This window comes from Erythrolamprus reginae, chromosome 8 (assembly GCF_031021105.1).
Source record: "Erythrolamprus reginae isolate rEryReg1 chromosome 8, rEryReg1.hap1, whole genome shotgun sequence".
NCBI classification, from domain to species: Eukaryota; Metazoa; Chordata; class Lepidosauria; order Squamata; family Dipsadidae; genus Erythrolamprus; species Erythrolamprus reginae.
In genome coordinates this window covers 5,637,867-5,780,916 of record NC_091957.1, presented here as the reverse complement: position 1 = coordinate 5,780,916, position 143,050 = coordinate 5,637,867, and the positions used below count along the sequence as shown (strand labels likewise).

Below are 143,050 nucleotides of genomic sequence, written 5' to 3'. Positions count from 1 at the left end.
TTTAATCCCACCCTTTAAAGGTTTTGAATGGTTCCCTCCCCTCCTTTAAAAAAAAAAAGGCATTCATCTCAGTTGTCCCACAATTCCGCCTCCTCAAAGAACAACTCTCTCTCTCTTTTTTTTGTCTAGATACAGGTACTTTATTTACAAATATTTAGATAATAGCATTGTTACATTAAATGAGTATACAGCAGCCCAAATAAGTCCTGTCACAGAAAATGAAGACCTACTGTAACTTAAGAAAAGGGGGGGTGGGGTGTTAAGAAAAGGATATTGCACCGCTAACAAGCTGCAGGAAGCAAAATTGCCTTTGCCCAAAACTTTTTTTTTTTTTTAAAGTTGTGTCAACAGGTCATGGTCCCTGGGCAACCCTCGCACCCCCCCACCCCTACCCCCACGGTGCAATTCAAAGAGCGAAAATTCTGTAATTCCCATCTACTTTTAAAGAATCTTGAGATTTCAGGGAGGGGGGGGGAAACTAGAGCGAACGAAAAGGGCACGTAAGCGAGGGAGAGCACGCAAGCTACCGAAATGCGAATCGTTTGCACATCCCAGTTTTGGCGTTTTTTGTATTTTTTTTTAAAGGTTCACACACGTCGACTGTACATTATAATGCTGGTTATTCCCCTGTCACTTTTGCACACTGGCCTGGTTTTAGTGTCATCGAGGGCGGGGCGGGGTGTTCTAGGCACGCATTGCGGGCAACAGAATAATCTAAAGGTGCTCAGCCAGGCTTAGCCATGTCTTAAACCAGATGTGCCATCAAGAGAACAATTAAGGGTGGGAGAGAGGTTTGGGGGGGAACGACTCCGTCCTATGGGCCCCGCCCTTCTCAGTAAACCCTCTTTCAGGGATCATGGCAGAAAGGAGGTTGGAAAGAGTTATCGGCAGGCAAGTGGGTGGAATTGTAGTGTCCGATGCCACACAGCAAACTCCCTCAAGAGTAACGCTTGCGACCGCCCAGTTTAGAACAGACCCTTCCCAGAAGCATACAGATGTGCAACACATCCTCCCCATTCCTTCTAAAAGGTGGGCAATGCAGCTGGAATAAATGCAGGGCTATTTGGGGAAGGGAGAGGGGGAATTAGCACATCCTCAAGTACACGAGACCCCGGAGTAACAACAAAAGAGTAGCAGGTTGCTCGTAAGGCAGAGGGGCCTTACGCAATACTCTTGGGCACTGCATTAGCGCCAAACATCATAAAGTTAAACCGGGGTGGACAAATGACCTGCACTCACTACTAACCTGGCCATCTTTAGTGGAGCTGTACAGATATTTCACTTTTAGATATCTAATGCCAGTCATCCCCTTCTTCATTAAAATCATACACACAGGATGTATCCGAATGTCCAGCTTGGTTTGGTCAAATTTTATATATATTTACGCTCGGTTAATAATCAGGGCCCTGGTAGGTAAAAATAAGAGTGTGGCAGCAACGGCAGCCTCAAAATGGGGTACAAGATAAAGGCCTGCACCAGGTCCTAGGCCGAGAAGGAGGGGGCCCAGCAATAAGTGTCTTCCCCCCCCCCCCACCCGAAAAAGATCCCCAGCCACCACCACCAGCTTCCCAACGAAAGCAATCTACGCAAGATCCTGTTCTACCCTTGGAAACAGTTTCATAGCAAATCTTTTTTTTTCCCCCTTTCTTTTTTTTGATACTAAAAAAGGACAGACCAGTTACAGATTGGGAGAAAAAAGCTGAAGCTAACAAAGTTAAACTTTACGAGAGACAAAGCTCTGCGGAGAAAGAGTGAGAGATAAGAGAGAAAGGGAGAAGAGAGAGAAAGTCATGAGGTCCAGCATCAGAGCTCTGTTTTTGTAAATCATGAATCGGTGACATCTATTCACAAGGACAAATAGATTATGGGGAGGGGAAGGGGGGGAAAGACGTTTAGATTTACCATGCAGGGAGGGGGGTATGACTCTACTTGCCTTTGATAACCTGATTACATCTAAAGTTTTTTCTCTTTTTATTTTATTCTTTAGCAGTTTAGTACTGTGTTAAACTCTTGCCTCGGGAGTTTTTAATTAAACCTGGTAAGATGTGCAGAGGAAAACGGAAGCAGCCCCCCCCCAAAAAAAACCCCTGCTCTCGGCAGAGGTGAAGGGTCACAAACAGAGCCAAGGAACCGAGGTCACTAGCAGCCGCAGCCTTCTCTTTGGGGCTGGGGTTCGCTGGTTAGCCGTCCGCCCTGTGGAGCTGAAGGCTTGTGCTGTACCCCTGACTCCGCCGCGTTCAGATCCAGGCTCCCGTCTTGGATATTCTGATAGATTTTCTTGGCGGCTTCTAGGAACGCGTCTTCCACGTTCTCGCCCCTGGGGGGGGGAAGGACAAGCCGAAAAACCGGTGTTAATTTAATAATAATAATAATAATTTATTGGATTTGTATGCCGCCCCTCTCCGTAGACTCGGGGCGGCTAACAACAATAATAAAACAGCATGTAACAATCCAATAATAAAACAACTAAAAACCCTTATTATAAAACCAAACATACACGCAAACATACCATGCATAACTTGTAATGGCCTAGGGGGGAGGAATATCTCAATTGCCCCATGCCTGGTGGTATAAGTGAGTCTTGAGTAGTTTACGAAAGACAGGGAGGGTGGGAGCAATTCTAATCTCCGGGGGGAGTTGGTTCCAGAGGGCCGGGGCCGCCACAGAGAAGGCTCTTCCCCTGGGGCCCGCCAAACGACATTGTTTAGTCGATGGGACCCGGAGAAGGCCAACTCTGTGGGACATTATCGGTCGCTGGGATTCGTGCGGTAGCAGGCGGGTCCGGAGGTAATCTGGTCCACTGCCATGTAGGGCTTTAAAGGTCATGACCAACACTTTGAATTGTGACCGGAAACTGATCGGCAGCTAATGGAAGCCACGGAGTGTTGAAGAAACGTGGGCGAATCTTGGAAGTCCCATGATGGCTCTCGCGGCTGCGTTCTGCACGATCTGAAGTTTCCGAACACTTTTTAAAGGTAGCCCCATGTAGAGAGCGTTGCAGTAATCGAACCTCAAGGTGATGAGGGCATGAGTGACTGTGAGCAAGGACTCCCTGTCCAAAGAGGGCCGCAACTGGTGCACCAGGCGAACCTGGGCAAACGCCCTCCTCGCCACAGATTTATGACCGATGCCATCTGTATTTATAGCTTGGTGTCAAACTGAGGGGTGCTTGGATGTTTCTCCGAGCTTGCTTCCTTGCAGATGTTTCGTTACCTTACTAGGACACATCGGCCATGCTGATGTGCACGATCAATGACGATGTTCCCTAGTTGGGTCATAAAACATCTGCAAGAAAACCACCATGCTCAGAGAGCATCAAGGACCCCCACCAAATACATCCCTCCTGTTTGCACATTACATGTTTTCAAGCAGAAGGTTTTTTTATTACAGTTAATAGATCAGAGACCAGGACAAATAAAAACACTCAATAAATACACAATTAAAAATTCTAGAATAAAATAATAAATAGCAGATAAAATCTGTGATAAAACCCAGCCTGTCAATTATACATGGTCAAACTATACTTAAAATCACACTCCACAAACACTGTGACCCGCAAGTCAGTTGCTTAGGTTTTGAAGCCATAACTTGTGTTGTACAAGTGCATTTCCATCATTTTTCTTTTTTGTTTTGGCAGAGAAAAAAAAAATCATGAGCAAAGAATCTCAGTTCATAAAACTCATGTTTCTTTCGGGTTAAGGAAACCCCTGGGTTTTCCCTTTTCCTGCTACAATTAAGAAATTACAGCGAAACAGCTGGCTTTGCCAGGGAAATGATTTCATCCATCCCTGAAACAAAAGTTTTAACAGACAGTATAGCCTACTTACGTTTTTGCACTCGCTTCAAGAAACAGCAAGCCTGTTGGAAGAACAAAGTACAAGTTTAACTTAGGTTGGGAATCAAAACACTCCTCTTTTGGATCTTACCAACCAGCAAGTTGGTGTCTCCAAAGTTGCCATTTGAATTGCCGGGTCCACGCTTACCACATTACCATCCAGAGGGCCTAAACTGGCATTGCTCTAAAGGCTTTCTGTGCCATCTTTCTGCCAAGCGCTACCCATTCTCCGTCCTGCTTAGGCTGAGCAGCACTTAGGATGCAGGATTGCAGGCTAATTCTGCCTGCTGCCAGGAGTTCGATCCTAACCACCTCAAGGTCAATTTATAGAAACATAGAAGACTGACGGCAGAAAAAGACCTCATGGTCCATCTAGTCTGCCCTTATACTATTTCCTGTATTTTATCTTACAATGGATATATGTTTATCCCAGGCATGTTTCAATTCAGTTACTGTGGATTTACCAACCACGTCTGCTGGAAGTTTGTTCCAAGGATCTACTACTCTTTCAGTAAAATAATATTTTCTCACGTTGCTTTTGATCTTTCCCCCAACTAACCTCAGATTGTGTCCCCTTGTTCTGGTGTTCACTTTCCTATTAAAAACACTTCCCTCCTGAACCTTATTTAACCCTTTAACATATTTAAACGTTTCGATCATGTCCCCCCTTTTCCTTCTGTCCTCCAGACTATACAGATTGAGTTCATGAAGTCTTTCCTGATGCATTTTATGCTTAATTTATTTATTAATTGGATTTGTATGCCACCCCCTCTCTGAGGACTTCAGCCTTCCATCCTTCCCAAGTTGGTAAAACGAGGACCCAGATTGTTGGGGAGAGGGGGAGCAAGAGGCTGACTCCGTAAACTGCTCAGAGGGTTTATTTATTTGTTTATTCATTCATTCATTCATTCATTCATTTATTAGATTTGTATGCCGCCCCGCTCTGTAGACTCGGGTTCCATAAAGCACCGTGGAGCGGTATATACGTCTAAGCGCTACTGCTATTGCTTTGGAGCAGCCGTACATACCGTTCTCTTCAGCAAATTGTTTGGCTTCCTCATATGTCACGTCTCTCTGGGCTTCCAGATCTGCTTTGTTTCCTATAAGGATGATCACCTGCATCAGAGCAAGAGACCAAATCGGACATTTAACAGAAATCTTAGCAGTGGACGAACAGCTGGTCACGGGTAACATCTCTCCTCCTCCTCCCCCCCCTCGCAAAGGATCCTGTTGGATCCTTTTACAGAGCATGTTGCCTCATCACAGCTGAGACTAAACATTAAATGGGGGAGGGAAACTGCAATTGGGCAATGCCAGAAATGTAAATGCTTTTAATTAACGGACAATTCAGTTTCTCATTAGGCTAAGGAAGCAGTTTTAAGGAACTGCTCATTATGAAATTAACACAAGACCTGCTCAAAGAGGAAGTAAGAAACCCAGCCTGCTGTAGTTTAACCACATCGTCAGGAAGAGAAGCTTTCTAACCAAATTCATACAAAAGGGAAAGAATCCCCATCTCTTGGAATACGGAGATGAGGGGAGAAAAACCCTCATTTTCAAAACTGTCTCCCTTAAGCAAATTGTCATGGACTCTCTACAGCTGTTCCACCACAAGAGGTCTAGAGACAGAGGGGAAGAGGCAAAGGACAAATAGAAGATACATTCCATTCTAGGGGTTTGGGGGGTACAATATGAACGGTTGCAGGAACTGGGCATGTCTAGTTTAATGAAAAGAAGGATCAGGGGAGACATGACAGCAGTCTTCCAATATCTCAGGGAGTCAAACTATTCTCCAAAGCATCTGAAGCTAGAAGAAGCAGCAATGGGTGGAAACTAAAGGAGAGAAGCAACTTAGAACTAAGGAGAAATTTCCTGGAATCTCAACCTAGAGACAAGCAAGCCCTGCCTTGAACAACAAAAGTTTCTAAATTGTGACACTCACAGTATTTGGGTTAGTTAGATTCCTTGCGTCCGTCAGCCAGCTGCTTAAATGGTTATACGTACTTCTTCTGCAAGACAAAAAGGGAGCAAAAATGTTTGAGTATATCACGTTTATAAAACGCCCCTTTGGGTTTTTTCTGTCTCTCAAGTCGATCGCAGCAAGAGAAAGTCCAACTTCATACCATTTGGTCTGAGAAAAATTCAGTACTTGCATCCTTCCCTCCGACCCACGACTTTTTCTACCCTATCAAAATGAGGTACCTGTATGAAGGAGCTTTTTAAACATCGATTTGAGAATGTTGGAAAATTATCATCTGGGCTAAAAGGAGAGGTTTGGTACAATAGGTCTGACTCCTGCTTTGTTTTACCCTAGTGGGTCTCAATCTGGGGGTGGGGACCCCTTTGAGGGTCGAACGACCGTTTCACAGGCGTCGCCTAAGACCACTTGAGAAAAGACAAATTTCCCCTGGTGTTGGGAACTAAAGCTTCTATTCTGGCGCCTTGAAACATATTTTTAAAATCCGACCAATCAGGCGTTGACAGTGGGGATGTCCCTCTGACCTGACAATCAGCCTAACGTACTTTTGGGAGAATTGGCGCTAGACTTATGGTTGGGGGTCACCGCAACTCGAGGAACTGTATTAAGGAGTCGCAGCATTTAGAAAGGTTGAGAACCACTGTTCCAGAGGGAAGTGTCAACTAAAAGAGCATTGAGCTAAACCACGATGGGTTATGACAGGCGGCCGTGGGTTCAAACCACAGCAAAAGGGCATCTCTACCACCTTACCTAGTGATATCATAAACCATAAGGGCTCCTGCAGCTCCTCTGTAGTAGCTCCGCGTGACAGCTCTGAATCTCTCTTGCCCCGCCGTGTCCCAGATCTGCAACTTAATTTTCTGGCCGCTAACTTCAATTATCCTGGTTCCAAACTCGACTCCGATTGTATGGGGACAATCTGCCATAACTGCGAGGCGAAACAAAATGAACAATGAGAAAGCACTTACTACCTAACGCAAGGCTCCCGTTCACAGGGATTCCCGTGAACGAGGAGCAGGTCCGTCGTTCCCAAAGACTTGCTTAACCCGTCTTCTCTGCTAAAAGGCTGCCCCAAAACCAAGAGTTATGTTTTTCCCCCCATTACAGTGAACAATTAATTTCCAACTTGTCCTAGGAATGAGAAACAGGCATGATTGCTGGCAAGACCTCCCCAGCTCTACTCGTTAGCAAATGTATAAATATTTGGTTGTTAAGCCTATCTCTGAACAAAAATTAATGACATTAAACCAATAATCATTTTTGCTTGGATGAAATCCAGAACCATTCCCATTCTGTAAGGCAGCTTTAATAACGTAACAAAACCCTAAAATTAACATGTTGGGAGAAGGAAAAGACATGCTGTAGTTTACTACATAGTAAATTATTTATTTATTTTTATTTATTTATTAGATTTGTATGCCGCCCCTTTCCGTGGACTCGGGGCGGCTCACAACACAATAAAACAATTCATAACAAATCTAATAATATACAATTTAAAATTTAAAATAGTTAAAAAAACCCATTTTTAAGCAAACACACCTACAAACATACCACACATAAATTATATAGGCCCGGGGGAGACATCTCAATTCCCCCATGCCTGACGACAAAGGTGGGTCTTGAGGAGTTTACGAAAGGCCAGGAGGGTAGGGGCAGTTCTAATCTCTGGGGGGAGCTGGTTCCAGAGAGTCGGGGCCGCCACAGAGAAGGCTCTTCCCCTGGGGCCCGCCAACCGACATTGTTTAGTTGACGGGACCCGGAGAAAGCCGACTCTGTGGGACCTAATCAGTCGCTGGGATTCGTGCAGCAGAAGGCGGTCTCGGAGATATTCGATTAAAAAAAGATTTGCACACTTACACTTCTTTTCTGTAAACTGATGGAGCAAGCACGACTTTCCTACACCCATATCACCTTAAAATGGGGAGAGAAAAGGAGAGAAACACTTAGAAATGAATTGTTACTACTGCCACCCCAACTTAATATCTACTGCAGAAGTTAATCTGGAAACATTTTTCGCCCACACAGACAGTGTAATAATCTACAATCAGCATTACTCCTTAAAAGTGCCAAGCAAGCTTTTTTTTTTAAAAAAAAAAAGTGGGGTGGAGGGAGGGAATGAAAAGATGCTACTGAGAATTGCTCTGGAAAATTGTTTCCTGGTATTGCTATTACAGAATTTTTCACTGGAAGGAGACAGAAGTTCCTACTTCTTAAATTTCTTTGAAAGAGCATGAATGAGCATGAATGAGTAACATGAATACTAAGTATTTCCCACTTAGGAACGTAACTTACTATATTTTTCGGAGTATAAGGTGCATCTCCTCTACTCTAAAAGAGGCTGAAAATTTGGGTGTGTCCTGTATTCTGAATGTAGCTTTTGGGGAGCTTTTCCCCCCAGACCTAACGATCTTGCAGGCTTTTTTCATTGCTACTCTCCAAAGAAGACTTTTTCCAGCCCTTAGTCTTTGCAGGCTTTTTTTCATTGCTACTCACTCTGAATAAGGTTTTTTTAATGCCTAACCAGGGGATACCATAATGTGCTGAAGCTGACCAGATTAAGGATGCTAGCCAGATGAATAGCTGGTAGGCAGATTTTCTCCTATTTTCCTCTCCGAAAACTAAGGTGGCGCCTTATACTCTTATACTCTGAAAAATACAGTATGTTTTATGCAACTTGCACATGGTTTATAAACACACTAAAACCAAACAAGCCCCTTTGATCCTATTGTGTGGGCACACATGCCATGTTTAGGCTAGGAAAGATCTCAAATCACTATAAATCACTTGGAGTCTTAGTGGACAGTCATTTAAATAGGAGCCAGCCGTGTGCAGCAGCTGCCAAAAAAGCCAACACAGTTCTAGTCTGCGTTAACAGAGGGATAGAATCAAGATCATGTGAAGTGTTAATACCACGTTATAAGGCCTTGGTAAGGCCACACTTGGAATCCTGCATTCGGTTTTTGTCGCCACGATGCAAAAAAGGATGTTGAGACTCTAGAAAGAGTGCAGAGAAGAGCAACAAAGAGGATTGGGGGACTGGAGGCTAAAACATATGAAGAACGGTTGCAGGAACTGGGCATGGCTAGTTTAATGAAAAGAAGGACCAGGGGAGACATGATAGCAGCGTTCCAATATCTCAGGGGTTGCCACAAAGAAGAGGGAGTCAAGCTATTCTCCAAAGCACCTGAGGGTAGAACAAGAAGCAATGGGTGGAAACTAAACAAGGAGAGAAGTCACTTAGAACTAAGGAGAAATTTCCTGACAGAACGGTTGATCAGTGGAACAGCTTGCCTCCAGAAGTTGTGAACACTGGAAGTTTTTAAGCAGATATTGGATAACCATCTGCTTAAAGTAGTGTAGAGTTTCCTGCCTAAGCAGGGCGTTGGACTAGAAGACCTCCAAAGTCCCTTACAACTGTTATTATTATTATAAAAGTAATCCTGGACTTGTTAACTGGTATTTGGAGCCTGAATTTCTGCTTGCTTGTTAGAAGCAGGCTGGGAAGATCACAAGTGGCAATCCAGCACCCCACAACCACTGTAAATCCATGCCAGTTGTCAAGCTCATGGGACCACAGGGATCCTGAGACGGGCGTTATATCCCTTTTAACCCCCAGCGCTGTTGTAGCTTCAAGCAGACGATAAATGAATGTTTGTGAGTTGAGGACTATTTCAAACCTGGATAGCAACAGAATCTAAGATCACATATCAGGAATGAATGAATATTTACCCCCAGAAGACTAATTCTACCAGTTCTCCTATGTATTTTGTTACTCTCTAGCGTACTAGCCTTCGCCCACTACCAGAAACAAAACAAGGATCAAATAAAGTGCCTAAAGGGTAAAACATTCTATCTCACTTCCTGGCTTTGAAATCCAAAACTTGGCCAGACTAAAAACACTTTTGCTCATGAAATAATGCAGCAGTCTTAGCATTAAAAATTAAACCAAGTCTTGCTTCGGGATGAATGGGGCCAAACCCTCAAGGCCGTTGAGTTAAAAAACACCACAATCAATGTGTGGGTTTGTATGCGACCTTTTCACCGAGCCTTGCACACCAGGGAGGATTCGACGGATCCCGAAAATAGATCCCTTTTTTTTTCATTTCACTCGGCGTTGGTGGGTTGGGCCCTTCCAGCTTAATCTTCTTCCCACAACTTCTATTAAACCAAAGCAGCTGCAGTGAAAAAGCATTTGGAAGTGTGCTGCAGCAGAAATAATGAGGCGTTTCCAAAGGAGGTTCAGACTTACCGATAATGATGTATTTAAAGATGTAGGAATAGTTGTAAGGTGCAGTTGCCATTGTGGCACTAGGAAAGGGAAAAAAAAGAGAAACAGCTTTACGTGGTTATACTTGGGTCACAAATTTCCTGTTTTGTTCGCAACTCATAGTTGGTCCTTAAAAGAAAAAGATCACAAAACAAACTCCAGAGTCAACAGACTCCATGTACACTGCTCAAAAAAATAAAGGGAACACTTAAACAATACAATATAACTCTAAGTAAATCAAACTTCTGTGAAATCCAACGGTCTACTTAGGAAGCAACACTGATTGACAATCCATTTCACATGCTGTTGTGCATATTCAACTTTGCACAGAACAAAGTATTGAATGAGAATATTTCATTCCTTCAGATCTAGGATGTGGTTCAGGGTGGTTTGAGTGGTTCAGGGTGGGGAATTTGTAGTGGGTGGGACACTTTATTCTATTTTTATTCTATTTTTAAATTTACCTATTCTGATTTTATGTATGGTGGGACTGGTCCCTGGGTGTCACACGACTTTCATTGCCAATGACAATTCGTTGTTTTGACAATGACAATAAATTTTTATTATTATTATTATTATTATTATTATTATTATTATTATTATTATTATTATTATGTGTTATTTGAGTGTTCCATTTATTTTTTTGAGCAGTATATATTTACTGAGAGAGCAGTAGCACTTAGGCTTATATACCGCTTCATGGTACTTGACAGCCCTCTCTAAGCAGTTTACAGAGTCAGCCTATCGACCCCAACAATCTGGGTCCTCATTTTACTAACCTTGGAAGGATGGAAGCCTGAGAGAGGGAAGGAGGGAGGCAGGAAAGAAGCGAGAGAGGAAGGAAAGAAGGAATGGAGAGAGGAAGGAAGAGCAATAGCACTTAGACTTATATACCACTTTACAGTGCTTTACAATGCTCTCTAAGCGGTTTACAGAGTCGGCTTCTTGCCCCCCCCGGCCCCCAACAATCTGGGTCCTCGTTTTCACCATCTTGGAAGAATGGAAGGCCGGTGAAGTCTGAACTGCCACATTGAAGGCAGTTGGCAGGCAGCAGAAGTGGCTTGCAGTACTGCACACTAACCACTGTACCACCATAGTTCATAGATATAGAGCAGTGTTTCCCAACCTTGGCAACTTGAAGGTATCTGGGCTTCAACTCCCAGAATTCCAAGTATCTTCAAGTTGCCAAGGTTGGGAAACACTGATATAGAGACCTCGACTTACAACAGTCCATTTAGTGACTGTACAAAGTTATGACAACACTGGAAAAAGCAGCTTATCGCCGTTTTTCACTTACGACCATCGCAGACTCATATTTATGATGGTTGCAGTACCCCGCGGTCATGTGATCTCCTTTTGAGACCTTCTGACAAGCAAAGTCAATGGTGAAGCCAGATTCAATTCACAACCGTATTGCTCATGTAAGGACGGCAGTGATTCACTTAACGGGTTTGGCAAGAAAGGCAGGTAAAGTGGAGCAAAACTCACTTAATTGATGTTTTGCTTAACCACATAAATTCAATTCAATTCAATTCAATTTATTAGATTTGTATGCCGCCCCTCTCCGAAGACTCGGGGCGGCTCACAACAACGATATAAACAATATTATAATGGCACAAATCTAATATTAAAAATAACTAAAAACCCTATCATAATTAAAAACCAAACAGCAGATACATACCAAACATAAATTATAAGGAGCCTGGGGGAAAGATGTCTTAAATCCCACATGCCTGGCGGTATAGGTGGGTCTTAAGTAGTTTACGGAAGACAAGGAGGGTGGGAGCAGTTCTAATGTCCGGGGGGAGTTGATTCCAGAGGGCCGGGGCTGCCACAAAGAAGGCTCTTCCCCTGGGGCCCGCCAGACGACATTGTTTAGTCGACGGGATCCGGAGAAGGCCAACTCTGTGGGACCTTATCGGCTGCTGGGATTCGTGCGGTAGCAGGCAGTTCCGGAGGTACTCTGGTCCAATGCCATGTAGGGCTTTAAAGGTCATAACCAACACTTTGAATTGTGACCGGAAATTGATCGGCAGTTGGGCTCAGTTGTAGTCCTAACTCGAGGACTACCCGTATTTCAAAGAAGGGACATATGGCGAACCTATGGCACGCAGACCCTATCTAGTGGCATGCGAGCCGTTGCCCCAGCTCAGCTCCAATGTGCATGTGTGTTTATTATTTATTTATTTATTAATCAGATTTGTATGCCGCCCCTCTCCACAGACTCGGGGCGGCTCACAGCAATAACAATACAATGTAAAACAAATCTAATATTTAAGTTAATTTAAAAACCCCCAATTTAAAACCAATCATACATACTAGCGTACCATGCATAAATTTTATAAGCCTAGGGGAAGGGAAAATGTCAATTCCTCCATGCCTGACAACAGAGGTGGGTTTTAAGGAGCTTACGAAAGGCTAGGAGGGTGGGGGCAACTCTGAAATCTGGGGGGGGAGTTGGTTCCAAAGGGTCGGGGTCGCCACAGAGAAGGCTCTTCCCCTGGGTCCCGCCAAACAACATTGTTTAGTTGACGGGACCCGGAGAAGGCCAACTCTATGGGACCTAACTGGTCGCTGTGTGCCGGCCAGATGACTTTTAGCTTGCACAGAGGCTCTGAGTGGGCACTTTTGGCATCCAGAGAGCCTTCGGGGGGATGGGGGAGAGCATTTTGCCCTCCCTCAGCTCCAGGGAAGCCATTGGCGCCTGGGGAGGGCGAAACACGAGCCTACTGGGCCCACCAGAAGTTGGGAAACAGGCCGTTTCTGGCCTCCAGAGGGCGGGGGAAGCTGTTTTCGCCCTCCCCAGGCATTGATTTATGGGTGTGAGCACTCCGGCATGTGCAATAACGCGTACGCATGCTCTTTCGGCACCCAAGGGGAAAAAAAGGTTTGCCATCACTGTTTTAAACTATGCTGCAACAGTTGTGAAAAAAACCGGTCACTTTTTTCCATTGCCAACAGTCCCTAAACAAACTATGAATGGCCACCTGTGCTGAAGTTCACCTACTTTTCACAATTTGCCCTCTAATCACAAAGATCAATAGCGTGTGTGTTCATTCCTTTTAAGAAACCTACTTTAGCATCAGATCCTTCAAAAAAAAAATATGGGGCTTTTTCCCCCCACAGTTGGACACACCTAGATTATATCAGAGATTCTGTGGGCCTTTCTCAATTTCCTGGCAGGATAGCAAAGAATTTATAGAGCAATTAACCCAACTCCGTGCAATGCTAACATTGCCTTCTCCCCATTATTTTAAGCCTCTTATCTTTTTTTTCCCCTGCAAGAAATGATCTAACTGCACCTTTCATAAAAGAACATAAGCAAAAAGGATTCTGAAGCATTCCACCAGGCTAGTTACCTAGTTGTAAGCCTTAAATAAAGTTTGTGCTTTCGTTTCAGGGATGAAGGGACAAGCCTCATATTTAAGCTAGGTTAGCCAGTCTGGGTTTTTTTTTAGTGGAGCAAGTTTAAAATAATGAAGCAGAACTGCATTACACAGATATCAAAGAAAAGGTTAACATATTAACTAAATTCACTGAAAACAAGGAAGAGGAGTCCGCAGTGAATGGGAAAAAAATATTTATTTGATTTCTACAGCTAACTCAAGCAGACAGATGAAATGTTGCTTTGGGACAGGACAGACAGCCAAAAAAAAAAGATAGTAAAACCAGTGGCAAATTGATTAATTTTAAAGAATGCAAGGCTATCTTTATTTATTGTGAAACCTATACTCCTTTAGGTTTCAGACATACACCGCTCAAAAAAATAAAGGGAACACTCAAAGAACACATCCTAGATCTGAATGAATGAAATATTCTCATTGAATACTTTGTTCTGTACAAAGTTGAATGTGCACAACAGCAGGTAAAATTGATTGTCAATTCAGTGTGGCTTCCCAAGTGGACAGTTTGATTTCACAGAAGTTTGATTGACTTGGAGTTATATTCTGTTGTTTAAGTGTTCCCTTTACTTATTTATTTTTGAGCAGTGTATCTATAAAGCTGGTATCAAGAAGGGCAATTGGGAGAGAATCTGTCTTGTAGGAGAAGCTGGGTTCTTTCCCCAGGAGAATAAAATAAAATGAAATAAAATCTGAGCTTGGTCTGATGGTTTGGGTCATTTCCCCTCAGAAGATTTCGTAAGCATCTTCTGGTAAGCACGTGATCATCGTCTGATTGGAATTCCTCCGTTCTATATAGAAGAGCACCCGTTGTATGAATGAAAGACACTATTTTGGGCCCTAGCCATGCTGGGCAATATCTTAAGGCGCCACTTTGATAATTTGATAATTCTTGGTGACAGTGGTTTAACAATGCAAAGGCAAAGAACCCACCCACCTCGTCTTCTAGATTGAACCGATATTTCAAAAAGCGCTGGAAACCTTCCTCCAAATGTGTGTGTGTGTGTGTTTTCTTCTTGCACACACCTTGGTGCAGAGCCACAATGTACGCCTGTTTTACAACAGCAGGTTTAAGAAATCAAGAGTGCCCCAGGAAGGGGGGGGGGATCTCAAAACCAGTAAATGATGTCCTCATATACAGACAGTCCTCGACTTATCACAATTGAGCCCAACATTTCCGCTGGTGAGTGAAACGCTGGTTCAGTGAGTGTTCCGTCCCGTCCCACTCCACTCTGTCTATTGTCTACTCCTACTTTACTCTAGTCCACTCCCTACTGCACTGTCTACTTCTACTTCACTCCACACTCCACTGTCTACTTCTACTTTACTCCACTCCGCTGCCTACTCCAGTCTACTGTCTACTTCACTCTACTTTATTAATATTGCTTCTTCATTGCTTATTTGCCCCCTATGACAATCATTAAGTGTTGTACCACATGATTCTTGACAAATGTATATTTTATTTTATGTACGCTGAGAGCATATGCACCAAGACAAATTCCTTGTGTGTCCAATCACACTTGGCCAATAAAATTCTATTCTATTCTATTTATTCCATTCCACTTCCTACTCCACTGTCTACTCTGTTTACTTCTACTTCACTCTATTCTATTCTGCCCCATTTTATGACCTTTCTTGCTATAGTTGTTAAGTAAATCTGGCTTCTCCGTTGGCTTTCCTTGCCCAGAAGGTCACAAAAAGGGAATCACGTGACCCCAGGACATTGTAACCATTATAAGCCGCCCTGAGTCTGCCACATGCCTAAATTTTGATCACATGACCACGGGGATGCTGCAATGGTCATAAGTGTGGAAAAAAATGGTCATAAGCCCCCTTTCCCTCACCAGTCCCGTTGTAACTTGGAACAGTCACTAAATGAATTATTGTTAAGTCGAGGACCAGCTGTGTCTGATACCCTTTCAACAGCATGCAGCTCAAATCCATGCATATTTACATAGAGGCCTTCCAACTCTGCAGCATAACCCAAAGTGAACTTTATGATTACGGTATTATTTATCATTATTTATTTGTCAAACATGTACAAGAGAACAAATATAGGTTCGAATGTAAACATAAGCAAAGCGAGCACAGATAAATGAGATGAGGTGGCGCAATGGGTAGAGTGCAGTACTGCAGGCCACTGAAGCTGACTTGTAGATCTGTAGGTCAGCGGTTCAAATCTCATCACCGGCTCAAGATTGACTCAGCCTTCCATCCTTCCGAGGTGGGTAAAATGAGGACCCGGATTGTGGGGGCAATAGGCTGGCTCTGTTAAAAACTGCTATTGCTAACGTGTTGTAAACCGCCCTGAGTCTAAGGAGAAGGGCGGCATTAAAAAAAAATCAAATAAACAAATAAATAAATGAGGACAATAGGACAGTAAGACGGACGGTAGGCACAACGGTGCGCTTATGCACGCTACTTACAGACCTCTTAGGAATCAGGAGTTTAACAGTGGACAGTCTAAGGTTAAAGGTTTGGGGGTTTGGGGAAGAAACCACAGAATCCACATTACCCTGGGGGGGGATCACTAACCCCCTCAGAGAGGATCCGCAACTTGGACGTCCTCCTTGACCCACAGCTCACATTAGAGAAACATCTTTCAGCTGTGGCGAGGGGGGCGTTTGCCCAGGTCCGCCTGGTGCACCAGTTGTGGCCCTATTTGGACCGGGAGTCACTGCTCACAGTCACTCATGCCCTCATCACCTCGAGGCTCGACTACTGTAACACTCTCTACATTTATTTATTATTATTTATTTATTACTTAGATTTGTATGCCGCCCCTCTCCGAAGACTCGGGGCGGCTCACAACATGTAAAAACAAATCATAAGCAATCAGACAAATTTAAAATATTTAAATATTTAAAAACCCCATGGGTCTACCTTTGAAAAGTGTTCGGAAACTTCAGATCGTGCAGAATGCAGCTGCAAGAGCTATCATGGGCTTTCCTAAATATGCCCATGTCACACCAACACTCCGCAGTCTGCATTGGTTGCCGATCAGTTTCCAGTCACAATTCAAAATGTTGGTTATGACCTATAAAGCCCTTCATGGCACCGGACCAGAATATCTCCGGGACCGCCTGCTGCCACACGAATCCCAGCGACCAGTTAGGTCTCACAGAGTTGGCCTTCTCCGGGTCCCATCAACTAAACAATGTCGTTTGGCGGGACCCAGGGAGAGAGCCTTCTCTGTGGCGGCCCTGACCCTTTGGAACCAACTCCCCCCAGATATCAGAGTTGCCCCCACCCTCCTTGCCTTTCGTAAGCTCCTTAAAACCCACCTCTGTTGTCGGGCATGGGGGAATTGAGACTTTCCCTTCTCCCTAGGCTTATAAAATTTATGCATGGTATGTCAGTATGTATGATTGGTTTCTTAAATTGGGTTTTTTTAAATTAACTTAAATATTAGATTTGTTTACATTGTATTATTATTGTTGTTAGCCGCCCCGAGTCTACGGAGAGGGGCGGCATACAAATCTGATTAATAAATAAATAAATAATCAGGCATTTTTCTCTTTTTTAATAAATCCCTTTTATTTTTCCTTGTAGCAATTGTGCCTTTGGGAAAGCCCGCCTGACAATACATAACCAGTATGTGTGCAGAGTTTAGAGATTGCCATGGGAAACTTCTAAAAGAACCTTCAATGTTCTTTCTTTACTAGAGGAAGAACTGTAAGCAAGCCACTCCCTTGTCTGACAGTTCACTGAAAAGAGAGCACACCTACCGGAAAAAATGGACAATGCTTCCTGGATGTGACAAAACCATGGCAAATCCCCAAAGTGAAATCACTGACAAGCGGAGGGAAATCCTCACGCGTTTACAACTTTGGAGGTTACTCTAGTAATTCCTTTTCTGTGTCCGGGGATTGCAAAAGCAACGCTTCAGAATACAGTGATACCTCGTCTTACAAACGCCTCGCCATACAAACTTTTCGAGATACAAACCCGGGGTTTAAGATTTTTTTGCCTCTTCTTACAAACTATTTTCACCTTACAAACCCACCGCCACCGCTGGGATGCCCCGCCTCCGGACTTCCGTTGCCAGCAAAGCACCCATTTAAACGGGCTCTTTGCTGGCAACGGAAGTTTGGAGGTGGGGTTTCCCTGCAAGGGGAGCCTCAGTGAAATCGCAGCATTGCAAAAACACAGAGGTCCAGGGATGGGGTTTCGAGGACTTCGGTGTTTTTGCGATGCTGCGATTTCACTGATGCTCCCTTCGCTGGGAAACCCCACCTCCGGACTTCCGTTGCCAGCGAAGCGCTCATTTTTGTGATGCTGGGATTCCCCTGCTGGCAATCCCCTACAGCCTCACAAAAACACAGAAGTCCGGAGGTGGGGTTTCCCATGGAGGGGAGCCTCAGGGAAAACCCAGCAGTGCAAAAACGGGTGCTTCAGCTGGCAAAAGGGGTGAATTTTGGGCTTTCACGCATTAATCGCTTTTCCATTGATTCCTATGGGAAACATTGTTTCGTCTTACAAACTTTTCACCTTAAGAACCTCGTCCTGGAACCAATTAAGTTTGTAAGATGAGGTATCACTGTACAAGACTTGATCTCGGGTCAATTTCTTCCCTTCTAGATGTTTGAGAACATTAACTGCCCCCCTCGGCCCCAGGTAAATATAGCCAAAATTGGGACGAGGTGTTTGCAGGTCTCAAGCTGGTGTTAAAGGAGGCATTGTCCATATTTCACTGCACAGTTCTTCCTTTGTGCAAAATCTGGATTTAACAAGCTTCACACCTTCACAGGTGTGAATCGCCCCAAGCAAACAAATGAGCCAAACAGACCCAGCAACCAAGAGCTGAAATTTTAGCAAAGGATACCACCCATACAGCCCTAAATATGAAATATATGCCCCATAATCCCCCTTAAGATATGATAGTAATTTGTCAGGAATCTCTGGTAAGGTATTCTTAGCCTGAGTAGAAAAATCTGCAAAACAAGTTTATCAGTATACAGGATTCTTAACTGGTTTTTCTTATCAGAAAGAGGCTTCGTTAATTTGAAAAACATGCACGCAGAGTTCAGATTGTTACATTCATACCACGCTGTTACAAGGGAGTGTAACTGAAGGGTAAGAAGTGTGCAACAGTTCACCCTACATATTCAGAGCCAAGTGCACAATATCTCTCGCTGAAGGTCTACTATGGGAAAAGCACTTAACTCCACAATTTTTTTAAAGAAAAAAAATCAGTGCAACAGATTAGAGCGGCAATCCTTACCACTTTCAGTTCAGATTCCAGGCAAAAAAATATTCAAATTTCAAGCATTCCTTAAGAAGGACTTATCCAAAAGTCCTCACTTTCTTTTAAAACGCTCAGTGGCGCCCCAATCTGATGTAATATGCACAAAACAAGTGGCATTCATTGCACATCGTTGTGTTATACACTAGCTTACAAATACAGGGAGCTTCACAGACATAGGTTTCTAACTTTCTCCACAGAAAGAAGACACTTTCAGGACTTGGGACGGAGGAATGAAGGAAGAAAGGAAGGAAGGATGGAAGGAAGGACAGGCAAGGTAAAGGACAGCCAAAAAACATTTCTTAAAACAAACTGTAAGCAAATAGGGACCACTTTCTCAAAGCAGCTATATGTCCTGCAGTCTTTAGAAAGCATCCACTCCAGGCATCCTAAGCATAAAATGTTGTTCGTTCATTTATTCATTAGATTTTGATCCTGCCTTTATCACTGTATAAGTGCTCAACATGACAAACACACCTAATTCCGCTTCCCTCTGCTATGCTTGTTGTTTATTAAATGTATATGCCACCCATCTCAATGACAACCACCCTATGAGGTGCGCTGAGCTATTATATGCCTCCCATGTCAACGACAACCCTGTGAAGTGGGTTGAGCTGAAAGAGAAGGACTGCCCCCAAGTCACCCAGCCATCGCTCAGGTGGCTTGAGTGCCATACAAATTTAATAAATAAAAACAAATTAGTTCTAAGGAATATGCCCTACTGCATTTCCTAAAGTTTTAACTAACTTTAACTATTTGTGGTATTTCAACTCCCAGAATTCCAAGCCAGCACGGGGAAGCGAACTTTGGGAGCAGAAGTCCACAGGTCTTAAAAGGTTGCCAGGGTTGGGCATTCCTGTTTTTTAACCCACTGAGGGAGGGAGGTTTCTGTTTCTCCATCTGCTTGGAGGGCGAACAGAAGAGAAAGAAAAGGGGGAAAAAGGGAGGGAGGGAGGAAGATATGGATATAGAAAGGAAGGAAGGAAAATTGGAAAGATATGGAAGGAGTGGAACAGAATATAATTCTTTATTGGCCAAGTGTGATTGGACACACAAAGAATTTGTCATTGGTGCATAGAGACAGATGGATGGATGGAGAAAAGAGTGAGGGAGGAAGAAAGGAAGGAAAGGAGGAGAGAGGGGGGGAAGGAGAAAGGAAGGAGGGGGGAGGGAAGGAAGTAAAGCAGGCGGAAAGTAAGGAAGGATGGAAGGAAAGAAGTAAAGCAGGAAGAAAGGAAGGAAACGTGGAAGGAGGGTGGGAGGGAAGGAAGGAAATAAAGCAGGAAGAAAGGCAGGAAAAATGTAAGAAGGAAGGAAAATTGTAAGAAGGAAGGAAGGAAAGATGGGAGGAGGAAGGAAAACAGGAAGAAAGGAAAGGCAGGAAAAATGAAAGAAGGAAGGAAGGGAAACAGGAAGAAAGGAAAGATGGAAGGAGGAAGGAAATAAAGCCAAAAATGCTCCTCCAACACTTCATCAATGCCCAAAGATCGCAGCTCCTCTAGGCCTGGCTACCCTCAGCCTCCTCCTCCTCCAACATCAGGTTCCCCCCTCCCCATCAGGCCCATGGGTCTGGGCCAGAAAGCAAGGGCTGGGGAATGATGGGCTTGGGGAGAGCAGGGAGCCACGAAAGCGTCTTCTTCCAGAGCCAGGGAGGAGGAGGAAGGAATGGGAAGAGTGTCTATGTGTGTGTGTTCCCTTTAAATGGCTGGGGATGATGGGAGGCGCGGGGCTGGGGACGATGGGCGCTATGGGGGGGGCGCCATCCAAGCCCCCCCTCCTGCTCCTCTTCCGCCAGGCGCATCTTCTCCCCCCCCCGTCGCCGAGAGGAGGGGGGAGGTGGTATCCTCTCTCCCGTTGCTAGGCAACCCCGGGAGGGAGGGGGGAGGCCCGGGGCCGGAAGGCCTGGGGTTTTTTTAGGCCGCCCGGGTTTACCTGGGCTCGAGGGGCTGGTGACTGGGCAGCTTGGCTGAGAAGGCCGCGTCGGCCACAGCAGCGGTCTCGTCCCGGGCGGGAGCCGCGGAAGGCGCAGAGGGGGCGACGGGCGGCGGCGGGCAGGGGGGCTCCTCCTCCTCCTTCGTCTTCTTCCCTCTTTGGTCGCCGCCGCCCCTCCTCTTCCCTCACAGGCACCCGCGGTCCAAGATGGCGGCGGGCCTTTCCGCTGGCTGTCCCCGCCCACTTCCCGAGAGGCGGGGCCCGGAGGCCGGCCGGCCCACCACAGTCTCTTTTTTTTTTCCGCTCTGCCCAATTCGCAAAAGAAATGAGGAGGGCGGGTGACGAGAAACAAAAGTTGGCGCGGGGAGGGCGGGGCGAGCCGACGGAACAGGCCAATAGCGAGGAACGAGGAGGCGGATCCGGGGAAATGGGTTTTGCGGTTTGGGGATATATTTTTTTTAATTTTTTTTAATCGGGGAAAAGCGCGGAGGCGGGGCGGAAAGGGTGGCCTTAGAGCGCCTGCGTTACAAAAAAGCCGGTTCTTATTTGGCCGGCTTAAAATAAGGAGTGTGCGCAGAGTGGAAAAGGAGGGGCGCATGCGCGGACCGGAGAAAGGGGAAAACGCATGCGCAAATTGGAAGGGACAAAGGGGAGGGGCCGGCGGGCATAATAACAACAGGATGGAGTTTGGCCAATGAACTGCGTCCGCAGTCGTCCTGGCTCCGCCTACTCTCTTAGGCCCTCCCCTTCGGCTTGTATCCAACAGGGATTACTTTTAAAAAGTTAGTTTATTATTCCTTTTTAATTTTTATTATTATTATTTTTCTCCAATAAACATCAAACATTTACATCCATATAAACCAAGCATAGTAATAGTAAAAATAAAATATTCCTAAGGTTAACACATAAAACATTTATAAATGACCTGATCCTGCTGCCATGAGCAAGATTCGAACTCGGGGCCCCGTCAAGCCTCCTTGGAGGGGGCGGCATACAAATCTAAAAAATAATAATAAAATAATAATAATAAAAAATGACAACTACTAATAAAAAGAATAGCAGTATTCATTGGCTAGAGCCTAGCCTTCTGCAATGGGTTAGTAGCCAGTTTAATGCACCGTCCAAATTCCCAAACACATGTGAATCACACCCTAGGTCAGTGGTTCTCAACCTGGGGGTCAGGACCCTGTTGGGGCTCGAACGACCATTTCACAGGGGTCACCTGAGACCCTGGGGGAAAAAGACAAATGTCCCCGGTGTTAGGAACAAAAGCTTCTATTCTGGCGCCTTGGAACCTATTTTTACAATCCGACCAATCAGGTGTTTACAGTGGGTGTGTCCCTCTGACCTTTCTGCCAATCAGCTTAAAGCTCTGTTGGGAGAACTGGCGCTAGGCTTATGGTTGGGGGTCACCACAACGTGAGGAACTGTATTAAGGGGTCGCGGCATTAGAAAGGTTGAGAACCACTGCTCTAGACAAGAAGGCTCGTGTGAATCCGACTTTAAAAAAAAATATTAATTGCATTGGCATCACCATTGTTTGTTCTCCAAAGACCGTGGTATCATGCTCTGCACTCTCCACAGCATGAAGCCTGGGTAGGTTAGTATGGAGGATAGACTGTTACCCAAGCAGCAGATCTCAGCTCTCCACATCTCTGAAATAGTCCAGTGGAATGACGAAGGTCAATACGATGGGTTCCAGCTGCGTCACAGGAGTTATCAGAACATGGCAGTACAGCAATGTTTCCCAACTTTGGCAACTTTTATTTATTTATTTATTTTGTCCAATACACAATGAGAGTTTTAGTGGGTATATATATATATATACACATAGTAAAATACACGATGAAGGTTTATTTATTTATTTATTTATTACTTAGATTTATATGCCGCCCCTCTCCGAAGACTCGGGGCGGCTCACAACACGTGGAAACAAATCATAAATAATCTAAACAGATTTAAAATATTTAACGATTTAAAAAAGACCCCATATACTAACAGACATACACTCAGGCATACCATATATAAATTAAACATGCCCAGGGGAAGATGTTTCCGTTCCCCCATGCCTGACGGCAAAGGTGGGTTTTAAGGAGTTTTCGGAAGGCAGGAAGAGTAGGGGCAGTCCTAATCTCCGGGGGGAGTTGGTTCCAGAGGACCGGTGCCGCCACAGAGAAGGCTCTTTCCCTGGGGCCCGCCAACCAACATTGTTTAGTTGACGGGACCCGGAGAAGGCCCACTCTGTGGGACCTAATCATTATAGAGGAGATACTCATAGTAAAATATATCTATGAAAGAATAGAAAAGAAGATATAGGAATAAAACATATCAATGAAAGAATAGAAGAAGAGATATAGGAATAGAAGAAAGGAATAGGAGATATAGGAGAGCAATAGGACAGGGGACGGAAGGCACTCTAGTGCACTTGTACTCTCCCCTTACTGACCTCTTAGGAATCTGGATAGGTCAACCGTAGATAATCTAAGGGTAAAGTGTTGGGGGTTTGGGGATGACACTATGGAGTCCGGTAATGAGTTCCACGCTTCGACAACTCGGTTACTGAAGTCGTATTTTTTACAGTCAAGTTTGGAGTGGTTAATATTAAGTTTAAATCTGTCGCGTGCTCTTGTGTTGTTGGGGTTGAAGCTGAAGTAGTCGCCGACAGGCAGGATGTTGCAGCATATGATCTTGTGGGCAATACTTAGATCATGTTTAAGGCGTCTTAGTTCTAGGCTTTCTAGGCCCAGGATTGAAAGTCTAGTCTCATAGGGTATTCTGTTTCGAGTGGAGGAGTGAAGGGCTCTTCTGGTGAAGTATCTTTGGACATTTTCAAGGGTGTTAATGTCTGAGATGCGATATGGGTTCCAAACAGATGAGCTGTATTCGAGGATGGGTCTGGCAAAAGTTTTGTAAGCTCTGGTAAGTAGTGTGAGATTGCCAGAGCAGAAGCTACGTAGGATTAGGTTTACAACTCTTGAAGCCTATCTTGCCAAAGGTCAATGACCCTTTGGCTACTCTCAACCTGCTTTGGCCAGCCTGTCGAAGCTGTTGCCCGTGGTGTGGCCGCTGCACATGCTACTAGGAGCCACAGGTGCGAGCTGAGTGACAGGTGGGGATCAAAGTTTAAAAACCCATCTCTGCTGCCAGGCCTGGGGTTCCTTCGACCTTCCCCGGACTGATGAATGCTTAGTTTGACTGCTCAATGAATGATATTGATAGTTTTTAATTAGAATTTTAAGATTGTTTTTTTAAGGTATAATTGGATTGTTATTATTGTTTCCTCTTTTTCTGTACATGCTGTGAGCCGCCCCGAGTCCTCGGAGAGGGGCGGCATATAAATCCAATTAAATAAAATAAAATAAATAAAGGTGTAGCCGCCCCGAGTCTACGGAGAGGGGCGGCATACAAATCTAATAAATAAGTATGAGCTGCCCTAAAACCTGCCCTAAAATGAGCTGCCATAAAAGGACAAGACATGTCCCTTACACCTGGGTTAATAGCCAGTTTAATGCACCGTCCAAATCTTAAACACAAGTGAATCGGGCTCGTGTGAATCCGACTTCGGGAGGCTTTCTTGTTTACAAGCCTCGATGGCACAGTGGTTAGAGTACAGTACTGGAAGCTACTTCTGCTGGTCACTGGCTGCCAGCAGTTTGGCAGATCGAATCTCAGTAGACTCAAAGTTGACTCAGCCTTCCATCCTTCCAAGGTCGGTAAAATGAGGACCCAGATTGTTGGGGGCAGTAAAGCATTGTGAAGTGGTATATAAGTCGAAGTATACTGCTCAAGGGAACACTCAAATAACACATCCTAGATCTGAATGAATGAAATATTCTCATTGAATACTGTATTTCATTTGCACAACTTCCATTTGCACAACAGCATGTGAAATTGCTTGTCAATCAGTGTTGCCTCCTAAGTGGACAGTTTGATTTCACAGAAGTTTGATTTACTTGGAGTTATATTCTGTTGTTTAAGTGCTCCCTTTATTTTATTTTTTAAGCAGTATACTATTGCTATTGCTATTATGAATAAACTTAAGAAAAATAAACAAAAAAAGAAGAAGCCCCCTGCACCAGTTCTCTTTCGCCACGAGATGGCAGCATTGATCCGCGGTTAGGATTAGGGAGGCGTTTAAAAAAACCTGCCTTCCCCTTTAAAAGAAAAAAAACACGTTTTAACTGATTAGAGCCTGGGAATTTAAAAGAGTATTACACAGCTGTGCAAAATCACCTGCTACTTGTTGCAACCTGCAAATGCCTTAGTGTGACTGAATTGAATTCAGGTGGGGAATGTACTCCCTGAGACTCAAGCCTGCAAAGATAGGAGAAGCCAAAAAGGAGGAGCTAGCTTCCCAAATGGGTGGGTATAATACACACGCACACAAAATAAAATACTTTTTTTTTAAAAAAAGTGGTGGAGCTCCATTTGCAGTTCTGGCTCCGCCCACTTGCTTCGCTCCTCCCCTTCAGCTTGCACTCAGCAGGGAATTCCTTTCCCTAGTTGAATTTCTGCCTGCAATTTTTCTAGACCAGTGTTTCCCAACCTTGGCAACTTGAACATATCTGGACTTCAACTCCCAGAATTCCCCAGCGCGGGCTGGGGAATTCTGGGGGTTGAAGTCCAAATATCTTCAAGTTGCCAAGGTTGGGAAACATTGTTCTAGACAGCTCAAAGAAAAACAAGAAATGCCAAGTTGCCTCTTGAATAAGCTCACTCCTTAGCCAAGGTTATTATTATTATTTTTTTGTGACGTGGTGGGGAGGATTCTCAGGAAGTACATGAAAATCTTTTTTTTATTATTGGTATATAAACTTTAAAAACAAAGTACAAAATAAGAAGGAAAAAACACCACGAAAAAGAGGGAGGAAAACACAAAAAAGAAATACAGAAAAAGAAAAAATGACATTATAAAAAAAACCATATCAAAACTGTCTACACAACAAACATACATATCTATTAATCCTAATAATTAATTAATTAACCGGTACACATATAGACTCCCATTTTATGCTTTAAGTAAAAATAATAGTAGTAGTAGTAATACACTGCTCAAAAAATAAAGGGAACACTTAAACAACACAATATAACTCCAAGCAAATCAAACTTCTGTGAAATCAAACTGTCCACTTAGGAAGCAACGCTGATTGACCATCCATTTCACCTGCTGTGGTGCACATTCAACTTTGTACAGAACAAAGTATTCAATGAGAATATTTCATTCACTCAGATCTAGGATGGGTTATTTGAGTGTTCCCTTTATTTTTTTTTTGAGCAGTGTATACTAAATAAAATAATAATAAAAGAAATAATAAAAATCTTTTTTATCATTATTCATAAGCTTAATACGTAAAGTGTTCATCGATGCGTTGATCCAACTGAGGATTCGAACTTGGAACCATGTAAAGCAGGCGTCCCTTGGGGGAAGAAATAATTTTAAAATGTCCATTAATAAAAGAAGAATACGATCCATTTGCTGGCGGTAAGCCTTCTGCCTGGAATGGTAGCCAGCTTCATGCCCCATGCAAAACCCAAACAAGTTTCCATTGCTTAGCTTCCATTGTTGAGCGACTTTGTCCCCTGTTTCATTACCTTTCTTGCCCCATTGTTAAGTGAGTCACCACTGCTCCAAAGGTGTTTTTTTCCCCTCGCATTCAACATACAACTTCCTATACCTTCAATACATCTTAATATCCTTATATCATTATTCAAATACAATAAACTGGTTCACATTCCAGGTTAGTTTTATATTATTTCATCTGTATCCAACTTTCTTCTCTCCACTTCCCTTCTCCTAACTCAGGCGGCTATTCTGCCTCTACTACGCACTTTCTCATTCCTTCTCCCTCCTTCTACTACCACCGTTCCCTTCTCCTTCCCTCTTCTTTCTAATCTTTCTCTCCTTCCTTCCTTCTTCCCATTCACCCTCTAAATCCTTCCCCAAGTAGATAGTGAATCACCTTTGCTGTTGAGTTACTAACACGCTTGTTAAGCAACTCTGATATCCCCCTTGACTTTTATTTATTTATTTATTTATTTATTTATTTATTTATTTATTTATTTATTCTTTGTCCAATATACAATACATATGGAAGAGAATAGACATTAAGTAATATATATATAACGATAGAAAGTAAAAAGAAGAGAAGTAGATGGGAGGGAGAGAATATATATGATATAAGAGATAAGGAAAGAATATATATGATATATATATTATATATATATATATATATATATATATATATATATATATGTTTTTCTTATGTCGGATCACCCTGGTATATTTTTAAGGAACGTCACAGCTCCTTTTTTTTTTGCCTCTAGGCCCAACCCAGGGCCACTGCAAGGCAGTAATATATTTATAGCCGACAAACTATATTTTGTATGTGTTAAATGTTTTTAGCTGGAATTTTAAAATTAAGGGAGACTAGTATAGATCCATTTCGGCCTTATTAGGCCTCATCAGCTAGCCACACCCTTTCTTTACTGGGATTCGATCTGGGAAGCTTCTGCATTGTAAAGCAGAGAGCTAGCAATTAGACCCATCAGATCTGAATCCTCCCAGCTCTGTACCAGGGAGGGGGTATATGTTTTTCTTATGTCGGATCACCCTGGTATATTTTTAAGGAACGTCACAGCTCCTTTTTTTTGCCTCTAGCCCAACCCAGGGCCACTGCAAGGCAGTAATATATTTATAGCCGACAAACTATATTTTGTATGTGTTAAATGTTTTTAGCTGGAATTTTAAAATTAAGGGAGACTAGTATAGATCCATTTCGGCCTTATTAGGCCTCATCAGCTAGCCACACCCTTTCTTTACTGGGATTCGATCTGGGAAGCTTCTGCATTGTAAAGCAGAGAGCTAGCAATTAGACCCATCAGATCTGAATCCTCCCAGCTCTATAAAAATATACCAGGGTGATCCGACATAAGAAAAACATATACCCCCTCCCTGGTACAGAGCTGGGAGGATTCAGATCTGATGGGTCTAATTGCTAGCTCTCTGCTTTACAATGCAGAAGCTTCCCAGATCGAATCCCAGTAAAGAAAGGGTGTGGCTAGCTGATGAGGCCTAATAAGGCCGAAATGGATCTATACTAGTCTCCCTTAATTTTAAAATTCCAGCTAAAAACATTTAACACATACAAAATATAGTTTGTCGGCTATAAATATATTACTGCCTTGCAGTGGCCCTGGGTTGGGCCTAGAGGCAAAAAAAAGGAGCTGTGACGTTCCTTAAAAATATACCAGGGTGATCCGACATAAGAAAAACATATACCCCCTCCCTGGTACAGAGCTGGGAGGATTCAGATCTGATGGGTCTAATTGCTAGCTCTCTGCTTTACAATGCAGAAGCTTCCCAGATCGAATCCCAGTAAAGAAAGGGTGTGGCTAGCTGATGAGGCCTAATAAGGCCGAAATGGATCTATACTAGTCTCCCTTAATTTTAAAATTCCAGCTAAAAACATTTAACATATATATATATATATATATATATATATATATATATATATATATATATATATACTGTATATATATATATACTGTATATATATATACTGTATATATATATGTATGTAGATTGTTCTGAGTTCGGGTTTTGCCCTGTGTAATATTTTGAGTGTCTATGCGACGTTTCGGTGAAATCACATTCACCATCAATGAAATCACATTCACCATATACAGTATATATGGAGAGAATATACAGTATATGATATATGAGATAAGGAAAGACAATTGGACAGGGGACGAAAGGCACATCAGTGCACTTATATTACGCCCCTTACTGGCCTCTTAGGAACCTGGAGAGGTCAATCATGGAGAGTCTAAGGGAGAAGTGTTGAGGGTTGGGAGTTGACACTATTGAGTCCGGTAATGAGTTCCACGCTTCGACAACTCGATTGTTAAAGTCATATTTTTTACAGTCAAGTTTGGAGCGGTTCTGACTTTGCTTGTCAGAAGTTCACAAAATGGAATCACATCACATCTCTCTCTTTCTCACACACACTCTGCAACTGTCTGCGGTCTCGTGATCTTGGGATGCTGTGTTAATCACATTAGAGAGTGAAAAATACTCCCGTCCCCCCCCAAAAAATCACTTCAAAATCACTTTTCAGTTGAGGGTTACCTAGAAGGACAAAGCCATTTTAAGTCGATCTGAAAACCTGACTTCTCAAACAATTCCAAAATGTGTGTTTTTCGAACCAATAGAACAGACCCAGGCAGTTTTCTATTGCTCTTTGGAGTCTGCAGCAGAGTCAAAAACTCATGCAATTTTCCATGAGCAGACAAAGACCAGTGTTGTCTCAGAAACCCTTCGACAAATAATAAAGCTATTTGTTGTTCCCCAAAGATTCTTCTTCTTCTTTTTGACTGAAAGAGTAGCGGATGCTTGGAACAAACTTAAATAAGGTTCAGGAGGGAAGTGTTTTTAATAGGAAAGTGAACCCAAGAACAAGGGGGCACAATCTGAAGTTAGTTGGGGGAAAGATCAGAAGCCACATGAGAAAATATTATTTTACTGAAAGAGTAGTAGATCCTTGGAACAAACTTCCAGCAGATGTGGTTGGTAAATCCACAGTAACTGAATTTAAACATGCCTGGGATAAACATATATCCATCCTAAGATAAAATATAGGAAATAGTCTAAGGGCAGACTAGATGGACCAGGAGGTCTTTTTCTGCCGTCAATCTTCTATGTTTCTTTGTGGAGCTTGGAGGCGCACAAAAGACTTTCAGAGAAGGGACAATGTTGCATTGTCATCTGCACATTTGCCTATGGCTGGTGTGCAAATCATCTGCACATTTGCCTATGGCTGGTGTGCAAATCAGATGGCTGTTGAAATGGGAGACATTATTTATATATATGAGGATATGCTGTACACCTCCCCCGGGCATATACAATTTATGCATGGTATGTTTGTGTGTGTGTTTGTTAGTAAATGGGGTTCTTTTTAAATCTTTTTAAATATTTTAAATTTATTTGGATTTGTCATGATTTGCTGTATCTTGCTGTGAGACGCCCCAAGTCTGCGGAGAGGAGTGGCATACAAATCTAAATAATAAATAATAAATAAATAAATAAATAAATATATAACATTTTAATCAAGTTCAATCTGTCTGTTTACATATTATAAAATAATTCCAATTTATTCTTTGTAGCAATCAATTTCACATGCTGTAGTAAATATTTGACAGTGTTGAGGGAATTATTTGTTTAGCAGAGTGATGGCGTTTGGGAAGAAACTGTTCTTGTGTCTAGTTGTCTTGGTGTGCAGTGCTCTGTAGCGACGTTTTGAGGGTAGGAGTTAAAACAGTTTATGTCCAGGATATGAGCGGCCTGTAGATATTTTCCCAGCCCTCTTTTTGACTGGTGCAGTATACAGGTTCTCACTGGAAGGTAGATTGACAGCAATTGCTTCTTTTGCAGTTCTAATTCTACTCGGAAGTCTGTGTCGGTCTTTTTGGGTTGCAGAACCAAACCAGACAGTTATAGAAGTGCAGATGACAGATAATCTTAGACTACAGTCGACATCATCCCATTCTTAAGAGGTCTGTAAGGGGAGTGCATAAATTAATTTCATTCTCTTTAAGAAACTTGAAGACACATGGACTTCAACTCCCAGAATTCTCAGCATGCCAGCTATGGAATCCTGGGAGTTGAAGTCCACATATCTTACTGTTCCCAAGGTTAAGAAAGACCAGTTTGATAGCTGTAGGCCCCTCACTAATTCCTCATAATTGTCTGTCATCATTCCTGGTCACTCCCTAGATCAGTGATTTTCAACCTTTTTTGATCCGTGGCACATTTTTTACATTTACAAAACAATGGGGCAGATTGAGGGGCGGGGCGGCTAAAAAAAGTTTGGACAAAAAAATTCTCTCTCTTCCCCCTTTTGCTCTATTTCTCTCTCCCTCTTTCTCTTCTCTCCATCCCTCTTTCTTTCTCTTCCTTCTTTCCTCTTTTTTGCTTTCGCTCTCCCTCCCTACTTCCCTCTATGTCTTTCTCTCTCCCACCTTCCCTCCCTCTCTTTCTCTCTTGCTTTCTTTCTCTCTTGTTCTCTTTCTCTCCCTCTTTCTTTCTCTTGCTTGCTTTCTCTCGTTTTCTTTCTCTCTCTCTTGCTTGCTTTCTCTCTCTCTCTCTCTCTCTTTCTCTCTTGTTTTCTCTCTGAGCTTCACGGCACACCTGACCATGTCTCATGGCACACTAGTGTGCCACGGCACACTGGTTGAAAAACACTGCCCTAGATAAAGGATGCATCCTTAAATGAATGATGGCCAATTTCCCAGCAACCGCAGCCAGAAATGGCTATATATCAAATATTGGGTGTGTAGTAGATCTCATGAAGAGCGTCATAAAGGGCGATCAACTTTGGAGAAGCCCTTTAGTCTGGCAGAAAATGTTCTTCTTTTTATACGGGAACATCTGTCTGCCTTTCACACCGTTCTTCGTGTTTGCAATGTGGTTCCTCCAGAAAAGTTCCTTTTGAAGTTGGATCCTCTTTTCTTTCTTTTTTCCTTCCTCCTTCAAGAAGTGACTCACTCTTTCCAAATCTCTCCGCTTCTTCCTCCGACATTTTGAAGTTAACCGTAAAAAGGGAAGCTTTTGAAAAATAAAATAAAATATACTGGTCAAGGAAAAATAAAGGGGACACTTAAAACAACACAATATACCTCCAAGCCGATCAAACGTCTGTGAAATCAAACTGTCCACTTTTTTTTCTTTTTGAGCAGTGTATAATAAGAATGAGACGTGACACAGTGTTCCATTTGCCACCAGTAAACGCTGGAAACACCATGGCAAAGGCCAAACAAAATCGATTGTCGATGAATACGACAATGAAGCGATCAAACCCAAGTTGAGAGTACAATTTTAATTTTCCAATATACAGTAGGGCAGTGATTTTCAACCTTTTTTGAGCCGCGGCACATTTTTTACATTTATGAAACCCTGGGGCACATTGAGCGGGGCGGGGGGCGGGGGGGCTAAAAAAAGTTTGGAGAAAAAATTCTCTCTCCCTCTTTCTTTTTCTCTCCATCCCTCTTTCGCTTCCTTCCTCTCTTTTTTGCTCTCTTTCTCTCCCTCCTTACCTCCCTCTATGTCTTTTTCTCTCTCTCTTGCTTTTTTTCTCTTGTTCTCTTTCTCTCTCTCTTGCTTTCTCTCTCTCTCTTGCTTTCTTTCTCTTTTTTTCTCTCTCTTGCTTTTTATCTCTCTGAGCTTCGCGGCACACCTGACCATGTCTCGCGGCACACTAGTGTGCCACGGCACACTGGTTGAAAAACACTGCAGTAGGGTATCTTCAGGTTATCAGTGATGTTCAAATCTAGCAGAAGATGGATAGACGGATGTTTCAGTTAGGATTCTTGCCCAGAATATGGTCTCTAGCCGCCTCTGCAAGGTGTGAATCGATCACTTGTCAAACCACGGTGACTGAGGATGATGGAGCCATGAAACTATCTGTGAACAAGTCGACTGCTTAAGGATGCTTCATTTCTTCTAGGGAAGACATGATAGTAGTCTTCCAATATCTCAGGGGTTGCCACAAAGAAGAGGGAGTCAAGCTATTCTCCAAAGCCCCTGAAGGCAGGACAAGAAGCAATGGGTGGAAACTAAACAAGGAGAGAAGCAACTTAGAACTAAGGAGAAATTTCCTGACAGTGAGATCAATTAATCCGTGGAGCAGCTGACTTTGTAAACTGCTTAGAGAGGGCTGCAAAAGCACTACGAAGCGGTATATAAGACTAAGGGCTATTGCTATTGCTTCTTTTCTTTTCTCTCTTCTTTCTCTCCCTCCCTTTTCTCCTTCCTCCCTCCCTCCCAGCCTTCCATCCTTCCGAGGTCGGTAAAACGAGAACCCAGATTGTTGAGGGCAATAGGCTGACTCTGTGTAAACCGCTTAGAGAGGGCTGCGAAAGCATTGTGAAGCGGTATATATGTTTAAGTGCTATTGTTATCTTCCTTCCTTCCTTCCTTCCTCCCTTCCTCCCTCGATTGTTGAGGGCAATATATGCTGACTTTGTAAACCGCTTAGAGAGGGCTGCAAAGCACCGCGAAGCGGCATATACGTCTACGGGCCATTGCTATTGCTGTCAGCAGCTTGTTTAACGCGCGAGCCTTTGCAAACGGAGCGGGCGGAGCAGAACCCATCGCCCGGATCCAGCCGGCCCTGCCCTGCCCAGCCTCTTCCCCGTAGCCGCTTCTGCTCGGCTTTGCAGCCTGGGCGGAGCGCAGGGCGGGGGAGGAGAAAAGGCTGCCGGGGGGGGGGGGGAGAGAGGCTGTGCCCGACCCCTCCCAGCCCAGCCCTGCCGGATCTTTTCTCCCTTCTCTCTACCGTCTCCGCCTGCCTGGGATTCTAACCGAGCCGCTCAGATTCATCCATTGACCAACTAGGTAGGATCCCAGGGGGAAAAAAAAAGAAGCAAAATTTTTAAATCCTGGGGGGGGGGGGAGAGCGGGAGCGGGGAGGCGCTGCTGCTGGGGAGCCGAGTGGGGAGCCCCCACCAAAGGGGAGAGGAAGCGGGCGGTGGGGGGGACGACGACGAGAGCGAGATGGAGAGATTGGGGGAGGGAGGGGTTGGGGGGGAGGAAGAAGAAGCGTGGCATGGCGGGGGGCGAGGGGGAGGAGATCGGAGGGGGGTAGTCTGGGAAAGAAAGAAAGAAGGAAAGAAAGAAAGATAAAAAGGGAAGGAGGCTGGGAGGAAGGAAGAAAAGAAAGAAAGAAAGAAAGAGAAAGAGAGAGAAAGGGAGGGATGGAGGGTGGGTGGGAGGAAGGAATGAAGAAAGGAAAGAAAGAAAGAAGAAAAAGGAAGGAGGCTGGGAGGAAGGAAGGAAAGAAAGAAAGAAAGAGAAAGAAAGAAAGAAAAAAGGGAAGGAGGTTGGGACGAAGGAAGGAAGGAAAGAGAGAGAAAGAAAAAAGGGAAGGAGGGTGGGAGGAAGGAGGGAAAGAAAGAGAGGAAGGGAGGAAAGAAAGAAAGAAAGAAAGAAAGAAAGAAAGAAAGAGCAGATGGGACCCTTTGCTAAGGGAGCGCTTCAGTGCCTGTCCAGTTTTGAGAGTCCGATCCAGTATTGGAGGCTGGAAAGTTGGGGGGTATGAGTGGAACACAGCGCTGCTTTGACTGAGGATGAGGGGAGTTCCGTCTTTCCCTCTTTACTTCCCTCCTTCTCCTTCCTTCTTTTCTCCTTCCTTCTTCCCTCTCTGTCTTTCTTTCCTTCTTTCCTTCCTTCCTTCTTCCCTCTCCCCTCCTCCTTGTCCTCCCTCCCTCTCTTTCCTTCCTTCTGTCCTTCCCTTCTTTCCTTCCTTCTTCCTTCCCATGACAGTCTCCATAAAGTTTGGGATTTTTAAAACAGGGGAAGGGGCAATTCCAGGCTCTGCCTTCAACCCAGCACCCACTCCCACTTTAGAGCCACCCAAGGCAGGGTCAAGAGGCCACAAATAAATCACCAGGGTTTTTTCCCCCTCTCTATTTATTTGTATTTATTTATTTAAATTTGTATGTTCCTCTAGGCAGAAAAGTGAGAAATGTTCGATATATATATATATATTTTTAAAAAAGATATATTCTTGCAAAAGGCCAGGGCTGAAAAATGTAGGTGACCACAAGAATTTTTACCTTCAAGAGAAAAAGAAAAGTTAAAAAAACAAAACAAGACTCATCCAACCTTAAATTTAAGGCAGGGGTCCCCAAACTTGGCAACTTTTAAGACTTGTGGACTTCAACTCCCAGAATTCTGAGGAGTGGAGGCCAAGTTTGAAGACCTCTGTTTTAAGGGAACATTTACCTGAATGTTTCAGAGAAGGATTTTTAAAAATAATAATAATAATAATAAATAGCAGTCAAAACCTGTTGTAAAATCTTTGTCGGAAAGGTAGCACCAGTTTTCCTTAAAGCACTGGAGTAAAACTTTGGCAATCAGGGGGGAAAAATATTTGACAAATACATCTGGATGCGACAAATACATCTGGATGCTGGATCAGGTTGCCACCTTTCCTGTTACCTCTTGCTCCTGTGCTTTCTGCACCAATGCTGTGCAAATTATAGGTTGCAAATATTCAGCCGAGGGGCTTGAGTAGAATTTAACAGGAGTTGGAGGATGCTTTAAGGTTATTGGGGACTTGCCATGACAGAGCCGAATTTAGTTACTCTATCTCTCTATCGCAGTGTATACAACACACAGTAGCTACTATGTTGCTTGCCAAAAAGAAAAGTAAATCTATGCACACTTTAAATGGGGGGGGGGGGAATCTTTGAAACGGAGTAACAAGTAGTTATTCTGCACAACTTTAGGTTCTCTGTCCACCCCGGTCTTTATTGTTTTTATAAATAACTCAGGGCTCCACGCATACTTATTATTTCAAGGAAGTGGACGTAGCTAATATTCCTTCCTCCTCCTATTTTCGCCCACAACAACATTGTGAGGAGTGTTGGACAGAGAGAAAGAGAGGGTGGGCTGGCCCAAAGCCATTAGCGGTCTTTCATACCTAAGAGAGAACTAGAATTCACAGTCTCCTGGTGATTTTCCTAAAGTCACCCAGTTGACTTTCGTGCCTAAGAGGGGACTAGAATTCACAGTCTCCTGATGAATGGCCCAAAGTCACCTAGATGACTTTTGTGCTCTATCTCTATCTATCTATCTATCTATCTATCTATCTATCTATCTATCTATCTACCTACCTACCTACCTACCTACCTATCACTTAAATTTACAGGCCACCCATCTCCTAATGGACTCGGGGCAGCGTACAAAATAAATCAAAATTTAAAACCCCAAATACTGTATTAAAAAAGCATTAAAAAGACATGCATCCATCACTCATCCATTGCAACTAGCATGGAGTAGTAGAGTGTATCACTCAATAGTCCCAGGCCTGCTGGCCAAAGCTGTATGTTTAAACACAGCTTTTTGAAAGGCCAGGCGGGGGGGGGGGAGCAGTGCGAGTTGGTTCCAGAGGACCGGAGCCACCACAGAGAAGGCCCTTCCCCATGTTCCTGCCAGCTGTCACTGCTTGGCTGACAGGACCTGGAGAAGGCCGATTTCATGGGATCTAATCGGTCTCTGGGACATGTAAAGCAGAAGACAGTCCAGTAGATAATCTGGTCCTAAGCCCTATGGCTAATGGGGAACTAAAACTCCCAGCTACCTAGTTTCTAGCTTAGTGTCTTCCTCTCTTTTCTCTTTTGAATTACTTTACAAAGATTCAGACGTGAGGATATTTTTAAGAAAACATTTCCTTTAAAAAAAAAGAACAAATATTTTTCTTCTGATCGTTCTGAATAAATGACTGCATTTTTTAGGGACACCATAATTGCACCAAGTCAGCCCGGTAGCTGATATAGTTCAGTGCTTTCTGTATAATAATCCATTGCGTTCCCCGGGCTTTAGTTGAGATTCTTTTTATAGCACGATTTGAAGATTGGGTTTCGGGCAAAGCAAATAGAGTTGTCGGAGCCCTGAGCCTCGTCCGGATTGGCTAAAAGGGGTGCAGTGTTAACCAGACGGCTGTCATCGCTCATCGCTTCAACTTTTTTACAATTGAGATTGGCTTTGCTGAATTAACCCTTGGAGGAGCACCTTAAAAAATAACTCAAACCAACCTTAGCATTTGACTGAAATCAAGGTTTTGTGAAAAGCCCTTTGGTGCTAGATTTAGGTCTAAAACATGCAAGCATCTTGTGGGAACATAACAGTTGTGTGGGGCAGTCATCTCCTGAGAGCTGGAATAGAATAGAATAGAATGGAATAGAATAGAATAGAATAATATTGGAATGAAGAAAAGAGTAGAGTGGAGAAGAAGAGAATAGAATACAGGAGTAAAGAATGGAATGGAATAGAATAGAATGGAATGGAATAATATTGGAATGAAGAAAAGAGTAGAGTGGAGAAGAATAGAATAGAATAAAATAAAATAGAACACAGGAGTAAAGAATAGAATATAATAGAATAGAAATAGAAATAGAATAGAAATAGAATAGAATTAGAATAGAATAGAATTCTTTATTGGCCAATTGTGATTGGACACACAAGGAATTTATCTTTGGTGGAGATGCTCTCAGTGTACATAAAAGAAAAGATACATTTGTCAAGAATCACGAGGAATCGAGAACCATGACAAACCAAAGAAAGAGAAAGAAAGAAAGAAAAAAGATATTGATCAAATTGAACGGCTACAAAAATGGTGGAAGGTCTTAAGCATAAAACTTATCAGGAAAGACTTCATGAACTCCATCTGTATAGTCCGGAGGACAGAAGGGAAAGGGGGGACATGATCGAAACATTGAAATATGTTAAAGGGTTAAATAAGGTTCTGGAAACAAGTGTTTTAATAGGAAAGTGAACACAAGAACAAGGGGGGCACAATCTGAGGTTAGTTGGGGGAAAGGTCAAAAGCAACGTGAGAAAATATTATTTGACGGAAAGAGTAGTAGATGCTTGGAACAAACTTCCAGCAGACGTGGTTGGTAAATCCACAGGAACTGAATTTAAACATGCCTGGGATCCATCCTGAGATAAATACAGGAAATAGTGTAAGGGCAGACTAGATGGGACATGAGGTCTTTTTCTGCCGTCAATCTTCTATGTTTCTATGTTTCGTTACCGAACTAGATAACATCATCAATGCCCATTTAGATTGTCGACCTGCAAGGAAGACACAAGCAAACAATTTAAAGAAAAAGGAACGAAGCTTTTCGAAAAGCAAAATAGAACGAGCATTCTCTTTACCCGCCACCCCCTCTGGTGGTTTTCCATCCGGAAAGGAAATGGAATTTAGAGAATCCTATTAGAACTCCAAATTTACCGAAGGCAAAAACCGGTTGGAAAACTGGAGCGGAGTCTAATCTGAGCTCTCCTTTCCTGCCCGCGGGCCCATACATTCCTGGCCACTGTCCAAAGGAGCAGCTGTGCAATTTTACTCGGTTTTAAATCCCAAGAGGAAGGAAAAAAGGCAGAGTGAATCATAGTTGCTGGCAACAGGCGTTCACGCCCATCGAATGGCTTGTGATTTTCAATATTGGCTTTTTATTAAGCGGAGAAAACTAGACCGGCACAAGCCCAAGAACCGAGTCCTCTCTGGAGTTGGTTAGGAAATTTGGACCTCTCCCCTTTCCCCAAATTGAGTTTTCCACTAGCATGCTTAAGCTTTTGAAACTTGGAAGTGTGGGAGGGGGGAAATGCCATTGGAATATATCAGAAGGAAAGGAAAGCAAGGGAAGGATCTAAGTATTGCCCACAAGATCATGTGCTGCAACGTCCTTCCTGTCGGCGACTACTTCAGCTTCAACCACAACAACACACGAGCACACAACAGATTTAAACTTAATATTAACCGCTCCAAACTTGACTGTAAAAAATATGACTTCAGTAACCGAGTTGTCGAAGCTTGGAACTCATTACCGGACTCCATAGTGTCATCCCCAAACCTCCAACACTTTACCCTTAGATTATCTATGGTTGACGTATCCAGATTCCTAAGAGGTCAGTAAGGGGCGAGTACAAGTGCACTAGAGTGCCTTCCGTCCCCTGTCCTATTGCTCTCCTATATCTCCTCTACCTTTCTTCTATTCCTATATCTCTTCTTCTATTCTTTCATTGATATATTCTATTTCTACATCTTCTTTTCTATTATTTCTTAGATATATTTTACTATGAGTATCTCTTCTATAACCTTCATCATGTATTTTACTATGTGTATATTGATATATACCCACTAAAACCCTCATTGTGTATTGGACAAAATAAATAAATAAATAAAATAAATAAAGGGAAAGGAAAGGAAAGGAGGAAAGGAAAGTTGGGAGGGAAAGGAAAGGAAAGGAAAAACAGAGTTGGAAGGGACCTTGGAGGTCTTCTAGTCCAACCCCCACTCAAACAGGAAATGCTACACCATTGCAGAGAAATAATTATCCAACATTTGTCTGAAATGTTGAACAACTTACCCCAGAGGTTGTGAATGCTCCAACACTGGAAGTTTTTAAGAAGATGTTGGATAACCATTTGTCTGAAGTGGTGTACAGTCTACACGCAGGGGGTTGGACTAGAAGACCTCCAAGGTCCCTTCCCACTCTGTTGTTATTATTATTAACATCTTCTTAAAAACCTCCAGGGTTGGAACACCCACAGCTTCTGGAGGCAGCATGTTCCACTGATTACTTTGCTCTTACTGTCAGGAAATGTTCTCCTTAGTTCGAGATTGGCTTTCTCTTTAATAATCTTTGCTTTGGATGGGTGCTTTGGAGCAGGGGACTCCAACCTCGGCAACTTTAAGCCTGGAGAACTCCAACTCTTCAACTTCAATGGGAACTGCAGTTTAATGTTTCCAAATGTAAAATAATGCACTTGGGGAAAAGGAATCCTCAATCTGAGTATTGCATTGGCAGTTCTGTGTTAGCAAATACTTCAGAAGAGAAGGATTTAGGGGTAGTGATTTCTGACAGTCTCAAAATGGGTGAACAGTGCAGTCAGGCGGTAGGGAAAGCAAGTAGGATGCTTGGCTGCATAGCTAGAGGTATAACAAGCAGGAAGAGGGAGATTATGATCCCGCTATATAGAATGCTGGTGAGACCACATTTGGAATACTGTGTTCAGTTTTGGAGACCTCACCTACAAAAAGATACTGACAAAATTGAACGGGTCCAAAGACGGGCTACAAGAATGGTGGAAGGTCTTAAGCATAAAATGTATCAGGAAAGACTTCATGCACTCAATCTGTATAGTCTGGAGGACAGAAGGAAAAGGGGGGACATGATCAAAACCTTTAAATATGTTAAAGGGTTAAATAAGGTTCAGGAGGGAAGTGTTTTTAATAGGAAAGTGAACACAAGAACAAGAGGACACAATCTGAAGTTAGTTGGGGGAAAGATCAAAAGCAACATCAGAAAATATTATTTTACTGAAAGAGTAGTAGATCCTTGGAACAAACTTCCAGCAGACGTGGTAGATAAATCCACAGTAACTGAATGTAAACATGCCTGGGATAAACATATATCCATCCTAAGATAAAATACAGAAAATAGTATAAGGGCAGACTAAATGGACCATGAGGTCTTTTTCTGCCGTCAGACTTCTATGTTTCTATCTAACTCCCAGAATGCTAGCTGGGGAATTTTGGGAGTTGAAGTCCACCAGGCTTAAAGCTTCAAAGATTGGAGGCCCTCTTCTTTGGAGAATAGGTGGACCCCTCTCTTCTTTGGGTAGGCCCTCAAATATTGGAAGATACTATCATGTCTCCTCCTAGCGTGGCCCTTCTCTTTGTTATGCCAGACATCATCATCATCATTATTATTATTATTTTATTTTTTATTAGATTTGTATGCTGCCCCTCTCCGAGTACTTGCAAATGTTCGTCTTTTGTTTTAGCGTCCAGTTCCTTAATCATTGTAAAAATGATTGTGTCAAGGTTCCAGGTAACATCCACATTTAAATCAGACTCCAAGTCAAAGTACTCCTCAAAGTTCCAATTTATTCCCGGAGCCATCCTGGCACCTACTCAGGTTGTGCCAGTCCTCCTTGTGCTTCCGCCCAGGTGGTGGACATAGGATGACCTTGAACTTCTGAAAAGAATGCTTGGTGGCTGCATCTGTACCTTCTTGAAAATCACCCCATCCCAAGTTCCCATAGACATTAGGCCTTCTACAGACAGTGTGACAAGCCGTTGATTTATCACTGACTGGCTTGACAGGTTGCAAAATGGGGTCAAATGCACAATCTCACTTAGCGGCGGAAACTTTGGGGCTCAGTTGGGGTCGTAATGTTGAGGACTTGCTTGTATGGAAAGATAACCCCTGGGCCAGGAATGGTGAATTGTTTCAGATGCATAGAAACATAGAAGATTGGCGGCAGGAAAAGACTTCATGGTCCATCTAGTCTGCCTTTATACTCTTTCCTGTATTTTATCTTAGGATGAATCTGTGTTTATCCCGGGAATGTTTAAATTCAGTTACTGTGGATTTACCTACCACGTCTGCTGGAACTTTATTCCGAGCATCTACTACTCTTTCAGTAAAATAATATTTCCTCACGTTGCTTCTAATCTTTCCCCCAACTAACCTCAGATTGTGCCCCCTTGTTCTTGTGTTCACTTTTCTATTAAAAACACTTCCCTCCTGAACCTTATTTAACTCTTTAATGTATTTAAATGTTTCCATCATGTCCCTTCTGTCCTCCAGACTATGCAGATGGAGTTCATGAAGTCTTTCCTGGTAAGTTTGATGCTTAAGATCTTCCACCATTTTTGTAGCCCGTCTTTGGACCCATTCGATTTTATCCATATCTTTTTGTAGGTGAGGTCTCCAGAACTGGACACAGTATTCCAAATGTGGTCTCTATACAGCGGGATCACAATCTCCCTCTTCAAGCTTGTTATACCTCTAGCTATACAGCCAAGAATTCTACTCCCTTTCCCTACCGCCTGACTACACTGCTCACCCATTTTGAGACTGTCAGAAATCACGACCCCTAAATCCTTCTCTTCTGAAGTTTTTGCTAACACAGAACTTCCAATACAATACTCAGATTGAGGATTCCTTTCCCCCTAGTGCATTGTTTTACATTTGGAAACATTAAACTGCAGTGTCCACGGCTTTGACCACTTATCTAGTAAAGGATGCACTTGTCATATCTGGTTTGTCTCAACGAGAGGTTTTTTTACATACAAACACAGAGACAAAGGATCAAGTCGATCTTTCTGGAATGTGGATTTTAGCTGAGAAGCAGCTTTCTCCGAGTCCGGGGCTTAGTTCCCGGCTACAGTTTGTTTAGGGAAAGGCCACTTAACGCTTGAACTTTCACAGCGACACTGTCTGCCCCACGTGGCAAGCTGTGGCTCGAACAGACAGCTGGCTTTGCTTCTCGGAAAAGCTGGAATTGGGAAGTGGGGAAGGACGAGGCTGGCTCCGTCTGTAAATTCCAGGGGAGGGAAAAGTAGGAGACACAGAGAGGGGAAGGAGGGGAGGGCCTCTGCAGCGGTGGGAGGAAGGAAGAGTTGTGAGCCCAAGGTTAACAGATAAAAGGAGAATATTTGTAGTTCATGGTTGACTCAAGTGTGGTGGTACTTGGTGCTCTCTCGGCTTGGTTGTTTTCTTGCAGACGTTTCGTGACCCAAACTAGGTAACATCATCAGTGTTTGAAGGGAGTGGGGTTTGTGGAGCGGAAGAGGAGGAGGAGGAGGAGGAGGAGAGGAAGCGGGAGGAGGAGGAAGATGACTTTTGGGTTTGAGCTTAGTTGGGGTACTTTTGCAAGTGTTTTATTACCCATACCCAAAAGAAAAAGAGAAAGATGGAAGAATGATTGGTTTTTAAATAGATAGGTAGATGATAAATAGATGGATGGATGGATGGATGGATGGATAGATAGATGAGAGAGAGAGATGATTGGATAGATTGATAGGTACTGTAAGATAGAAAATAGAATGATAGATAGAAAGAAAGAAAGAAAGAAAGATAGATAGATAGATAGATAGATAGAAAGATAGGTAGGTAGATAGATAGATAGATAGATAGATAGATAGATAGATAGATAGATAGATAGATAGATAGATAGATGTGTGTGTGAGAGAGCAAGAGATTGAGAGACCAGGGAGAAAAAGACAGAAAAAAGCATTTTTTGGAAAGAGAAAGCTGCAATAATCTCACAGAAAACGGGCAATATTTTTTTAAGCTTCTTTCTGGCCCCGCTAAAGCAGCTGACAGGATGAAATTGCTGATGGGGAGTTTGAGTGGCAAACTTTTTAAAAAAGAATTCCTTCTGCCAATGGGCGTTTTGCCCAAAGCTGGTAAAAATAGATTTCAGTCTTCATTAGGACCAGCAATGTGAATGGGCTTTTTGATTTAAGGCTGTGTTTACTGTCATTTTATTCCCTCCCCCTTCCAGATGTTATGGAAAGCAATTTCCCCCCCCTTTCTTTTACCGCCTCTTCTTTCCAGATCATGCGTTCCAAAGTGGGGGCTGGGAATTTGGTTTTTTAAATTAAAAGCCACTGCAAAGTTTTGTGTTGTTGTTGTTGTTGTTGCTCTGCCTTGAAATGCAGCCATCTAAACCCTATTTAAAATGTTTCCTAGGGAGAGTGTGTTAAAAAAAATAAACTTATGGGGATGACATGTGTGAAAGACGCCAAGGTAGGAAGCTAAAAGATCTGATTTTCAATAAATTGCTTGGAATGTTAACCCGCCTTTTCCTCTCTGGATGTCATGAACCGATCCAACTTTGCTAACCATGGTTATCTTCTACCCGCCTTCTCTACGTCCTTTGCCCCCTCTCCTCTCTTATATATTTCTTCTCCGGGGTTCCCATTTCTTTTTCCAAAACCTGCCTCCTTTTGCATGAATTGGGGGAACTTCCTTGGGAAGAGGGTGGGAAATTTTGCAGGGGGGAAAAATGACTACAAAAGAGGATGGATGTCCGAGAAATTATACCTGTTCTGTCTCAGCCTTGAGCCCCCCAAAATAAGAATAACTATTAAATAACTATTAAAGATTTTACTATTTACAAACGTAGACTCTCCCAAGATGAGGCTGGGTGGGAAAATCTGAAGGTAGGTATGGCCTTCTCTTTCCCCGTTCCTCAAAGTGGACAACCAAGAACGAAAAAATACCTAGGCGATGTTGTCTATGGAGATTCTCAATCATCCAGGTTGTGGCTGTCGCAAAGGTGTTTCTTCAAGAGGCAACTGGACTTTCTTTGGATTTCTTTGAAGACATTCCACTTCTCATCCCAGAAGCTTCTTCTGCGTGGAGATTCTCAGTCATCCAGATCGTAGTTGTCCCAAAGGTGCACCAGTTGTGGCCCTATTTGGATGGGGAGTCTCTACCCATAGTCACTCATGCCCCTATCACCTTGAGGTTCGACTACTGTAATGCTCTGTACATGGGGCTACCTTTGAAGAACGTTCGGAAACTATAGATGGTGCAAAATGCAGCCACGCGAGCAGTCATGGGCCTACCTAGGCATGCCCATGTTTCTCCAACACTCTGCAGACTGCATTGGCTGCCGATTGGTTTCCGGACGCAATTCAAAGTATTGGTTATGACCTATAAAGCCCTACATGGCATTGGACCAGATTACTTGCGGGACCGCCTTCTGCCGTATGAATCCCAGCGACCGGTTAGGTCCCACAGAGTCAGCCTTCTCCAGGTCCCATCAACTAGACAATGTCGCTTGGCGGGACCAAGAGGAGGAGCCTTCTCTGTGGGGGGCCCGGCCCTCTGGAATCAGCTCCCCCTGGAGATCTCCCTTCACCCACCCTCTTCGCCTTCCACAAGAGTCTGAAGACTCCTTTGTGCCTTCAGGCTTGGGGCTATTAATTATTTGCCCCCTGGCCAATGAATGAAATGGATGCTTGTAGTTCGAATGGGAGTGATTGATTTTTAATGTACTAGGGTTTTAGACTAGTTAGTTTTAAACTTAAATTGGATTTCACATGGTTTTTTTATTGTCTTCTATACTGCTCAAAAAAATAAATAAAGGGAACACTCAAAGAACACATCCTAGATCCGAACGAATGAAATATTCTCATTGAATACTTTGTTCTGTACAAAGTTGAATGTGCACAACAGCAAGTGAAATTGATTGTCAATCAGCGTTGCTTCCTAGGTGGACAATTTTATTTCATAGAAGTTTGATTGACTTGGAGTTATATCTTGTGTTCTCTTTATATATATTTTTTGAGCAGTGTACATGCTGTAAGCCGCCCTGAGTCCTCGGAGAAGGCTGGCATATTAACCCAATGAATAAATAAATAATAAAACTTCTGACAGAACTGAAGAAGTTTCAGGATATCTAGGCGATGGTCATCTCTGGTCACGGTGCCTGCTGTCCCCCAATATCCTGTCTCTTTCTGTGGAAGAGCAGATAGTTCAAACGAGGATATGTCGTTCCTGATCATTTCAAAACCAGCCTTGCGATCCTCACCACATCCTCTGGCAGATAACTCCAGCAGCATACGAGGCCGAAAATTCTACTGTCAACCCTTGTAGAACATCTACACACTTCCTGGTTTATTTTCTTTCTCTATTTTTTTTTTTAAAAAACCTCTTGCCCTTTTGTGCCATCCGGTCCTTCCACCAAGAGAACCAAAGGTGGGTTCCTATCGCTGTGGACCAGTACGTTCTTCTTTGAAAAAGCTACATTTGGAATATAAGACCACCCATATTTTCAGCATCTTTTAGAGGGGAAACTGATGCATCTTGTATTCCAAAAAATACAGTACATGATTAAATATATCCAAAGGTAATCAACTTAAATTTAATTGGTCTAGTAATTCATTTTGCAAATGCACCCACAGGTTTTGAGTCCACAGTGTTTCTTCTATCCTGCTTGGTCAAACACACATAATACCTTAACAATTTATGTCAATTTTTGAGCTGTAGCGTCCAAAATCGCTTTATTTGGCCTGACGGACCCTGCAAGTTTAGATTTCGCCATTTCTTGTCTGGAAAAGTCTTATTCAACCAAGTTCAGCGAGCATCAAAGATTCTTCAGGTCACGTCCACACAGACGCAAAAGTCGAGTTCAAGCAGGGTAGCAGAAAGCAGGAATCTATCCCACAAGCAGGATAGAATAAACACTGTGGACTAGTAAACTTGTGGGTGCGGTTGCAAAAACCGATCAGCTGGACGAAAGGTTACCTAGCAGATGCATTCACACGGCATGCTAGATTGAAGTTAGCATTGGCTCTGATGCAGGTGTGAAATCCAGCAGGTTCTTACAGGTTCTAGAGGACCTGTAGTGGAAATTTGAAGTGAATGGGGATTTTGCAGTATCCATCCCCTGCCACGCCCACCAAGCTACGCCCACAGAACCGGCATTCATTGGCCTAGCGAGGCCCCACAGAGGCGTCACGCCACCTTTTCTGGCCCTGTTTCCTCCCGGGAGATTGATTGATTGATTGATCGATCGATCGATCGATCGATCGATCTATTTATTTATTTATTAGATTTGTATGCTGCCCCTCTCCGAAGACTCGGGGCGACTAACAACAATATAAAAAGACAATGTAAACAAATCTAATATTAAAAATAATCTTAAAAACCCCAATTTAAAGAACCACTCATACATACAAGCATACCATGTATACATTCTATAAGCCTAGGGGAAAGGGAAATTTCAATTCCCCCATGCCTGACGACAGAGGTGGGTTTTAAGGAGCTTGCAAAAGGCAAGGAGGGTGGGGGCATCTCTGATATCTGAGGGGAGCTGGTTCCAGAGAGTTGGGGCCGCCACAGAGAAGGCTCTTCTCCTGGGTCCCGCCAAACGACATTGCTTAGTCGACAGGACCCGGAGAAGGCCAACTCTATGGGACTTAACCGTTCTCTGGGATTCGTCCTAGAGAGGCACCACAGAGGCTTCTCCGCACTTTTTCTGACCATGTTTCCTCCCAGGAGATTCCTAGAGAGGCCCCACGGAGGCTTCTCCCTGCCTTTACCAGCCCTGTTTCCTCCCAGGAGATTCCTAGAGAGGCCCCACGGAGGCTTCTCCCTGCCTTTACCAGCCCTGTTTCCTCCCAGGAGATTCCTAGAGAGGCCCCACGGAGGCTTCTCCCTGCCTTTACCAGCCCTGTTTCCTCCCAGGAGATTCTTAGAGAGGCCCCACGGAGGCTTCTCCCTGCCTTTACCGGCCCTGTTTCCTCCCAGGAGATTCCTAGAGAGGCCCCACTGAGGTTTCTCCCCACCTTTTCCGGTTACAGTTTCAGATGGTCGGCTTTGTAAGTGGAAAATGGTTCTTGAGAAGAGGCAAAAAAATCTCGAACACCTGGTTGTTGTCTAGAAAAGTTCATAAGTAGAAGCATTCTTAGGTAGAGGTACCACTGTATTTGTATTTTTATATTGTTGTAAGCCACCCTGAGTCCTTCAGGATTGGGTGGCATAGAAGTCAAATGAATGAATGAATGAATGAATGAATGAATGAATGAATGAATGAATGAATGAATGAATGAGTAAGTAAGTAAATAAGTAAGTAAACAAACAAACAAGCCGGTAGTAAAAAAAATTGCATTTCACCACTGTGAATTTAGACCTCAGGAGTATTTTATAATCTAAGGGCGTTGTGCAAATTCAGAAAAAAAAATCGACTGATTAATCCCATAATCTAGTTAAGGAAACCATCACCAAACAGGAAGAATTAGATAAAAAATGTGGTTCTTCCAGTTGTATTCTTCCAGCATTGCCCTCCCCCAGTGAAAACAGTCACTACAATGTGCAGCGAACTTTTGCCTTCATAAAATATTTACTCCTTTCCCGTTGTGCCAACTAAATCTTGAGGGCTGATAGTTTTCCCCTATGTTGGCCGGGTGCAGAGTTAAGAGTTGGTCTCCTAGCTTGCACCAAGGTCATCAGGAGTTGCAGACAAGCCAAAGTGATTGGGGAGGAACAGCCTGGCTCTTATGCCCACGAATGCACTGTGAGAAGGAAGGTAGGTTGGAGAAGGAGGCAGAGAGAAAGAAAGGGAAAATTATATATATAGAGAGAAAAATAGAAGAGACTTAGAAGAACAGAATGCTTTATTTTGACCAAGTATGTAGTTTCACACACAAGGAGTTTGTCTCTGGGACAGAAGCATTCTGTGAATTTGCAAAACAACCAAGACAATATAAACAGCTATTATGAACTAGGGGTATTGATGATTGTATACAGACAGCTGCACAAGGCTTGGTGCTCAGATTAGTCATTATATAGGGGAGTTTCTTGATAGCAAAAGCTAAGAGATGGGAGGAGGAGGAGGAGAAGAGGGGGGAGGAGGAGAAAGTGGGAGAAAGAAGAGGAGAAAAAGGAGAAGAATTAGAAGAGGGAAGGAGAAAAGGGGAGGAGGAGGAGAAAAAGAGGAAAAAAGAGGAAAAAGAAGAATTAGAAGAGGGAGGAAAAGGAGGAAAAGAAAGGAGAAAAAAGAGGAGGAAGCGGAAGAAGGAGGAAGAAGAGGAGGAAAAAGAGAAGGATTAGAAGAGGGAGAAAAAGGAGGAGAAGAAAGAAGAAGAAAAAGAAGAAAAGGAGGAAGAAGGAGGAAGAAGAGGAGGGAAAAGAAGAATTAGAAGAAGGAAGAGGGAGAAAGAGGAGGGGGAGAAGGAAGAAGAAGAAGAAGACGAAGAAGAAGAAGAAGAAGAAGAGAGGAGGAGGAGGAAAGAAGAAAGAAGCAGCTTCTTCTTCTTGATCTGGAAGTCAAGAAAAGACATCCATCTATCTACGTAGCTTTCTTCATTCATTGTTACCTAAACATAACCACAATGTCAGATGGTTAAGAAAAGGAAGAGGGCGAAGGGGAAGGTGATACAGGCTACAGACTATTTCCTCACAGCCCCATCCACAATTCATCCATTGTGGCAACGAAATAGAATAGAATAGAATAGAATAGAATAGAATATTTATTGGCGAAGCGTGATTGGATACACAAGGAATTTGTCTTGGTGCAAATGCTCTCAGTGTACATAAAAGAAAAGATACATTTGTCAAGAATAATGAGGTACAACACTTAATGATTGTCATAGGGGTGAAATAAGCAATGAAGAAACAATCAATATTAATAAAAATCTTAAGGATACAAGCAACAAGTTACAGAAAGGTCTCTCTCTTGCTCCCCATCCAACTGCCCAATTGGCCGAGAAGTCTCTTTCCCAAACGTCTTCACAAAAAAAACCAGGCACAATTCTTGGGCTCTAACCGCAAACAGCGTCAGCCTCTTCCACGAGATTTCTCCAGCCTTTCGGACCAGAGGAGCAGAAGGCCTTTGTGTCTTGCCCATATTAGGAAGTTTGTCAGCAAAGCCCGAGAGGCATCGTTTCAACAAACTACTTTTGTGGATTTTTTTTTTCCAAGAGAGGAAATATCTATTCCAGCTGTAATTCTAGCTCCAAAGTCTGCGGGGATGGAATGGAGAACAGGCCCTGATGTTCCCTGTTAAAAAGGTTGCCCTTCTCCTGTTTCAAAATACAGCAATTCTCAACTTAACGACCACGACTGAGCCCTGAATTTTTGTGGCTAAGTGAGATACTTGTTCGTTCCGCTCCCTTCTACGACCCTTTCTTGTTAAGCGATTCACTGCCCTTGTCAAATTGTAGTCACACGGTTCTTACGTGAATCTAGAATAACAGAATAGTAGCTTCGGAAGGGACCTTGGACTTCTGAAAAAGGGGAGCAATTAAGTAGGATTTAAGTTACGGGAGGGTAGATGTGCGTTGAATTTTAGAAGGTTCACCGTGGAAGCTTCTCATCCTCGATGGATCTTTCTGGAGAACTTCAAGAAGAATTCTGGAGGATCTTATGAGTACTAACTATGCTTCCTCCTTCAGACAGTTTTAGCTTAAATGGACTCTAATCTGAGAATCTTAATTCTACCCAGTCTGCCAAACGCAAGCTTTCCAAGGAGGAACTGAAAAAAGGATCTAATTCTGTGATGGTGAACCTATGGCATGGGTACCACAGGAAGCACATGGAGCCCTATCTGCTGGCATACGAGCCGTTACCCTAGCTCAGGTCCAATGTGCATGTGTGTGCTGGCTAGCTCATTTTTAGCTTGCACAAAGGCTCCGGGAGGGTGTTTTTGGAGGGTGTTTTTTGGCTCCAGGGGGAAAAGGGAGGGCGTTTTTACCCTCCCCTGGCTCCAGGGAAGCCTTTGGAGCCCGGGGAGGGCGAAACATGAGCCTACTGGGCCCACAAGAAGTTTATTTATTTATTTATTTTATTTATTCTTTGTCCAATATACAATACATATGGAAGAGAATAGACATCAAGTAATATATATAAAGATAGAGAGTAAAAAAAGAAGAGTAGATGGGAGGGAGAGAATATATATGATATAAGAGATAGGGAGAGAATATATATGATATATATATAATATATATATATGACGGTCTTGGTATATATATATTTGTTTTTGTAGACATTAAATATATATATTTTGTAGACATTAAATATATATATTTAATGTCGGATCACCCTGGTATATTGAAGGAACGTCACAGCTCCTTTTTGCCTCTAGGCCCAACCCAGGACCATTTCAAGGCACTTAATTTATTCATAGCCGACAACTTAGGAACCTGGAGAGGTCCATCGTGGAGAGTCTAAGGGAGAAGTGTTGGGGGTTGGGAGTTGACACTATTGAGTCCGGTAATGAGTTCCACGCTTCAACAACTCGATTGTTAAAGTCATATTTTTTACAGTCAAGTTTGGAGCGGTGAATATTAAGTTTGAATCTGTTGTGTGCTCTTGTGTTGTTGCGGTTGAAGCTGAAGAAAATTAAGAGGTACATTAGGTATGTATTAGTAATTGGTTAATTTTGGAAAAATAGAAACAAGTGAATTTGATTCAAGCTTTGCAAGTCAGATGGCAAAGCTTGAGCCGGGAGTTGGACTAGAAGACTTTTAAGGTCCTTTCCAACTCTCTTATTCTTGCCTCTCGGGTGTATTTATTTTTCCTCTGCTGCAGAGATGCTACTGAATTTGACCCCCAAACCTTGTTGGAATTTCCCCCAGATGGTTTTTGAAATCCTACGAAGGGGAAGAAATGCAATCCCTACCTCCCGCCGTCGGTTAGGCGCGTTGTGTTTCATTGAAGAGGGCGATGGTTTATTAAGAGGGTGGGCTCAGCTCCACGGCTGGCTGAGTCAGCAGACCCGGACTGGGAGTGGGTGTGCCCGGACAAATCACTCTTTTTGCGGTTGTGTAGAATATTTGTTTAGGCTGTGATCCGCATACAGATCACAAACCACATTGGGAGGCCCACAATTTTAGCTGATTTAATGACATTCCCTGGACCTTTCTAGTAGGGGAGGAACAGAAAGTTTGGTCTAGAATAGGGAGTCTCCAACCTTGGCAACTTTTTTTTGGACTTCAAATCCCAGAATTCCTCAGCCAGCTTCTGGAAGTTGGAAGTCCACACGTTGCCAAGGTTGGAGACCCCCTGATCTAGAACACATCAGGGAAGGTGCTGCATTGAACGTAGAACGCTTTGGAAATCAACAGGTCATCATCAAAGCATTTGTGCTTTATATATGTCAGTTGTACATCAGAACTAAGGAGAAATTTCCTGACAGTCAGAACAGTTAATCAGTGGAACAGCTTGCCTCCAGAAGTTGTGAAAGTTTTTAAGAAGATGTTGGATTTGTCATCTGTCTGAAGTAGTGTAAGGTTTCCTGCCTAAGCAGGGGGTTGGACTAGAAGACCTCCAAGGTCCCTTCCAACTCTGTTGTTGTTATATTATTATTATTATTATTATTATTATTATTATTATTATTATTATTATTATTATTATCCAGATATCAAGCAAAAGGGAGATTTACCCTTTCTCGGTGCCCCATATAATATATTCTAATATATTAGGTCAGTGTTTCCCAACCTTGGCAACTTGAAGATATTTGGACTTCAACTCCCAGAATTCCCCAGCCAGTTGAAGTTCAAATATCTTCAAGTTGCCAAGGTTGGGAAACACTATATTAGGTGACTGGAGGCTAAAACATAAAGAACGTTTGCAGGAACTAGGTATGTCCAGTTTAATAAAAAGAAGGACCAGGGGAGACATGACAGCAGTCTTCCAATATCTTAGAGGTTGCCATAAAGAAGAAGGAGTCGAGCTATTCTCCAAAGCACCTGACGGTAGAACAAGAAGCAATGGGTAGAAACTAAACAAGGAGAGAAGCAACTTAGAACTAAGGAGAAATTTCCTGATAGAACAATTAATCTGTGGAACAGCTTGCCTCCAGAAGTTGTGAATGCTCCAACACTGGCAGTTTTTAAGAACAGATTGGATAACCATTTGTTGTAAATAGTGTAGGTTCACCTGCCTAAGCAGGGGGTTAGACTAGAAGACCTCTAAGGTCCCTTCAAACACTGCCATTCTATTCGTCTATTGAATAGAAGCAATAAGAGCATGGGTTGATGAGCAAACTTGTAGCATGGACAATATTGAGAAAGAAAAAAGCTATGTTTTTCCCCCCAACCCAGACCTAATGCTGATCCTGGTTTATACTCTATGAGGCTACTGCTCTTAATCTTCAAACTGGATCTTAAGATAATATTTTTTTCACAGGTAGCTCTCGATTTACAACCCACAAAATTTTTATTGGCATGTGAGACAGTTTTTAAATGAAATTTGCCCCATACACTGAGAGCATGTGCACTAAAACGAATTTATTTATTTATTTTATTTATTTATTAGATTTGTATGTCGCCCCTCTCCGTAGACTCCTTCCTTGAGTGTCCAATCACACTTGGCCAATAAAATTCTATTCTATTCAATTGTCTATTCCATTGTCTATTCTATTCTATTTTATTCTATTCTACTACACTACACTCTACTCTACTCTACATAAAATTCTCCTCTCCTCTCTCTACTTTACACAAACCTACTCTACTCTACTTATTAGAGAATGCAAGAAACAAAATACATTATATTATATTTTTTTAAGGTAAAGCATTGCCTTCCTACTTACTTTGGATTTTATTTCCTGGTGTCTGTCAATTCTACTTTCATTTAAAAAACAAAAATGATGTTCGTGTGCCCCCTGCTGATTCAACACCAAAATGAACCCACTGGCTCCAGTAACTAACTTTTAACTATTCCAAACAATGTGAGGTTTTCCATTTTTGGCCGTCAGCTTCAGAAAGTTTGAGAAGAGGGGAAATGCTTGGAGCTCAATTGCTGGAATTTAGTTTCCTCTGTTTTTGGACATTTATGTGACTTTATGCCTGCAGCTTTTTATTTGGCTTGCTTCTTTTGAAGTCCTGGATAGATCCACCGGTTAATTTTAATGTTTATTTTTTTAAGTTCCCGTAGAGTTCAAACATCTCCTAGAACTTAGCAGGGCATCTGATTGTAACAGCCCTGCGACGGTTATTCTAGGTAGCAATTTTGGTCTCTGGAAGCCTTTAAACTTGTTTCAAACAACTTTTAGCATTGAAATTGCAATATATATATATCTTTTTTTAGTATTGGAATAGCAATTTCCCCCCCCCAGCCAGATGGGTTGAGATGCAATTTTCGGAATTCCCCAGCCATTGGTGGTCAAGAATTCGATCCCAAACCATCAAAGAAGACAATCTGGTCTTCCAAAGTGTTGGTCTCTTCTGCTAAATGTCAAATGGAATTCAACATTCCATGCTTATATTTGACAGAATAACAGAGTTGCAAAGGACCTACTGTATCCACCAGAAGTTGGGAATCAGGCCGTTTTTGGCCTCCAGAGGGTCTCCATGAGGCGGGGGAAGCTGTTTCCGCCCTCCCCAGGCATTGAATTATGGGTGTGGGTACTCACACATGTGCGATAGTGCGCACCCACGCTCTTTTGGCACCCGAGGAAAAAAAGGTTTGCCATCACTGCCCTAAACCATCCCAGACAAGTGGCTGCCCAGCCTCTTCTTAAAGACCTCCAGTGATGGAACATCCACAACTTCTAGTGGCCAGCTGTTCCACTAACTGATTGTCCTCACTTTTACAAAGTTTGTTCTTGATTCCAGATTGATTCTCTGTATCCATCCGTTGCTTCTGGTCCTGCCTTCTGGTGCTTTGCAGAATAGGTTGACTCCCTCTTCTTTGGGGCAGCTCCTCAAATACTGGAATACTGCAATCAAGTGCCCCGAATCCTTCTATTCTCTAGACCAGTGTTTCCCAACCTTGGCATCTTGAAGATATCTGGACTTCAACTCCCAGAATTCCCCAGCCAGCATTCGCTGGCTGGGGAATTCTGGGAGTTGAAGTCCAAATATCTTCAAGTTGCCAAGGTTGGGAAACACTGCTCTAGACCCTCCTCAATCCCCACAACTGTTCTTCATATTTATTTATTTATTTATTATTTATTTGATTTTTTTTAATGCCGCCCTTCTCCTTAGACTCAGGGCAGCTTACAACATGTTAGCAATAGCACTTTCTTTCAACAGAGCCAGCATATTGCCCCCACAATCTGGGTCCTCATTTTACCCACCTGAGAAGGATGGAAGGCTGAGTCAACCTTGAGCCAGTAGTGAGATTTGAACCGCTGCCGGTCTAGCAGTCAGGTTTAGCGGCCTGCAGTACTGCACTCTACCCACTGCGCCACCTCGGGTCATTGCCGGCTCATATGTTTGGAGAGTTTTGATTCTTCTGTGTGTTGTGGCTAAATTTTGGGGTTGTAGGACCGTGTAGCTTCAGTACTTTGCTTGATCACGTTACCAGTCAAGAATAGAGTGTACCTGGAAAGGACCCAACAGGTTAGATCACAACCAATGTTCTTTTCAAGATCCGTGTTTCCCCCACCGTTTCTCTTCTTCTAACTGAACTATTGGAATATTTGAAAACATTCCACAGCCCTTAGCCAAACCATGGAACAATTAATGAGTTAGTGCCACAGGCATGAGTCGGCTTTTAAAAATAGATGCTTTATTTACATGAATTTGAGCCAGAAAGACAATTTTGTGTAGTGGTTAAGTATCAAGATAGAAAACAGAAGGCAGGAGTTCTAGTTTGCCTTAGGCATGAAATCCAACTGGATGACTCTGGGCCAATCACCAGGCGACGGTGAGTTCTAGTTCCACCGTAGACATGAAAGCCTTCTGGGTGACTTAAGCCAAAGATTTGGAGACAGTCGGTTCTAGTTCCACCTTACGCATAAAAGTCTTCTGGGAGATTTGGGCCAATGACCAGGAGACAGTGAGCTCTAGTTCCACCGTAGACATGAAAGCCTTCTGGGTGACTTAAGCCAATGATTTGGAGACAGTGAATTCTAGTTCCACCATAGGCATGGAAGTCTTCTGGGTGGCTTGGGCCAATGACCAGGAGACAGTGAATTCTAGTTCCATCGGAGGCATGAAAGCCTTTTGGGTGACTTAAGCCAATGATTTTGAGACAGTGAATTCTAGTTCCACCATAGGCATGGAAGTCTTCTGGGTGGCTTGGGCCAGTGACCAGGAGACAGTGAGTTTTAGTTCCACCATAGGCATGGAAGTCTTCTGGGTGGCTTGGGCCAATGACCAGGAGACAGTGAGTTTTAGTTCCACCATAGTATGAAAGCCTTCTGAGTGGATGAAGTTCATTTTTGAACTTCCAGCAGGACATTTAGGGTTAGGGCTAACTTCCCTTTGTGCATGAGGGTGATTGATTGATTGATTGATTGATTGATTGATTCATTGATTCATTGATTCATTCATTCGATTTTTAATGTCGCCCTTCTCCTTAGACTCAGGGCGGCTTACAACATGTTAGCAATAGCACTTTTTAACAGAGCTAGGCTATTGCCCCCACAATCCAGGTCCTCATTTTACCCACCTGGGAAGGATGGAAGGCTGAGTCAACCTTGAGCCGGTGATGAGATTTGAACCGCTGACTTTCAGATCTGCAATCAGCTTCAGTGGCCTGCAGTACAGCACTCTACCTGCTGCGCCACCCCGGCTCTTTGGTTTTGTTGGTTTCTCTGGCATTATGGCTGCTGGTACCTAATATTATTTTCTCCCAGGGATTGTACCTTGAGAGCATAGCCCTCCTGGTCTCATCTCTGGCCCTTCTGTGGGAAAGGACTGGAGAAGACTCTCCATCCAGATCAGGGCACGACCCGAAAAAAAAGTTCTGAGGACACACAAGCAAAATTGTTTTGCTTCAGTTTGGGAAATGAGTCCCGAGAGAACCGATGGAGTAGCTGCTTTCTGAAAAAAACATGTAGTACTTTCCTTCGTTTGAGATGGAGCAAAAGACACAGTGTTCTACTCATATCCCCTAGAAGAGGGGAAGAAAGGAGGGACAAATTTGGATTCTGGATCTGATCCAGGGAGAGAAATTATTTGCGTTGCCTAAACTCAACATCTAACCTTTTGCTGTATTTGGATGATAGATAGATTGATTATTGGTGAGGGCATTAGGCTGTAAACCGCTTAGAGGGGGCTGTAAAAGCACTGCAAAACAATGTATAAGTCCAAGTGCTATCTATCTGTCTGTCTGTCTGTCTGTCTGTCTGTCCGTCCGTCCGTCCATCCATCCATCCATCTATTATTTCTGTATTTCTGAGCTGTGGTGACACAATGGTTAGAAGGCAGTATTGCAGGCTAATTCTGCCCACAGCCAGGAGTTTGATCCTGGCTGGCTCAAGGTTTTCTTTCTTTCTTTCTTTCTTTCTTTCTTTCTTTCTTTCTTTCTTTCCTTCTTTCTTTTTTTCTTTCTGCTTTTCTTTCTTTCTGCCTTTCTTTCTGTCTTTCTTTTCTTCCTTCCTTCCTTTCTTCCATCTGTGGTGGTGCAGTGGTTAGTATGCAGTATTGCACGCTAATCCTCTCCACAACCACGAGTTTGATCCCAACTGCTCAAGGTTTCCTTCCTTCCTTCCTTCCTTCCTTCCTTCCACCCACCCATAGTGGCAGAGTGGTGAGAATGCAGCATTGCAGACTTACTCTGCCCACTGCCAGCAGTTCGATCCTGATCAGCTCAAGATTGACTCAGCCATCCATCCTTCCAAAGTCGGTAAAATGAGGACCCCGATTGTTGAGATGCAACAACTGGCCAAGGGCTCCCAGGGAGCATCCATGGTTGAGGAGGATCCATTTCCCCACATATCTTAAATTTCCTTTTCTAATGGCAGGTGGGCTAGAGAGAACTTCCCTTCCACCGCTTACCTGGGTATGTCTTGGATAACTCATCTTGCTGATGAACTCAGAAGCAGTTTTAAGAGCGGCTTTTCTTTCTTCAGAGTTGGCATTTCTCCCTGTTGTTAACACGGGAAGGAAGAGAGAGGGGTATTATTTATCCAGGTGTATGCTTTAGAATGCAGTACCGCAGGCTGTCTCGGCCCACTGTGCGGAGTTTGATCTTCAAGGTTAACTCAGCCTTCCCTCCTTCCGAGTTGGATAAAATGTAAACCACTTTGAGAGGGCTGTAAAGCACTTTGAAGCAGTATACAAGTCTAAGTGCCATGGCTATTGTAACTCTGAACAGCCCCTGGATGAGGAATTCCTGCATTTTGCTGCACAATAATAACCAATCAGCGAACCAAGGCCTCTTTTTGGCCTTACATAACTTGTTGGCAATTCCCATCTCTTCTCAGGGATTTTCAGCCTGTGAGTAAATAAGTACCGGTTGGCCTTCTGCCTGGATAGCCTGCAGGGAGTTGGCCTTTACTGCACCTTGATTCCTTGTCCAGTACACAGAGGCGGGCCCAGCTGTGCTTTTCAGCTGGAGTTGGGTGTGCCCGGGGGTGGAATCCCCGCCAAGAATTTGCACACCGATAGCAGATAAAAGGCAAAGTCCCAGCTTCCCTCCGTCTCTCGGTCCTAAGGCAGGCTGAGAAGAAGAAGACCAGGCTGGTTCAAGGCTTCGGTGCAGGGGTTTGGTTGGGAGGAAAATCCACACCATCAAAAGTTTCATTCAGCTGAGACCTACGAGAGAGTAAAGATGATGCCTTTGGGAAGAGCCTTGCCTCTCGTCTCGCTGATGGTCGTGCTCTTGGCTGGGGTGAGTGACAAGGGCTTTCGATGCTTCAATGCTCAGGACTGGCTCATTAGCTTGCGACAAAAGCAACTGCAGAATTTTGGGATTAGCAGATTAAAGGCAGGGGAACCAGCTCTGTACTCTACATTTTAATGTTTTCCCAAGTTGGTTGGTGAATCAGTAATATGCTCTAATTTTTTTAAGAAAAGTAGTAGGTGGGTGGGTGTGTAGGATGGATAGATGGAAGAGAGAGCGGGGAGAAAGAGGGAGGGAGGGAGAGAGAGAGAGAGAGAGATGGGTGATAAATTAGTTAGATTGATAGATGATAGATAGATAGACAGACAGACAGACAGACAGATGATAGGGAGAGAGATAATGGATGATAGTTGAGAGAGAGATAATAGATGATACGTAGGTAGGTAGGTAGGTAGGTAGGTGGGTAGGTAGGTAGGTAGGTAGGTAGACAGAGAGATGGATAGACGGACGGACCGATAGATGACAGGCAGGCAGACATACAGAGGAAGAGGGAGAGAGGGAGGGAGGGAGAGAAAGAGATGGATGATAAATTAGTTAGATTGATAGATGATAGATAGACAGACAGACAGACAGACAGACAGACAGACAGAGATAGGGAGAGAGATAATAGATGATAGTTGAGAGAGAGATAATAGATGATAGATACATAGGTAGGTAGGTAGGTAGGTAGGTAGGTAGGTAGGTAGAGAGACAGAGAGATGGATAGACGGACGGAACGATAGATGACAGGCAGGCAGATATACAGAGGAAGAGGGAGGGAGGGAGAGAGAGAAAGAGATGGATGATAAATTAGTTAGATTGATAGATGATAGATAGACAGACAGACAGACAGATGATAGGGAGAGAGATAATAGATGATAGTTGAGAGAGAGATAATAGATGATAGATACATAGGTAGGTAGGTAGACAGATAGAGAGACAGAGAGATGGATAGACAGACGGACCGATAGATGACAGGCAGGCAGACATTCAGAGGAAGAGGGAGAGAGGGAGGGAGGGAGAGACACAGAGAGAGAGAGAGATGCCCAGAGTCACTTGTCAGTGAAATGGGTGGTACATAAATTTAATAAATGAATGTGTTTTTGTGTAAGAGAGAAGGGAGGGGAGAGAAAGAGAAAGAAAGGAAAGAAAGAAGGAAGGAGAGAAGGAAAGAAAGAAAGAAAGAGAGAGAGAAAAAAAATATGGGACTGTCAGAGTAAATTTATTTCTTTGTTTTGGTCATCTGGTAAAGTGTATTGCAACATGTGTGGCTGGCTCAGCACCCTAGAGTTCAGATTTCACTCAGGCGGTGCGTTTCCTCCGGTGATTATTTCCTCATAACCTAAACTGGGATTTTTTAAAAAGAAAGGTGAGGGAAGCCCCCTAAGAAAACCGATTCGCATCCAAGGATATCTATCTATGCAACATGTAGGTCGTAGCATTAGCTAGCCTGATCAGAGGACTAAACAAGACCGGGTTGATAATTCACGACGTGCTTTGTGTACTTAAAAGATTTGGGTACCACTTGCTGTTCCGTCTTTGGAGTTAGATTGTAGAATGGGGGAGAACTATGATCCTTGAGTCCAACCCTCTAGTAAGGAATGCAACTGGAGGAATGGCAATGTTTAATCGCTGTTTACATGTTCGTTGGTCAGTTGTATACTGTCAAAGTGCTCTTAACAATGCTGACATTTCTTTCTTTTTTAATTAGAAAATTTTATTTATACACATATATACATAACACAAAAGACATTTATAAAACATTGGACATTTGAGTAGCAGATCTGTTTTGCCTTTCTTGTGCTTGCAAACTATTACATAGCATATTGTTATTGACAAATCATATAAATCAATCTTACTTACAGATAGGCAATATCCACGGCACCACCTTCATCCAACACCTTTGTGACATAGTCAGACTAATCTCATTGATTTCTTTGACTATGTCACAAAGGTGTTGGATGAAGGTGGTGCCGTGGATATTGCCTATCTGGATTTTAGCAAAGCCTTTGATACGGTTCCACATAAAGAGCTGATAGATAAATTAGTGAAGATTGGACTGAATCCCTGGATAGTTTAGTGGATTTCAAGCTGGCTGAAGCGTAGACATCAGAGAGTTATTGTTAATGGCGAGTATTCTGAGCAGAGACAGGTTACAAGCGGTGTGCCACAAGGGTCTGTTCTGGGTCCTATTCTTTTTAATATGTTTGTGAGTGACATAGGGGAAGGTTTGGTAGGGAAGGTTTGCCTATTTGCCGATGACTCTAAAGTGTGCAATAGGGTTGATATTCCTGGAGGGGTCTGTAATATGGTAAATGATTTAGCTTTACTAGATAAATGGCCAAAGCAATGAAAACTGCAGTTTAATGTTTCCAAAGGTAAAATAATGCACTTGGGGAAAAGGAATCCTCAATCTGAGTATTGTATTGGCAGTTCTGTGTTAGCAAAAACTTCAGGAGAGAAGAATTTAGGGGTAGTGATTTCTGACAGTCTCAAAATGGGTGAGCAGTGTAGTCAGGCGGTAGGGAAAGGGAGTAGAATTCTTGGCTGCATAGCTAGAGGTATAACAAGCTTGAAGAGGGAGATTGTGATCCCGCTGTATAGAGACCACATTTGGAATACAGTGATCCCCCGCTCGTTGCGAGGGTTCCGTTCCAGGACCCCCCGCAACGAGCGGGTTTTCGCGAAGTAGCGCTGCGGAAGTAAAAACACCATCTGCGCATGTGCAGATGGTGTTTTTACTCCCACAGCGCTAGCGAGGAGCCGAAGATTGGGGGCGGGGCGGCTGTTTGCCGCCGGCATGGAGGGCTTCCTAGCAGCCCCCCAAACCCGGGTTGGGGGTCCGGGGGGCGCTGGCTCTCGGCGCTTTCGAGCTGAGTCCGGGAGCGAATTCGCTCCCGGACTCAGCTCGAAAGCGCCGAGACAAGCCGTTCCTTGCCGCTTGCTATCGGCGCTTTTGAGCTGAGTCCGGGAGCGAATTCGCTCCCGGACTCAGCTCAAAAGCGGCGAGAATGAACGGCGTGGGCGGGCGAAGGGCGGGCGGCAGCGAGGAGTTTGCGTGGGCGGTGGGGAAACTCCTCGCTGACGCCAGCAAGAGGGGGAAGACTCAGGGAAGCCGCCCAGCAGCTGATCTCCCGGTTGCCATCTACGCATGCGTGCCCATACACGCATGCGTAGATGGTATTTTGACTTCCGGGTTGAAAAATAGCAAAGTACCCTGTTCGCAATGGTTGGGGACGCAATAAACGGGGGATCACTGTACTGTGTCCAGTTCTGGAGACCTCACCTACAAAAAGATATGGATAAAATCGAATGGGTCCAAAGACGGGCTACAAAAATGGTGGAAGATCTTAAGCATCAAACTTAAGGTGTAACAAGCAGGAAGAGGGAGATTGTGATCCTCTTATATAGAGCGCTGGTGAGACCACATTTGGAATACTGTGTTCAGTTCACCTACAAAAAGATATTGATAAAATTGAACAGGTCCAAAGACGGGCTACAAGAATGGTGAAAGGTCTTAAGCATGGATCATCGACATCGCAATCTCCGGGGACAGCAGAATTGAGGAGAAGCAGCTAGAGAAATTAGTGAAATACGAAGATCTAAAAATCGAGCTGCAACGACTCTGGCATAAGCCAGTGAAAGTGGTCCCAGTGGTACTTGGCACGCTGGACGCAGTGCAAAAGGATCTCAGTGGACATTTGAAAACCATTGGAATTGACAAAATCTCCATCTGTCAATTGCAAAAGGCTGCTTTACTGGGATCCGCACATATAATTCGCTGCTCCATCACGCAGTCCTAGGTGCTTGGGAAGCGCCCGACTGGGGATTAAATACAAAATCCAGCATAGTGATCTCGTTTGCTGAGTTGTATTGACATAATAATAAAAATAAAAATAACAACAACAACAACAGTTGAAAGGGGCCTTGGAGGTCTTCTAGTCTAACCTCCTGCTTAGGCAGGAAACCCTACACTATTTCAGACAGATGGTTATCCAACATCTTCTTTAAAAATTCCAGTGTTGAAGCATTCACAACTTCTGGAGGCAGGCTGTTCCACTTATCAACCCTTCTGACTGTCAGAAAATTTCTCCTTAGTTCTAAGTTGCTTCCCTCCTTGTTTAGTTTCCATCCATTGCTTCTTGTTGTGCCCTCAGGTGCTTTAGAGAATAGCTTGACTCCCTCTTCTTTGTTGCAGCCCCTGAAAAATGGAAATACTACTATCATGTCTCCCCTGGTCCTTTTCTATAGATTCTTCTGTTTGAGTAGGGTGCTGGACTATAAGACCTAAATAGTCTCCCAGCTCATTCATTCTAATTTTAATTCCAAGTGAGAAATTTACCTGTTGTTTTCTACACCTTTGGTTGATGCAAAACAAACTGTTGAAGAACAAGACTTGGAAGGAATGTTTGTATTGAAACCAACACTTTTTTTAAAAAAGTGTCTATTATTCATATCACAAGCAAACGGGTTTGGTTAGTCTGCAGCCTTTCCATTATGAGCAGAAACCTCTCCATTCATTCTAGGACAGGGACAGAATTGCACTGAGGCCTTGTTTTTCTTGAGTCATCGCAGCAACCCAAAGAAAACAAGACCTCTTGGGTCACCTTCCTTTAATAAAGTAAGTTTTGGTCATGGGGAATTGAGTTTTAGCAGGAAGTGGCTGCTCAACTCTAGGTTTCCTGCCGCAGAACCAGCTTGTTTCTTAATTCTAACAGGGCAGAGTCTAAAAGTCAGGGGGGGCAGAGAGGGGGCTTATCTTTAGCTTGCACAAAGTCCTGTGTTCTTCATGCCTGGAATCTCGAGGCAGGATTGGCTAAAAGCCAGCCTGAAGTCTGATTTTCTCAACGGATAACACACAAAAAAAGAGAGGCCATTTGAGGATTTGAACCGGAAGCACTGAAGCGGATGGCACTCGCTGAATTTGATTTTGGACGGATGATAGATATGGATAGATAGATAGATAGATAGATAGATAGATAGATAGATAGATAGATAGATAGATAGATGAGAGAGAGAGAGATGATTGGATAGATTGATAGGTATTGTAAGATAGATAGAAAATAGAATGATAGAACGATAGATAGATAGAATGATAGATAGATAGATAGATAGATAGATAGATAGATAGATAGATAGATAGATAGATAGATAGGAAGGAAGGAAGGTAGGTAGGTAGGTAGATAGATAGATAGATAGATAGATAGATAGATAGATAGATAGATAGATAGATAGATAGATAGATAGATAGATAGATAGATAGATATTTTATATTTTTAGGACAGGCTCTCTGGAAACAAGAGATTGCCTTTTGCTTTGGAAGCAGCGGAAGAAAGCAATGGAGTTAAATGTGTCAATACATTTTTTTAAAAAAACATGCTATCCCTTTCGTCTTTCCTCTCAGCCGGTGAGCATGGTGGAACACGCCGAGTTCCTGACCGCTGGCAAGCAACCAGGCCTTCAGATCTGGAGGATTGAGAAGTTCGACTTGGTCCCAGTGCCGAGGAACCTATATGGCGATTTTTTCGTGGGGGATGCTTACGTGATCCTCAACACAATCCGACAACGCAACGGGAATCTGCAGTACGATCTCCACTTTTGGCTAGGTAAGGAGAGGTAACGATGTGATGGAGTTTAATAAGATCTCCAGGAGAGAGAGAGAGTGCAGTTCAGCTCAGATATGTGTGGCAAGAAAGAGTGTGAGAACCTCCCTTCCCTATTACTTCCCAGAGTGTATTAGAGGTGCAGATAGTTGACTCTGGCAAGATTCTGTCTATAGGTATGAAACAATAAATAACTCAGAAGAATCATTGGCTATTTTTCTTGCTTTGGGGCCTATTATTATTATTATTATTATTATTATTATTATCATTATCATCATTATCATTATCATTATCACTATTTATTATTATTATTATCATTATTTATTATTATTATCATTATTTATTATTATTATTTAATAATAATAATAATAATAATAATAATAATAATAATAATAATATTTGTATGCCGCTCCTCTCCGCAGACTCGGGGCGGCTCACAGCAGTAATAAAACAATATACAGTAACAAATTTAATATTAAAAGTCTAAAATAACAAATCTAATATTAAAAGTCTAAAAACCCCATTATTTAAAAAGCATACACACAAACATACCATACATAAAACTACATAGGCAAGGGGAGATATCTCAGTTCCCCCATGCCTGACGGCAGAGGTGGGTTTTAAGGAGTTTATGAAAGGCAAGGAGGGTGGGGGCAATCCTAATCTCTGGGGGGAGCTGGTTCCAGAGGGCCGGGGCCGCCACAGAGAAGGCTCTTCCCCTGGGTCCCACCAGCCGACATTGTTTAGTCGACGGGACCCGGAGAAGGCCAACTCTGTGGGACCTAACCGGCCGCTGGGATTTGTGCGGCAGAAGGCGGTCCCAGAGGTATTCTGGTCCGCTGCCATGAAGGGCTTTATAGGTCATAACCAACACTTTGAATTGTGACTGGAAACTGATCGGCAACCAATGCAGACTGCGGAGTGTTGGTGTAACACGGGCTTATTTAGGGAAGCCCATGATTGCTCTCGCAGCTGCATTCTGCACGATCTGAAGTTTCCGAACACTTTTCAAAGGTAGCCCCATGTAGAAAGCGTTACAGTAGTTGAACCTCGAGGTGATGAGGGCATGAGTGACTGTGAGCAGTGACTCTCGGTCCAAATAGGGCCGCAACTGGTGCACCAGGCGAACCTGGGCAAATGCCTCCTGCATTTTTCCCATTCTTTGGCTTCTTTTCCTTCTCCGTTTTCCAGGCAACGAGTGCAGCCAAGATGAAAGCGGATCTGCCGCCATTTTCACGGTACAACTGGATGACTACCTTGGGGGAAGAGCGATCCAACACCGAGAAGTGCAAGGACACGAGTCGTCCACTTTCTTAGGATACTTCAAATCGGGACTGAAGTACAAAGTAGGTGCCCACTGGAGATCTTGTTCCGCGTTGCTCAGAAAATGTTATGACTGGATGGAAAATTAAAAGCTAAATGAATGTAATACTTAGTTATTTTGGGGGAAGATGAGATATGAAAATTGAATCAAAGTATTGATTGATTGATTGATTGATTGATTGTTTTGTTTGTTTGTTTGTTTGTTTGTTTGATTGATTGATTGATTGATTGATTGATTGATTTGTATGCCGCCCCTCTCCATAGACTCGGGGTGGCTAACAACAGTAAAAAGACAATATGAACAAATCTAATATTAAAAGTAATGTAAAAAACCCCCGTTTAAGAAATCAATCATACATACAGACCTACCATGCATAAATTTTATAAGCCTAGGGGAAGGGAATATCTCAATTCCCCAATGCCTGATGACAGAGGTGGGTTTTAAGGAGCTTATGAAAGGCAAGGAGGGTGGGGGCAACTCTGATATCTGGGGGAGATCGTTCCCAGAGGGCCGGGGCTGCCACAGAGATGTTGTTAGCCAGATGGTAAGATATGAATTGGTGGTAGCACTATATAATGATACGACACAAATTCATTTATTAATAAGAATTTAACATTTTCTAATATAGTTTATGTGATATATGCTAACAAGTACTTTTGTTCTATTTTTGATATATATAGAACCTCTGGTAATTACTGGATAAGTTGATACTGAATTAATTAATTTAATGTAGAAATGAAAGTTTGAATTAAGAGAGGCATAATATAGAGTTTGATATTGTTTATAGTGATGTGATGTAATTTTTTAAATGTAAAATGGGAAAAAGATTGTTGTTGTTTTTGAGGTTTTCTTTATTTTGATAATATTACCTAAGTTCTAAAGAATGTTTTTTATAACGGAAGACAATAAGCCTCCACTGAATGATTAATAGAAAAAGAAAAAGAACATTTTTATATATGTTTTACTTTAAGCATGACGTGTTTGTACTTATGTATTGTCTTTTATTCTATGTTGGAGAAAAATAAACTTTCTATTTGGAAAGAAAAAGAATCCTATTAACAAAGAGCCTTGATCCAAGGGGAACCAGTAGCGCAGTTCTCTTTGGTCTTAGATGGACATCTCAACTCATCCAGACGTTTCCGATAAGCGAAATCCTTCCTTGTAGATCTGACTTAAGATGTGTTGATGGCCATCTTTGGTGGAAGGTCCATTGGTTTCTCTTCTGTTCTAGGCCGGTGGTGTGGCCTCCGGTTTCCGACATGTGGTACCCAATGAAGTCACAGTCCAGAGACTCTTTCAAGTCAAAGGCAGGAGAACCGCGCGGGCGACGGAGGTGCCCGTCAGCTGGGATAGCTTCAACAGGGGTGACTGCTTTATCCTGGATCTGGGCAGTGTAAGTACTCTCGCGGCTGCATTCTGCACGATCTGAAGTTTCCGAACACTTTTCAAAGGTAGCCCCATGTAGAGAGCGTTGCAGTAATCGAACCTCGAGGTGATGAGGGCATGAGTGACTGTGACTGTGAGCAGTGACTCCCTGATGAAAACCCCTTCTCCCAAGGAGCCCTGATTTCTGACGATTGTTTCATTCTGGACCATGGCACAGATGGCAAAATTTCTGTCTGGAAAGGTACATCCGGAAATGAAAGCCAGCATGTGTTAAAATAGGGCCGCAACTGGTGCACCAGGTGAACCTGGGCAAACACCCTCCTCGCCACAGCCGAAAGATGATGTTCCAATGTCAACTGTGGATCGAGGACGCCCAAGTTGCGAACGCTCTCTGAGGGGGTCAGTAGTTCCCCTCCCAGGGTAATGGACGGACAGATGGAATTCTATTCTATTCCATTCCATTCTATTCCTTTACTATAATCTGTTCCATCCCATCCCATCCTATCCTATCTTTTATTAAGAGCATGGTGAATATACAACACTTTCATTAATAAATGGGGGGGGGGAGGATTGCTATCTGTTTTTTTCAAAAAGAGTTTGAAATATTACCACATCGAGTAGCAGGCAACTTTATCTTGTTAGGTAAACCATTATTCTGGTCTTTGACCTCTAACGAGCGGACCTCAACCTCAAAGAATCTGAGCCAGTTTATTTTTCATGTGAAATCCAATTTGCAACATTTGTGTGTACACACACACGTGTACACAACCCCAATAATACCTTTAGCCCCGGCCTTGTCTCTTTTTTTCCACCATTGACCCCCCCTTTGGTTGCTTCATCTCCTGTAGAACATTCACCAGTGGTGTGGCTCCGATGCCAACCGGTTTGAGAGACTGAAGGCCACCCAAGTCGCCAAGGGCATCCGGGACAACGAACGAAGCGGGCGAGCCAGAGTCTTCGTCGAGGACGATGGAGCTGAACGCGATGAGATGATCCAGGTCTTTACTGATCGTGAACCCCTTCTGAGCCTTTTTCTCCATAACTTGTTCCTTATTATCTTGAGTGGACGGAGATTTCTCCCTTGGCTCTTCCCCTTTTTTAGAAATTAAAAAAAAACATTTTTTTTAAAAGATAAGCTTTATTAAACAATTAAAATAGTTAATCAACCTGTTTAACATCAGTTGAGGTTTTTAGGCTTACATTTCGGCAATTTACCATTCTTCTTTGTTCTGTCGGGCTCTCTGGTAGACTCCTCCCAAAAATTCACAGGTACAAATTTCAGACACACAAACACATTTGAAAATTCAAAACAATGTTCTTTATAATGAAAATTCACTTAAACCAAGCCCTCTTTTGGTATAGCAAAGAGCACTCGTCTCCAAACAAACTGGTAATTTGTGCAAGTCCCTTATCAGTTCTGAGATACTTAGCTTGCAGCTGTGAGGCAATTCACAGTCCTTCTTCTTTCACAAAGTGAAACACACTTTGCTCTGGTTTAGTTTCAAAGCGGGGAAAAATCAGCACACAAAAAGTCAAAGTCAGTAAAGCAGTCACGAAACACAACGATCAGATAATCCTCCTCAATGGCCAAACCCACAGGCTGCTCTTTATAGCAGCCTCACTAATGACCCCAGCCCCACCCAACCACAGGTGGCCTCATTTTCTTTGATAATAATCTCTCAGTTGTTGTTGCCTATGCATGGCTCTCCGCATGCGTGGCTGTATCATTAACTCTTGTTCTGAATCCAAGGAGGAGCTAGATAATTCATCTCCTTCTGAGCTGTCTGCCCCACTCTCCTCCTCCCTGTCACTCATGTCTTCTTGGTCAGAGGAGCCTTCATCAGAAGATTCCCCCGGGGCAAAACAGGCCTGCAGCATGTGGATGTCTCCCCCACATCCACAGTCCTTGGGGCAGGAGCTGGGCCAGAGCTAACCACAACACTTCTTTATATATTTTATATCAATTACGGCATTCAAATCCAAGTGAGATTTTGCTTACTCATGCGCTAAAGCCAAAAAAATCACAGAAATCTCGCTTGCGGACACGTCTCCTCACAAGATTTTGCTTCATCCAGTGACACAAAGTTACGGAGACAATAGATAATAATAATAATAATAATAATAATTATTATTATTATTATTATTATTATTATTATTATTATTATTTATTAGATTTGTATGCCACCCCTCTCCGAAGACTCGGGGCGGCTCACAACAACATAAACAGTGTACAAATCCAATTTTTAAAAAATACAATTTAAAAACCCTTATAATAAAATAATCACACAATCCAATCAAACCATACACCAACCTTGGCAATTGGAAGGGGGTGTCAATTTCCCCATGCCTGGCGGTAAAGATGAATTTTTAATGACTTAGGAAAGGCGAGGAGGGTAGGGGCAATCCTAATCTCTGGGGGGAGTTGGTTCCCAGAGGGCCAGGGCCGCCACAGAGAAGGCTCTTCCCCTGGGTCCCGCCAGACGGCATTGTTTAGTCGATGGGACCCGAAGAAGGCCAACTCTGTGGGACCTAATTGGCCGCTGGGATTCGTGCGGCAGAAGGCAGTCCCAGAGGTATTCTGGTCTGATGCCATTTAGAGCTTTATAACTTGGAAGGAGTGACCTAGCTGTGTTTTTCAGGTGTTGGGACCCAAACCTACCCTGCCAGCAGCTACCACCGATGACACCGAAGTTGACGCGACCAACAGAAGGCTGGCTAAACTCTACAAGGTATAACCAAAAGGGAATGATGAACTATGACCTGGAGGCCTCTGGAGGTGGGGGTGTAAAAGTCTACAAACATCCTACGAAGTGTTTGGAAGCCCGGAGTTTGGCCTGTTGGGTTTGGCTGCACCTTTGGGTCTAGAGTAGAACGCCGAGGGGCTGCAGGCCAAAACTTGAATCGCACCAGAGCAAATACAAAATTTCACCTTTGGGCCATTAAAGTAAACTCCGCTATTTAAATACAGGTGATGAAACGTCTCCCTATGGATTGTACCAGCAGTGAAATCTGATTTTTTTTCTCCTACTGGTTCTGTGGGCGTGGCTTGGTGGGGGGTGTCATGTGACTGGGTGGGCGTGGCTATGTAGTCATGTGACTCACTTTAACAATGTCCTGCTGGAGCTGAGGGTTGGACTAGATGACCTTCAGGTCCCTTTCAGCCCTGGATTGCTCTGCTGTTTCAAGGTATCCTCTGAAGCTGTATCTAGTGCAATGTTTGTAGTCCTTTAACATGCCTGGGATAAACATATATCCATCCTAAGATAAAATACAGAAAATAGAATAAGGGCAGACTAGATGGATCATGAGGTCTTTTTCTGCCGTCAGTCTTCTTTGTTTCTATGAATTTAACTCTTCTTTCTTTCTTCTTCTTTTTAATTTTTAATTATTCCTCTTTTCTTTCCCCTTTTCTCTCTTTCTCTCTCTTTATTTTGTTCTATATAAGGAAGTGTGTCTTTTGATTTATAACTGTACACTCTTAATTCATAGGCATTTGTACCAATATTCGCATAGTCCTTTTGCTTTTTGTATCCTCTCCCCTGTTTATCTTCAATAAAGATTATATTTTCTTTAAAAAAAAATAAATTAAATTAACTTTTGGTTTCCATCTGGGCTTGTGTTTTGGCTTGTAGGTCTCCAACGGTGCAGGCAACATGGCTGTCTCCTTGGTCGCTGATGAAAACCCCTTCTCCCAAGGAGCCCTCATTTCTGACGATTGTTTCATTCTGGACCACGGCACAGATGGCAAAATTTTTGTCTGGAAAGGTACATCTGGAAACAAAAGCCAAGCATGTGTTAAGAGACGGTTTGCGGAGTTCAAATTTTAGGGCTCTGCAAAAAAAAAAAGCATTCGATTTCTGATCAGAAATGCAGTTTAATGTTTCCAAATGTAAAATAATGCACTTGGGGAAAAGGAGTCCTCAATCTGAGTATTGTATTGGCCGTTCTGTGCTAGCAAAAACTTCAGAAGAGAAGGATTTAGGGGTAATGATTTCTGACAGTCTCCAAATGGGTGAAAAGTGTGGTCAGGCAGTAGGGGAAGCGAGTAGAATGCTTGGCTGCCTAGCTAGAGGTATAACAAGCAGGAAGAGGGAGATTGTGATCCCGCTGCATAGAGCGCTGGTGAGACCCCATTTGGAATACTGTGTCCAGTTCTGGAGACCTCACCTACAAAAGGACATGTCTCCGAAGTCTTCGGAGAGGGGCGGCATACAAATCTAATAAAGTATAACTATGGATAAAATTGAACGGGACCAAAGACGGGGAAAGATTAGAAGCAATGTGAGGAAATATTATTTGACTGAAAGAGTAGTAGATGTTCGGAACAAACTTCCAGCAGACGTGGTTGATAAATCCACAGGAACTGAATTTAAACATGCCTGGGATAAACATAGATCCATCCTAAGATAAAATACAGGAAATAGTATAAGGGCAGACTAGATGGATCATGAGGTCTTTTTCTGCCGCCAATCTTCTATGTTTCTATGCAAAGTGTTTGAGATATAAGCAAAGCATACACCTGGATAAATAATACTCCTCTCTCTTCCTTCCCGTGTTAACAACAGGGAGAAATGCCAACTCTGAAGAAAGAAAAGCCGCTCTTAAAACTGCTTCTGAGTTCATCAGCAAGATGAGTTATCCAAGACATACCCAGGTAAGCAGTGGAAGGGAAGTTCTCTCTAGCCCACCTGCCATTAGAAAAGGAAATTTAAGATATGTGGGGAAATGGATCCTCCTCAACCATGGATGCTCCCTGGGAACCTTGGCCAGTTGTTGCATCTCAACAATTGGGGTCCTCATTTTACCGACCTCGAAAGGATGGATGGCTGAGTCAATCTTGAGCTGGTCAGGATTGAACTGCTGGCAGTGGGCAGAGTAAGTCTGCAATACTGCATTCTAAGGAAGGAAGGAAGGAAGGAAGGAAGGAAGGAAGGAAGGAAGGAAGGAAGGAAGGAAGGAAGGAAGGAAGGAAGGAAGGAAGGAAGGAGAAAAGGGAAGGAGAGTCCTTGGAGAGGGGTGGCATATTAATGCAAATAGATAGATAGATAGATAGATAGATAGATAGAGAGATAGAGAGATAGAGAGATAGAGAGATAGAGAGATAGAGAGATAGAGAGATAGAGAGATAGATGATAGAGAGATAGATAGATAGATGATAGAGAGATAGATAGAGAAATAGAGAGATAGAGAGATGATAGAGAGATAGATAGATAGAGAGAGAGAGAGAGATAGATAGATAGATAGAGAGAGAGAGAGAGATATAGATAGATAGATAGATAGATAGATAGATAGATAGATGATAGATAGATAGAGAGATAGATAGAGAGATGATAGAGAGATAGAGAGATAGATAGATAGATAGAGAGATCGATAGATAGAGAGATAGATAGATAGATAGATAGATAGATAGATAGATAGATAGATGATAGAGAGATAGATAGATAGATAGATAGATAGAGAGATGATAGAGAGATAGATAGATAGATGATAGAGAGACAGACAGATAGATAGATAGATAGATAGATGATAGAGAGAGAGATAGATAGATAGATAGATAGAGAGATAGATAGAGAGATAGAGAGATGATAGATAGATAGATAGATAGATATAGATAGATAGATAGATAGATAGATAGATAGATAGATAGAAATATAGAGAGATAGAAAGTAAGAAGGTAGGAAAGGAAGCAATAGCACTAACACTAGGAAGGAATAACGGGAGAGAGGGAGGGGAAAAGGAAAGGAGAGAAAGAATAGAGAGAAGGAAGCAATAGCCGTAGCACTTATATATCTCTCCACAGGGCTTCACAACCCTGTGTTAAGTGGTTTACAGAGTCACCATCTTTTCCCGCAAGAATCTGGACCCCCGTTTTACCAACCATGGAGGGACAGAAGGCCAAGTCAACCTTGAGCCAGTGAGAATCGAACTGCTGGCAGTGGGCAGAGTTAGCCTCCAGTACTGCATTCTAACCACTGTACCACCAGAGGAAAGAAGGAAAAGAAGGAAGGAGGGAGGGAAGGAAGGAAGAGCAAGGGAAGGATGGATGGAAGGAAGGAAGGAAGGGAGGGAGGGAGGAGAAAAGGGAGGGAAGAAAACAACAGCATCAATGCTAGGAAGGAATCAAGGAAGGGAGGGAGAGGAAAAGAAAGGGAGAGAAAAATGGAGAGAAGAAAGCAATAGCAATAGCACTTAAAATTATATACTGCTTCACGGTGCTTTACAGTCCTTTCTAAGCAGTTTACAGAGCCAGCCTCTTGCCCCCAACAATCTGGGTCCTCATTTTATCACTCTCAGAAAGATGAGTCAACCTTGAGCCGATCAGGATCGAACTGCTGTCAGCCGGCTGTCAGAAATAGCAGCCTGCAGTACTGCTTTCTAACCACCAGGGCGCCCCAGCTCACGTTTAGGCCATTTTTCTTTTCTTTCAGATCCAAGTCCTCCCAGAGAGCGGGGAAACCCCTCTGTTCAAGCAATTCTTCAAGAACTGGCGCGACAGGGACCAGACGGAGGGCCTGGGAGTGGGTTACGTTTCTGGCCACGTGGCCAAAATTGAGCAAATACCTTTCGATGCAGCCACATTGCACACCTCACCAACCATGGCAGCCCAACACGGCATGGAAGACGATGGCACTGGAGAAAAAGAGGTGAGAAAGTTAAACGTTAGTTAAATGTTAGTTTTTATTATTACGTGGGGTTTTAGATTAGGTTTTATATATTTTTTAGGTTTTGTATTGGGTTTCTCAGATTTTGTATTGTATTGATTTTATTATGTAAGCTGCTCGGAGTGCGCAGCGGAAGGGCAGCTTAGAAATACAAACAAAGAAACAAACAGACAGATAGACAGGGAGACAGACAGGTGGACAGACAGACAAACTGGACCTTTGGGGTTTTGGTGGACAGCTCAATGAAGATGTCAACCCAGTGCGCAGCAGCAGTAAAAAAAAAAAAGCAAATTCTATGCTTGGCATGATTAGGAAGGGAAGCGAAAATAAGTTGGCAAGTGTGGTATTGCCTCTGTACAAATCGATGGTGAGACCACACTGGTCACCGCACCTCAAGAAGGATATAATGGAACTGGAAAAGATGCAAAAAAGATGCAAAAAAGGGCAATAAGAACGATCAAGAAAACGGAGCCCCTCCCTTATGAAACCAGGTTGCAACGCCTTGGTCTCTTCAGCCTTGAAAGACAGTGTTTAAGGGGTGACTTGATCGAAGTGTATAAAATCATGCATGGGATAGAAAAGGTGGAAAGAGAAAAAATATTTTCTCTATCACACAATACTAGGACAAGGGGGCCCTCCCTAAAGCTCATAGGTAAGAAAGTGAGGACAAATAAAGGGAAATATTTTTTCACCCAGAGGGTCATTGATTTATGGAATTCCCTTCTAGAAGAGGTCGTGACAGCTGTCAGCCTGGATAGCTTCAAGGCAGGATTAGACAGATTCATGGATGCCAAGTGTATCGGTGGTTATTGAAATGGATGTCCATGTGCCGTCTCTATGTTGGTTGAAACAGGCAGGGTTCCCTTGGGTCCCATTTGTTGAGGGTCAAGGGAAAGGGAGGGTCTTGCCTTCTCTTTCTGCTCAAGATCCCCATGGACAATTGGTGGGCCACTGTGTGACACAGAATGCTGGACTCCATGGGCTTTGGCCTGATTCAGTAGGGCTCTTCTTATATTCTTGTGGACCTGACCATTCTTTCTTCTCCTCTTTTCTGCAGATCTGGAGAATAGAAGGTTCTTCCAAAGTCCCTGTGGGTCCTGCAACCTATGGCCAGTTCTACAGTGGAGACAGTTACATCATCCTGTACAATTATAGGCACGGCAACAAGCAAGGGAAGATCATTTATACTTGGTGAGACAGCTACTTCTTTTGATGTATGGCCAAGACAGAGTTTCTGACGCCCAGAAATTTTTGTTTCTGGACATCGTAACTATCCCTGGACTCTTTATTATTATTATTTATTAGATTTGTATGCCGCCCCTTTACGTAGACTCGGGGCGGCTCACAACACAATAAAAACAGTTTATAACAAATCTAATAATTTACAATTTAAAATATTTAAAAACCCCATTATTAAACTCCAGACATACACACAAGCATACCATACATAAATTGTATAGGCCCGGGGAGATATCTCAGTTCCCCCATGCGTGATGACAAAGGTGGGTTTTAAGGAGTTTGCGAAAGGCGAGGAGGGTAGGGGCAGTTCTAATCTCTGGGGGTAGCTGGTTCCAGAGGGTCAGGGCCGCCACAGAGAAGGCTCTTCCCCTGGGGCCCGCCAACTGACATTGTTTAGTTGACGGGACCCAGAGAAGGCCCACTCTGTGGGACCTAATCGGTCGCTGGGATTTGTGCGGCAGAAGGCGGTCTCGGAGATATTCTGGTCCGATGCCATGAAGGGCTTCCTTCACCTTTTACTGTTAAAACAAGAATGCTGCTAACGAAAGAGTAAAAATTAGCTTACTTTTTATTTGCAAGAATATTTCTGCAGCAATCCTTTTTTTCTTTTTTGGGGGTTTTTAATATTTTTTTTCTCCACCCTTGAACATATATACTGCTCAAAAAAAATAAAGGGAACACTCAAACAACACATCCTAGATCTGAATTAATTCTCATTCAATACTTTGTTCTGTACAAAGTTGAATGTGCACGACAGCATGTGAAATTGATTGTCAATCAGTGTTGCTTCCTAAGTGGACAGTTCGATTTCACAGAAGTTTGATTTACTTGGAGTTATATTGTATTGTTTAAATGTTCCCTTTATTTTTTTGAGCAATGTATGAATAAAAACACTGCAACAATGCCTACTGTAATAGTAAACAAATATAAAATTTTCTTATCTAGTAAAAAAATGAACGGAGCATCTTAAATTTCTGTTTTCATTTAAACTGTCATAACTTCATCGCTCCAGCAATTAAACTAATTGACAAATAAGAATACAGATTTTATATTTAAAGTAGTATAAATCTTAAAACTACTTTAAATTTGTGTTACATAATTATCTAATACTGCCCCCATTTCTTTTTTCGTCATCAGGGTTCCTACTATTCAATTTCTAATTCTTTTACATCACTTTCAAAATAGTTATCTATTTTAACTATTTTTAATTTCAACCCATTCATAAAATTTTCCCCAAATTTTATAATATTCCAAATCTTCTTTGTCTTTAATTCTCAAAGAAAGCCTATTCATTTCAGCACAGTCCATAGTTTTCCTTAACCTCTCTCTTTCTGTTGGTATTCTGTTCAACTTCCAGTTTTGTGCATATATAATTCTAGCTGCTGTCACTATATGAATATGCAGCAACACTTCTTAAAAAAGAAAAAATTCTTAGAAAACTTTTGGCAGTTTTAGCTTCAAATACCTATTTTATTTGAAAAGTACGTTTGCATTTACCCATTTGCAACTTTCTCTTCTTCTTACCCAGGCAAGGTGCGGATTCCACCCAAGACGAGATTGCCGCATCGGCTTTTCTTACGGTCCAATTGGATGAACAACTGGGAGGCACTGCAGTACAGGTAACGCAACAAAAACCTAACCTATCAAGCCCAAATATTTGTAGCTCAGAATTGAAGTGAGGGTTCTTTGGTGCTCCCTGAAAACCTGGTGGTTTTGTTACTGACAATTACTTTAAATGTCCTGGGAGCTGTTTGTTTGTTTATTAAATTTGTATGCCGCCCCTCTCCGTAGACTCGGGGCAGCTCACAACAGTAATAGAAAAAACAATGTACAATACAAATCTAATAATTAAAACTAAAAACCCATAATTTAAAAAACATGCACACAACATACCATACATAAACAATATAGGCCTGGGGAAGTTATCTCAGTTCCCCCATGCCTGACGACAGAGGTGGGTTTTAAGGAGTTTATGAAAGACCAGGAGGATGGGGGCAGTTCTAATCTCAGGGGGGAGCTGGTTCCAGAGGGTTGGGGCCGCCACAGAGAAGGCTCTTCCCCTCGAACCCGCCAAACGACATTGTTTAGTCGATGGGACCCGGAGAAGGACTTAATCGGTCGCTGGGATTCATGCGGCAGAAGGCGGTCCCGGAGATATTGTGGTCCGATGCCATGAAGGGCTGTATAGATGTTGCCTAACTGTGTCTGTGCTCCTCAGCAAATAATGCTGTCTATCATTGGTCCTTTTGGTGGCTATTCAAATAATGTGACTTAATCAACTGAAAAAGAGTCCAAGCACCTATTTGGAAACTTCTCTTGGTCGGTAAGCCACTCCCACTCAGTCACATTAACTTTAAGCCACCACCACCCGATCACATGATTGACAAGCCACTCCCACATGGTCACATGGCTGACAAGCCACTCCTACCCGGTCACATGACCATCAAGCCACACCCACAAGATAAGCCATGCCCACAGTGTGGGAGTAAAAAGTTTGGCAGCCCATTGCTGTGTAATTCCCAGTTTGATAAATGGGCATTTCCACCGTTTTCATGACATTCTGCTTTGCAAACATCTCTTATTTGACTGGGTTTTTTTTCTTTTCCTTGATAGAAACGAGTGGTCCAGGGCAAAGAGCCCCCTCACCTCACGAGCATCTTTGGTGGGAAACCACTCATCATATTCCAAGGTGGCACCTCCAGAGAAGGTGGTCAAACCAGCCCGGCACCAACACGTCTCTTCCAAGTCCGTTCCAGCACATCTGGGGCAACCCGGGCCGTTGAGGTAACATGACTTATCAAAATTATTCCTGGAGGTAAATGATTTAGCTTTACTAGATAAGTAGTCAAAGCAATGGAAACTGCAGTTTAAAGTTTCCAAATGTAAAATAATGCACTTGGGGAAAAGTATTGTATTGGCAGTTCTGTGTTAGCAAAAACTTCAGAAGAGAAGGATTTCGGGGTAGTGATTTCTGACAGTCTCCAAATGGGTGAACAGTACAGTCAGGCAGCAGGGAAAGCAAGTAGAATGCTTGGCTGCATAGCTAGAGATATAACAAGCAGGAAGAGGGAGATTGTGATCCCACTACATAGAGCGCTGGTGAGACCACAATTGGAATACTGTGCTCAGTTCTGGAGACCTCACCTACAAAAAGATATCGATAAAATTGAACGGGTCCAAAGACGGGCTACCAAAATGGTGGGAGGTCTTAATCATAAAACTTATCAGGAAAGACTTCATGAACTCAAACTGTGTGTTTGTTACATTCTTAACTGGGGACAGAAGAATAAGAAGGCAGCTGACACAATGTCCTTTTCCTATTTTTACAGATCAGCCCAGCTGCTAAAGAACTGAATTCCAACGACGTCTTTGTCTTGAAGACCCCAACCACTTCTTATGTCTGGGTGGGCCAGGGAGCCAGCAACACTGAAAAATCAGGAGCCCAGGAGCTATTGAAAGTTTTACGAGTGCAGGCAACTCAGGTTGCGGAAGGCCGAGAGCCAGGTTCGAAATGCATATGGCTGAAATTAAAAGTCAGGTTCACCACCTCGTGCTGAAGAGAAAGGGGTTTCTTTAGTTGTGGTTCCCCATAATGTGTGGATCCACTTACAGTGGGCTAGGAAGGAATGGACAAACCAGATCCATGGGGCTTGTTCAACAAACTACTGCTTAAAAAAACGATATTCAGGAAAAGGGCATCAGGGTTTTTTAATCCTGTGCTGTGTTGAGTTGGATCAATTGGCTCTTGGTGAACCCCGACATTTTCGATCTTTCCAAAATAACATTTTAAAAACTGTCCTGTTTCCCTTGTGTGATATTTTCATTGCCTGCAAATCTCCAATTCAACCTGTAGCACTGATGATGGTACTACCGTATTTTTCAGAGTATGAGACGCACATTTTTCCTCCCTAAAAGAGGCTGAAAATTTGGGTGTGTTGTATCCTTTGAATGAAAAGGGGGGACATGATGGAAACATTTAAATATGTTAAAGGGTTAAATAAGGTCCAGGAGGGAAGTGTTTTTAATAGGAAAGTGAACACAAGAACAAGGGGACACAATCTGAAGTTAGTTGGGGGAAAGATCAAAAGCAACATGAAAAAATATTATTTTACTGAAAGATTAGTAGACCCTTGGAACAAACTTCCAGCAGACGTGGTAGATAAATCCACAGTAGCTGAATTTAAACATGCCTGGGATAAACATAGATCCATCCTAAGATAAAATACAGAAAATAGTATAAGGGCAGACTAAATGGACCATGAGGTCTTTTTCTGCCGGCAGACTTCTATGTTTCTACTGTTTCCAAATAGATTTATGCTATTCGTGAATTCTTAATTTGTATAGACATAAGTTTTTGTACAGTAAGTTACTTGAGCTGCCCTCCACATCACGAAAGGAAGGCCTGCTCAAGAAACTCCATTCGAGCTCTGGGTTTTGTTTTGCAGAAAGCTTCTGGGAAGCTCTTGGTGGAAGGGCTGCCTACCGCACCTCCCCACGACTAAAGGATAAAAAGATGGATGCTCACCCTCCTCGCCTCTTTGCCTGCTCCAATAAGAGTGGCCGTTTCACGGTGAGTACCTAAAGCTAATTGGTTGGTGAATTAACACAGTTCTGCCAACTCTACAGATGGCTCGCTTTCCAACTAAGGAACTCTGCACCACCTTCCCCCAATAACTACAGGGAGACAGGCATCACAGACAGATAAATCAGTGAAGATTGGACTTAATCCCTGAATAGTTCACACAAGAACAAGGGGACACAATCTGAAGTTAGTTGGGGGAAAGATCAAAAGCAACATGAGAAAATATTATTTTACTGAAAGAGTAGTAGATCCTTGGAACAAACTTCCAGCAGACGTGGTTGGTAAATCCACAGTAACTGAATTGAAACGTGCCTGGGATAAACATCCATCCATCCTAAGATATAATACAGAAAATAGTATAAAGGCAGACTAGATGGACCATGAGGTCTTTTTCTGCCGTCAGTCTTCTATGTTTCTATGTTTCTATCACCAGGGGGTGATGTGTTGAGATCATAAGAATGGGCAAAGCTTCTTGAGAGGCCTTTCTTCCAAACCTCGATAGCAAGATTATTGAGTTTTGATGCTGTTGGGTTTCTTCTATTGGGAACACTTGTCCAGTTCATGCCGGAGAACGAAATCCCTTAATCTTATTGTGTTAAATACATTTTCCATTTCAAACTTCTTAGATTGAAGATGTGCCTGGAGAGTTGACTCAAGATGACTTGGCGACAGATGACGTCATGCTTTTAGATACCTGGGATCAGGTAAGTACCCCAGTCATTAATAAAGGGAATTTTCCCTGCTTCATACCATAAAATAATTGATAGTAAAGGTATTATTAAAGGGGCCATAATGTTGCCTTGGCCAAGTTTTCTTGCCTTTCTTAAGGCGTTGTTAGCCTTCAGAAAATATATGCTTAAAAAAAATAAAGGGAACACTTAAAAAACAGAATATAACTCCAAGTAAATCAATTTAATTTGCCTTTTTCTTCAAAGGTCTTTGTGTGGGTTGGAAAAGACGCCCAAGAAGAGGAGAAGACAGAATCTCAAACATCAGGTGAGTTGATCACACCTCAATCCTTACATCGTCCAGGTCTTCATTGGCAGGTCAACATCTCAAATGTTGATATTGATTATTTCTTTTTTTTTCAATTCTTAAGACTTTATTTAAAGTTGAGAAATTCATAATGATTCCAGCTTTCCCACCCTATATATTGCACTCTCCGAACTCCTTGTTATAATCAAGAGGCAAAGAAACCCAATAGTTGAGAATACTTTTCCCGAAATGCATAGTTCAACTCTGTTAAAATAAATTTATATAGAAAAGATAGCATTTACAACTGATTTGACAGTGTTCAGCTACTCCATATTTCCCAAATATATTAAACATCCCAATTGTAGCAGTTTCTAGGAGTGTGTTTTGATAATGTTTTTTTTCTTAGCAAATATAATATTCCATTGTTACACAGCTACTCAAATCAACTTTGGAACTGGAGGTACATCCAAAAGGTCTTGTTAATGAAGTTGAAACCCACACCTTATGCTGAAAATATATAAACTGTATCCAGTGCATAGCTTTACAGTAATAATAATACACCTTTATTACAGTCAAAGACCATCAATATAATAGTAATAGTAATAATAGTAATAGTAACACATTATTATTATTATTATTATTATTATTATTATTATTATTATTATTATTATTATTATTTCAATACAACACAGCAAATGAGATCACTATGCTGGATTTCGTATTTCATCACCAGTCGGGCGCTTCCCAAGCACCTTAGACTGCGTGATGTAGCGGCGAATTATGTTTGTTGATTCCAGTAAAGTGGCCTTTTGCAATTGACAGATGGAGATTTTGTCAATTCCGATGGTTTTCAAATGTCCGCTGAGATCCTTTGGCACTGCGCCCAGCGTGCCAAGTACCACTGGGACCACTTTAAATGGCTTATGCCAGAGTCGTTGCAGCTCGATTTTTAGATCTTCGTATTTCACTTATTATTATTATTATTATTATTATTATTATTATTATTATTAACCAGTAGTTTTTGATAAGTCCATTATCTCAAATTGGCACACAAAATAATTCACACAGCAAATTCAGGGCATTTATAAGATGCCTGATAGACATAAGAGTACTAGAAGATGTAGCATCACGAAATAACTAAGAAAGAGATCGCGAGATCTTGTCTGTGAGGTCAGCAACTTGGAGCAGATAATACTTCGTCCACGAATCTGTCTCCTAATTCAGTGATGGCGAACCTATACCACGGGTGCCACAGGTGGCGCATGGAGCCCTATCTGCTGGCACGCAAGCCGTTGCCCTAGCTCAGCTCCAATGTGCATGTGTGTTGCAGCCAGCTGATTTTTGGCTTGCACAGAGGCTCTGGGAGGGTGTTTTTGGCTTCCAGAGAGCCTCCAAGGGGATGGGGAAGTGCGTTTTTACCTTCTGTGGCTCCAGGGAAACCTTTGGAGCCTGGGCAGGGTGAAACACGAGCCTACTGGGCCCACCAGAAGTTGGGAAACAGGCTGTTTTCAGCCTCCAGCGGGCCTCTGGGGAGCAGGGAAAGCTGTTTTTGTACTCCCCAGGCACTGAATTATGGGTGTGGGCACTTGCGCATGCAATCTCCGGGACCGCCTTCTGCCGCACGAATCCCAGCGACCGATTAGAGTTGGCCTTCTCCGGGTCCCGTCGACTAAACAATGTCATTTGGCGGGTCCCAGGGGAAGAGCCTTCTCTTTGGCGGCCCCGACCCTCTGGAACCAGCTCCCCCCTGAGATTAGAACTGCCCCCACCCTCGTTGCCTTTCGTAAACTCCTTAAAACCCACCTCTGCTGTCAGGCATGGGGGAACTGAAATATCTTCCCCAGGCCTATACTGTTTATGTATGGTATGTTGTGTGCATGTTTTTTAAACTATGGGTTTTTAGCTTTCTAATTATTGAATTTGTATTATATATTGTTTTCTGTTACTGTTGTGAGCCGCCCCGAGTCTGCGGAGAGGGGCGGCATGCAAATTTAATAAATAAATAAATTTAATAAATAAATCTTTCGGCACCCGAGAAAAAAAAGGTTCACCATTACTGTCCTGATGGAAAGTGTTTCTCCTTTTACCTTTGGCACTACATAATTGACGTTGATTATTTCTCTCCTGTTTTCTCCTGGGGGCATCTTTTACAGCGCGGAGATACATCGAGACGGACCCAGCCAACCGCGATCGCCGGACACCCATCACCCTCATCCGACAAGGATTCGAACCGCCGACCTTCACCGGCTGGTTCCTGGGCTGGGAGGACGACTATTGGAATGTGGATCCTTTAGAGAGGGCTTTGGCCGATCTGGCTGTGTGAAGATATATAAACCTTGCCTCTTTTTAAATCGGTTGGGAGGAAGGGAAAGTATGTGGCCTTGCAAGGTCTCCTTCCATCTCCTACAGGCACTTTTTTTTTCTTTTAAAATTAAAAAAAAAATTAGCTCAAGAAGCTAATCGGTAGCTGAGACCTGTCCACGAACTCTTGTCGTTTTGACCCCCTTGCTGCTGCTTTGAAGAAAAAAAAACAAACGGCATTTAATAAAGCTTGTATACCAGTAAAAGGCTTGTGGTTTTGGGGGATGGAGGAAGAGAAGTAAACTGTTCTTCGTGTGTTTTAGTCTCTAGCCCCCTAATCATACGAAGACATCCCCCCTGATAATAAGCCCAAATGGGCTTTTGAGTGCATGGCAACAAGGCCCAAGAGAGCTTATTTCAGGGTTGAAAAAAATTTAAGACAGGGTCTTATTTTTTGGGAAACATTTATTTATTTATTTATTAGATTTGTATGGTATCTATCTATCTATCTGTCTATCTATCTGTCTGTCTATATCTATCTATCCTATAATATTATCTATCATCTATATCTTTCTTTTCATTCTATTATTTATAATCTATCTATCCTTTTATCTATCATCTATCCATCTATATCTGTCTGCCTGGCGGGCTGATTGTCTGTCTATCCTATCAATCATCTATATACATCTATCTATTCATTCTATCCTGTATCTATCTATCTTATCTATCTTATCTATCTATCTATCTATCTATCTATCCATCCATCTTATTATCTAGCCAATTATCTATCATCTATCTATCCATGCATCCATCTATGCATCTATCCATCTATCGATAGATAGATAGATAGATAGATAGAAACATAGAAACATAGAAACATAGAAACATAGAAACATAGAAACATAGAAGTCTGACGACAGAAAAAGACCTCATGGTCCATCTAGTCTGCCCTTATACTATTTTCTGTATTATATCCATCCTAAGATATAATGCAGAAAATAGTATAAGGGCAGACTAGATGGACCATGAGGTCTTTTTCTGCTGTCAGACTTCTATGTTTCTATGTTTCTATCTATCTATCTATCTATCTATCTATCTATCTATCTATCTCTTATCTATCTATCCATCTTATTATCTAGCCAATTATCTATCATCCATCCATCCATCCACCCTGTTTCCCCCCAAATAAGACATCCATTAATAATAAGCCTTCAGTGATGGTAATAAGGCCAAGTGCCTTATTCAGGGTTCAATAAGAGTGGGTCTTGTTTTCGGGGAAACACAGTACTGTAGTTTAAATACATGTAGTTCTTGACTTACAACAGATCCTTTGATATGACAACAGGACTTTTAAAAGTGCCTTAAGACTGTTCTTCACACTTAATGACTGTTGCAGCATCCCCAAAATCACGTGATCAAATTTTAGATGCTTGGCAAGTGGTTCATATTGAGAAGGGTCGCATGTACCATGCTTGGCCGATGGACATCCTCTTGAAGACCTCCAGTGATGAAGCATCCACAACTTCTTGGAGGCCCTTTAGTCACCACATACTTCAAAGAGGTTGTGCGATGGCTGGCCATCCTGTTGCACGAAGCCATGCCAGTCTATTCGCCAAACCACAAAGAAACTATGGTTCTCACGCCAACCTTTTTCAGCAACGATTTCCATTCCAGGAGCTGCCTCAAGTGTTTGTAACTTCTGAACCAGTGGTGGGATCTGTCTGGTTTAACAACTGATTCGGTAATTGCGTGCTTGGCGCGTGGGCGATTCACGTGCGTACGCACCTGATGTCGCTGCGCATGGAGGCATAATTTTACAAAAACCTACCTTCCGCATTGTTCTGATCTCAGCACTCCGGAGCGGATTCCAATCTCAGAAATCACATATCTTATTAAAAATCCCACTCTTTATTCAAAAGCAAGCATACCTGAAAGGAAATGCAAGCTTTAAAGCAACACAGAAGCAAATGTTATCGCTGTAATCTATGGTCTGGGAAGAGCGCCAGAATTCATTCTTTATCTGCATTCCTGAGACAAAACCCAATTATTTTTACTTTTAAGCATAGGTCTTCTTACCAAAGTCTTCCCTAGCATAGCGTTCAAGGAGGATGGTATTTTTGAAGCAGAAATCCTAGTTTTAAAGATTCATTCCAGTACACCCTCATTTCTATGTCTCTTTCAAAGAACGGCATTGAGTCTCCACGCCCCATTTTCCACTAATCCATGCCTTTATAATTCCTGGACGTGACATCACACCTCAAAGAGCTGAGGCTGTGAATTAATACCTTCTACTCTGTAACTCTTCTCGCCTTTTCAGCATTCTTCTATAGTGATGATTTATCCACTGGCTTTCCAGTCTCATGTCTTCCTCACTTTCTGACTGGGACCACTCTCCCAATATCACCTCAACTCCCTCTAGTGGTTCCCCAGGCTCACTCCAGTCACTTTCAGCTTCACTCTCACTCTCAGCTTCCTCCTGGCTCAGGGTACCCAGAGGGCCCTGGCTCATCCTCCTCAGAATCTGACATGACCTGAAGTTGACTCACAACATGTGTTACTGCTGGGGAGAAACACAGCTGAGGTGCCGCAATCCACTCTGCCATCAGAGCCAACCAACAGCTGATAAACGGAGCATCCATTTCGCCCGAACTGGTAGAATCCCACCCCTGCTCTGAACTCACCACTACAGAGGACCAGCTGCCAAGATTATCTCTTTCTTTAAATTTTATTGGCGGTTGAGGGGAAGAGAGAAGCATAGAAACAATGACAAACGTTAAAAACAAACTAATACATCTACTCCTATTTATCTTCTAATGCGGCCGCGGAGTTTGAAGGACCCCGGTTTCTCCACAAAGCGACCTACATTCTGGAGAAACGGCTTCTGCTGATGGGCTTCCTATCTCCGTCCTTTCCTGCCGAACTCGGTTAAGGAAAGATGATAGTGGAGATGTGTGGGTTAGGTTGGGCACTGTCCGGTTTCAAGCAACGGATTTGGATGGAGGCGGGAGAGTCTTGAAGGAAGACGGCTGCCTCTTTTGCCAGCCTCTGTTGTGGCGACACACTCCCTGGGGAGACTACCTGGAAGGAAGGGAGTCACAGGTTCTTCAGGAAAGCATTTGGAAAGCCCTTGAAATGTTCCAAAGTGCTGGCTTTACCTGGCCTTCGCTTCTGCTGTTCCCAAAGTTGCAGAAGGTCTTTATCTATCTATCTACTTATCTGTCTGTCTGTCTGTCTAATCTATCTATCACTATTTTCCCTCTCCCTCTCTCTCTCTCCTTCCTACCGCTATCTACCACTATCTACCCCCTCTCTCTAACTGTATCTATATCATCTATTCATCCATCCATCTATATCATCTATCTATCTGTCTATCCAACCATCCATCCATCCATCCGTCTATCTACTTACCTGGCCTTCGCTTCTTCTATTCCCAAAGTTGCAGAAGGTCTTTATCTATGTATCTATGTATGTATCTATCTGTATGTATCTATCTATGTATGTATCTGTCTATCTATGTATGTATCTGTCTATCTATGTATCTATGTATCTATCTATCTATCTATCTATCTATCTATCTATCTATCTATCTTATCTAATCTAATCTAATCTAATCTATCTACCGATCTCTGTCTGTCTATCTGATTTATATGCCACCCCTCTCTGAGGACTCGGGGCAGCTTACAACATATAAAACAAACAAAATTCCTAAATCCAATTATTTAACTAAAAACTAACCAACTAAAAACCCCATTTCTTTCTTTTTTTAAAAAAACAGTGACTCTCATTCTAACAAATCAAACATGCATTCCATTCATGGGCAGGGGCTGATGTCTATTGTCCCCCAAACCTGTCAGCACAAGTGAGTGTTAGCTAAGTTAGATCTGCCCCAGCATATTGAGATGGAAATCCCCACAGCTGATAGAAGGGGGAGGATAGAACCAAACCGAGAGCGATAATGGGTTAAGAGTAAAGAATAAATTCAATGTCTGCACACTGACCCTCTTACATTTACTCGTGTCTTCACATTCTTGATCTCCACCTGTTCTACTCTGATTCCCCAGTCAACTGTGACATTGTTCAGCAGGACCTGGTGGAAAAAAAGGTACAGAGAAATATGGACCAGATAAGATGAGCAGAGATTTCCCAAACAAGAGGCACACGAATAAACTATCAAATGAGTTCTTTCCTGCAAAGTTTATTTCCCATCTTTATCATTTCTTAGGTAAGCTTGGGGAGTGGCCAATTAGCCCCAAGCCTACTCCCGAGGAGACCTACTCCCGAGTAGCCATTCCTGCCGTCTGGCAGTTCTGCGTGCTCGTGCCAACCTCCTCACTGTCTGACTCTGTTCCGTTTCGTGGCCTTCCGATAAATTCCGATATCCGGAAAATCACTTCTTTGATAATAAAACTCACTCTTTTTTAAAACTCGAGCAAATACATGAATGCAAACGCAGGGTTAAAAGTAGTATAGAAGCAGATTCTGTCTCATTTACAGCCAGCTTTAATCTGAACATAAGAAGAGCCATGCTGAATTGGGCCAAAACCCATCGAGTCCAGCATTCTGTGTAACACAGTGGCGCACCAATTGTCCATGGGGATCTTGAGCAGAAAGAGAAGGCAAAACCCTCCCTTTCCCTTGACCCCTAACAAATGGGACTCAAGAGAATCCTGCCTGCCTCAACCAACATAGAGGCGGCACTTGGACATCCGTTTCAGTAACCACCGATTTACTTGGCATCCATGAATCTGTCTAATCCTCCTTGAAGCTATCCAGGCTGATCTGGATGCGGGAAATGCACCAAACTCAGTCGTTATCTACATTCCTTAGATAACACCCATTCATTACTCTAAACATAAGCATTCACTCACTGAAAACTCTTGCTAGCACAGAAATCCAGCAGATTGTCTTTGCGAGGCAGAAATCAGGATTTTAGAACTTCTTTTCTTTTCTTATTTTTCCCAATATATTTTATTTATTTTATTATTTTATTTATTTTATTACTTAGATTTGTATGCCGCCCCTCTCTGAAGACTCTATTTTCTTAAAATAGACAAGACTGACGAACATACATTTAACATAGAAATGGGGTTGTATCTTCCCCACTTATTCTAGAAGTAAAATTTCAATACAGAAAAAAGAATACATTCAAAAAATACTTAAAATCAACTTATTACTTTAAATGAAAAGAAGAAATTTGTTTTACCTTATATAATAAATCTTCATACATAAACTAATTCCAACATAACTCTTAAATCATATCCCTACTTATGCAATTCTGTTATTCTTTTTACTTTTAGTATTTCTTCTTATTTATCCATATACAGTGGTACCTCAAGATACGAACCCCTCGTCTTACGAACAACTCGTGATATGAACCCGGGGTTCAGAAAAATTTTGCCTCTTCTTACGAACTTTTTTTGAGTTATGAACCGGCGTTCGGAGACAGCTGGGAAGCCGTGCGGCTGTTTTAAAAGGTGACAGCCGGGCGGCGGGGCTTCCCAGCAGCCTCCCGAACGCCGGTTCGTAACTTGAAAAAAGTTTGTAAGAAGAGGCAAAAAATTTTTGAACCCCGGATTCGGTTCGGGAGGTTGCTGGGAAGCCCCCCAGCCCGGCTGTGACCTTTTAAAACAGCCGCGCGGCTTCCCAGCTGTCGCCGAACGCCGAACGCGGAAGTTCGGCTTTTGCGTTCGGCTTCGGGAGACAGCTGGGAAGCCACGCGGCTGTTTTAAAAGGTCACAGCCACGCTGGGGGGCTTCCCAGCACCCCCCCGAACCCCGAACTTTTGCCGAACTTCCGGGTTCGGGGTTCGGGGGTGCTGGGAAGCCCCCAGCGCGGCTGTGACCTTTTAAAACAGCCGCGCTGGGGGCTTCCCAGCACCACCCCGAACCCCGAACTCGGAGGTTCGGCAAAAGTTCGGGGTTGGGGGGGTGCTGGGAAGCCCCACCGCCCAGCTGTCACCTTTTAAAACAAGGTGACAGCCGGGCGGCACCGGTTTTTTTGCGGGTTTTTTTTTTGGTTGCATGGATTAATTGACTTTACATTGTTTCCTATGGGAAACAATGTTTCGTCTTACAAACCTTTCGTCTTACGAACCTCCCCCGGGAACCAATTAAGTTCGTAAGACGAGGTTTGACTGTATACACTTTGTTCCATATCTCATAAAATTCTGTTTCCTCTTGATCTTTTAACCGTCTTGTCATCATATCCATTTCAGCGCAATCTAGTATTTTCTTAATGACTTCCTCTTCTTTGGGAATATTTTCCCCTTTCCAATTTTGCGCATACTCTATCCTGGCCGTGGTCAAAATATGAATAACTAGATGTAAAATTTCTTTCTTATATTTCTGATTAGTTATGCCCAGTAAATAAAATTCCGGGGTTATTTCTATCTCCTGTTTTATTATTTCTTTTATTATTCTTTCTATCATTTTCCAATAAAGCTTAACTTTACTACACATCCACCATTGATGATAATAGGTACCTATTTCTTTCTTACATTTCCAACATAATGGGGAGGTCTTAGGGAACATTTTCGCTGTCCACCAAATAGAACTTCTTTTCAAGCACACCCCAGTTTCTCGTCTCTTCCATGGAATGAATGTTCAGTCTCCACACCCCGTTTCCCACAACCCTTCCTTTATATTGCCTGGAAGTGACATCACACCTCAAAGAGCTAAGGTTGTGAATTAATACCTTTTACTCTGGATCTCCTCTCACTTTCTGGCCATTCTTCTATAGCGAGGGTTTATCCAATTGTTTTCCACTAACATGTCTTCCTCACTGTCTGACTGTGACCAATCTCCCAATGTCACATCAGCCCCCTCTGGCTCACTCTCACTCTCAGCTTCCTCCGGCAGCCCCCCTGGCCCAGGGTACCAAGAGGGGCCTGGTTCATCCTCTTCAGAATCAGACATGACCTGAGGTGGACAAGGAGCTCTCACAACAGACTCTAGTGCCAGGTGCCCAGGTCACCTGCACATCACCTTATCCACCTCATCTTGGACAGGACCAGCTACCAGCTGTACAGGCTGCTGGCAGGTCACAACAGAACTATCAGAAGTGAAGAAGCTTCTTGGATGAGAAGGGAAATGCCTTCAAAGAAAAACAAGTCCAGTTACCTCTTGGGAAAAAAGGACCTTTGGTCTATATAACTGTTCTGTCGAGGTCTCTGGTAGAATCCTCCCAAAAATTCACAGATACAAATGTCAGACACACACACGTTTGAAAATTCAAAACAATGTTTTTTATACCAAAAATCCAAATGAACTAAGCACTCTTTTTGTATAACAAAGAGCACTCGTCTCCAAACAAACTGGTAATTTGTACACGTCCCTTATCAGTTCTGTGATACTTAGCTTGCAGCTGTGAGGCAATTCACAGTCCTTCTTTCACAAAGTGAAACACACTTTGCTCTGGTTTAGTTTCAAAGCGGGGAAAAATCAGCACACAAAAAGTCAAAGTCAGTAAAGCAGGCACGAAACACAACGATCAGATAATCCTCCACAATGGCCAAACCCACAGGCTGCTCTTTATAGCAGCCTCACTAATGACTACAGCCCCACCCAACCACAGGTGGCCTCATTTTCTTTGATAATAATCTCTCAGTTGTTGCTGCCTATGCATCGCTCTCCGCATGCGTGGCTGTATCATTAACTCTTGTTCCGAATCCAAGGAAGAGCTAGATAATTGATCTCCTTCTGAGCTGTCTGTCACTCTCTCCTCCTCCCTGTCACTCATGTCTTCTTGGTCAGAGGAGCCTTCATCATCAGATTCCACCGGGAGCACAACAGGCCTGCGGCATGTGGATGTCTCCTCCACATCCACAGTCCTTGGGGCAGGAGCTGGGCCAGAGCTAACCACAACAATAACTATAGACACATTCACATATTCTATACTTATACTGATGGCAAGATTCTGTCTGTCGGCGAATAGCAGTCAAGAAACTATGGTGACGTAACTACACATGTTGTTCTTGGATCTTTAGGTCGGGCAGGTGTACCTGGATCTCCTTGGCAACTTTTTCTCGGTCAGAGATGAGGTAGGAGAGGGGGTGGGTCCCCAACGTATTCTTCATTAGGGCTTTGGCTAGAAGTTCGGTGGCCGCGTCTGCATTGGAGACCTTGGTTACGGAAAGCAAGGCATCTTGGACTCGGTAATAGACCACTCCATCTACATCAATGATCAGGGGATCTTTAGTAAAAATCTGCAGGAGAGACGGAAACAGGGGGGAAAGACCCCTTTTGTTTAATCGGCTTATTCACAAACCATCTCATTGCTGTAAAACGGTTTGTGAGTATACTATATAGGTCAGCGATGGGGAGCCTTTTTTGGTTTGTGTGCCAACAGGGAGGTGCAGAGGTGTTGCCCTCATGCGTGCCCACACCCATAATTCAATGTGGAGCCCCGACTCATGCATGTGTGCACCGCGCTGCCAACACAAAATGACACACCCGTTTATTGTTCTCCCCAGGCTTCAGTCTGTCTGGGAGTCTGGGGAGGACTAAAATGGCCTTCTTCACCCTCCCGGAGGTCCTCTGGAGGCTGGAAACGTTCCATTTGCCAACTTCCCGTTGGACCAGAAGTTCTCTCTCTCTCTCTCTCTCTCTCTCTCTCTCTCTCTCTCCCTCTCCCTCTCCCTCCCTCTCCCTCCCTCTCCTTCCCTCTCTCTCTCTCCCTCTCCCTCTCTCTCTTTCTCTCTCTCTCCCTCTCTCTCTCCCTCTCCCTCTCTCTTTGTCTCTTTCTCTCTCCCCCCCTCTCTCTTGCTCTCCCAAGGCTTCAGAGGCTTTCTAGGACTTAGTGTGGGTGAAAACAGCCTCCCACCCTGAGGCCCTCCGGTGGCTGGAAATTTTCTGTTTGCTGACTTCCAGTTGAAGTTATGTTTTTTTGCTCTCCCCAGGCTTCCGAGTCTTTTTAGGAGCCTGGGGAGGGTGAAAAGGGCTTCCCTCCATCCCCTGGAGGCCAGAAATGGCCCATTTCAAGTTGAGGCATTTCTCAACTTGAGCTCGCGTGCCTACCAATATGGCTCTGTGTGCCACTTGTGGCCTGTGTGCCGCAGGTTCACCCTCATGAATATTGGTAGTCCTCACCTGGCCAGTTGAAACAGCACTGAAAAAAAGAGACCACCTGGTGAAATCTACTTACTTTCCCTCCCAGTTTTGAAGTGCACAATCTGCTTGCATTGCTCAAGCGCACGCCACCATCGTGTGTGCTTTTTCACCCTCCGCGCATGCAAAGTTTTTGTGCATGCGCAGAGGGTTAAAAAAAAGAAAATGGCGGCATCCAGGCGGGTGGGCGGAGCCTCGTGATGCTGCTGCTACTGGTTTTCCATAACACCGGCGGCTACCGCCTACCGTTACATCTGAACCAGTAGCATTTCACCCCTGCTTAGGACCGTTTTTCAGCCTGACAACCGTCGTAGCATCCCCACGATTGAAATTCAGATGCTTGGCAACTGACTTGCTTTTATAACAGTGGCCAATCCTCTTTTTGCGACAAGCAAAATCAGATTCACTTAACGACCTGTATTAATAACTGAACAACGGCAACGGTTCACTTAACAACTGTGGCAAGAAACGTCATAATATGGGACAAAATTAAGAAACAAAGAAACAGAAGATTGACGGCAGGAAAAGACCTCCTGGTCCATCTAGTCTGCCCTTATACTATTTCCTGTATTTTATCTTAGGATGGATCTATGTTTATCCCAGGCATGTTTCAATTCAGTTCCTGTGGATTTACCAACCACGTCTGCTGGAGGTTTGTTCCAAGCATCTACTGCTCTTTCAGTAAAATAATATTTTCTCATGTGGTTTCTGATCTTTCAGATTGTGTCCTCTTTTCCTTGTGTTCACTTTCCTATTAAAAACACTTCCCTTCTGAACCTTATTTAACCCTTTCACATATTTAAATGTTTCGATCATGTCCCTCCTTTCCCTTATGCCCTCCAAGCTATACAGATGGAGTTCATGAAGTCATTCCTGATAAGATTTATGCTTAAGACATTCCACCGTTTTTGTAGCTCGTCTTTGGACCCGTTCAATTTTATCCACCTCTTTTTGTAGGTGAGCTCTCCAGAACTGGACACAGTATTATTCCAAATGGGGTCTCACCAGCGCTCTATACAGCGGGATCACTATCTCCCTCTTCCTGCTTGTTATACCTCTAGCTATGCAGCCAAGCATTCTACTCGCTTTCCCTACCGCCTGACCACAGTGTTGGGCTCAATTGTATAATCGTAAATCGAAGACGATGTGTAATTTGATTTTGAGGAGAAACACAGGTTTTTTTCATGCCTTTCTGATCATCATTCTTTGATTGTTCTATAGATCTCTGAAGCCACTAGCCAAAACAGAATTCTGTAGTTCCTGCTCCATTTCTGTCTAAAAAAAATAGCTTTCCCCTCTATTTTGACCTCTCACCCTCACCTCCTTTTATTTTATGTCTATCCCCTTTATCACCCATCTCAAATAGCAATTCACTTTAACCCGGGTTTAAATAAAAGCCAAGGTATCCTAGTTTAGACATCATATTAAAACCCAATGTTTGGTTTAATAAATCAGACCGGCTGATTTTAATGCAACACGCTAAATCCGAACAGAATAAACCTCATGGCACGTTTAACACGATGGCATGGATTGCGCCCTTGCCTTGCTTTTCAAGAAATTTCAATCTGCATTTATAAAAAGAGATGGAAATATCACCAAACTGGGGGAAAAAAATACCAAAAACAGAAAGGGGAGATGACGAAAAATATTGTTTGGAAAAACTCAACAGTAGCAAACGTAATCCGGTTAAGGGTTATTAGATTTCCAGACAGTTAAAACTCGAGTCAGCTGGAGCAGCAAACACAATCTGTTTAAGAGTTATTAGATTTCCGCCAGTTACTCTTGAATCAGCTCTAAAAGAACAATTATTGCCTCTTGTGCAAAGGGAAAAGCAGTGAATCTGGAAGAAAGCAAGACTTTGCCACACTGGACTTACAGGAGCCTATAAAACTTCCATCCATCCCCTTCGACAGAAGAAAATGTATCGTTAACATCAATAGCATCTATGTCTAACGATAGATAGATAGATAGATAGATAGATAGATAGATAGATAGATAGATACTGTAGATAGATAGATAGATAGATAGATGATAGATAGATAGATAGATAGATAGATAGATAGATAGAAAGATAGATAGATAGATAGATAGATAGAAAGAAAGATAGATAGATAGATAGATAGATAGATAGATAGATGATAGATAGATGGATAGATAGATAGAGAGAAAGAGAGAGAGACAGACAGACAGACAGAGGGGTAGATAGTGGTAGATAGCAGTAGGTAAGTAGATAAATGGATGGATGGATGGATAGACGGATAGATAGATGATATAGATGGATGGATCGATGGATTGAATAGATGATATAGATAGATAGATACAGTTAGAGAGAGGCGGGTAGATAGTGGTAGATAGCGGTAGGTAGGTAGAGAGAGAGAGGGAAGATGGCGGTAGGTAGGTAGGTAGAAAGAGAGACAGACAGACAGACAGACAGGGGTAGATAGTGGTAGATAGCGGTACATAAGTAGATAAATGGATGGATGGATGGATGGATAGACATAGATGATATAGATGGATGGATGGATGAATGGATAGATGAGATAGATAGATAGATAGATAGATAGATAGATAGATAGATAGATAGATAGAAAGATAGAGAGAGAGAGAGAGAGAGACAGACAGACAGACAGACAGACAGACAGACAGACAGATCCACGGGTGAAATCCAGCAGGCTCTGACAGGTTCTGGAAAATCAGTAGTGGAAATTTTGAATAGTTTGGAGAACTGGCAACTACCACTTCTGACTGGCTCCAGAGTGGGGTGGGGTGGAGATTTTTGCAGTATCCTTCCCCTGTCACACTCACCAAGCCACGCCCACCACTGGATAGATAGGATATAGAAAGAGAGGAAGATGTTAGAAGACCTAGGGAGAGGGACAGAGAGACAGACACACAAGACAGTTTACTATCTGAGGCTCCCAACTGAAGAACGAGAGGAAACACTCACTTCCTGGAATGGCAGTTCAGTTGTTTTCAACCTCATGTCGACTTTGGTCAGAGTGTCTGTGCAGGGCAGAATGATATAAACCCCTTGGGGAAAAGAAATGACATGGCCATCAAAATAAAAATCTATGCCTCCACACGAACCCCCACAAAACAAATCAACCACATGAAGAAAAGATTTCAGGCACCTCGCCTTTTTTGGTTAACCCCTCCCCCCAAGAAAACCTGTCAACTGGGACTTTGAACATTGGAAAAAAAGAAAAACCTTTAGAATCAATACCGGGATCCTGTTTTGTCAGTCTTAGCAACTTTAAGGTAGGTGGACTTCAACTCCCAGAATTTCCTAGGCTGTCTGTACTGTATGTCAGTCCATCCGTCCATCAATCAATCAATCAATCCATCCATCCATTCTCTATCTATTTATCTATCTATCTATCTATCTATCTATCTATCTATCTATCTATCTGCTCTCTCTCTCTCTCTCTCTATCTATCTATATCATCTCTGTGTATCATTCTATCATCTATCTATCTATCTATCTATCTGCTCTCTCTCTCTCTCTCTCATCTATCTATCTATCTATCTATCTGATCTCTCTCTCTCTCTCTATCTATCTATCTCTATCATCTCTGTGTATCATTCTATTATCTATCTATCTATCTATCCATCCATCCATCCATCCATCCATCCATCCATCTATCTATCTATCTATCTATCTATCTATCTCTCATCTCTGTGTATCATTCTATCATCTATCTATCTATCTATCTATCTATCTATCTGATCTCGATCTCTCTCTATCTATCTATCTCTATCATCTCTGTGTATCATTCTATCATCTATCTATCTATCTATCTATCTGATATCTCTCTCTATCATCTATCTATCCGATCCCTCTGATCTATCTATCTATCTATCTATCTATCTATCTATCTATCTATCTATCTATCTATCTATCATCTATTATCTTTGAAGTCCACAAATGTCTCGAAGTTCACCAGCCAACTTTCTTGTTTACCAACCAGAAATGTTGGGTTTGATTATGGTCGTTAAGCTGAAGATGACCTGTCATTGTGAGAATTTAACTCAATGCACCCCAAGACTTCCGTCGAACTACACTCACCTGCTCCTCTGGAGACATTTTTCCGTACATGTCCGAATCTCAGGATGACCGGTTCTTCGTACTCGGTGACAATCTGAAACAAGGAATTCCGTTGCATGTTTCAGCTTAATTTTGTACTTCACTTGTAACATCCCAAAGACGGGGCAGAGTGTGAAAAAGGAGGAAAATAAAAAGGGAGAGAGAGAAACTATTAAAACAGATTAACTAATGAAAATGAGACATCGAAAAGAGGCAGAACCAATGTGGCACACTGCTCCAGTAGTGGCACACCGATTGTGCAGCTCTGGTGCGATAGCTTCGGGCTGTTTTTAGAAACAGAAACATAGAAGACTGACAGCAGAAAAAGACCTCATGGTCCATCTAGTCTGCCCTTATACTATTTCCTGTATTTTATCTTAGGATGGATATATGTTTATCCCAGGCATGTTTAAATTCAGTTACAGTGGATTTACCAATTACGTCTGCTGGACGTTTGTTCCAAGGATCTACTACTCTTTCAGTAAAATAATATTTTCTCATGTTGCTTTTGATCTTTCCCCCAACTAACTTCGGATTGTGTCCCCTTGTTCTTATGTTCACTTTCCTATTAAAAACACTTCCCTCCTGAACCTTATTTAACCCTTTAACATATTTACATGTTTTGATAATGTCCCCCCTTTTCCTTCTGTCCTCCAGACTATACAGATTGAGTTCATGAAGTCTTTCCTGATACGTTTTATGCTTAAGACCTTCCACCATTCTTGTAGCCCGTCTTTGGACCCGTTCAATTTTGTCGATATCTTTTTGTAGGTGAGGTCTCCAGAACTGAACACAGTATTCCAAATGTGGTCTCACCAGCGCTCTATATAAGGGGATCACAATTGCTGGTCTGTGCATGCCACCATCTTTTAAAAAATATTTTTTTGCTATTTTTGGCTCTCTGAGCATGCACAGAAGCCAAACCACTCTGGGGATGCATGTGTGCATACAAAAACATCACAATTCACATGCAGCGCACTGGTAAGAACCACCTCTGCTGGAAGTTCATTCCAAGCATCTATTACTCTTTCAGTAAAATAATATTTTCTCACGTTGCTTCTGATCTTTCCTCCAACTAACCTCAGATTGTGCCTCCTTGTTCTTGTGTTCACTTTCCTATTAAAAACACTTCCCTCCTTATTTAACACACTTAAATGTTTCAATCATGTCCCCCCTTTTCCTTCTGTGCTCCAGACTATACAGATTGAGTTCATGAAGTCTTTCCTGACAAGTTTTATGCTTAATTCCTTCCACCGTTTTTGTAGCATATTTCAGGGTCTAACAAGTATTATGGCAGGATGTCAGCTCTCCCAACCTTTTTGCAGCAATTGACTGGAGTTTATCAATGCCCATGATATTCAAGAATAATTAGTTTTATGTTACCTGTAAGCACAAGCAGACAGAAATGGGGAAAGTCATGAGGATGCACAGAACGGACAAGACCAACAGGAACAATTCTCCCCGAGCCAAATTATCTTCTGGGTCTTTGGGGGCGAGAGAAAGTGGGGAAAGAGAAACAGAAATTCATGTTTCTGGAATCTGGAGGTATTCAAGCATCTTATCAAATAATAGGAGGTTTGCTTGGTGCTCTTTGAGCTGGTTAGTTTCCTGGCGGAAATTTCATTAGCCAAAATAGGCAACATCATCAGTGCTTAAAAGGAGGGGAGTTTATGGAGAGGAGGAAGAGGAGGAAAATAATAATAATAATAGAGTATTATTATTTTGCAGGGAGGAGGAGGAGGTGGTGGAGAGAAGAGGAGGAGGAGGAGAAGGAGAAGAAGAATGGAGGAAGAGGAAGAGGAGAAGAAGAGAGAAGGAGGAGGAGGAGGAGGAGGAGGAGAAGAAGAAGAAGAAGAAGAAGAAGAAGAAGAAGAAGAAGAAGAAGAAGAAGAAGAAAGTGGAGGAGGAGGAGGGGAGGAGGGGGAGGAGGAAGAAGAAGGAGGAGAGGAAGAAGAAGAGGAGGAGAAGAAGAGGGAAGGGAAGAGATGAGAAGAACGACTGTGGGATCCTTGGCGCCCTCTGAATTTGGTCTCTTACAAGACGATTTACGACCCAACTGGATCAGTAATCCAATGGAATGGGGCTTGTGCAGGAGAGGGGGAGAGGAACAGAAAGCGGGGGAGGACCGTGGGGTCCTCGGCGCTCTCTAAGCTTAGTTGCTGCCCCTCCTGTCCGCTCCCTCCGTGCCAAAAGTCACCGGTTCCCCAGCCCCCTACCCCCGTTCCACCCACGGAATGAGTATCTCTGCACCGCCGCTCGCCCTGGTTCTTGCCTTTAAACATTTCGGATCCCATCGTGTCTTCGGACTTCTTGAGAGGCGCCGGCATGGCTCGGCTCGCTCTTAGCGCTCCGGAGGCGCTCAAGGAAGACACCCACCACCACCACCCCGCGCTCCACCAGCCCCCTCCCCGGCTGTGGAGGCGACGCGGGCGGCGGTTGCCGGGCCGCCAACGCTCGACTCTGGCGTTCCTCGCTTCAGCCTGCGCCTTTACGCACGGAGAGCTCTCCAAGCGCCCCCGGTCAGTTCCCCGGTTTTGTGACCGGCAAAACTCCGCGTGGGGAAGAGAATGCTTGCAGCGCAGGGTTGAACTAACTGCGGGGTTCTTGGCTCTTGCTCAGCTGTTGCCTTGCAGATGTTTCATTACTGAACTAGGCAACATCATCAGTATTAGAACGGAATGGATTTTGCGGAAAGGAGAACTGGGGGTTCCTTGGCGCTCTCTGAGCTGATTACAGTAGTTTTCTTGGAGACGTTTCATAACCAAACTAAGTAATATCATCAGTGCTATTAGGAAGTGGGATTTGAGAAGAAGAGGAGGACTGTGGGGTCCTTGGTGCTCTCCGAGCTGGCTTGTTTCCTTGCAGACGTTTCATAACCCAACTATGTAACATCATCAGTGTTGGAAGGGAATGGATTTATGGAGAAGAGGAAGAGGACTGTGAGGTCGTTGGTGTTCTCTGGACGATGGTTTTCTTGCGGATGTTTCTCTACCCAACTAGGTCACATCTTCAGCGCTGGGAGCAACCCAACTTCCCTTTGAGCACTGATGACATTACTTAGAATGAAGAGAAGGATAGGATAGGATAGGATAGGACAGGACAGGACAGGACACGACAGAAATTGGAATAGAAGAGAAGATAATTTGGAAAAAAATTGGATTGGAATGGAATGGAATGGAATAGGAATACGAATAGAAGAAATGTTGGAATGAAGAATAGAATAGAATAAACAGAATAAATAAAGAATAGAATAAATAGAATAAAGAATAGAATAGAATAGAATAGAATGGAATGGAATAGAATTCTTTATTGGCCAAGTGTGATTGGACACACAAGGAATTTGTCTTTGGTACATCTGCTCTCAGTAAAAGAAAAGATACGTTCGTCAAGAATCATAAGGCACAACACTTAATGATAGTCCGGGTACAAATAAGCAATCCAATCATATTAAGAACCGGTCAGTATAAATCGTAAGGATACAAGTGACAAAGTTACAGCCCTAGGGTCCTTTGTGGGAGGAGATGGGCGATGGGAACAATGAGAAGATTAATAGTAGTGCAGACTTAGTGAATAGTTTGACAGCGTTGAGGGAATTATCTGTTTAGCCGAGTGATGGCATTTAGGGGAAAACCCGTTCTTGTGTCTAGTTGTGGAACTAGGGCTGCCTGCACACCGCCCTGACACTTTTACAAGTTGAGTTGTGCAAGCCCCCCACAACTCATGCGACCTGGTACCCTTCTCTTCCCCTTCATTCCCCCCCCCAAAAGTGGACAGTGGTGAGACTGATGTTGTACAAGCACAAGTGTTTTTATTTGAAGGGCTTGGATGAAAGACAGTAGCTGGTTCTCTCTCTCTTTCTCTTTATTTCTCTCTTTCTCTCTTTCTCTCTTTCTCTCTTTCTCTCTTTCTCTCTTTCTCTCTTTTCTCTCTTTCTCTCTTTCTCTCTTTCTCTCTTTCTCTCTTTCTCTCTTTCTCTCTTTCTCTCTTTCTCTCTTTCTCTCTTTCTCTTTTTCTCTCTTTCTCTTTTTCTTTCTCTTTCTCTCTCTTGATTTTTTTTCTTTCTCTCTCTCTCTCTCTTTCTCTTTTTCTCTCTTTCTCTTTTTCTTTCTCTTTCTCTCTCTTGATTTTTCTTTCTTTCTCTCTCTCTCGCTCTCTTTCTCTTTCTCTCTTCTTGTTCTCTCCTGTTCTCTTCTCTTGACGCCCCTCTTCTTCAGTGCGGCTACTGCTTCATGGAGGTAAAACCATTCAGGAAATCCAAAGGAAGAGGGAAGATGATGGTGGAATTCTTCTCGGCGGCAATGGTGGTCAGCGTTTGCAGGTAGCGCAGCTGGAGGGCCGCAGGGCTCTCGCAGATGATCACGGCGGCCTTTTGCAGAGCCCGCGAGGCGTTCATTTCGCCCTCCGCTGCAATCACCTAGAAGGAAGGACAATGGCTTGAATGCCAGCAGATAGGGCTCCATGTGTCACCTGTGGCAGCCATGCCATCGGTTCGCCATCACTGACCTAGACCATCCACCTCGAAAAATCAAAGAAGCATCATTTCCCACCTTAGCCTTGGCTTCTCGAGCAGCTTCGGCTTCTGCCGCCATGGCTCTATGGAGCTGAGCAGGTAACTTCACATCCTTGATCTCCACAAGCTCCACCTTGATGCCCCAGTTATCTGTAGCCCTGTCCAGGGTGATCTGTAAAAAGAAAAGGGAGGGAGGGAGGGAGGAAGGAAGGGTGGAAGGAAGGAAGGAAGAATAGAGATAGAATAGAATAGAATAGAGAAAAATGAAAGGAGGGAGTAAGAATAGTAAGGAGAGAAAAAAGGGAAGGAAAGAAAGAAAGAAAGGAGGGAAGGAAGAGGAAGGAAGGAAATAGAAGGAAGGAAGGAGACAAAAGGAGATGGAAGGAAGGAAGGAAAAAGAAAGAGGAAAAAGAAAGGAAGGACAGGAGGAAGGAAAGAATAGAAAGGGAGGGTGGAAGGTAGATAGATAGATAGATAGATAGATAGATAGATAGATAGATAGATAGGCAGGCAGGCAGGCAGGCAGGCAGGCAGGCAGGCAGGCAGGCAGGCAGGCAGGCAGGCAGGCAGGCAGGCAGCCAGGCAGGCAGGCAGGCAGGCAGGCAGGCAGGCAGACAACAATAGGAAGGAAGGAAAAGGGAGGAAGGAAGGAAGGAAATAAAGGTCACTCCCCCACACAAGACCATCCACAAGACCCTCCACCTGAGATGACTCCTCCATCACAAGACCTCCTGACCACACGAAGGCCTTATATAAGCAGAAGGACACCAACATCCCCTAAACGCCGCTGAAGATGTCACCCAGACTGGTAAGGAAATGTTTGGAAACTCACTCACCCAACAAGCTCAGAGAACACCCCTCCAGCCTCATCCCAGACCCAGCGATGGATATCCGCCAACACACATACATCCAGGAGACCACCAAGAATGAGGTGGGCTCAACTGGGAAGAGACATCAGCATTTCCGCATATCACACCTAGAACTGACCTCGGTTAGCTCTGAATCCCTGTCAAAGAAGCTGCTGGGGCTTGGGGCTTTCCCGAACCTGCATGTTTTGGGCGATCTCCTCTCGATCGGAGAGGATCTGAGACAGGTCCTTGGTTCCCAAGGCATTCCTCAGGGTGGTTTGAGCCAGGAGCCGGGTGGCCGGGTCCACGTGGAGAATGTTTGCGACGGAAAGGATCGCGTTGCAAACTCGATAATAAACAACGCCGTCCACCATGATCGTCACCGAATCTTTGGTAAGAATCTAGAAGAGGACAGCCGGGGGGGGGGGGGGGGGGGAGAGCGAAAAGTATTTGAGGATAGTCCTCCATTTATGACCGCAACCAAAATTTTTGTTGCCAAGTGAGAAATTTTGTTAAGTTCCATTAAAAGGAAAAAGAAACATATAACATATAAAACACAATAAGACAATAATATAAATTGGAGTGAAAAAAAGAATGGGAAAAAAGAATGAAAGAGATATTAAGAATAAAGGAAATAAAGTAAGAAAGGTAAGAACAAGATTCCATTAAAAGAAATGGAATCGAATTGTGGTCGTTTAGTCGAGGCGCGCCCATAGAGTACTCACCTCTTGGGGCGCTATATCAAACGATATCGTTCTCATATCCACTGGCATCGCGTGATCTAGGACAGGCAAAATAAAATAGATTCCTGCAAGGCAGGTGAAAAAAATGCATTAGGATCCTTAGACGGCGAGGAATAGATCTATCCTAGTCTCCCTTAATTTTCAAATTTAGCAAAAACAAAACAAAACACCCAACATGTGACATATATGTATATATAATAAAAATTAAAATTAAAAAAAAAGTCCTATGGATTGCTATCCAACACATTCCTTCTAAACAATCACAGCTCTAAAGGACTTTGGGGGACATACATAACTTACCAGGGCCTTTTGACCCCCCTTTTCGTATATGGCCCAGCCTAAAAATGACCAGGCGTTGATACTGCATCACAACCTGCAATGGGAAAACAGACATAGTTTAACTCCCTTCTCCAAACCTTCACAGCCGTATTCATGCTGTTTGTATAATATTCAGTGCAGCCTGCTCTGTATGGTATGGCAGAATAAGATTCATCAAGGGAGGGAGAGAGGGAGAGAAGGAGGGAGAAGGAAGGCAGGAAGGAAGGAAGGAAGGAATGAAGGAAAGAAGGAAGGAAAGAAAGAAAGAAGGAAGGAAAGAAGGAAGGAAGGAAAGAAAGAAACAAAGAAAGAAAGAAGGAAGGAAGGAAGGAAGGAGATGGGAAAAGAAAGGGAGGGAAAGAGAGAGAGAAGGAAAGAAAGGAAGGAAATTGGGAAGGTGGGGAAAAGAGGGAGGAAAGAAGGAAAGAGATGGGAAGAGAAGGGGAGGGAAGGAGGAAGGGATGAAAAGAGAGAGATAAGGGAAAGAAAGAGATGGGAAGAAAAAGGGAGGGAAGGATGGAGGGAGGGTGGAAAGAAGGTGAGAGAGAAGGGAAGGGAGGTGGGGAGGAGAGTGGGAGGAAAGAAGGAAAAGAAAGAGAAGGGAAGAAGAAAGGGAGGGAAGGAGAAAACAAGGGAGGAAAGAGGTAAAGGAAGGAAATGAGAAGAGAAAGGGAGGGAAGGAGAGAGCGAGGGAGGAAGGAAAGGAGGAGAGTTATACGGGAAGGAAGATGGGAAGAGAAAGGCGGGGAGGAGGGAGGAAGGAAGGAAGAATGAAAGAGATGGGAAGAAAAGAGAAGGAAGGAAATGGGAAGAAGGAAGGGAGGAAGGAAATGGAAAGAGAAAGGGAGGGAAGGAGGAAGGGAGGAAAGACATGGGAAGGAAGAAAGAGGAGAAGGAAATAGATGGGAGGAAGGATTCCAAAGATCTATTATTACCTGTATGGACATCCAGATGGTTAGGGGAAAAGTTAAAATGACAAATATGTGCATTAGGATAATGAGGATCCATTCACACAGGCTGTAGTTTTCCTCGAAGTTCTCTGAAAGGAGAGGGGGGGCAGAAATTCATTCATTCATTCATGTTTTCGTCTCTGTTTTTTTCTTCTGCTTTTGAGCCACTTGCTTGCAGTTTTCTTGGCCAGAAGAACTCCGAGGCGGCTTGCCATGGCCTGCTTCCTAGGGCTGAACGAAAGTGACTGGCCCAGACAAGGTCACTCGAGCCTGCCTTTGTATCTATGGCAAAGCTAGAACTCCCAGGCCCCTGGTTTCTATCCTGCAGAGTTTTGGGAGGGGGCGCTAAACCGCCGACACCAAACCGGTTCTTCGTGCTTTTCGGGTCTCAGATAAATTATACACGTCCTGCCTGCAAATGTTCTCGCAGGCTTGCAAAGCTTCCGCCAAGTGTTGCTTCATCCATTTCGTGGAAAAAGTCCCCAAGCTCATGCGCCTTAGCCGTGCCTACATTTGCGCGACATGCTTAAAACCAGCAACCTGATTTCATCTCCCCACACACCTTCCCAACCTCTAGTGGTTTTCCCCAAGTACAGGAAACAACGGCCGTTTGAGTTATGTTCCCTGCCTTTGTGGGTCGCGACTTATTTATTTATTTATTTATTTATTTACTTACTTACTTACTTACTTACTTACTTACTTACTTACTTACTTACTTACTTACTTACTTATTTTGTCCAATACACAATGAGGGTTTTAGTTGGTATATATATATATATATATATATATATATATATATATATATATATATATATTTGTTTTCGTAAATTTTCACAGGTATATGTATGTAGATTGTTCTGAGTTCGGGTTTTGCCCTGTGTAATATTTTGCATGTTTATGCGACGTTTCGGTGAAATCACATTCACCATCATCAGGCTGAAGTTTCCAAGCTTCGTGCATTTTACAACAGCACGAAGCTTGGAAACTTCAGCCTGATGATGGTGAATGTGATTTCACCGAAACGTCGCATAAACATGCAAAATATTACACAGGGCAAAACCCGAACTCATATTTGTTTTCGTAGATTTTCACGGGTACAGGTATGACGGTCTTGGTATATTCGGGTTTCTTCCCGTGTAGGATTTGGAAATTTCTGGCGACGTTTCGACGAGGTCTCACTCGTCATCTTCAGGCTGGTGTTTCTGTCCTTGTTCTCAGGCTGTTCTCTTCGCCTGAGAACAAGGACAGAAACACCAGCCTGAAGATGACGAGTGAGACCTGAGGCAAAACAGTGTGGGTTGTTTGTTTGTTTGTTTGTTTATTGTTTATTTATTTATTATTTCTGTGCGGGACTGCCGCTCAGACACTATACTTTTCCGCCCCCCCCCAAAAAATTAGAGGGAACACTGACTAATAATAATAATAATAATAATAATAATAATAATAATAATAATAATAATAATAATAATAATAATAAACCCATGGGTCCCATAGAATCGGCCAAGCATGCAAGGGAGACAAAGCCCAACCACCCAGCCCGAACATGCAAGGGAGACAAAGCCCAACCACCCAGCCCGAAAAAGTGGTTAGCCTATCCTCTGAGTCCCCCTCTAGTGGCGGCGCTCTGCACTGGCTCAGGAGCTCGCCGCGCCCAATCCACGGGCTATTAAAGCTGGAAATCAGAACAGCCAGGAAAAGATTTCAGAAGAAACACAACTCCAGCAGGAGAGCGAGCGGGGCAAAACGAGGACACACATAGAGAAAGAGAGACCCCGGGCGGATCGGTGGGTCTCACCCTCCAAATTCAGAGCGTCTGGATTCCTCTGGGTGTCTCTTTCCGCCTCACCCATAAGACCCACCGCGCTGTTGCCCAGGTTGGCGGGTGGCGGGTGGGGGGAAGCAACTGAAAAGAGGCCCCCACGCGCGGCATCCCCCACGCGGCCGGTTGCTGCTCCATCGCTCGCTCGCTCGCGCGGCGCGGATGCCAACCTCCGTTGCGCTGCGCCCTGGCGGCCGAACCTAAGGAGGATTCACTTGGGTGTGCGCGTTCCCACCACGACCCGTCCAGCCGCCTCGGGCTTTGAGTAGCGACGGTGTGCGCCTCCCTCCTTCCTGTTTCTTTCCCTTCTTCTCTCTCTTCCTTCCCATGTCTTTCCTCCCTCCCCTCCCTCTTTTCTCCTGTCTTCCTTCTTCCCTCCCTCCTTCCTTCCCTCTCTTTCTCTTCCCTTCTCCTTCCTTCCTTCTTCCCTCCCTCCATTTCTCTTCCCTTGTCCTTCCTTTCTTCTTCCCTTCTCCACCCTCCCGCCCTTTCCCTTCCCTTTTTCAAACTTCCTTCTTCCCTTCTCCTTCTTTCCTTTCTTCCTCCCTTTCTCTTCCCTTCTCCTTCCTTCTTCCCTTCTCCTCCCTCCCTTTCCATTCCCCTTTTCTTCCTTCCTTCTTCCTTTCTCCTTCCTTCCTTCACCTCTTTCTCTTCCCATCTCCTTCCTTCTTCCCTTCTCTACCCTCCCTCCATTTCTCTTCCCTTCTCCTTCCTCCCTCCCTCTTTCCTTCTCCTTCTTTCCTTCCTCTCTTCTCTACCCTCCCTCTCTCTCTTCCCTTCTTCCTTCCTTCCTTCTTTCCTTCTCCACCCTCCCTCCCTCCCTTTCCCTTCCTTCCTTCTTCCTTCCTTCTTCCCTTCTCCTTCCTTCTTCCCTTTTCCTTCTCTCCCTCCCCCCTTTCTCTTCTCTTCTCCTCCCTTCCTTCATTCTTCCCATCTCTTTCTTCTCTCCTTTCTTCCTTTCCATGTCTTCCCTCCCTTCCCCTCTTCCTCCCTCCTGCAAATCCGGAGAACAGAAAGTACCCCCAAAAGGCCTGTATATTTTGGGCAAAGAGAGAGCTCCTCCCCAGGCACATGGACGAGATAAGAGGCTGTCAAAAGATAGACAGACACCCCCACCATCACCCGTCCCCAAGGTCTAATGAATATAAAAGGAATATAAACATTCTGGCGGCAATCTAGTATCCTCTCCTTTGTTAATTACAGCTCTGATGCTGCCAGCTCTATTCAATTACTTGCAAACATCCTTGAGACTTATTTTTCAGGCTGGCTTGAGATAACGCAGAGATAAAAATCTAAAACCCAGCAAGGTTTGGAAATCTTTCCCTCTGGGCACGGTCAGCGCAGGAGGAAAGGACTCGGCTATATCTCAGGGCAAAATACGGACGGGTGAGGCCAGCAGTTGTTCTGCAGAGAGATAGATGAGATAGATGTTCAGAGAGAGAGAGAGAACCAAGGCCTCCGAAAAATACCTTCCTTTTCAAGAAAACGTTGGCCAAGGACTTCAGAAACAGAAACACAATAAAAGGGGAAAAAAGACATTTATTAGGTCAGCTGATAAACAAGGACACTTTAGAATTTAGATTCACTTTTTTTACTGACAATTCCCCCAATACACACACACATATTTTTTATACATGATATAAGAGCACTTTGGGTAAATGGGTTTAAAGAAAAGTTTCTTTGGATTTTTGGTATGTCTATGTGTTGCCTTCTCCCTGGGAAGAGACACCTTCATTTGGATTCATTGTGAGCTCAATTAAAATTACCATAATTTCGGAGAAATATGAAGGACGATCTCTGATATTTCAACACAGGTTCCTTTGTTCGGACAATTGAACAGCCTTCAAACATTCATCCAACCTGTGGTTTTTTTTCTAACCTGTTTCCCTGTTCTTAACACTTAACACACAATGCTGAATACAATGATTACAATGAACCACAACACTATTTACTCATAATGATCTATAGTTCTGATTACAGCCAGATACCAAGTTTACAAAACACACAATGCAAATATACAGAGATACGGGCTAAAAATCAGCATGGTACAGTATATAAGCAAAAAGCTGAGATTTAGCACAAACATTGTACTGACTTGAAAGGAAGTTTATTGGGATTCATTGGTCGTTCAGAGGAATATTTTAAAATTGCTGAGAACGTGGAAATTAGAAACAGTCACCGTCATGTTAAATTAAGCTTCCTTTCAGGTAGATACTTAACATGCAGCTGATCACAGACCTCTTAAAAATATATGCGGAGCTTCTTAGCTTTTAGGAAATAATAAATTTAAGCTCAGCTAAAGATTCGAAGGCACCAGCCTCATTTCTGGCAATGAGATTATCTTCTTTATGGTTATATTTTTCTGGAGGGGGGGAAAAAAATCCAAACCAGGAAATGAAATACTTTCATCTTTTTTAAGGACGGTTTAAAGGCAACTCTCTGTTTTTCTATTTTAAAAAATGTACATAGCAAAACCAGATAATTGGGTTTGGAGATCACTAAGGCAAGGAGACACCGGTGTGTAACCTAAACATAACATGAAGCTAACAAGCACGTTGTCTCCATAACGACAATCTGTGCGTTATTAAAATCTCATGACAACAAGGCCGCTACGGAATATCTAGTTTCTCATACCGTAAGCTGTCTCTCAAGAGAGAAACAAACGAAATATTTTTGTTGACAAATTTTTTTTTTCCAAAACCCAGACTCTAAATAATTCTTTTACTCTCCCTCCAAATATTTAACAGGTAGAAGGCACTCCGATATATGTATATATACATATATATACACACTGTATGTACTGTATATATAATCTCATATATATTCAGTATATATATATATATATATATATATATATAATCTTTTTAACCCCTTCCCTATAGACTTTTTGCATGAAGGAGGAAAAACAATTTATGGCTTTGAGAAATAGATGGGTCAGGTTACAGAAAGGAGAGAGTTATCTTGTAAGTCTGAATGTGAGAGGTGAATTTATAATTGTAATAAGTGCTGTAAAAAAAAGATCAGAAGTTACTTCTGGCTAACTTTTTTCCTTCCTTTTCTCGACCTTCGCTTTCTTTCTTCTTTGTCTTCCTTGATATTAGTTTGAATTCGGTTCTGCCTTCCTTTTTGAAAAAGCTTAAAGTAAAAATGATGTATGAGTATATTATAAAGAAACCCCTCTTTAAAAGGAGAGATTCAACTGGGAAATAAGGATAATTTTTTTTCTGGCAGTGGGAGCAATCAATCCATGGAACATAAGTTGCCTTCGGAAGTTGTGGGAGCTACATCCCTGGAAGCTTTCAAGAAAAGCCATCGATCAGAAATGGTGTAGGCCAGGGTCTCCTGCTTGGGTCGGGGGTTGGACTAGATGACCTACAAGGTCCCTTCCAACTCTGTTAATCTTATAATATTTTAGAATGAGAAGCAAAAGGGGCCTTCTATTATTTATCCAGAGGGACAAGGCAGAGAATCCAGTTGGCGGGCAAAATACTGAGGAACTCTACATGGTTGCAATTTCTCTCCTAGCCAACGTTTGCTTTTAATCTAGCTCCCCACCCAAGGCCCCGTCTCGGTTTCGCCAACATGGCTGCTGTCTTCCGCTAGTGGCGCATTTGCATAATCCCTTGCAGCAGGTCCATAGGGAGCGGGAAGACGATGGTGGAATTCTTCTCGGCGGCAATGGTGGTGAGCGTCTGCAGGTAGCGGAGTTGGAGGGCGGCGGGAGACTCTGAAATGACGATTTGAGGCTTCCTTAAGGGCCCGAGAGGCATTCATTTCGCCCTCGGCAGCGATGACCTGGAAGGGAAAAGGGGAAAAAAAGGGGGGGGATCCGATAAGTTCTAGAACAGCGGGTGGTGACGTTGAATTTTTTAAATTACCTATTCTGTGGGTGTGGCTTGGTGAGTGTGGCTTGGTGGGCATGGCAGGGGAAGGATACTGCAAAATCTCCATTCCCACCAGTGGGAGATAGCAGCTGCAAGGGTGGGCAGCAGGCAGGACGGGGTGGAATGCAGTTTCACCGGCAAAAATGAAGATGTGTGCCTGGATTACTGGTCTCTGCTTGGCTCTCCTTTTTCCCCCTGCTGCTGCGTCTACGCTCCTTGCTTTTTTCCTCTTTCCTCCTTCCTGGCCTTGGACGAGCTTCCCTCTCTCCTGCCCGGCTCCCCTCCAGCTCACACGGCCCCCTCCCACCTGAGGTACAAGCAGAAGGCGTGGGTGGCATCATTTATGCTTCTGGCAGCACCCGTTCACCTAGCTACCCAGCCTGAGGCGGGGGGGGAGCGACCCAGGAAGGAGAGCGCAGGAAACACGAAGCAAATTGTTACCCAGCGAGCGACACTGGTAAGGGTTGTAAGTCGAGGACTTAACAGTTCACTTGAACGATAATGATTGTTCAAGCCACTCCCACCTGGTCACATGGCCAGCAGGCCACTCCTACCCAGTCACATGACCATCAAGCCACACCCACAAAATAATCCCCATTCACAAAATAATCCACAGCCACAGTGTGGCAGTAAAAATTTTGGCTGCCATTACTGAGTAGACGGTGTGGTCAGATGCTCTGTCCTGGTACGAAATTCCGGGATGGTCACGCAGCTGGGCATTTCCGATGCGCCCCTGCGCACATACCTCCGCATGAAATTTGGCTTCTTTTTTGGACATAAACTGTTTCAACTCCTACCGTCAAAACGTCGGTACAGAGCACTGCATACCAAGACAACTAGACACAAGGATGCCATCACTCTGCTAAACAAATAATTCCCTCAACACTGTCAAACTATTTAATGAGTCTGCACTACTATTGCTACTAATTTTCTCTCATCATTCCTATCACCCATTTCCTCCCACTTATGACTGTATGGCTGTGACTTGTTGCTTGTATCCTTAAGATTTATATGAATGTTGATTTGTTTTCTCATTGCTTATTTGACCCCTATGACAATCATTAAGCGTTGCATCTCATGATTCTTGACAAATGTACCTTTTCTTTTATGTACACTGAGAGCATCTGCACCCAAGACAAATTCTTTGTGTGTCCAATCACACTTGGCCAATAAAGAATACTATTCTATTCTAACAAAAACCTGGAGTGCAGTTTGTTTGTAAACAAATAAACAAAAACCTGGAACACAGTCACCCACATTCCACACTTTTTACAAATAAACTTCTACATCTTCTGATTTTACCTTTGGGATACCCAGTTTCCTTCCTCAATTAGCCAAAGTTAATTGTCTGTTTAACAAAGGGTGGATTAAAAGGTTAAGCAGGGTATGTCATGGAGGACAAATACTACGTATGGGGAGGGTAGGTATGAGGTGTTCAGAAGAATCGGTCCAAAGTTGTGGCGGATAGATAGGATCTAGATTTCAGGATTACCCTCCTCGCTAGCATTAAATCTGCACTTCTATTTCTACTAGGTTTTTTTCTCATCATTCCTATCACCCATTTCCTCCCACTTAGGACTGCATGGCTGTAACTTGTTGCTTGTATCCTAAGAGTTTTATTAATATTGATTGTTTCTTCATTGCTTATTTGACCCCTATGACAATCATTAAGTGTTGTACCACCTGATTCTTGACAAATATATTTTTTTCTTTTATGTACGCTGAGAGCACCTGCACCAAGACAAATTCCTTGGGTGTCCAATCACACTCGGCCAATAAAGAATTCTATCCTGTTCTGTTCTGTTCTATTCTATATTTGCTTCGCCTGGTGTGCTGCTGTCTTCCTGTTTTCTGCTGTGGTGACATTACAACAACCACACAAAGGGGCTTAAACTTCGTGGTTTTCCTGAGCACCTGCGGAGTGGCACATATTTACGTCAACCGAAGCCCTGCATGTTACAACAGGCCTTTGGTACTCCTAAGACACGGATCTGGTTTAAATGAAGTTCCACGCCTATTCAAATAGCAATTCCAGACTTTTAATCACCGCTCAATTCTGAATGTGTTTCCCAATCGGTGGGGGGGGGGGCTGGAAATGTCCACTGATTTGACATCTGAAAATGGCCAGATAGGTAGCGGAGTTGGAGGGCGGCTATCCTATCCTATTCTATTCTATTCTATTCTACCCCATTCCTTTCCATTCCATTCCATTCTATTCTATTCTATTCTATTCCATTCCATTCCCTCTTCTTTTCTCTTATTCCCTTCTCTTCTCTTTCCTTCCCTTCCATTCTATTCTATTCTAACATTGATAATGTCACCTAGTTCGGGTCACGAAACATCTGCAGGGAAACCACCAAGTTCAGAGAGCACCAAGGGCCCCTCATTTCAACCCTGATCTACAAAACATTCCCTTCTGTGGAAACATCAGGTGTATTTCCTTCCCACCCCGAGAGGATCAAATGAAACAGAGGTGACCCACCTTCGCCCTGGCTTCTCGAGCAGCTTCTGCTTCAGCCGCCATGGCCCTTTGAAGCTGGATGGGTAACTTCACATCCTTGATTTCCACCCGTTCCACTTTTATGCCCCAGTCGTCCGTGGCATCGTCCAACGTGGCCTGTTTGGAAGGAAGGAACGAAGAAAAGAGGGGAGGAGATGGGAAGAGAAAGGGAGGGAAGGAGAGAGGGAGGAGGAGGGAAGGAGAGAGATAAGGGAAGATAGGAAGGAAAGAAGGAAAGGAAAGAGGGAAGGAAATGGGAAGAGAAAGGGAGGGAAGGAGAGAGGGAGGAGGAGGGAAGGAGAGAGATAAGGGAAGATAGGAAGGAAAGAAGGAAGGAATGAAAGAAGGAAAGAATGAAAGAGGGAAGGAGATGGGAAGAGAAAGGAAGGAGAGAGGGAGGAGAAAGGAAGGAGAGAGATAAGGGAAGATAGGAAGGAAAAAAGGAAGGAATGAAAGAAGGAAAGAAGGAAAGAGGGAAGGAGATGGGAAGAGAAAGGGAGGGAAGGAGAGAGGGAGGAGAAAGGAAGGAGAGAGATAAGGGAAGGAAGGAAGGAAAGAAGGAAAGAAGGAAAGAGGGAAGGAAATGGGAAGAGAAAGGGAGGGAAGGAGAGAGGGAGGAGGAGGGAAGGAGAGAGATAAGGGAAGATAGGAAGGAAAGAAGGAAGGAATGAAAGAAGGAAAGAAGGAAAGAGGGAAGGAGATGGGAAGAGAAAGGGAGGGAAGGAGAGAGGGAGGAGGAGGGAAGGAGAGAGATAAGGGAAGATAGGAAGGAAAGAAGGAAGGAATGAAAGAAGGAAAGGAAAGAGGGAAGGAAATGGGAAGAGAAGGTGAGGGAAGGAGAGAGATAAGGGAAGATAGGAAGGAAAGAAGGAAGGAATGAAAGAAGGAAAGAAGGAAAGAAAGAAGGAAAGAAGGAAAGAGGGAAGGAGATGGGAAGAGAAAGGGAGGGAAGGAGAGAGGGAGGCGGAAGGAAGGAGAAAGATAAGGGAAGGAAGGAAGGAAGAGAAAGGTGGGGAAGAAAGAGGGAGGAAAGAAGGAAAGGAAAGAGATGAGAAGGAAGGAGAAAAGGAAATGGGAAGAAGGAAAGAAGTGAATGAAAAGCAACAGAAAGCTTGGGCTCAATAGTGGGCATGTCAGGGACCAGCCATAAATTCCACCACCCTTGAAAAATATTAATTCCCACTTCTTCCAGAAGCCTTTTTTAAAAAAGTGGCTTGTATCTTCAGGACAGCTTCCGTTCCATCGATGGCAATACTGTATTGGGTTTCTCCTGGTACGGGCCACTCTGCATGTGACTGGCGGGTGGGCACATGCGCCCGTATGACATTTGTCTTCTGCACATGCACAGGAAGTCAGATGTTTTGAGGGGGTTTTGCTCTTTTTTGCGGTTTTTTGGAAAGTTTTTGCTATTTTTGCAAAAAAAATTGCAATTTTTGCATATTTTTTGGCATATTTTTTTGCAATTATTTTATTTCTTCACATGCAGAAACCATAGAAAACCAGCCAAATTTTGTGCAAGGGGTTGGCAGGGTTTTTGCAATTTCTTTGAGATTTTTTTGCAGGGTTTTGGCAATTTTTGGCAATATTTTTGCAATTTTGGGGGCAATTTTCTGAGCATGCGTGGAAGCAAAAAACCCCGCAGAAAAATGGTGGGATCTCATGCACACAAGCATCTTTGCATGAGATTTATGTGCATGCCCACCAGCCAGTCATGCAGAGCTGTGCACGCAACCACACGTGGTGACAGAGAACCCTTGCCTGATTGACAGACGTTCCAATTGGGGTTCTACCTGCATGCTGTGAGCAATTTCTTCCCGGTCGGAGAGGATCTGAGAAAGATTCTTGGTCCCCAGCACGTTCCGGAGAGTAGTCTGGGCCAGGAGCCGAGTCGCCGAGTCGGCGTTGGTGATGTTGGCCACGGCCAGGGTGGCGTTCTGCACTCGGTAGTAGACAACCCCATCCACGTTGACCGTCACGGAGTCTTTGGTGAGGATCTGAAGGAGGAGAAGGAGGAGGAGGAGAAGAAGGCCCATAGAGTCAGCGCTTGTTGACGAACTCTTAATAAGACTGACGCAGCAGCTTATTTCCAAACAAACAGAGAGAGAGAGAGACAGACAGCTGGCTTTGGGGAAATCAGCTAATTAGTCAAAGAAGTCCTGGACTGTTTTCATAATCCAAACAATTCTTCCCTTACGGGTTTTCAGCTGTTGGCCTTTACTTGTCAACACTTTGGGTGAATGAACTCTTATTAGTATGTCTAGGTATTAGTTGGCCTTCTCCTGGTCCCGTCGACTAAACAATGTCATTTGGCAGGCCCCAGGGGAAGAGCCTTCTCTGTGGCAGCCCCGGCCCTCTGGAATCAACTCCCCCCAGAGATTAGAACTGCCCCCACCCTCCTTGTCTTTCGTAAACTACTCAAAACCCACCTATACCACCAGGCATGGGGGAGTTGAGACACCTTCCCCCCAGGCTCTTTATATTTTATGTTTGGTATGTATGTGTTGTTTGGTTTTTAAATATGATAGGGTTTTATATGCTTCTTTTTCAATACATTAGATTTGTTTAGCTATAATATTGTTTTTTATTATTGTTGTGAGCTGCCCCGAGTCTTCAGAGAGGGGCGACATACAAATCTAATAAATTATTGTTGTTGTTGTTATTATTATTATTATTATTATTATTATTATTATTATTAACCCTTCAACACACTTTAAAACAGAGTTTATATAGGAATGTAGGCTATTCAGACAATGAAACAGACTTAATATCAATATAACAATATTATTATTTACAAGTGACTTTAGTGACTTTTAATTATTAGATTTGTTATATATTGTGTTATTATTGCTGTGAGCCGCCCCGAGTCTGCGGAGAGGGGTGGCATAAAAATCTAATAAATAATAATAATAAAAATAATAAGTGGCAAAATAAGCAATACACATATAATACTATTAATCATTTACAAACCACTTACACAGCAACAATACAGCACACAGCAAATATATCTTTAATTAACAAATAACTCCCCCCAAGAGGAATGGTGTTGGCTCCCTCTTATGACCAACCTGCAAATGTTACTTAAAAGAGGAGTCTTTACATTATACAAACTGACATTGTTAGTTCCTGTATGGCAACACCCAACCAGGTTACGTACAGTATACTAACAAACCCTCACTGCCTTCTAGCACAGAGGACGTTGCCTATTTGGGTAATGAAACATCTACAAGGAAACAACCGAGCTCAGTGAGCAAAAACAGAGAAACCCAGATAAGCAGCGATTAATACCAGATAAACAATCCAACAGAAAACAATAGCTTAATCAAGGAAGTAGCAAGAGGGGAATAAACACACTCCTGTCAACCATGTTAGGGTAAGCCACTAGTGTATAGAGAAGAAACCCCACTCCGTAGCACTGATGATGTCACCTAGTTAGGTAAGGAAACGTCTGCAAAAAAAATTACAACCAAGCTCGGGGAGTATCACGGACTCCACAGAAAAAGATGATCTATATCATTTCAGATAAATGGCTTTCCATCCTCTTCTTCAAAACCTCCAGGGATGGCGCGCCCATGACCTCTGAAGGCGAGTTGTTCTACTGGTTAATCACTGAATACACAATAACAGAATTTACACCTGTGATGGTGAACCTATGGCATGCGTGCCACAGGTGGCACATGAAACCATACGGGAGGGCACGGGAGACTTTTTCGACACTGTAGTCCTCAGAGTGGGGCAGCATAGAAGTCAAATAAATAAGTAAGTAAGTAAGTAAGTAAGTAAGTAAGTAAGTAAGTAAGTAAGTAAGTTGGGTTTGGCAATATATAAAATGAACCAACAATGTATGTTTACATGTATTGGAACACTATTGCTTTAAGAGTTAGTATTATGGATGTCCACAAGAGGGAGCGAGAAGCTTAATTCTCTCTCTCTCTGCTATTTCTATTATTTTCTCTGGGACTGCTGTAGTAGAAAGTGTGTGTTAAACGCCAGTTTATATATTTGTAAGCTGAATTAATAAGATTTATAGTATTGTATATGTATTGGCTGATTTAACTGTGTATGACTAGGACCGTTCTTGACTAAGATATTTGTCAAAGTAAATAATAATTTATACACTTAATGTGTATAAGGTTGTATTACTAAACCATTACTCAATAATTCCTCTGAAGGAGCTGCTGATTCAGTTCTACAGAGGAATCATTGAGTCTGTCATCTGCACCTCTATAACTGTCTGGTTTGGTTCTGCAACCCAACAAGACCGACACAGACTTCAGAGGAGAATCAGAACTGCAGGAAAAAACAATTGCTGCCAACCTGCCTTCCATTGAGGACCTGTATACTGCATGAGTCAAAAAGAGGGCTGAGAAAATATTTACCGACCCCTCGCATCCTGGACATAAACTGTTTCAACTCCTACCCTCAAAATGTCGCTAGAGAGCACTGCACACCAAGACAACTAGACACAAGAACAGTTTTTTCCTGAACGCCCTCAATCTGCTAAACAAATAATTCCCTCAACACTGTCAAACTATTTACTAAGTCTGCACTTCTATTTCTACTAGTTTTTTCTCATCATTCCTATCACCCATTTCCTCCCACTTAGGACTGTAGGACTGTAACTTGTTGCTTGTATCACCCAACCACAGGTGGCCTCATTTTCTCTTGTAATAATCCTTCAATTGTTGTCTCCTATGCATCACTCTACGCATGCGTGGATGTGTCATTAATTCTTGTTCAGAATCCAGGGATGATACAGATGACTGATCTCCTCCTGGGCTGTCTGCCAAACTCCCCTCTTCCCTGTCACTCACGCTTCCTTGGTCAGAGGAGGCTTCGTCGGCAGATTCTACTGGGAGCAAAACAGGCCTGCGGCATGTTGATGTCTCCCCCACATCCACCTCCACATTGCTTGGGGCAGGAGCTGGGCCAGAGCTAACCACAACAATGACAATCATCAAGTGTTGTACCTCATGATTCTTGACCAATCTATATTTTCTTTTATGTACATTGAGAGCATCGGCACCAAGACAAATTCCTTGTGTATCCAATCACACTTGGCCAATAAAGAATTCTATTCTATTACTTGTATCTCTGGGCTATCAGATGGATATCTGCTACAAATCCACTTTTCCTCTGTGTATTTGTATCTTTGACAAGTCAGATCACTTTGCACCGTCCTTAACACCGCCTAGCCGAAGACTGACAGGCACGAGCAAACCAGGAGTATTTTACCCCTGCCTGGCTGTAGTTATGCTTCTTTCATGGATAGGTTCACTCAGCTATGAAACAGCAGGAACGGACCCGGCCGTGGTCATGCTTAGCTTAGCCTTTCTCGGACTCATCGCACCCTGATAAAATATGGTGTGCAGTTATTATAGCAACCGTCAGAGTTCTTTCTATTTTTAGCCATGTCAACAAGGCAATTACAGGGCATTTGGGCTTCCCGTTGTTCCGGAGTGGAACGTGAGATGCCTGCCCCGATATTTTTTTTTCAGGACAAATGCTGCTTCTGATTTAGGACAGGGATACAAAAACAAAACACACAAGGCCCCTAATCTGTGCTGGTTTTTCTTCGCAGGAACAACACTGAAATATGATTCATTGGTGTTTTTTGTTCATGGGGCAAAATGCTCTCAAGGTAGACAGAGACAGAATATTATAAATGCGAGGAGGAGGAAAAGAAGAAGAGGAGGAAGAAGGAGGAGGAAGGAGAAGAAGAGGAGGAGGAGGAGGAGGAAAAAGAGGAGGAAAAGAGGAGGAAGACAATGAAGAAGGAGGAGGAAGGAGAAAAGGAGGAAGCAGGAGGAGGAGAAAGAAGAGAAAGAGGAAAAGGGGAAAGGAAAAGAAGAAGAGGAGGAGGAAGAGGAGGAGGAAGGAGGAGGAGAGGAGGAGGCAGGAGAAGGAGGAAGAAGAGGAGGAAAAGGGAAAGGGAAAGAAGAAGAGGAGGAGGAAGAGGAGGAAGAAGGAGGAAGAGGAAAAAGGAAAAGGAAAAGAAGAAGAGAAGGAAGAAGAAGGAGGAGGGTGAGAAGAAGAAGAGGAGGAAGATAAGGAAGAAGGAGGAGAGGGGGGGGAGGAGGAGGAGGAAGAAGAGAAAAAGGGAAAGGGAAAAGGGAAAGAAGAAGAGGAGGAGGAAGAAGGAGGAAGAGGAGGAAGAAGAAGGAGAGGAGAAGGGAGGAGAAGGAGGAAGAAGAGGAGGAAAAGGGAAAGGAAAAAAAGAAGAGGAAGAGGAAGAGGAGGAAGAAGGAGGAGGAGGAAAAAGGAAAAGGGAAAGAAGAAGAGAAGGAAGAAGGAGGAGGATGAGAAGAAGAGGAGGAGGAAGATAAGGAAGAAGGAGAAAAAGAAGGAGGAGGAGGATGACAAGAAAGATCTCCATAAACTCAGATGCCAAGCATTTAACCCTTTCAGTTCATTGTGCAGAGTCCCCCAATTTTCTTAGCCCCCCACTAAAAGCAGATCAAGGAAGCTCTGCAGGAACACACACACACACACACCCTACACCAAGTTATGCAGCTTTGAGCGGAACTGGCATTTCAACGGCAACCTTTGCAACAGCCATGTGGACTGGGGAATCCGGCGGGAGGTGGGGAGCACCAGAGGCTATTTATATCCAGAATGATGGGGAGGGGGGCACCGATTGGGGAAGCCAAGAGATCAACGAAAGGGAACACTTACTTCCTGCGGCGGAATATCGAACGAGATTGTCCTCATGTCCACTTTGATGATGTTGTCCGTACAAGGCAAGACAAAAAACAGCCCTGCAGGGAGGATGGGGAGAGAATATTGAATTCAGGGTCAGTGGGTAGATGGAAGATACAGGGGTACCTCTACCTAAGAACGCTTCTGCTTACGAACTTTTCTAGATAAGAACCGGGTATTCAAGAACCATTTTCCACTTACAAACCCAAGCCTCCGAAACTGTAACCAGAAAAGGCAGGGAGAAGCCTCTGTGGGGCCTCTCTAGGAATCTCCTGGGAGGAAATGGGGCCGGAAAAGGCAGGGAGAAGCCTTTGTGCGGCTTCTCTAGGAATCTCCTGGGAGGAAACAGGGCCTCCACCCTCCCTGTGGTTTCCCCAATCGCACGCATTATTTGCTTTTACATTGATTCCTATGGGAAAAATTGCTTCTTCTTACAAACCTTTCTACTTAGGAACCTGATCATAGAACGAATTAATTTCACCAGTAGAGGTACCATTGTACTTAATCCAGCTTCCCCTCCTCCCCACACAGTCCCCTCTGTATACCTAGCAATTCCAAAAATGGCCTCCAGAGGCCCCAATTTTTGGTGGGCCTGTTTTTCGCCTTTCTAAGGCTCCAGAGGCTTCCCTGGAACCTGAGGAGGACGAAAACACCATCCCTCGCCTCCCAGAGGCCCCCTGGAAGATGATAACGCCCTCCCAGAGCCTCTGTGCAAGCCAAAAATCAGCTGACTGGCACACACATGCATGTTGGAGCTGAGCTAGGGCAACGGCTCGCATGCCCGGAGATATGGTTCCGCGTGCCACCTCTGGCACCTGTGCCATAGGTTTGGTATCACTGCACTATATGGTCTTCCAGCACACATGCACACACTGCGTGCCATATCTGTAACTCACCTGGTCCCTTTGCCCCTCCTTTTAGGATACGCCCAAGTCTAAAGATGATAGCCCGCTCAAATTCCTTGACGATCTGCAATTGAGATTAGAAAGAGAGCCATGGTTGGCTTGTCCAAGCATTGCTTTAAATAATCTATACACCCCGGTCTATTCCCCACCCCACCAGTCTTCACAACTAGCACAACCTGAGCAGAGTCAGGTTACAAGCGGTGTGCCACAAGGGTCTGTTCTGGGTCCTATTCTTTTTAATATGTTTGTGAGTGACATAGGGGAAGGTTTGGTAGGGAAGGTTTGCCTATTTGCCGATGATTCTAAAGTGTGCAATAGGGTTGATATTCCTGGAGGCGTCTGTAATATGGTAAATGATTTAGCTTTACTAGATAAATGGTCAAAGCAATAGAAACTGCAGTTTAATGTTTCCAAATGTAAAATAATGCACTTGGGGAAAAGGAATCCTCAATCTGAGTATTGTATTGGCAGTTCTGTGTTAGCAAATACTTCAGAAGAAAAGGATTTGGGGGTAGTGATTTCTGACAGTCTCAAAATGGGTGAACAGTGCAGTCAGGCGGTAGGGAAAGCAAGTAGGATACTTGGCTGCATAGCTAGAGGTATAACAAGCAGGAAGAGGGAGATTATGATCCCGCTATATAGAATGCTGGTGAGACCACATTTGGAATACTATGTTCAGTTCTTGGGACCTCACCTACAAAAAGATATTGACAAAATTGAACGGCTCCAAAGACGGGCTACAAGAATGGTGGACGGTCTTAAGCATAAAACGTATCAGGAAAGACTTAATGAACTCAATCTGTATAGTCTGGAGGACAGAAGGAAAAGTGGGGACATGACCGAAACATTTATACATATATTAAAGGGTTAAATAAGGTTCAGGAGGGAAGTGTTTTTAATAGGAAAGTGAACACAAGAACAAGGGGACACAATCTGAAGTTAGTTGGGGGAAAGATCAAAAGCAATGTGAGAAATTATTTTACTGAAAGAGTAGTAGATGCTTGGAACAAACTTCCAGCAGACGTGGTAGATAAATCCACAGTAACTGAATTTAAACATGCCTGGGATAAACATAGATCCATCCTAAGATAAAATACAGAAAATAGTATAAGGGCAGACTAGATGGACCATGAGGTCTTTTTCTGCCGTCAGACTTCTATGTTTCTATGTTTCTATAACATAGAGGAGATGATTGCACAGAGATGTCAAAAACTGTTGGCACACTTAGTTAATTTGTTTTAGCTTGTTTTCATTGTTATACCCTCCGAAAAAGGTTTTTTCCACTCCTGAATGAGGTGCTAACTATCTTTCTGGCTTGCAGGCTTTTTTTCATTGCTACTCTCTCGAAAAGTTTTTTTCTAGCCCTAAGTCTTTGCAGGCTTTTTTTCATTGCTACTCATTCCGAAGAATGTTTTATCCTCCCTAACTAGGGGATAAAATAATGTGCTGAAGCTGACCAGACTAAGGATACTAGCAAGAGAAATACCTGGTAGGCAGATTTTTTTCTCTCCCTATTTTCCTCCCCCAAAACTAAGGTGTGTCTTATACTCCTGTGTGTCTTATACTCTGAAAAATGCGGTATATGATGCCTGTTACCTGTGGCTTTTTAGATGTTGATCCGGGTGTGTTGATGCCTGATTTTTAAGTTGTTGTCTGTCACTTGTTTGTGGTACCCAGCCCTCACTTTCTAAGTTTTTTTATGGTAAATCAGCACTCCTATTGACTGATGAGAGGCCTGTTTCCCAGGCTTCAATCACTTCTCTGGCTGTCTTTGTCCCTGCTCGTCCAACAATCTTAATAGCTTCAAGACTGAATGTGTGTCCTTGTTCGTTGCAATGTGAGGCTATTGGTGAGTTTGGGCACTCCTCATCTGACTGCTTGCAATCTGGTGGTGAGCTCCAGCAAAGGCCTGTCAACTTTGGTGCTATTGGTGTGTCTTTCAAGGCTGCCGCAGGCGCATCCTATGGGCATGCACATGCCCTTCGGTGCAAGATTTTACTTCTGCACAAATCTTATATAAAGACGCTCGTGCGAGCGAACTTTTGCTGATTCTGCATGCGCAGAAGGAAAAAAGTTACCAAAAATTGCCAAAATCTCTCTTGCACAAGCATCTTCGTGTGATCTTTGCCTGCTGCACATGTGCAGAAGTAAAATCTTGCACGGGAACACACATGGGCTGTTGGGCGCATGCATCCTGAAAATTGCTACCGGTATGTAGCCCCTTACTGTTCCAGTAGCAGGCCATTAGCGGTGGGCTCCTCCTCACCCGTCCTACCTACTCACAAGGGCACCAAGTAATTGGCATGGATTACACCAGTGAGTAGGTAGGACAGATGAGCTCCAGCAGGAGTCCGAAAGCTTGGAAGACGAAACCCCTGGTCCCCGGTGACCAGCCCAGATGAGATCCTACAACATTTATCCCAGGACACGTAGTTTCGCCTTTGTTCAGGAATGTTTTGCTTTAAAAAGAAACACACTTTTTACCTTTATGCAAAACCAAATGGACAACGGAGCAGTGGCAACCACTAATATGAATGAAACGATAACCAGGATCCATCCACAAAACCCAAGGCCCCCGGTACCGCCATCTAAAAAAGAAAAAGAGATTTTTCATTTTATGACTCTTCTCGCCACAATTTGAGAAGCAAATTACTGCAGTCCTTAAGCTGGTTGTGTGGTCATCTGGCTTCCCAGTTGAATTTTCTTGCCCAAAGGTCACAAAATAGGGACCCACAGGGACACTTAAAGCTCTACATGGCCTCGAACCAGATTACTTATGGGACCACCTTCTGCTACATGAATCCCAATGACCAGTGAGGTCCCACAGAGTCGGCCTTCTCCAGGTCCCATCAACTAAACAATGTCGCTAGGGGAAGAGCCTTCTCTGTGGGGGCCCCAGCCTTCTGGATCAGCTCCCCCTGGAGATTCACATTGCCCCCACCCTCCATGCCTTCCGTAAGAGTCTCAAGAGTCACTTATGCCACCAGGCCTGGGGCCATTAGATTCTTGCCCCCTGGCCAATGAATGTGTGGAGAAAATGTTGTGTGTATGGAATGATTGGGGTTTTTTATGCTTTTGGGTTTTTTTAGATTTCTCATTAGTTAATTGGATTCAAGATATTGCATATTGTTTATTATATGCTGTGAGACGCCCCGAGTCCTCGGAGAGGGGGAGCATAGAAATCCAATAAATAAATAAATGAAAAAGACGTGAAACGAATGATGAAAATGTGAACTTTGTAAATATACGAATTGTTGTATATTACTAAGTAGAAATACCTTAAGGAAACGGGTGCAGGTCTGTGTTAAAATATTGTGACATTTTAAAAACGAAAAACAATTTATTTATTTATTTATTTATTTATTGGATTTGTATGCCGCCCCTCTCCGGAGACTCGGGGCGGCTAACAGCGACAATAAAACAGTGTACAATAGTAATCTAATACTAAAAACGATTAAAAACCCATTAATATAAAAACCAAACATACATACATACATACCATGCATAGAATTGTAAAGGCCTAGGGGGAAAGAGGATCTCAATTCCCCCATGACTGGCGGCGGAGGTGGGTTTTAAGTTGTTTACGAAAGGCAAGGAGGGTGGGGGCAGTTCTAATCTCTGGGGGGAGTTGGTTCCAGAGGGCCGGGGCCGCCACAGAGAAGGCTCTTCCCTTGGGTCCCGCCAGGCGACATTGCTTAGTTGATGGGACCCGGAGAAGATCCACTCTGTGGGACCTAACTGGTCGCTGGGATTCGTGCAGCAGAAGGCAGTCCCTGAGGTAATCTGGTCCGGTGCCATGAAGGGCTTTATAGGTCATAACCAACACTTTGAATTGTGACTGGAAACTGATCGGCAACCAATGCAGACTGCGGAGTGTTGGTGTAACATGGGCATATTTGGGAAAGCCCATGATTGCTCTCACAGCTGCATTCTGCACAATCTGAAGTTTCCGAACACTTTTCAAAGGTAGCCCCATGTAGAGAGCGTTATAGTAGTCGAGCCTCGAGGTGATGAGGGCATGAGTGACTGTGAGCAATGACTCCTGGTCCAAATAGGTCCGCAACTGGTGCACAAGGCGAACCTGGGCGAACACCCCCTCGCCACAGCTGAAAGATGTTTCTCTAATGTGAGCTGTGGATCGAGGAGGACGCCCAAGTTGCGAACCTTCTCTGAGGGGGCCAGTGATTCTCCCCCCAGGGTAATGGACGGACAGATGGAGTTATCCTTGGGAGGTAAGATCCACAGCCACTCCGTCTTGTCTGGGTTGAGTTTGAGCTTGTTGAGCTTGTTATACTTAAAAATATAAAAAGAAAATTTTAAAAGAAAATAAAAGAAATGAGCAGAATTCACTTTCAGTCATGTGATCCGCAGAGGTTTTCCGCCTGCAGAACGGAACTCAAAATTCAGGAAGTTGAATTTAGTGATTCTGATTTTCATAAAGACCTGTGGAATTGCACGATTAAATCTCTGGTGGATTTACAGGGCAATTATTTTTTCTTCCTTTTGTTTAGTGCTGTTCCTTTCGAGAGCGAAAAAACTACCAGAAAAACTATCGCAGCTTTTTGATTGGGAAAAGAAATGAAGGCAAACAGGAGATCTTGGCAGGAAAACGGAGCCTGGAATTTGGAGGGAGCGATGTTCTCAAAAGAAAGTTCAAGAGTCATGGCTGTGAACCTTCAAACCTTGGAATGAATGTGTGGGAAAGAGGAAGAAAGGAAACAACGATTTTTTTAAAAAAAGCAGGAAGGAAAATGTTAATTAACCACTGGTGGACGCATTTTCCCATGCTAGTTTATTCTCTCTGGCACCACTTGTGAAACAAGCTTGGCCTCAAACATCTCCAAGAAGCCTACAAAGAAGAGAAGGGTGGTTATTTGCTCCGAACCCACATTTGAAAAGCCTCTGCTTAATCATGGCTTAATCCTACTTAGTTACTTAAAAACAATACATCCAGTTGCCCAGAAAAGGAGTTGAATCTACTCAAGCAAAGATTGGACACTCAACTCTTTAGAATGTTTTGATTGGCATTCCTACAAAGGCCCCACTTCCGATTCTGGGTTTCTATAGGGTTTTGGTTTCTTGCACCTAACACGTGACATTGGGGTTAAGTTCAGGTCATAAAGCAGGACGCAAAAAGGTAATAAATGAAAAAGCTACATGGATAAATGGATGTCTCGTTCTAGACTTCCAGATCAATTTCTATTCTTCCTCTTCTTCTTCTTCTTCCTCTTCTTTTTCTTCTACTACTTCTTCCTGTTCTTCTTCTTCCTCCTCTTCTTTCTCTTCCTCCTCTTCCTTCTTGTCCTCCTTATTTATCTTCTCCTTCTTCTTCCCTTTCCCCTTCCTCTTCTCCTTCTCCTCCTTATCTATCTTCTCCTCTTCTTCTTCCTCCTCCTCTTCTCCTCCTCCTCTCTCCTGACCTCCTTATTTATCTTCTCCTTCTCCTTTCTTTTCTCCTTCTCCTACTCCTTCTCCTCCTTATCTATCCTCTCCTTCTCCTCCTCCTCCTTCCTATCCTTATTTACCTTCTCCTTCTCCTCCTTATCTATTTTCTCCTTCTCCTCCTCCTCCCTCCTGTCCTCCTTATTTATCTTCTCCTTCTCCTTTCCTTTCTCCTTCTCCTCCTCCTTCTCCTCCTTATCTATCTTCTCCTCCTCCTCCTCCTCCTCCCCCCTATCCTTATTTATCTTCTCCTTCTCCTACTCCTTCTCCTCCTTATCTATCTTCTCCTTCTTCTCCTCCTCCTTCCTATCCTTATTTATCTTCTCCTTCTCCTACTCCTTCTCCTCCTTATCTATCTTCTCCTCCTCCTCCTCCTCCTCCCTATCCTTATTTATCTTCTCCTTCTCCTACTCCTTCTCCTCCTTATCTATCTTCTCCTTCTTCTCCTCCTCCTTCCTATCCTTATTTATCTTCTCCTTCTCTTTCCCCTTCTCCTCCTCCTCCTCCTTATTTATCTTCCCTCCTTCTCTCTCCCTCCTCCTCCCACTACAATCATGTTTGGAAGCATCTTTATCAAAATTTGGTAAAACCCAACCGATGGCCTTCTATCCTGAAAAACCAAGGGATAAATGACTGCCAAAAATCTGCTATTCAAGCTGCATTTTTAAGATTGAATTTCGGAATCCTATCAAAGCAAGTTGTTCCCACTCATTTGCTTCCGGACTAAGAAGGGAGCATGAAAAATGCAGCATAAATGAACCCAGCGTTAAACAAGGCTGCATTTTGCAGAGTGGCGGGGATCCATACAATATGTTTCAGGAGTGATAAGCTATCAGCGGCAACTATCATCCTTGCAGGTACCAATTTTTATTCATTGTTTGTGCTGGCCAGGATGCTTGGAGCCTTTTTTTTTTTCCCCTCCACGGAAAATCACTTAGCAAAGCATCAAATGTGAAATTGAACGTGTTGTTGCCAAGGTGGTACATATTTAAATGGACCGTCTGTAGTCCAAAGATTTGTTCTTCTAAGAAGGACTTAAGGGAAGCCCGAGGAGCTACGTTTCAGGAGATTGCCGAGAGTCAAAACACAACTTAACAACCACAACAAAAGAAAGGCTTAATCTGAGATGGCAACTACACATTTTCTTTTGGAAAATTAGACTGGTAAGCCAAGGAGGGGATCCCCAATGAAATGCCGAGCCACCGAACCTCAACCCATCCATTGTTATTACATTTTATTACAATTTTTATCAGAAGCAATGTGAGAAAATATTATTTGACTAAAAGAGTAGTAGATGCTTGGAACAAACTACCAGCAGACGTGGTTGGTAAATCCACAGGAACTGAATTTAAACATGCCTGGGATAAACATAGATCCATCCTGAGATAAAATATAGGAAATAGTATAAGGGCAGACGAGATGGACCAGGAGGTCTTTTTTCTGCTGCCAAACTTCTATGTTTCTATGTCCTTGACAAATTAAAAGCATTGAAACCTATTAAAAGATGACAATTAGGATGGACAGAACAATATGTTGCGATCGGTGATGGATTCTCAGTGGACAGTTTGCCTAATTTTGCGTACAGTTCAGGGAAAAAAATATTTTGTACTGGCTGAGAAATTCTGGGAGTTGAAGTCCACAAGTCTTAAAAGTTGCCAGGGTTGGTGACCCCTGCCCTTTATGAGTAATGAATTAATTAATGGAAAAATACAAGTCATAAAAACATTGTTTTGATTCATGTTAATAAACAATGATTAATGTTTATTTAAAAACATTAAGAACATTAAGTACTGCAGATTACTTCTCCTGACTGCTGGCTGCTTGCAATTTGGCAATTTGAATCTCACCAGGCTCCAGGTGGACTCAACCTTCCATCCTTCTGAGGGGGTTAAAATGAGGACCCGGATTCTTGGGGGCAAATGGCTGATTCTGTAAACCGCTTAGGGAGAGAGGAATGCAAAAAATAATGTGAATAGTAATAGCATTTAGACTTACATACCGCTTCCTAGTGCTTTTACAGCCCTCTCTAAGTGGTTTACAGAATCAGCCTCTTGCCCCCAACAATCCAGGTCCTCATTTGACCCACCATGGAAGGATGGAAGGCTGAGTCAACCTTGAGTCGGTGGTGAGATTTGAACTGCTGAACTACAGCTAGCAGTTAGCTGAATTAGCCTGCAGTACTGCACTCTAACCACTGCGCCACCCCGGCAGTATATAAGGTCTAAGTGCTCTTATCTGTCTCTCTGTCTATCTATCATCCGCCATTGTGACACAGTGGTTGGAATGCGGTATTGCAGGCTAATTCTGCCGGCTGCCAGCAGTTCGATTCTCACCAGCTCAAGGTTGACTCAGCCTTCCATCCTTCCGTAAAACGAGGACCCGGTTTATTGGGGTGGGGCAAGATGCTAGCTCTATTAAACCACTTAGCGATGGCTGTGAAGCGGTATATATGTCCAAGTGCTATTGCTATTATAAAAAAGCATAAAAGGGATCAAAATTATTCCCAACGCTAAGAAGGATAAATCTGGTATTCCAAAACTCCCTGTTAGAAAAGCTGTAGTTTCAATGCTCCCCTGTCCAGAGGGTTATTGTCTCAGCTCAAACGGCGTGGTTTTTTTAATTGCAGCCCCCCCTAAAAAAAAAAACCCTACTGCGGGAAGTTCATTGCATCTCCCAAACAGAGGAACCCTCCTTTCCTTTAAAACTTCCTGAACCCTCTGTGCTGTTTCCCAATGGCGACATCAGCCTTGCCAAGGTCAGCCCACGTAATGCTGGCTGAAAGTCCAAAGTTTCCAAGTCCAATGATTTTACACACCCGTAAAAAAAATACAGCTATTCAAGGCTGCCTCAACGGAGAGGAGCTGCAACCAAAGAACGGGGCAGCGGACAGGGCGATGCGCTCTCGTGCGCCAATGCGCCAATCTTCTGCTGCACGAATCCCAGCGACCAGTTAGGTCCCACAGAGTGGGTCTTCTCCGGGTCCCGTCAACTAAACAATGTCGCTTGGCGGGACTCAGGGGAAGAGCCTTCTCTGTGGCAGCCCCGGCCCTCTGGAACCAACTCCCCCCAGAGATTAGAATTGCTCCCACCCTCCTTGCCTTTCGTAAGCTTCTTAAAATCCACCGCTGCCGCCAGGCATGGGGGAACTGAGATACTCTTTCCCCCTAGGCCTTTACAATTTTATGCATGGTATGTCTGTATGTATGTTTGATTTTACAATAAGGGTTTTTAACTGTTTTAATATTGGATTGTCATATGCTGTTTTACTACTTTTGTAAGCCGCCCCGAGTCTACAGAGAGGGGCGGCATACAAATCCAATAAAATCAAATCAAATCTCTTTCCCAATCCGGACTTCCAGATATTCTGCGAAGAAGAATAACTCAGAGAGTCCTGGATCTGCCCTTTGTGATTTTTTGTTCCAACTGGTTCAAGAAACGCTGCAGAGTTTCTAAGCTTGCACAATGCTGAAAAGCCCGTTTAAGGGGGAGAAAAATTGCAGAAAAAGAAAGGGTTGGGCAAGGCAAAAATAACTCTTTTTTTTTTCTTTTTAATAAATTTTATTGATTATTATAATATAAACCTGTTCTGCCGGGCTCTCTGGTAGAAGCCTCTCGAAAATTCACCGGTACAAATTTCAGACACACACACGTTTGAAAATTCAAAACAATGTCCTTTATCACAAAATTCAAAAGAAACAAAGCACCCTTTTTTTGTATTGCAAAGAGCACTCTTCCCCAAAACAACCTTGTCGGCTGTTCAAGTCCCTTAATCAGTCCTTAAGTACTTAGCTAGTAGCTGTGAAGAAACGTCACAGCCCTCCTTCTTCCCACGAAATGAAACACACACACACTTTACTCTGCTTTGGTGTCAAAGGTGTGAAAAATCCACAAACAAAGTTCAGACACAGCGAGGCACGATCCTGAAGAACTGCGATCAGATAATCTTCCGCAACGGCCAAACTAGCACGCTGCTATTTATAGCAGCAGCTCTAATTGCTGGAGCCCCACCCAAACACAGGTGGCCTCTCTTATCTCCTGTAATATGTCCTCAATTGGTCTCTTCGATGCATAAGTCTGCACCTGCGTGGGTCTAACACTTCGTCATCCGAATTGACCGAAGATAATGGTGATTGGCTTCCTGGGCTGTGTGCCAAGCCCCCCTCTTCCAAGTCACCCCCACCTTCTTCTTCGTCCGAGGAAACTGCACTCCCTGACTCTGCCGGCAACAAAACAGGCCTAGGACATGTTGACGTTTCCCCTGCCTCCACCTCCACATTCCCTGGGGCAGGAGCTGGGCCAGAGACAACCACAACATAAACCAATACACATAACACAAAACAGTGCACAGTGATATGGGCTCCGCTACCCAACAACAATCATTCAGTCCCCCCACCAAATGAGGGTGTACTAATTTATAATATTTTAAGACCAGGAACATCAACATATTTACACAATTTAGTAAATTCCAATTTGTTCTTTGTATTCTTCGTACAATTCCAATTTGTTCTTTGCAACTCGGTCTCGAATTCTACTAGCCATAAAACCTCTGACCCTGTCCCATCTTCTCACCAGTTTTTCCACTTTATTTTCATCGATCATATTCATTTTAATTTCCATAATTTCAAATTGAATGTGTTCCCCCATGTACCAATACCAATTTTGTATTACAAAAATAACTCTTTTCAAAAAAATCCCAAATTTGTTTCCATGTTCATTATTTGTATTTTTGGAGTATAGGATGTACCTTCCCCCCCCCCCAAAAGAGGCTGAAAATTTGGGCGTGTTTTATACTCCAAATGTAGCTTTTTTGAAGCTTTTTCCCCCAGTCCTAATGAGGCGCTAATGATCTTCATGGTTCTACCCAAGTTGCAGACTTTTTTCATTGCTACCCTGTTTTCCCGATAGTAAGACACCCCCGATTGTAAGACGTATCAGGGGTTTCAGGGGGGTCGGCTAATATAAGCCGTACCCCAAAAGTAAGACATATGTCTTACTTTCAGGGAAACACGGGGGTATTGCCGCCTCCCTCTCATCTAGCTGGACCTGGAGAGCGAGAAGGCGGCGAGGGCGAGGAAGGCGCTTGGGAGCGGCACGGCGGGGAAAGCAGTGGGGGCGGGGGCCGCTTCCCTCCCTCCTTCCTTCCTTCCCAGCTGGCAGCACACTCCGGGCCTCGCCGGCCGGCCGGCTCCCTCCCCGACTGTCTATGTCTTTTTCTGACTCCAGCGCTACCTTCCTGCTCAACAAGGTAACTTAACGGGCACCGCGCAGCCGCCGCCGTTGCCATCGCCTCTCATCTAGCTGGACCTGGAGAGCGAGAAGGCGGCGGCGAGGGCGAGGAAGGTGCTTGGGAGCGGCGCGGCGGGGAAAGCAGCGGGGGCCACCTCCCTCCCTCCTTCCTTCCTTCCCAGCTGGCAGCGCACTCCGGGCCTCGCCGGCTGGCCGGCTCCCTCCCCGTCTGTCTATGTCTTTTTCTGACTCCAGCACGCACCGTTTTTTCCAATATAAGACATACCCCGAAAGTAAGACATAGTGGGGCTTTTGGGGATAAAAAGAAAGTAAGACACTGTCTTACTTTCGGGGAAACACGGTACTCCCTCCAAATAAGTTTTTTTCCAGCCCTAAGTCTTTGCAGGCTTTTTTTCATTGCTACTCCCTCTGAATAAGGTTTTGTCCAGTGCTAAGTCTTTGCAGGCTTTTTTTCATTGCTACTTGCTCCAAATAAGGTCTTTTTAAGCCCTGAGGATAAAATAGTGTGCCGAAGCCAACAAGACCAAGGACGCTAGCCAGAGGAATGCCTGGTAGGTAGATATTTATCCCTATTTTCCTCTCCCAAAACTAAGGTGTTTCTTATACTGCGGTGTGTCTTATACTCTGAAAAATAAGGTAATCCTAATATACATAACATACCTAATACTGTATCAACCCTCTTCTTAACATTTAATTCAAGTGATACGTTTCCTCTATTTCATTAATCTACTTTTATTTCTAACATCCGTATTTATTCTCCAGCCATCTGTATAATAATTCCCATACAGTTTTAACATTCCTTTGCTTGGGTTGCAAGTGTTAACCTATTTATTTCTGCACATTCTAATATTTTCCTAATCTTCCAACAGTTCTTAAGTTTAATATTTACAAGTCTCTCCCTCAAAAAAAAACAACAACACCCCAACCCACCACTCAGAGTATTGTGAAGAATTTTTTCTCTCTCTCCACTTCTGTGCCCTTCCAGTAGGATTGCCCCCAATTTGGGATTTGGGTCTGTCGGACAATCTTCGGGTGGTTCCGGTGACCTCAGTCCAATGGAATAAAACAGAGATAAGACCTGAACGGAATAAGGCAGGGCCTCTAAAGATGAACATCAGGAGGAAGCCACATCATTGCGACATTTTTAGGAGCTGGCGAAAGGTTTTAGGGTGGGGTAGAGATACTCGGAAGAGGGATATTGGCAAACCTCATGTCAGAGCAGCAAGGTGGAGCCTTCTGCCTGGCTGGCAATTGTGTAAAAGAGTGGATTTGTCGCTTTTGTGCCCTGCAAGCTGTGGCGACCAGAAGGAATTTGTCTTCTGCAACAGTTGCAAAAGGCATATGAAACAATGCAACGGTGGACTTCCGTTCTTCTAAAATGCAATGGTGGACTTCCGTTGTTCTACAATGTATCAACGGACTTCCGTTGTTCTACAATGCAACAGTGGACTTCCATTGGTCTACAATGCAACGGTAGACTTCCATTGGTCTACAATGCATCAATGGACGTCCGTTGTTTAACAATGCAATGGTGGACTTCTCTTCTTCTGGAGGACATCTCCTAGCTTCTTTCATGATTGCTGATGGAGATTCTGGGACTTGTGGCTCTGTCATATCTGAAGCCCAGCCTGTTGTGTTCCTCAGAAGGTACTTATGGAAATGTCCATCCAGCCCATGGTTGTCCAAAAAGTATTTTCTTTAAAAGCAACTCAAGAAGCATCTTCAGTTGAAGAACCAAGCTGAAGAACTGAACAAAAAAACAAGGAAGTCCAGTTGCCTTTCAAAAAGGAACACGGAATATAAGAGAAGAGAAGACAATAGAATAAAATAGAATGGAATGGAATGGAATAGTATAGGATAGGATAGAACAGGATAGAACAGGACAGGACAGGACAGAATAGAATAACAGAGTTGGAAAGGACCTTGGAGGTCTTCTAGTCCAACCCCCTGCTTAGGCAGGAAGCCCTACCCCACTTCAGACAAATGGTTATCCAACATCTTCTTTAAAAATTCCAGTGTTGGAGCTTTCATAACCTCTGGAGGCAAGTTGTTCCACTGATTAATTGTTCTCACTGCCAGGAAATTTCTCCTTAGTTCTAAATTGCTTCTCTCCTTGATTAGTTTCCACCCATTGCTTCTTGTCCTGCCCTCAGGTGTTTTGGAGGATACCTTGACTATTCTTCCAGTACCTACTGGAACTTGCAAACACCATTTGTTGAACTTGGGGACTAGAAAGATTTTCGGACCCCTAGGAGGTATTCTGTTAAAGGAGCGTTTATGACATCAGTTTGTAACCACGATTCTCGATTATGGCTGGATTTCTATACCACCCTGATATGTAAAGTGGTTGCATCACCTTACGGCTTAGTCAGATAGCCACAGACGGTTGACTTCCCCACATTCCTAGAAGTTATGAGATACAAGCCATCATTTGTTCCGTATTGAATCACACCCAGCGTCTCTGAGTGACTTCCAGAGAAACAATAGCGAAATGATGACATCTCTACAAGTTCTCGATTGTGCAGATAGGGTGGAGGCAAAACATTTCCTTTCCTTTAAATGTTTTCAATTGCATTTTTACAATTCAACAAATGCTCACGACGTTTGCAAAACTGAAGCTTTACAGTCCATCACATTCACATTTGGATACATATTATACCTATGAACTATACATTTTAATCCTACTTCTATTTTATCTCTTTGTTCTGGAGACCTCACCTACAAAAAGATATTGATAAAATCGAACTGGTCCAAAGACGGGCTACAAAAATGGTGGAAGGTCTTAAGCATAAAACTGATCAGGAAAGACTTCATGAACTCCATCTGTATAGTCTGCAGCAGTGTTTCCCAACCTTGGCAACTTGAAAATATTTGGACTTCAACTCCCAAAATTCCCCAGCCAGTGAATGCTGGCTGGGGAATTCTGGGAGTTGAAGTCCAGATATCTTCAAGTTGCCAAGGTTGGGAAACACTGGTCTAGAGAACAGAAGGGAAAGGGGGGGGGGCATGATCAAAACACTTAAATATGATAAAGGGTTAAATAGGGTTTATTTTATTTATTATTTAGATTTGTATGCCGCCCCTCTCCGAGGACTCGGGTTCAGGAGTGAAGTGTTTTTAATTGGAAAGTAAACACAAGAACAATGGGGGCACAATCTGAGGTTAGTTGGGGGAAAGATCAGAAGCAACGTGAGAAAATATTATTTTACTGAAAGAGTGGTAGATGCTTGGAACAAACTTCCAGCAGACGTGGTTGGTCAATCCACAGGAACTGAATTTAAACATGCCTGGGATAAACACAGATCCATCCTAAGATAAAATACAGGAAATAGCATAAGGGCAGATTAGATGGACCATGATGTCTTTTTCTGCCGTCAATCTTCTATGTTTCTATGTTTGTCCTCTTTTTTCTATTCTCAATCCAGCAAATTCCACTTCTCTCGTATTTGCACAGCATTCCGAGTCTATTTGATCTTTCAATTCAATTTGGCAGTTTATCCATTTCAGCACATTCAAATGTTTTTTTAATTACTAAACCTTCAGAGAGTATGTTTGTATTTCCCTAACATTGTGCAAAAGCTATTCTTGCTGCTGTTATTACATGTTGAATAATTCATATTATCCTTTTCTCATAATTCCCTTTTACTATCCCTAGGAGAAATAATTCTGGCGTATATTCTATTTGGACTTCTGTTATTTCTTGCAACCAGCTGTGTATTATTTTTTCATTATTGTTTTGTTTCTGGACACAACCATCATGTTTATAATTTACTAGGTATTACCAAAAAAAAGTTGCCTTTAGGAGAGCAATAGGACAGGGGACGGAAGGCACTCTAGTGCACTTCTACTCGCCCCTTACTGACCTCTTAGGAATCTGGATAGGTCAACTGTAGATAATCTAAGGGTAAAGTGTTGGGGGTTTGGGGATGACACTATGGAGTCCGGTAATGAGTTCCACGCTTCGACAACTCGGTTACTGAAGTCATATTTTTTACAGTCAAGTTCGGAGCGGTTAATATTAAGTTTAAATCTGTTGTGTGCTCTGGTGTTGTTGTGGTTGAAGCTGAAGTAGTCGCCGACAGGCAGGACGTTGCAGCATATGATCTTGTGGGCAATACTTAGATCTTGTTTAAGGCATCTTAGTTCTAAACTTTCTAGGCCCAAGATTGAAAGTCTAGTCTCATAGGGTATTCTATTTCGAGTGGAGGAGTGAAGGGCTCTTCTGGTGAAGTATCTTTGGACATTTTCAAGGGTGTTAATGTCTGAGATGCGATATGGGTTCCAAACAGATGAGCTGTATTCGAGGATGGGTCTGGCAAAAGTTTTGTAAGCTCTGGTAAGTAGTATGAGATTTCCAGAGCAGAAGCTACATAGGATTAGGTTTACTAAATTGTATTACTTTCTAAATTGTATTACTGGCACTGGGTTATATTGGAATTGTTTTAATCTGAGCCTTCAGGAACAGAATAATAAGGGTTGGAAGGGACCTTGGAGGTCTTCTAGTCAAACCCCCAGCTCAGGCAGGAAATTCTCTACCATTTCAGACAAATCTCTTTATAAAATCCTCCAGTGTTGGAGCGTTCACAACTTCTGGAGGCAAGTTTTTCCACTGGTTAATTGTTCTCACTGTCAGGAAATTTCTCCTTAGTTCTCCATTGCTTCTCTCCTTGATTAGTTTCCACCAATTGCTCCTTTTCCTGCTCGCTGGTGCTTTGCAGAATAAGTTGACTCCCTCTTCTTTGTGGCAGCCCCTCAAATATTAGAACACTATTTTGCTGTGCAAATAGAGACCTATATATAAAAATTTGATTTCCTGCCAGCTTCCTATAACGAAAAAAATCCCCGGAGGAACTAACTAAAAACATTTCTGTTTCTTCTTAGTGCAACCAGTAGCTACACAAAGACCCTGGGTAATTAACAACAGTTTGTTGAGTAAACAGTTAAGTCCTTGGAGAAGGCCTGTTTAAAACAAAAACAAAAAAACCCAGATTCTGTTGGGGACCTTAAATGTTATTGCTTACAATTTTTATTTTATTCAAAAAGAATTGAATAGAATTTTATTGACCAAGTGTGATTGGACACACAAGGAATTTGTCTTTGGTGCATATTTATTAATATGCTCTCAGCGTACATAAAAGAAAAGATAAATTTGTCTAGAATCATAAGGCACAAAACCTTATGTACCCGGACTATCATTTAGTCTGAGTACAAATAAGCAAACACAGGATTAAAATACAGAATCACTCCCCCAACCCCATTAAGCAGACAAAACAAAACTAGATGAGAACATTAAAAATGTGGAATTTTTTTTTAAAAAGACAAAAACACAAAACTCAACAATATTTAAAAAGTGAATTTCAAAAAACAATCCCCCATATTATTTCACCTAGTAGTTGAACCCCAACAAAATCTATTACAACAATAATTCCTTCCCCCTTTGCAAAACAGGTTGCAACATTTATGAGCGTTACCTTTACAGTGTAGTTTTCAACTTACAACCACAACTGAACCCTAAGGCTAAGGGAGAAATTTACTAATTTTGTTACTAAAAGAACTGTTGTAAGTTGAGAACTTCTTGTATTTACAACCCAATTGATCTATCCCACATTAGATAGATACGATAGATTAGATAGATAGATAGATAGATAGATAGATAGATAGATAGATAGATAGATAGATATACTGTTGGTGGGTAGATAGATAGATAGATAGATAGATAGATAGATAGATAGATAGAGGTACGATAGATAGATAGATAGATCGATAGATAGATCGATAGATAGATAGATAGATAGCCTTCCCCTGCCATGCCCATCAAGCCACGCCCAGTTAGCCACATCACATCCACCACGCCACACCCACAGAACTGGTAGTAAAAAAAATAGGATGGATAGATAGATAGATAGATAGATAGATAGATAGATAGATAGATAGATAGAAAGATTTTAATTTTTTTTTAATTGATTACGCCTTGGGCAAATATTACTACTAAAATCTGACAAAAACAATTTAAATGGAATTGGACAAAATATAATTTAAACTAAAATTGGAATAAAATACAATTTTAAATGAAGTTGGGGAAAAAACACAATTTCAAATGAAATTGATAGAAAATACAATAATGTAATATATAGAAAAATAAAATATGATAAAATTCTGTCTGTCTATCTATCATCTAACTATACAAATCCAATTAAATAAATAAATAAAATATCTATCTATCTATCTATCTATCTATCTATCTATCTATCTATCTATAAAAAAAAATAGTTAACAGGTTAAACATCAGCCAAGCTAAAGTCCAAACCTCTCTGTTTAACATGCTGTGACTGTAATTTACTGGTATTAAAGTCTACATGGTTTCTTCTTTAGCAAAAATCACCCCCAATTATTATTTCTGATCAGTCCAGGATCAAATCCCCTCTTTGCCACGAAACCTTCCTTGGGCTTTATTATTATTATTATTATTATTATTATTATTATTATTATTATTATTATTATTATTATTATTATTATTACTACTACTATTACTATTACTACTACTATTGTTGTTGTTGTTGTTGTTGTTATAGAACTTTTATTAATTGGAAACTTTCCCAGCAATGCCATCCTGTCGATCAACGTTCACGTGAGTAGGCTCCCCGGCCGAGGGAAGGAAGGGGCATCTCAAAAGTTGGCCAACCCAAAGTTGACCAACCTAAAGTTAGCTATGATTCCCCCAGTCCCAAGAAGACCCTCCTAAGCAATAGGGAGACGCAGCCTCCCCTACCCCATGGCAGCCCCACTGGGAGGCTCTTCCGGCCCCCCCCCCCGCGCCGTTCCTGGCATTCCCCTCCCCACTTGGCTCGGAGCCCAACGGGGCCTTCCTTGGGCGCGGACAGCGGAGATCGCCCAAGCTTTGGGTCTTCGGCACCACCGGGTCCAAAACACAAAAGAAGAAATCCAAAACACGGCTTCTCCTCCGAGGCATTGCAAAAAAAGGGGGCAAGGGGCGTCTTTGGAGAGATCTCCGGGGATCTCCGGGAGAAAAAGCGGACTTGGGGAGCAAGGAGGCGCTCCCCTCTCCAAATCCAGGATCTCCATCCGTGGGATCAAGCCAAGCAAGCTCCATCAGACGGCCTCTTGCCCCCCAGTTTCCCGGGGTCCTCAAATCCCCCCCGACTCACCGATCTTCAAGGGATCCCGCTGCCCGCGGCTGCCTTTCTCTGGATCGCTCATCTCGCTCGCCACCCTGTACCCTGCCACCCTGCCCAGCTCTGAGCCACCCGCAGCTCTGGCTGGCCTCGCTCCGCCGCCTCCTCTAGGGACTCTCAACCCCCCTCCCCGGGCTCCGCCTGGCCCCACCCGCCTGCCCGCCTCCCGCACCGCCCCGAGCCGACGGAGCTGCCCGGGGAAGTCAACTACCGCCCTCCCCAGCTTTCCACAGCCGAGCGCAGCGCTCTCCGACCCGGCTGGAGAGGGGCGCGCGATGGAGGGAGGGCGACTTGGGAAAGGAAAGGGGCTGGCGGGGGCTGATAAGGGTCGATCCGGCTCCAGGCGAGGAAGCCGGGCTGTTTGGGGGGGAGGGTATTTGTCGAAAATCGCGGTTTTCAGCCGACTGGAAAGGGTATTTTTCAGAGGGAGACGGGCGGCGTTCGCGTTTGAGAAATCAAGATGAGGGGGGGAGAGAAAGAGAGAGTGAGGGGGGAAATGTAGATGACTTAGAGAGATAGACAAATAAATACATGTATAGAATTAGAATTAGAATAGAATAGAGCAGAACAGAATAAGGGATAGGATAGGATAGAAGAGTACAGTAGAGTACAGTAGAAGAGTAGGGTAGAATAGAGTAGAATAGAATAGAAGAGTAGAGAAGAGAAGAGTAAAACAGAGAGTAGAGTAGAAGAGAAGAGAAGATATTAGAAGAGAGTAGAAGAGAAGAGTAGTGCAGAGTAGAGTAGAAGAGTAGAGTAGAGTAGAGTAGAGTAGAAGAGAGAAGAATAGAGGAGAAGAGAAGTGTAGAGTAGAGGAGTAAAAAAGAATACAGTAGAGTAGAAGAGAGTAGAAGAGAAGAGTAGTATAGAGTAGAGTAGAAGAGTAGACAAAAGTAGTGTAGAGTAGAGTAGAAGAGTAGACAAGAGTGGAGTGGAATAGAGCAGAACAGACTAGAATAGAATAGAATAGAATAGAATAGAATAGAATACAGAATGGAATGGAGTGGAGTGGAGTGGTAGGGAAGGGAAGCTGCTTTGATCTAGAGGTGCAGCTCTTGCCTTGGAATCAGGAGGTGGTGAGTTTGATCCTAGGTAGAGGTAGACATAGGGTCTCCTGCTTGGGGAGGGGTTGGACTTGATGACCTGCAAGGCCCCTTCCAACTCTTGTTAGCCTGTTAAATATTCCACCAGAACAGAATAGAATAGAATAGAATTTTATTGGCCAAGGGTGATTGGACACACAAAGATTGTTGCACATGCTCTCAGTGGGCATAAAAGAAAAGATAAGTTTGTCAAGAATCATAAGGTACAACACTTAATGATAGTCCGGGTACAAATAAGCAATCATGGATGGATGATGTACAGAGGTGGGTGCGGTGGGCGAGCGATGAAGCAGCAGATGTAGATACACTGGGAGCTGGAGCTGCAGACCAGCACAAAAGCGACTTGGGTCTAATAGTCATCTTCTTGCTAATCAAAGCACCAGTTGAATTCGGCATCTACCTGAGTGACTGAGCAACCCTCTCTAGCATCACACTACTCACCTCCACATTAGACGTCATGGTCCTATTCGAACACGATGAAAGGATATCACTCACTCATTCATTCATTCATTCATTCATTCATTCATTCATTCATTCACCGCCCAATTCAACCAGGTGACTCTTGATCCCAATGAATTGGCCTTCTCCAGGTCCCATCAGCCTGGCAATGTCGTCTGGTGGGGCCTAGGGGAAGAGCGTTTTCTGTGGTGGCCCCGGCCCTTTGGAACGAACTCCCTCCAGAGATTCGTACTGTCCCCCCCTCCTGGCCTTTCGCAAGGCCCTGAAGACTCATCTTTGCTGGCAGGCATGGCGGGGGGAGGGGGGGCTTTGCATACTAAGAACTGACTCCGGCCGACGTGAATGTCTAATCCAACTGGATGAATGTGGATGATTGTGTTTTTGAGATTTGGAGGTTTTTAAAGATTTCTTTTAGAATTTTAATATTAGATTTCTACACACTGTGTTTGTATTTTGGCATTTATTTCTGTTGTAAGCCACCCTGAGTCGATTGAGAAGGGCGGCATAGAAATAAAATAAATAAGTAAATAAGTAAATAAAAAGTAAATGAGAAAATAAATTTTAAAATAATAAAAAAAATAGAGAGATAGATAGATAGATAGATAGATAGATAGATAATGATAGAGAGATAGATAGATAGATAGATAGATAGATAGATAGATAGATAGATAATGATAGATAGATAGAGAGACATAGATAGATAGACAGACAGACAGATAATGATAGAGAGACATAGACAGGCAGACAGACAGACGATGATAGAAAGATAGATTGATAGATAGATAGATAGATAGATAGATAGATACATACATACATACATACATACATACATACATACATACATACATACATACATACATAGAGAGTATAGACAGACAGACAGACAGACAGATCTACCCTACAGTTTTATCCTGGGGACTTTGCTGATTACGAGCAAGAACACAATTTCAATTTCAGTTCCTACTTCCTGGAACAACTGATGCCGTTGAACCCGGAAGGGAGGGGTTCTTGGATGGGTGCGTTGAGCCATGTCTTGTTGACACATAGCTTGTGGACTCACCCTTTGCAGTTGTCTTTATTGGGCCATGAAAAGCGGGCTGTTGCTTTTATGCTCGGATCACACCCTCTTGTCTCTTAATTGCGCTCTATCTTCCTCCCCTCTCAGCTCTAAAATGAAAAAGGAAAAGTCATAATTGGTCATTAGCGAATTGGTTTTTAAAGTTGCATTTCCCCCTTTAGCAGAAGGACGCTTTTAACACTACCAGCAAAAGAGAATATTTTAAACTTGGGGTTGAAATGAGCAGCTCTCTTTGAGCTTGGTGGTTTTCTTGCAGATGTTTCGTGAACCAAGATCCACTCGAGTGAAAGAGAAACGAAGGAAGGAAGGAAGGGGAAGGAAGGAAAGAAGGAAAAAGAAAGAAAGAAAAGGAAATAAAAGGAAAGAAGAAAGGAAGGAAAGAAGAAAGGAAGAAAGAAAGAAAGATAAAAAGGGAGGGAGGAAAAAAGAAAAGAAGGAAGGAGGAAGGGAGGGAGGGAGGAAAGAAGGAAGGAAGTGAAAAAGGGAGGGAGGAAGAAAGAAAGATAAAAAGGGAGGGAGGGGGATGGAAGGAAGGAAGGAAGGAAGGAAGAAGAATCCAGTTAGGTGCCACGGCTGTTGTGATCTATTTTAAAGGACTGACATGATAGTTGGAGATCAGGGACTTCCTTCCTGTCTAGACTTTAACTCAAATATCAGAATTACAGACTCACAGAGTTGGAAGGAAGCCTTGGAGGTCTTCTAGTTTTCAAGCAGGGAGACTATACTGTTCCAGACAAACAGCAACAGTAGTTAGATTTATATACCACTTCACAGTGCTCTCTAAGCATTTTACAGAGTCAGCATTATTGCCCCAACAATCTGGGCTCCTCATTTGACCCTCCCAGGGAGGACAGAAGGCTGAATCAACCTGGAGCCAGTCAGGATTGAACTGCTGGCAGTCGGCAGAGTTAGAAATTGTCCCACCATGGAAGGGAGGGAGGGAGGAAAGAGGGAGGGAGAGAGAAAGGAAGGAAGGAAGGAAAAGAAAGAAAGAAAGAAGGAAGAAAGAAAGAAAGAAAGAAAGAAAGAAAGAGGGAGGAAGGAAGGAAGGAAAGAGAGCGGGGGAGAGAGAGAGAGAGGAAGGAAGGAAAAGAAAGAAAGAAAGAAAAAGGGAGGAAGGAATGAAAGAATGAAAGAAGGAGGCAGGCAGGAAGGAAGGAAAAGAAAGAAAGAAAAGAAAGAAAGAAAGAGGGGGAGGGAGGATGGAAGGAAGGAAAGAAGGAGGGGGAAGAGAGAGAAAAAGGAAGGAAGGAAAAGAAAGAAAGGGAAGGAGGGAGGGAGGGAGGAAAGAGGAAGTGGAGAGAGGGAGAGAAAGGAAGGAAGGAAAAGAAAGAAAGGAAGAAAAAGGGAGGAAGGAATGAAAGAAAGAAAGAAAGAAAGAAAGAGGGGGGAGGGAGGATGGAAGGAAGGAAAGAAGGAGGGGGAAGAGAGAGAAAAAGGAAGGAAGGAAGGAAAAGAAAGAAAGAGGGAAGGAGGGAGGGAGGAAAGAGGAAGTGGAGAGAGGGAGAGAAAGGAAGGAAGGAAAAGAAAGAAAGGAAGAAAAAGGGAGGAAGGAATGAAAGAACAAAAGAAGGAGGGAGGGAGGCAGGCAGGAAGGAAGGAAGGAGGAAAGGAAGGAAAAGAAAGAAAGAAAGAGGGAGGGAGGAAGTAAAGAGGGAAGGGGAAGAGAGAGAGAAAGGAAGGAAGGAAGCAAGAAAGGAAGGAAAGAAGGAAAAGAAAGAAAGAAAGAAAAAGGGAGAAAGGAATGAAAGAACGAAAAAAGGAAAGAGGAAGGCAGGCAGGAAGGAAGGAAGGCAGGAATAACTGCCCGACAAAGAGCTGTTGTTTTGAAGCCACTTCTGTCTGCCTCTTCCATTCACCCTATTTAAGTGTGTGTGTGGTTTGTGTGTGTTTAGGGAAATCCAGCAGGCAATTAACGAAGCTTTCCAATTTTATTTGGGAAGTGACTTGCATGGAGATAAAAGACCCAATCTAGCAAAGAGCACCAACCTGGGATTTCTTTTTTTTTGGCCGGGGATCAATTCTTGCTGATTTATATTTCCCGTTCCTTCCCTTTCAAAACATTCTGGGAAAAAGGCAACTACTACGTGAGAAATAGGATTATTCCTGCACCAACAGGCCTGAAGATTTTTTTTAAAAAAATTATCATCCACGGTTGGAGATGGAAGCGGGAAGCGAATAATTCCAGAATGGGATGCTGGAGGTGTTTCCAAAAGAAATTTCTCCCTAACGATGGAGCCCGTCTCGCTGTGCCAATTCAAATATAACCACAATAACAAGCACCTTTCCTTGTGTTTTTTTCCCATCCTCGTGTTGCACAACTAAGGCAAGCACCAACATGATATAAAAGCTGACATCGGTTCTCAGAGCCTGTCGCTGGCTGAAAACTTCTGTGTGTCTCACCTTGCAACTTTTCAAGTCGTTAAATCTTTCACTGTTTGCTTTTCCCGGTATGGGAAAAACTTTGCGAGGGGCCCCAAGTTGGGAGTTTGGCTGCGACTTCAGGATTCGAATGTATGCGGCCGCTTGATTTATTTTATTTTTATTTTATTTATTTGTTTTGTCAAGTGCCTATTGGTGGTATGCAAAAACATCATCAAAAAAGCACAACAAAGAATGTTCTTTCTGCGCCAGCTCAGGAAGCTCAAACTGCCCAAGGAGCTGCTGATACAGTTCTACAGAGGAATCATTGAGTCTGTCATCTGCACCTCTATAACTGTCTGGTTTGGTGCTGCAACCCAACAGGACCGACACAGACTTCAGAGGAGAATCAGAACTGCAGAAAAAACAATTGCTGCCAACCTGCCTTCCATTGAGGACCTGTATACTGCACGAGTCAAAAAGAGGGCGGGGAAAATATTTACTGACCCCTCACATCCTGGACACAAATTGTTTCAACTCCTACCCTCAAAACGTCGCTACAGAGCACTGCACACCAAGACAACTAGACACAAGAACAGTTTTTTCCCGAACGCCATCACTCTACTAAACAAATAATTCCCTCAACACTGTCAGACTTTCTACTAAATCTGCACTTCTATTCTACTAGTTTTTCTCATCATTCCTATCACCCATTTCCTCCCATGTTGACTGTATGACTGTAACTTGTTGCGTATATCCTAAGATTTTTATTAATATTGCTTCTTCATTGCTTATTTGACCCCTATGACAATCATTAAGTGTTGTACCACATGATTCTTGACAAATGTATATTTTATTTTATGTACGTTGAGAGCATATGCACCAAGACAAATTCCTTGTGTGTCCAATCACACTTGGCCAATAAAAATTCTATTCTATTCTATTCTATTCTATTCTATATAACAATGTTTATATACATTATACTAGTAAGAGAGAAACATTAAGACTGCCCCGAGTCCGTGGAGAGGGGCGGCATACAAATCTAAATAATAAATAAATAAATAAATAAATAAAGACAGGGGATAGAAGGCATGCTGGTGCACTTATGCACGCCCCTTACTGACCTCTTAGGAATCGGGAGAGGTCAACAGTAGAAAGTCAAAGGATAAAGTTTTGGGGGCTAAGTGATGATACTACAGAGTCTGGTAGTGAATTCCATGCATTAACTACTCAGGTACTAAAGCCGTATTTTCTGAAGTCGAGTTTGGAGCGGTTTACTTTCAGTTTGTGTTTGTCGTGTGCTCATGTGTTGTTGTGGTTGAAGCTGAAGTAGTCATTGACAGGAAGGACTTTGTGGCAAATGATTTTCTGGGTTATGCTTAGGTCGTGTTTAAGACGACGTAGTTCTAAGCTTTCCAAATTTAGGATTGTAAGTCTAGTTGCGTAGGGTCTTCTGTTGCGAGTGGAGGAGTGGAGGGCTCTTCTCGTAAAGTATCTCTGGACATTTTCTAGAGTGTTTATGTCTGAAATGCGGTGTGGGTTCCAGACAGATGAGCTGTATTCGAGGATGGGTCTGTCGCTTGCTGAAAACTTCTGTCTGTCTCGCCTTACAACTTTTCAAGTTTCCCCCTCATTAAATCTTTCGCTGTTTGCTTTTCCCGATATGGGAAAAACTTTGCGAGGGGCCCCAAGTTGGGAGTTTGGCTGCGACTTCAGGATTCGAATTTATGTGGCCGTCTGCTTTAAGGAGGGAAAGTTTTTTTTTTTAATTGTCAGGGCCAAGGCAATAAAAGGCGAGTGGGAAAACACTGTAGTAGGTTTTGAATGCCTTGCTGGGCTTTTTAACCCTGTTCTGTCTGGGTGCCCCCAGACCTCAACACCAACTGGAAAAAACAGCCAGACACGCTGGTAAAAGCAAAAGTACTTTATAGCTTGAAAAATAAACACAGAGAAAAACCTGTTCTTCCCCACAGGCAGGTTATGAGACTTTACAGCAGAGTCCTGATGTCCAGACAATACAGCAGCCTTCTTGCTGGCACACCCACCACTGTAGAGAATAAGACCCCCCACCTTTTCCCCCCAAAGTTTCAGTATTCAAAGTCACAAACCAGAATTCCAAGACGCCAAAGAGCACAGCCAGGTCCCAGGACTCCCAAAGATAATACTCCACAAGCCAGGAAGGGTGGGTCTGCCTTTTAGCCTTTCCAGAGAGCACCACACCCAAACCCAGCTGTTGCCTCTTTATTGCTGAAAGTACCTAGCTAATTGGTCCTTTCTTTGTGTTGCTCTTCTCTGTCGCAGATCGATTATTGCTTGTGCATTTTCCTCTAAGGAATCCAGGCTGCTTGCTGGGGAGAGCTCCCTCTCGGGGGCCTCTGGCTGTTCCCCCTCTTCCTCAGCCTGAGATTCCTCCTCCTCGTCTGCCTGCACCTCCTGTTCCTCATCCTCCCCCTCTGAGCAGGAAACCAACAGAAGATCAGCCGTTCCCTGAGGGGCCTCGGACGGAATCACAACAAACCCTAACTGCCGAACTGCTAAACGGGGCAAGATGCATTTAGGGCAGTGTTTCCCAACCTTGGCATTCGCTGGCTGGTGAATTCTGGGAGTTGAAGTCCAAATATCTTCATGTTGCCAAGGTTGGGAAACACTGATTTAGGGTAAGGAGACAAAGTGAATTTGACTCCAAATAGAAAGCAGGGTAAATTTT

At 43.3% G+C, this 143,050-nt stretch overlaps 5 protein-coding genes across 8 annotated transcripts; 1 reads left to right on the top strand and 4 right to left on the bottom strand.

The window, feature by feature from the left end:
• Positions 1–115: 115 nt before the first annotated feature.
• Positions 116–20,984, bottom strand: RAB14 (RAB14, member RAS oncogene family). Its single transcript, XM_070758565.1, has 8 exons — positions 20,659–20,984; positions 10,063–10,121; positions 7,671–7,724; positions 6,564–6,741; positions 5,778–5,844; positions 4,864–4,951; positions 3,828–3,858; positions 116–2,317 (listed from the first exon to the last, which is right to left on the bottom strand). Exons 2-8 carry the CDS (start codon positions 10,112–10,114, stop codon positions 2,140–2,142), a joined length of 648 nt encoding a protein of 215 aa, XP_070614666.1. The 5' UTR covers positions 10,115–10,121; positions 20,659–20,984; the 3' UTR covers positions 116–2,139.
• An 11,793-nt stretch (positions 20,985–32,777) lies between these two features.
• GSN (gelsolin) lies at positions 32,778–81,365 on the top strand. Of its 4 annotated transcripts, XM_070758562.1 has the most exons (18): positions 32,918–33,049; positions 42,712–42,768; positions 62,432–62,633; positions 63,822–63,976; positions 65,186–65,347; positions 66,189–66,338; positions 67,980–68,069; positions 68,973–69,105; positions 69,906–69,994; positions 71,769–71,984; positions 73,060–73,193; positions 74,770–74,860; positions 75,855–76,025; positions 76,571–76,745; positions 77,687–77,811; positions 78,450–78,527; positions 78,759–78,819; positions 80,952–81,365. In XM_070758562.1, the coding sequence occupies exons 2-18, from the start codon at positions 42,739–42,741 to the stop codon at positions 81,119–81,121; spliced, it is 2,232 nt and encodes a 743-aa protein (XP_070614663.1). In that variant the 5' UTR covers positions 32,918–33,049; positions 42,712–42,738; the 3' UTR covers positions 81,122–81,365. The 4 variants fall into 4 exon arrangements, with proteins under 4 accessions (XP_070614664.1, XP_070614663.1, XP_070614662.1 ...); XM_070758563.1 differs by lacking the exon at positions 42,712–42,768 and having other exon boundaries at positions 32,778–33,049; XM_070758561.1 differs by lacking the exons at positions 32,918–33,049; positions 42,712–42,768 and adding an exon at positions 56,676–57,036.
• A 2,431-nt stretch (positions 81,366–83,796) lies between these two features.
• On the bottom strand, positions 83,797–96,657 carry LOC139170708 (stomatin-like). Its single transcript, XM_070758197.1, has 7 exons — positions 96,560–96,657; positions 95,671–95,771; positions 94,270–94,342; positions 93,151–93,233; positions 89,099–89,302; positions 85,106–85,186; positions 83,797–84,177 (listed from the first exon to the last, which is right to left on the bottom strand). The coding sequence occupies exons 1-7, from the start codon at positions 96,612–96,614 to the stop codon at positions 84,025–84,027; spliced, it is 750 nt and encodes a 249-aa protein (XP_070614298.1). The 5' UTR covers positions 96,615–96,657; the 3' UTR covers positions 83,797–84,024.
• A 1,774-nt stretch (positions 96,658–98,431) lies between these two features.
• On the bottom strand, positions 98,432–103,526 carry LOC139170707 (stomatin-like). Its single transcript, XM_070758196.1, has 7 exons — positions 103,452–103,526; positions 101,642–101,745; positions 100,689–100,761; positions 100,371–100,453; positions 99,843–100,046; positions 98,835–98,969; positions 98,432–98,701 (listed from the first exon to the last, which is right to left on the bottom strand). Exons 1-7 carry the CDS (start codon positions 103,504–103,506, stop codon positions 98,507–98,509), a joined length of 849 nt encoding a protein of 282 aa, XP_070614297.1. The 5' UTR covers positions 103,507–103,526; the 3' UTR covers positions 98,432–98,506.
• Positions 103,527–104,994: 1,468 nt separating this feature from the next.
• LOC139170933 (stomatin-like) lies at positions 104,995–135,437 on the bottom strand. The gene is given in 8 exon segments (XM_070758560.1): positions 104,995–107,215; positions 107,217–107,270; positions 109,842–109,976; positions 111,650–111,853; positions 116,532–116,614; positions 117,452–117,524; positions 119,945–120,048; positions 135,316–135,437. Coding segments are annotated over 8 exon segments (846 nt in total). The 5' UTR covers positions 135,368–135,437; the 3' UTR covers positions 104,995–107,074.
• Between the last annotated feature and the right edge of the window lie 7,613 nt (positions 135,438–143,050).

Excerpts from the sequence above, each read along its gene's own strand:
- RAB14 (XM_070758565.1), bottom strand. The coding sequence starts at position 10,114 with ATGGCAACTGCACCTTACAACTATTCCTACATCTTTAAATACATCATT. Across the intron at positions 5,845-6,563 it reads ATGGTTTATGATATCACTAG|AAGAAGTACGTATAACCATT; the intron begins GTAAGGTGGTAG and ends TTTGTCTTGCAG. Across the intron at positions 4,952-5,777 it reads ATCTAACTAACCCAAATACT|GTGATCATCCTTATAGGAAA; the intron begins GTGAGTGTCACA and ends GCTCTGATGCAG.
- GSN (XM_070758564.1), top strand. The coding sequence starts at position 62,366 with ATGGAGTTAAATGTGTCAATACATTTTTTTAAAAAAACATGCTATCCC. Across the intron at positions 62,634-63,821 it reads CGATCTCCACTTTTGGCTAG|GCAACGAGTGCAGCCAAGAT; the intron begins GTAAGGAGAGGT and ends TCCGTTTTCCAG. Across the intron at positions 78,528-78,758 it reads TTTTAGATACCTGGGATCAG|GTCTTTGTGTGGGTTGGAAA; the intron begins GTAAGTACCCCA and ends TTTTCTTCAAAG.
- LOC139170708 (XM_070758197.1), bottom strand. The coding sequence starts at position 96,614 with ATGCCGGCGCCTCTCAAGAAGTCCGAAGACACGATGGGATCCGAAATG. Across the intron at positions 93,234-94,269 it reads AAATGTCTCCAGAGGAGCAG|GGGTTTATATCATTCTGCCC; the intron begins GTGAGTGTAGTT and ends CTTTTCCCCAAG. Across the intron at positions 89,303-93,150 it reads CTGAACTGCCATTCCAGGAA|ATTTTTACTAAAGATCCCCT; the intron begins GTGAGTGTTTCC and ends TCTCTCCTGCAG.
- LOC139170707 (XM_070758196.1), bottom strand. The coding sequence starts at position 103,506 with ATGGGTGAGGCGGAAAGAGACACCCAGAGGAATCCAGACGCTCTGAAT. Across the intron at positions 98,970-99,842 it reads AGATCGCCCAAAACATGCAG|ATCACCCTGGACAGGGCTAC; the intron begins GTTCGGGAAAGC and ends TTCTTTTTACAG. Across the intron at positions 98,702-98,834 it reads CTCGAGAAGCCAAGGCTAAG|GTGATTGCAGCGGAGGGCGA; the intron begins GTGGGAAATGAT and ends CCTTCCTTCTAG.